General features: G+C 51.8%; 4 protein-coding genes and 1 long non-coding RNA gene across 11 annotated transcripts in view; 2 read left to right on the top strand and 3 right to left on the bottom strand.

Annotated features, from left to right (window-relative positions):
- Nucleotides 1-15,714: 15,714 nt before the first annotated feature.
- On the top strand, nt 15,715-41,890 carry PAQR8 (progestin and adipoQ receptor family member 8). 5 transcript variants are annotated; one of them, XM_090030459.1, is made up of 3 exons: nt 15,725-15,786; nt 31,859-31,989; nt 35,697-41,890. In XM_090030459.1, exon 3 carries the CDS (start codon nt 35,748-35,750, stop codon nt 36,807-36,809), a length of 1,062 nt encoding a protein of 353 aa, XP_089886585.1. In that variant the 5' UTR covers nt 15,725-15,786; nt 31,859-31,989; nt 35,697-35,747; the 3' UTR covers nt 36,810-41,890. The 5 variants fall into 5 exon arrangements, with proteins under 5 accessions (XP_089886409.1, XP_089886462.1, XP_089886585.1 ...); XM_090030283.1 differs by lacking the exon at nt 31,859-31,989 and having other exon boundaries at nt 15,715-16,028; XM_090030336.1 differs by lacking the exon at nt 31,859-31,989 and having other exon boundaries at nt 15,715-16,073.
- Nucleotides 41,891-45,131: 3,241 nt separating this feature from the next.
- EFHC1 (EF-hand domain containing 1) lies at nt 45,132-67,172 on the top strand. Of its 2 annotated transcripts, XM_090030107.1 has the most exons (11): nt 45,132-45,302; nt 49,158-49,379; nt 50,631-50,918; nt 51,281-51,430; nt 53,808-54,000; nt 54,421-54,638; nt 56,086-56,226; nt 60,743-60,956; nt 62,069-62,216; nt 63,313-63,529; nt 65,150-67,170. In XM_090030107.1, the coding sequence occupies exons 1-11, from the start codon at nt 45,195-45,197 to the stop codon at nt 65,216-65,218; spliced, it is 1,968 nt and encodes a 655-aa protein (XP_089886233.1). In that variant the 5' UTR covers nt 45,132-45,194; the 3' UTR covers nt 65,219-67,170. The 2 variants fall into 2 exon arrangements, with proteins under 2 accessions (XP_089886233.1, XP_089886305.1); XM_090030179.1 differs by lacking the exon at nt 63,313-63,529 and having other exon boundaries at nt 45,133-45,302; nt 65,150-67,172.
- Nucleotides 67,173-67,457: 285 nt separating this feature from the next.
- TRAM2 (translocation associated membrane protein 2) lies at nt 67,458-115,338 on the bottom strand. Its single transcript, XM_090029885.1, has 11 exons — nt 115,205-115,338; nt 92,041-92,104; nt 84,214-84,323; nt 83,941-84,057; nt 78,981-79,039; nt 77,449-77,533; nt 77,011-77,081; nt 76,205-76,309; nt 73,555-73,698; nt 72,256-72,428; nt 67,458-71,920 (listed from the first exon to the last, which is right to left on the bottom strand). The coding sequence occupies exons 1-11, from the start codon at nt 115,322-115,324 to the stop codon at nt 71,847-71,849; spliced, it is 1,122 nt and encodes a 373-aa protein (XP_089886011.1). The 5' UTR covers nt 115,325-115,338; the 3' UTR covers nt 67,458-71,846.
- Nucleotides 103,856-105,580, bottom strand: LOC149872506 (uncharacterized). Its single transcript, XR_016439460.1, has 3 exons — nt 105,247-105,580; nt 104,965-105,086; nt 103,856-104,417 (listed from the first exon to the last, which is right to left on the bottom strand). It is a non-coding gene; the product is annotated as an uncharacterized LOC149872506 (long non-coding RNA).
- A 9,649-nt stretch (nt 115,339-124,987) lies between the features above and the next one.
- XKR5 (XK related 5) overlaps nt 124,988-129,904 on the bottom strand; it is a 21,327-nt gene continuing 16,410 nt past the window's right edge. Inside the window, exons 6-7 of one of the 2 annotated variants that reach the window (XM_090029674.1) lie at nt 129,749-129,857; nt 124,988-128,354 (exon numbers count right to left, since the gene is read on the bottom strand). In XM_090029674.1, the coding sequence (XP_089885800.1) occupies nt 127,174-128,354; nt 129,749-129,857 (1,290 nt within the window). In that variant the 3' untranslated portion in view covers nt 124,988-127,173. The other variant, XM_090029767.1, reaches the window with a different exon arrangement.

Genomic DNA, 129,904 nt, shown 5'->3' with positions numbered 1-129,904 from the left:
CAGTGCACACCCCCTGCTCCCAAAAAGTTGGACCATGCAACCTCTTCCCTGGGCCAGATTGGGGCTGGGTCACATCCCTGCCCCCTCACGTGAGCCAGGTGAAGGCCCCTTTGCACCCCTGCAGGGCCAGGCTCAGGCCCCCTCCGCATGGCCTAATGGTGGCTGCTATGCTGGCCCCAGGCACTGGATCGAAACCAGTATCAGGCCAGCAGTCGGACCAGGCACTGGGGAGAAAATGTTGCATCCAACCCCCTGCCTGAGACAGGACCATCCCTATCCCAACCATCCTGCACAAATCCATCATCTAAAGTTTTCCCAATACTACCATCAACCCTGACACAGCACAGGACATGAGCCTAACCTGTCACAGGTAAAGCGGGAGGAGCACGGCAGTGCACGGCAGCACATCCTGCTTTTACAAAAGGTTGTTAATATACCATCAAGAGATCCCAAGTAGAGGGTCAATCCCCCCAGCTACAGAAGAAAGCAAAAATCCCCCCAGTTCACACCAAACTGACCAGGGGGGTAACATTCCCACCTGACCCCAAATCAGTCAAACCTCTGGCTTGATGTCCCACCAGGAGCACTGGCACAGCCCAGTCAAACTCCTCAGCACTAGCTGCAGCCAACACAATGCCCTGAATGATGACTTAAAAACACCCTAAATAAATAAAATTTTGTTTTATTTATTGTAATTACCATTAGGAAGGAAGGAAGGATTGTTTTCAGTGTATGTGCATCTCTCTTAGCACAACAGATCTCTGGTGCTGGACTGGGAAGTCTAGGCACAAAGAGAGTGCGAGAGAAAAGGAAGCAGCGGTGATGAGGATGGCACGAATAAACATCCGCACAGGATATTGTTGGCTGTGTATCATATCACAGGCCGTCAGAGGTCTCGTTCACATTTCATCCCGCTAGAGGGAGCAGATCCCCTTCAAAGCAATAAGCACTTGGGTTCCCTGCCTGAACAGATGAGTGAGCAGCACAAAGGTATCTGGTTTCTTTGCCAGGTTACGTATCAGAATCAGGTCTGCCTGGAGACCGCTGAGATCTGCTTCACAGCTGGCGTCACCTTGAATCCTGGAGGGTATTCATGCCACTCCTTTGTTCCTGTTACCGCTGCTGCCTTTCGTCCCGCATCGGATTGAATGTTCTGCTTTCCGTTTTCCAAGGTTTCCATGCTTCTGCCCCTCCTTCTCCTCCTCTCTATCTCGGCTTCTCTTCTCCTCCCTTGGCTTAAATGAAGTAGTGGAGCTTGACCAGCGTAAAACTGGAGTAAATGGAGAACATCTTGCCAAGTACCTATATTCAGATGCTGAGTTACATCGATTCTGCAGCATGCACTTCATGTCCATCTTGCTTTCCTCTCTTGCCGCTCTGTATAGCGGGAAACTTTCTGCCCTGCAAAAGGAGGGTTACAAAGAGGATGGAGCTGAACTGTTCTCAGCGGTGGCAGATGGCAGAACAAATCACAGTGGGCTCAAGTTGCAGCAAGAGAAGTTTAGGTCAGATAATAAGAAAAACTCTCTCAGAGTTACCCAGAGAGATTGTGGAGTCTCCATCCTTGGAGGTGTTTAAGACCTGGCTAGACCAAGCCTTGGCTGGGATGATCTAGCTCGGGCTGGTCCTGCTTTGAGCAGGGAGTTGGACGATGTGACCTCCTGAGGTCCCTTCCAACTCTCATTTTCTATAAGTCTATGCTTGGAAGCCTCCTTCACCCTCTTTCCCCCTTCATCCCTCCTCAACCCTGTCCCTTTCCCTGATCTCTCTTAGGACGAGATTCATTCTCCTCTTCCTAGCAGTAACTTCAATGGGGCTGCACTCAAGTGACTGGAAGGAGAATCAGGCCTGGGGTCTCAGACTCCCAAGCTGATCTTTGCAATTTCAGGCTAATGGACTGTAAAGGTAACATGTAACGCAAGGGAATTCACAATGCCATTGCATCTTCCCTCCTTGATCCTCTATGGTGCCTCCAGCCTAGGGCTGGAGCTGACCTAGGGTGGAAGATGACCGGGACAGTGCATCCAAGCCTGATTCTCCATATGTTGCAGGCTGCACTAATGTAAATGTGTGCACAGGCTTGGTCAAAAGAAAATGCCCCTGAATCAGAATAAAAACAGTGCAAGTATTCCTACCAACTGTCTGATGGCGGAGAACCAGCACCATCAAAATATATTGAATCAGGACCATTGAGCAGATTCTGGTCTCTGCCTCTGGCTGCCTTGGGCACGTCTGTCGGTGCAGCAGACAGAAACCTGCTGTAATGACCTTGCTGCAGATTTCTTCATCTAAGGGAATCCCCCAGGTGACATGATCCCAGCACCGGTGACTATACACTTGCTCCTGGTCCTGATCGCAGAGAGGATATATTTAAGGTGTGTAGCCACAATGCATTGACCAGAAGGCTATTCCAGCCAATGCAAGTTAGAGCATGTATATGGGGCTACCTTGCCTTGGGCTGGGCACCTCATCTTCTGAGCAGCCTGCAGGCTCAGAGGGGATAGAAAGCTCGGGTCCCCCTAAGGAGCTGACCCCAAGTACTTATCTCTGGCAAGTCCCATGCGTGTCTAGGGTCCTGGATGCCCACACAGAAGAACAGTAGCAGCAACAAATCCAGCACCTGGAATGAATTGATGGGTGCTGTAAAAGCAAAGGATGGGCATTTGTTAGGACGACACATGAGCAGACAAGACAATGGGATGCTTGTTATTTGGCTGAAGGATTTAGTTGCAAGAAGACATTTGGGACACTTTGGAAACATTAACTGACCCTGACATTAACTGTCGGGGCTGTTCCTCTCTTTGCAACAGATAATAATACATTGTGGCTTGATGCACGTGGGAATAAATGGAGCGAGTCTTCATTATCAGCCAAAAAACATAGGAGCGCCTGATGAAGCAGGGAGTCAGCAGGCCATCCGCTGTATTAGGAGCCACTTCACGGTGCATCTGTGGGGTTACAATATGGCCCCTAAACCCCCACAAGCAGCACACAAGTCATGGGCTTTGCTATATACTGCTTTTCCCCTTGTGTGCAATTTTTATTATTGTCTGTGCAAAGAGAGTGCGAGAGAAGGGAAGGCTGTGCATCTTGGTTTAGTACAACTGTCCTCTGCTGATTGGCACTGAAATGGCTCTATTATGTATCCTAAGTCCTGTATTGCTAACAGTGGGCACATCTACATGTGCCAGTTTAAGGCACATTAGACATTTTTAGGGCTCATTAAGGGCATGGGTCTACACGTGTGTGCCCTTAATCCACCTTAAAAATGGCGATTTTAAACTGTTGGCGCCTAAATTTGATACCTGCAAAAGTGAAAGCACCTTCATGCATGTGTAGAAGGAGCATTGACACACGCGTGTGACATACATAGCAATGCATGCATGGCATATACAGCATTAAGGTTCATTAACACTGTGTATGTCAACTGATTCTGGACTAAATTTAATCTCAAGTTGGTCCACACACTACATTAGTGCACATTACTGTGTGTGCATGTGTAGACGCACACCTAAATCACCTTAATGTGCATTAAGTTTAGGTGCATGTAAAAACGAGTCTCATTTACCTCTAGTGGCTGGTGGCTTGTGTTTTGAGTGTCCTTACGCTTGCAGCCTGGCTATCCCCAGCACAGCCGTGTGGAACTGTAAATCCCTCAGTGGTTGCATTTTTGTTAGGATAGGAAGAGCAAACCCTTCCCCACCCCAGTGGGCATACATGTGGGCAGGGTGGCAGAGAGCCTGAGAAGTCAAAAGAAACTACGGCTCCAGGTAACAAGAGGTAGGGTTAAAAATAGCCACCTGTTATTATTCACAGCAGCGTCCCAAGGCAACTGCTCAGGTGCAAGAGTTGGTGTATTAATAATTTATCTCAACGGTCCAGTGCCTAGGACGACAAAGGAATGATGAGAGAGCATAATGGCCTGGGCTCCAATTTCTTCGTGGCCCTATTCAGCAGCAAGGTAAGAGATCTCTGTGCTGCCATTGAGACAAAGCCACCGCGCTGTCTGGTCAGGGTCATTGGTGACACTTTTTGTGCATAGAGAAGTTTCCATGCACAGATCTCAGGGCACTTAGCACGCATGAATGAGGCCTCTCAAAGGCTTCCTGAGACAGGTGAGTATCATCCTTGGGTTACCGGTGAGGAGAAAAGGAAAGCCTTTTTCCACACCAGCCTGGAACCCCTGGCCATATAATATTACAGGGTGATTTATATGTCTACCAATAAAATCCAGCCTTATATTGGTCCATATTAAGAATAAGCAAGAGCGTTTGTAGGGCTAGAAACATTCTTGTTTGAGGGCTGACATCCAACTCTAGTGTGGGAGGTCCAAAGGAGACTTTCCCTGGTGACATGCTAAAGCCATAAATGCTTCACAGGATCATAGGAAAGCAGGGCTGGAAGGGTCCAACCCCCTGCTCAAGACAAGACTCATCCCTCGACTAAACGATCCCAGTCGTGTGTTTGTCTAATCCGCTCTTGAAAATTTCCAGCAACAGCGAGTCCACAACTTCTCCAGGCTGCTTGTTCCAGTGCTTGACCACCCTCTTGGTCACCCTCCTCCTAATCTCCAACCTCAGTTTCCTCCGCTGCAGTTGGAGGCCACAGCTCCTGGTCCTGTCCCCGATGGCCGCAGAGAAAAGCCCATCTCCATCCTCATTGTAATCGCCCTTCAGTTATTTGAAGACCATTATCACATCCCCTCTCAAGTCTGATTTTCTCCAGACTAAATCAGCCAAGACCTTTCAGCCTTTCCTCATAAATCACGCTTCCCAAGCCTCTAATAATGTCTATCACTGTCTGCCGACAACATTTCCAGTCTCTCCATTTCTTTTCTGTAGCATGGGGCCAAAACTGGACACAGGACTCCGGGTGAGGCCTCCCCTGTGCCAAACACAGGGGAAGACTCACTTTCTTTGATTTCCAAGTGACACTCTTGTTAATATGCTATAGGAGGATTTTTGTTTTCCTACAAGAGATTCCTGTTGTCTCATATTCATCTTATGATCTCCTGGTAGCTCCCAGGTCCTTCTCTGCAGCACTGCAGCCTAGCCTGTCATTCCCCATGCTGTTATTTCTGCATGCAATTATTCCATCCCAAGTGCAAAACTCTGCACTTGTCTTTCTTGAGTCCCATCCAACTGACTGTGAACCATTTCTCCAGTTTATCTGGGGCATCCTGGATCCTAGCCCTTCTCCTGGATCCTAACCCTTCCTTCTGGAGTGTTTGCACCTCCACCCAACTTGGTGTCACCTGCAAACTGGCTAAGCGTGCACTTAATCCAGATCATGAATGAAGATATTAAACAACACCAGACCTAGGACAGACCCCTGGGGAGCACCACTTCATACCTCTGCACAACTAAAAGATTTATGTTGTGCCAAGGGCAGGCCAGGCCCTGCACAGGGCACACAGGCAGTCCCCGCTGCACTGCATTTATGGGCTAGAATTTAGGCATGACACAGCCAGCGAGAGGGACAGCAGAAAAGATCAGGGCAGAAAGAGTAGGAGGATTTGGCGAAGAATAGGGTTGTGGATCGGACAAATCAGTTGGCCCAGCAAACTGTTTGCTTTTCAGCTTGCTCCGCGTTTCAGTAGATGTGAGCATTTCAAAAGGATCTGAATGGCAGGGCCGTGGTAGGATTGAGCAACCTGATGGCGTGAGTGTGTTTCGTGCATGGGAGGCTGCGGTGGGGAAGGTAGCAGGGATGTAGCTTCACCGGACTGCTCCCCACTGCAACCTGGATCGTAGCTAATCCATGTGCTCTGGTGGAGGAAAATATTGGCTTTCCAGGGAACAGGATCTTTCTTGGAACAAATTGGTGGTGCGTGGTTTATTGTCAGGGCTCTGATCATTAATGCAGAAAGAGCAGCAAAGTGTGTTGCGGGGGGAAGCTGGCAAAATAATTTGCACTGAGAAGGGAAATGTGCCCACAAACATTTGTGCAGAGCTGAAGGAGTTACGTGTTCCCAGGGGAGATGATTTACAGCATTGAACTAGGCAGCTGTGGACTGTACTTCTCTAGAGGCGGAAAAACAAGAAAGCTCTCCCGGAGAAGCGCCCTGCAAAACTTGTATCCACCAAAAAGGGACATGCTGGGGCGGAGGGAGCAGAGTAAATGGGGAAAGGAGCTGATGCCTGGTTCGCAGGCTTTAGGGCAGTTCTGTTTCAAATTAATCTCTCATGCTGTGATGAAAAGGGCTGGCAGATAAGCACGGCTTTACGAGAGGAGGACTGGAAGAGGGCCAGTGTGGTTCCCATCTTCAAAAAGGGGAGGAAGGAGGGCCCGGGGAACTATAGGCCAGTTAGTCTTACCTCGGTCCTGGGGAAGCTTTTTGAGAAAATTATTCTGGTGCATGTCCACGAGGGGCCGGGGGTGGAGATTATGCTTAGGGGCAACCAACACGGGTTCATTAGCAGCAGGTCCTGTCAGACCAACCTGGTGGCCTTCTACGACCAGGTCACCAAATCCTTAGACACAGGGGTAGGAATGGACATCGTCTTCCTGGACTTTCGGAGGCCTTCGACACTGTCTCTCGCCCCGTTCTCACTAAGAAACTGGGGGCTGTGGTGTCGCCCCCACACAGTCAGATGTGTCGCCAGCTGGCTGGAGGGCCGCACCCGGAGAGCGGTGGTGGACGGGTCGTGTTCAACCTGGAGGGACGTGGGCGGTGGGGTCCCCCAGGGCTCGGTCCTCGGGCCCGCACTGTTCAACATCTTCATCAGTGACTTGGACGAGGGGTAAAAAGCACCTGTTCAAATTTGCTGATGACACTAAGATGTGGGGGGACGTGGGCACGCTAGAAGGGAGGAATAGGCTGCAACCAGACCTAGACAGGTTACAGGGGTGGGCAGATGAGAACAGGATGGGATTCAACACCGACAAGTGCAAGGTGCTGCACCGGGGGAGGAAGATCCGGCACCATACCTACCGGCTGGGGAACTCCCTTCTCGTCAGGGCAGAGGCAGAAAAGGATCTTGGAGTCGTCACTGATGCCAGGATGAACATGGGCCGGCAGTGTGGGGACGCGGTCAGGAAGGCCAACTGCACGTTGTCCTGCATCCACAGATGCATCTCGAGCAGGTCCAGGGAGGTGATCCTCCCCCTCTATGCGGCACCGGTCAGGCCGCAGCTGGAGTACTGCGTCCAGTTCTGGGCGCCGCACTTCAGGAGGGATGTGGACAGCCTGGAGAGGGTCCAGAGGAGGCCACTCGCATGATCAGAGGGCAGCAGGGCAGGCCCTACGAGGAGAGGCGATGGGACCTGAGCCTGTTCAGCCTCCACAGGAGAAGGCTGAGGGGGGTCTAGTGGCCTGTTATAAACTAGTCGGGGGGGACCAGCAGGCATTGGGGGGTCCCTGTTCCCCCGAGCACCGCCAGGAGTGACCAGGAATAACGGTCACAAGCTGGCAGAGGGGAGATTCAGACTAGACATCAGGAGGCGCGACTTCTCTGTCAGGGCGGCTAGGATCTGGGACCAACTTCCAAGAGAAGTGGTGCTGGCTCCTACCCTGGGGGTCCTCAAGAGGAGACTGGATGACCACCTTGCTGGGGTCGTTTGACCCCAGTACTCTTTCGTGCCATGGCAGGGGGTCGGACTTGATGATCTGCTCAGGACCCTTCCGACCCTAGAAACTATGAAACTGTAAGTCCCCAGCTAGAGGCCTTGCCCTAGAGACAAGAACGGCCAACTCGGGAGGGAGAGAAGCTACAAAGGAACTTGGGGGTACAGCTTAGCTAAAAGGTGCAGTAGGAAGAAACCTCAAGCGAACTGGAAAGCACTTGGCCATCTACCCCAGAGAACAAAACTGTCAGTATAACCACCTCTACAGCTCGTGCTAAATTCTCAGATACAAGGCACCCCCTGCCTGACCCACAATAGGGCAACATTTTGGGCTAAGATGTCTCGGGGAAGACCCAACCCTGTTGCATTTCTCCGGAGCATGAAGGAATGTCACTGGTTTGACTTCATTGCCTAGATCCTGTGCCTTGAAGTTTCTAGGAGATGATCTCTGAGCTTGAACCGGTCCTTTGCAGCTTGCTGCAGATGAGACACATACACGTGCTCTTTCCCGGGGACTTTGCATTTGTTTTCTTTTGGCTCCTTAATTTAAACTGAAAGTCTGTCCAATCAATTTACTGTTTGAGCCATTTTTAATCCTCCCTTCACCGCTGGTTGCCTTTGTGATATCCTCCACACTCAAAGCAACCTGGTCCTTTCCATGGGAGCTGTCTCTTGCTGGAACAACAGAGCTGTGGGCTACTCTGGAGGCGAGTTTCACAAATCACTGATTTGAGGGTTTCATTTGCTCTTCCAAAAAAACCATGCCAAAATGAAATGGGACATGTTTTTCTAACCAAGCACTTCGTTGTACTTTTTAAATAGGAAAAATTCAAGCTTTCTTTTTTGTTTTTTTTCATTTTTTACTGAAGCAGTTTGAGGAAAGTGGTAGGAATTGGCAGAATATTTTGGTAGATCCAGGCCTTCATTTTTCAGCAATAAGTGATTTGGCCAAAAACCCCCAAACCCTCTATTGCTCAGATGTATTCAAGAGGCTGAGAAACCCAAAAACTGGACTCTGATCATGAAACCTGCTTGTACCAAGGAAAGGGAGGACCATGCATTTCATTGGGTTCAGGTGCAAATTCAGCACGCTAGATTTGAAGGCCAGGAGAGCCCCTTTCAGCATCTAGTCTTATCTCCTTCATAATGCAAGCTAGAGGATTTCACGCAGTCGTGCCTGCACCCAACTCGAGCATCTCTCTCAGTATTTCCCTTTATCTGCACACCCCAAACTTATCTCTGAACTGATCTAGTTATTTCCTTTGCAGGCTGGGAGAAAAAAAAAAAGCATAGAGGTTAGTTTCTATATTTAAATGCATGGTAGAGGTTGGTTCCTTTATTTAAATGAGTGTACTTAGCTATTGCAGGGCAGGCAGCCTGTAAGTCCCACCGAATGATCCCCTCAGCTAGTCTCGGTTGCCTTCTGTTGCTAAGATGGAGATGACTCCTAAGTTCACAGTGGTATTGGGCAAGCAATGGACTGGTTGAGTCATTGTTTTGTTCTAATTTGGTGTAGCACCAAGAAGAAAAAGGACCGTGGTTTCTATCAGAGTGAAATCAGTGCCAAGCAAATGGAAACCGAGGTATGGTTGGAACAACAAACCTCCTGCTAGCACGGAAGTGAAGGTGTGTGGGTGCGTGTGTTAAGTGTGTACAGTATTTCTGCCCTGTAGCTAAGGAAGTACAAGCACCCTTTTGCCTCCTTGCGGCAGTCGCAAATCCCAGGCCACAATTCATTTCTGCGTCTGGCATCCGAGGTTCAAAGTTGATATTTTTCCAGTTGTGATTGCTCTTCAAGAAAAATTCATGGTCTGGTTTGGGGTTTTCTTGGGTTTTGCTTTCTTAAAGTATCAATGTTGTTTTATGCCCAAAGCTGCTCCCTACTGGAGTTATACCCCCGGCTCCAGGGCAGCAGGGGGAATCTATGGGATTTGCTGGTCCCAAGCAGCTTCAGCACTGGCAGTCTGGTCCAGTTCAGAAACAAGGATGTGCCACTTTTAGAATTCATCTTCATAAGGTCATGAATAGTCATCACGTGGTGTGTAGGAGTTGCACAGTCCACCACACCAGTCACAAAAACCTTCTTCAGCTTGTCACACTTCCTTGTAACACCATCAGTGCTGGTCTTTTTGTGTAAAGCAGGCTCACATGGCTTATATCATGTGGTCACTGATGCCAGCAGGGCATTGGGTTTTGATCCAGGCAGACCCTTCCAGCTATCACATACAGAGATTGCCATAATGAAACAAGGCAGGAATCGGACTAATCCAGCATGTCTGTCTCTGAGATGGACTTCAAGGACGATCCCCCATGGATGCTTATGGACTAACCTGCCCAGAAGGCAATTTTCTTCCTGACCTCTTGGTGCCCTGAAGCATGAGGGTCTGTATCCCTTCCAAAACCCATAGGCATCTTTTCACGCATCCTGTTTAACTGTGGATCAGTTTGCCCTTCAGTCCTTTTCTGAATCTTGCTAAGCTTTTACCTCAGCTATATTCTGTGAAAGTGATAAATTATGTGTGGTGTGGGCAGCGGAAGCATTTTTCTTTACCTTTATCAAATGTGTCACCTTTCACTTGTACTCATTGCAAAGTGCAAGGATAAGGAGGCAGATTGAAAAAGAAAACCTCGATTGATCCCTTCTATACTGTTCATTATTTTGTAGACCTTTATAATGCATTGAGCAGTGCCAACCACATGCTCTATGATATCAGGATGGGCTGGAAGGTTTTGTGTTGGCGCAGACGCGTGTCTGAGAGGTTTAGGATCATCACAGGTGGCTTCTCCCGGGACATGTGTCGGTGCAGCAGGTGAGGGCTGCCTAGAAGTGCTTGCAACATGGAGCATCCCGAAGGCAGCTCTCTACCTGTGCGTTCAGTGGGATATCAGGCGGGCTGTCTCCAAAGGTACCTTGAGCTCAGCAGATGCAGTCCGCGGGGCTGTACTCATAGCACACAGCAGCACAGCAGGTCCATAGGACCTCAGCCTACCCGAAGCGTTCAGCTGCAATCAGGCAATCAGACGAAGGCGCTGAACGCTGCCGGTGGTTTCGCTGTTTGGCGTCAGCAAAAGTTAGCAGGCAAAACAAGCAGGCTGCACCCGCCCTGGAGAGCAATCATCACTGCAGTGGCCTATGATAAGGGTTGCTCAAGCAGCGGTCACAGGTGTGTCTTGAGGAGGAGAAAGTGATATCACAAATCCAAGAGTGGAAGCAAAGGCAAACAGGACTTGGGTTTCACACATCAGATCCACTTGCAGGACAACCGGACCCAGACCTGTCCTGTTGGCATCTCACAGAGATCTGCTTGAGGCACTTATTATTGTCTACAGATTCCCTCTTCGGCCTCAGTTTGTCTGCTAAACAGCTGCTCCTTAGCTCAGCATCAGGGAACTGCTCCTGATAGTCTCGCTCAGGCTAAGAGCGGGTGCAGGAAGCATTAAAGAGTCCGGGATGAAAGGTGCTTACTTGTGTCTTGGGGCATCCAAACCCCAAGACCTCTGGATTTGGGCCTGCACGTAGGATGCCTGCCAATGGATTTGTGAGCATCTGAAGGCCGGGGGTGAGAGGCTAAGATGGAAGATGCTCCCCTGTTGTAGCCCCGTACGTGGCGTTGAGAACGATGGAGCTCTGCCTGCTCAATCAAAATGGTTTCTGGAACAATTGAGTTTTGCTTAATTGATATGATTTGGAACTGATTTGGCTAGTTTGACCTGGAACACAAAATATATTTAAAAAAAAAAAAATAACCCCCAGTGACCTTTAGTCCCTCATTTAGCCTCATTGCTGTGATGAGAGGAAAAGTGGGTTCACCTCAAAGCTCCCTGTCCTTACACATGGCTGTTGTTCATGCCTGTCTGCTGCTAACAGGCATTTACCCCACTGGAGTTTTTCCATGGACTTCAGTGGGCTGCAGCAGGCTCTTAAGTGAGTATGATTTGCAGGGGTTATAGCTTTATGGACAGCTGCTTGTAGAAGTCCTAGTAATAGCTGTGGTTTATGAACTCCTAGGCAAGGAGAGTCTTGCAAACAAGTCACCATAGTGTTTGGTACTGTAGCGATAGTTGCTGTCCTAGACGTTACTGTCCCCAAGTTGCTGGCCCTATAAGTAGCATGGGTTCAGTGCCTTTTTAATACAGCAGATGCCTCCAGTGGGACCTGATTAGAGGGGTGGGAAGGTACTTGAGAGAAGTAAATGGAGGAAGAGGGGCTATTAGATAGTGGTAGGAGCTTCCTAGAGGAGTCACCCCTCTGGGACTCTGCAGGGGTTGGTTGGGAGGCTGATAGCAATAGAAGTAGCAGACTGGTTTGCTCGGTGATCACCCCAACAGAGAGCAGCAGGGTTGGAGAAGGCTGGAGCTAGGAGGGGTTGCTTGCTGACTTGTCTGAGCAGGGGAACAGAGAGCTGGGGGATCAGGAAAAGGACCTACCCGCTGACTTTTCTGAGCCGGTACAACAGCTGTAGGAAAAGTGGAAGAAAAGGTGAGCTGCCAAAGTACCCGCATGTGACTGCCCCAGGGTAGTGACTGCCCCGGGAGGCAAAGGGTGCAGGGAAGAGCAGGGAAGAATTACAGCTGGAAAGGCTGGGGGAGGGCAAAGGACACTGGACTGGGATGCAAGTGTTAGTACACTGTGTTTGGAGAGGTCTGCAGGGACTGTCTGTATGGGTGATGTGTCACAAATGGGGATTGCAAGGTTTATTTTGCGCTACTGAAGCTGGTAAACTACCTTAGGTGCAGGTGCATAAGTCTATGGAAGTCTGTGGTGGCTTGAAGTTTGCAGTGGCATTTTTCTCCCATCAGCGTCAAGGGGCTGATGGGGGAAAGTAGAGGTTAATATAAGTCATCCAAAAAGTGGATGGGTCCCCTCCAGCTCCTTGGATCATTTTTGTGACTTCATCTTAAAGCTAAGATGGAGGCTTCTTAGGAAAGTAGATGGATGGATGTTTGTTTGGTTTTTGGGTTTGGTTTTTTTTTTCAGGGACTCCAGTAGTGTGGGATAGGATCATGCTTCGGCACCTTAGTCCATATAATGAGTCCCCTTTTTTTTGCCTCTGCAAAAAATGTAGGAAGAACAAATGTTGAACAAACATGTTGCTAAATAACATCAGACATTACTAAAACCATCTTCTTTCCCTCTACCTGCACATAGGCTCACCGCCAATGAATTGCAGCCATCTCTGGGGAGGAGAGCAGCAGCCAAAAACATACAGAACTTTGAACAAGGAAACGGATGGGGAAAATAAGGATAAGAGCAGCAGGCCCAAGCCACAGTCTGCATCCACAAAAATCAAAGGAGTTTGCTCTGAAGCCTGTCATGCTGCAGCTTGAAAGGACCTTGATAGATTACTCAAATTCCCCAAGAAAAATCGTGGCTTCCCAACCTGAGGTTGGACGCAGCAAAGTGCCAAGTACCTTTCTGGACCTAGGGAGCACCCTGACTTCTCCCAGGTATCAAGGAGACTAAGCATCTCGTAGGTTCGGGCCTCTGTTGTTCAGAGTTTAATTTCCTTCCAGCATAGCATGGCGTGCTGTCCATTAAAGAGACAAGCAACCGGTCACACAGTTGCTCTAGGAAGCGTACGTTTATTTGATTTAATCGCCTATAATTAATGGGAACTGCAGAACAGCAGCATGAAAGAGGATAAATGGCGGGGTTTAAAAATGACACTAATGAACTTTGCAGTTAGAATAATAGAGAAGTAGGGCTGGACGGGACCTCCAAAGGTCATCTAGTCCAACCCACTGCCTAAGGCAGGGTCATCCCTATCCAAACCATCCTACACAAATCCATTGTCCAATCTATTGGCAAAAACTATGCAGTTGACCCTAACACAACCACAAGACATAACACCCTAACCTGCCACAGGTAAAGCAGAGGGGCTGTGGCAGCCAAGGCCTTGCTGCTGCACAGGTAGCTAAAATACACTTGTGAAATCCCGTCTCTAGTGTCTCCAAGTCATTTCCAGTTTGAAGCAGAAGACTTCCCACACCTGCAACAAGAACTATTCTAGATCAGACTATTTAGGAGGTTGCAAATCAAGACCTGGTCTGAACAGGATTCAGCAACTTAATGATTAAAATAGCCTGGACTGCTGGAGCTCCAACTCTTGGTACCTCTGGTGGATCCACGCTGGTCATGAGGGAATTTGGGGTGAGGGGATTGCTGGTACAACCTAAACCTTGGTTCTGATATGGGAGGACCGAGGCATCTGTGTTGAGTTGCACTGGTTTCAGTGGAGATGGCCATACTAAAGCTCCTCTGAAATCAGTGCAGGGATAGAGGCCTGTCCTCTAGTGAGCATTTGCAGGTCTGGAGCACAAGTGAATTGGCTGCAGAGGAGAAGAATACTTGATTTTTATGTATTGTATTGTTTTTTACAAGTCCATTCGGTGTCCCAGCAAAACCACCTTGTGAGACACTAAAGCTTCCTCTCTTTGTCTCCCGCATTGGGCTTGGGCCCTGCAGCAAGAGGCAACAATCTGGGGTTGTCCTGCGATCGTTGCATCACATGGGAACACGCTGGCTCAATTTTGCAACATCGTGGTGTGAATCAGAGATTGTGTCCCACGAGATCCTAAGGATGTGAATCTTGTGGGATCATCCTTACCACAAAAAAATTGCTTGTTTTCTAAGTTGCCCCCTGCTCTTCCCCCCCCCCCCCCGCGCGCCAGAAAAGGACACGCAGGCCTGGAAACAATGCAGGGAATGCAGCTGGCTTGAGGAAATCAAACGGGTATGGTGAGGAGGCACATAGGTCCTTGGCTGCAGGTTGATGGAGCTGATGATTATCTTCAAGGATCCTAGTTCAGATCAGGATTGTGGCTTGGATACTAGGCAAGCAGGATTGTGGCTTGGATACTAGACAATACAGAATATTTGGGCAAGCTGTAAAGTGTGTGTGTGTGCGCCTGTCTGACAGTGCCAGCATATTAAATGGGGGTGTGAATGGGATGTGTGTGGGACTCGGGTGATGTGGAAGGCAGGCAGGAGAGATCAGACATGCAGAATATTTGGGCAAGTTGCAAAGGGTGTGTGTCTGACAGACAATGTCAGCATATTAAATGGGGGTGTGACTGGGACATGTGTGTCACCCTATGGAAGGCTTATTGCGTGGCCCCAAGTGTGTTTGCTGGGGTCAAAAAAGTGTTTGTGTCAGAGGGAGATGGAGCTGTGTGTGCATCTGTTAAGTCCTGCTACACATCCGAATGAAAGGCGGGTAGAAACCAGCTACAAAGTTGACATGTTTTCAAGCACTAAGCGTAGAGCTGCTTGGCTCTTTGGCATAGCTGGCTAGTCATTCTTTGGGTCACATGATGCTTTCTTTGCAGGTACAGTTATTGCGTGATTTGCCACTATAGCAGGGAGCTTCGTGCATGTGGGAGCCCAGCATGGGTCTGTTGTGTGGGGAGATGGGCTGTGTGTGTGGACATGGTCAGTACGGGTGAATATATATATATGAGAGAGAGAGAGGCAGGCGGTGTATGGGGGGTGGAAGTGTGTCTGTGGGGGAAGGAGCCGGCAGATGTGGAAGAAGCGAGTGTGGGTCAGTGGTGCATCAGTGTTGGGGGGCATCAGGCTGTGCCTGGGGGGCCAGGCTGGGTGCAAGGCTGTCGGAAAGGCGGGGGGGGGCGGGGAAGGGACGAATCGTGCCTGGAAGGATCCAGACGAGTCCCCGTGCCCGTGCGTGTGCGTGTGCGTGTGCGTGGCAGGCCGGGGGTGGGGGGGTGCAGGAAGCGGGTGTTGGGGTGCGTAGGCAAAGCTGCCCGTGCAAGGGAGGTGCAGCGGGGTGTGCAACTGTGTGAACTCCAGTGCGCGCGCGCGTGTGCCCAGCCGCCAGCACGGGGGGGCCAGAGCCGGGTGTGCCTCACTTGTGTGAACCCGCGCGTGTGCGTGTGGAAGGCCCCCTGTGCACGGGCATCGCTGTGTGTCCGTGTCCCAACGCACAGCGGTGCACGTGCGCGTGCCCCCCGCCGGGCGCGCATCCGCGTGTGTCAGGGCTGCCGTGCGCGTGCGCGCCCGGCGGGGGGCACCCGTGTGAACCCCCGCGCGTGTGCGCGTGTCCCCGGCAGGCGAGGTCGGGGCTGCACCCCCGCGTGCGCGCGCGTGTGCCCGGCGGGGCATGCGCAGGGCCCGGGCCGGCTCCGCCCCGCCCCGCCCGCCGCCGCCGCCGCCTCAGCCGCCTCAGCCCGGCCCCGGTCCCGGTCCCGGTCCCGGGCGCGGTGAGTGCCGGTGCCGGCGCCGGCCGCCGCCCCTTGCAAAAGCCCCCAGGGCGCTGCGGGATCCTCGGGGCGGCCCCCGCCTCCGCCTCCGCCCGGCCCGGGACGCGGCGGTCTCCACACCCCTGCCTCTCACGGGGCTGGCGGGCACCGACACTTTCGGGCGGTTCGTGGGGCCGGGATTTGCACCCCGCCCGGGGAGCGGGCCGGAGAGGGGCCCTGGCGGTGCGGACTCGAGGGTGGAGGTTAGGAAGACGGGCCCTTGGCCCGGAGGGTGGCGGCGGGGACAGGTTAGTCTCCATCCCTGGAGGCTGCGAAGACCGGCTGGGCAAAGCCGGGGCTGGGGGGGTAGCCGGGGCTGGTCCTGCTTGGAGCAGGGGCTTGCAGTGGATGTGACCCGCTGAGGTCATCATTTCTTACGCTTTTTTGAAATAAAAGGGAGGGTAGTTGGTTTTTGGTTTTTTGTTTAAATCTCCTTTCTTTCCCCCTTGTGGAATGACGTTCAGCACTGGCCTGTTTCTCTTTTACCTTAGTTTGAGGGTCTTCTGTGACAGGGCTGCTTTGTTTTTGCGAACTACAGATGTGAGCATCTGAACAAAAAGATACCCGTTAGAGCACAATAACATCCCATGCATTTGGTGCCGTCAATTGCCAATATTCATCTTTCAAGAGATGATGCGGTGTATTTGGATGATTTAATGTGTGCTCTTCCCTTCTCACGTCTCCTTTCAGGCCTTGTTGCTTTGCTTCATTGCGTCTCATCGCTGGTTTGCTCAGCGGTGTGGCAGGCCGGGCTTCCCCTCCTCTGCTGACCAAGCTGGCGGTCGTGTCTGCGTAGGGTCACACTGCGGTCGCTTGGACGCTGGCTTTGGGGCCACGTTTCTGCAGCTTGGCTCTAGGTCCCTTGAAAATGGCCAAGGGTGGCAAAAGGTATTTGCACCACCAAGTGCATTTGTGTCTCTGCGCACCCTTAAAAGGATGTCACGGCACCCCCAGGTGCGGTGGGACCTTGGTTGAGAATCGCCGCGTGAGAGCATTTGGCGGCAGTGGCGCCTGCCTGGGGCAGGGATGATGGGGTTGGATTTTGCCGCCTTGCTGGAGATGCCTGGCGACTGCGGGTCATTTTCCTGTCTCCTCCGGTGATGTCTGGTGCGCACTGGCTCCTTGGATCCCTCTGGAGGCCAGCAGGTGCTGGCTGGCATGCTCTGCTCCACGTACCCCTTTGGGGCACTTGTTATCAGCCTCTGCCCCTCTGTCCTGCCCCTGTCATTGTCTTAGTTGTTCCAGGGAATTGGTGGTGCACACCTGAGAGCCTCGTGTAGCAATAGGGGGAAGCTAACCGCCTAAGTGTCCGCACACGCGTGCGCTGCTTCTCTGCATCGAATAGGCTGGCCTCGCTGGAGACCCGCGCATTGCACAGGCAGAAGTGGCTCGTCTGTCCGTGCTGACCGTAGCCAGCTCCCAGCTGGCAATGCCACACGCCCGTGGCAGCGGGGGGACTATGGGCCAGCAGCAAAACCTTGGCCTGAGAAGCTGGCGGGCTGCTCGGGTGGCTTCAGGTTGAAAGCTGGCTCGGGTACATTCATGCTAAACGGAGTCACATCCTCCGCTGTTTAATGGGTCCACAGCTGCTTCCTTTCCGCACGAGGAGCGATGAGAGGATACATATATTAACGGCGGCGAACGGCTCAGATAACGCCTGCTCTGTAAATGCCCAGGAGAGCCGGGGTGGGAATGTGAGCGCTGGGATGAGCTGGGGGCTGGGCTGGGGGCAGATCAGAAACGGGGTTTCCATCCCACAGTTCTTACATTTCCAAAGTCTTCCTGTTTGGCCGTGGTATAAAGCCAGGGCTGCTTGATTTATATATTTTTCTCGCCCCCTGTTCTGTAGACCCAGCTTCGATCCCTCGTAGATCGGTAGAAGTCCCTTCACATTACAGCTTGCACTTGAATTTGAAGGGAAACCCCAACCTGAATAGTAATATCAGGGTGGCTGAGGCCTCGCAGAGAGGCAGGTTGGATCAGAGAATCGATTAGAGCAGGGGTGGCCAATCTGTGGCACGTATGCCACGAGTGCCCGTATGTGGTGCATGGGAGATTGGGGAGGGAACAGGCAGAGAGAGCAGAAAGCAGAGCAGCAGGCAGGACAAGAGAAGGGGATCAGAGTAGCGTTTGAGGAGGATGCCATAAAGGCTGGGATTAGACAGGCTTCTCAGCCAGGGTGTTACTCCTGGAAGGAGTGTGCAGGATGGGTAATGAGTAAAGCTGTGCACCTTGGACCTTTGATTTCCTCCCAGACTTTCGAAGGAACAGATCAAAATTATGAGCAGAGCTCCTCAGTATGGACCGGAGAATCTCCCTCAGGAGTAGATCAGACAGGTGTATTTCTGCTCCGCCTTTCTGCTCTTGTTTTTAGTCCTTTTTCTGGGGCGTGTTTCCTAGCACACGGAGTATTATTATTGCAGAGTATACTATTGGCAGTGGGCCTGATCCACGTCTCCTTGTAGCCAGCGTGTCTGCTGAGCTCCGTGTACTTTGGATTAGGCTGTACTTAGTTATAACAGTTTCACCAGTGGGGAAAAAAAAGCATTTTCACGGAAGGCAAATTCCTTCCCGAGCTTGCAAGTTTCCCACCCTTTTTGTTCCCTTTCTTTGCTTTTGCTTCTTATCGCTTGGGATTTTGTTGCTGATAACCTCACGGCCAGATTCTCCTCCGTCACGCAGGTGTCAAGGTGCAGGAAGCAACTCCAGTTCAGGCACCTTCCAGTGGTGCAAATCTTGCTGGATACCTGGGGGAATGAAAGCAGGACCTTGGCCCCGGTGTATTAATTTATACGCCTCCCTGCTGTGTTACGCACAGCTCATAAACATGCTGCAGGACACCTGATAGGTGAACTCTGAAAAGCGCTCTTCCTTCTCTGAATGGATTTTTGCCCCAAAGACGACTTCCTCCTGCTTTGCTTTGCCGGCAGAAGTTGTCTGCAACTTCAGATGACTGGCGAGAGCTTGCTGGTATGGCAGGGATTATAAACCACCTGAGGCTCTTGCCTAGAAGCTCACGTGTACCCGCACACATGGATCTCAAGAGTCGTGGAGCTTTTAATGCAAATTGACTGGCACCGTCTGCGTGGACAGGTCGTAAGTCATGTTGGGACAACTCCTCGTTGTCCCTTCAGTTTGTCTTAACTGCATTTTTGGCTTGAATTTTGGCCCTAAGCCGACCCCTGTTCACACTCGGGTTTAGCTCAAGTGCAACAGTGCTTCCAAGTTAAGTTAGCCTGCTTCTGGTTTGCTTGGTCTTGTCCAGCGTCTTTCTCACCGCCTTCTCCCATCTGAATCCCCAGAAAAAGACGCACGTGGCTCTCTGGAGTCTGTGGGCGACATGTTTTTTGGGGGGGGCGGGGGAGACCAGCGTGGTGTCCAGGAGCCCTGGTAACAACCAGCATTCGGCACCCCATCAAATGCAAATCTAGGCCCTCTGCACAGCTTTGGGATCATTTCAAAGTGTGGTCCCTCCGACCTGCACTGGACTCATGGAGACGAGTAACTCGAGTATGGATCACGCCGCAACATTTTGTTGTGAAGCTGTAGCTTAGGTTTACCTACCGTGGATTGCTCTTATTCTGCTTTAGCTGAATAAGACTTAGTGTGCATTTAGGTCAGAGGGAAGGTAAAATATTTAAGGGCTTGCTGCCTCTGAAAAGGAGCATCTTTGCCTCCGGGGGAGCTAAATAAGGAGCTGTCAGGAAGAGAATTCAGTTCCAATCCTGGCTTTGTTGTTGCCCGACTTTGGGAAGCTCATTGGCTTATGCAGCTGCAAATATGGACAGCGACTCTTCAGCACCCTTTTGCAAGTATATCCACTTTGAAGAGCTAGGGACAAAGTCTGCCCTGTCGTGTGCTATTATTAGTCATTAAAAGCTTGTTCCTATGTTATGCTCTTTCAGCTGTTGCTGGGTTTGACGAAAGGCTGCTTTCCGGTACCGTGGGATTAAATATACTGAAGAGTGAGATGACTGTAGGTGTTGGTGCTTGTGTTTTGTGCAGTGTCTTCGCTAAGTCAGCTTTCCCTGACTAGGGGACAGCGGCTGGGGTGGGCAAGGTGCATCTGCTGTGTCTTCACGGGGCGAACGTGTCTTCTCTGTGGGTTGTTTCCCTTCCGAGGTAGAAACCATTCAGATTGAAAGTATACGGTTGCTTTTTGCACATGCTGGGAGGGAGCATAACCATGGGTTACTTAAACAAGGCGTGCATTTTTATTATTTGGGGAACATACAGATTCACCTGGATGTTATCTGGTAAATTATAGGGTTGGGAATGACCTTGGGGGTTATCTAGTCCTCCCCCAGCAGAGGCAGGATTTACTGTTCATGAATCAGCCCAGACAGGTGCCCAGTCACCCTCTTCATGAAAATCTCTGGCAAAGGAGGTGTCACAACTTCTCTAGGCAGTTTCTTGTAGTGTCCTGCTGTTTTGGGGATCAGGAAGCATGTCTTGAATGAAGTCTGACCTGTCTGCCTACCTTGCCTAGACTCATTGCCTCTAGTCCTGTGCTCTGTGGCAAAGGAGAAGAAAGTTTCTCCATCTCTCATGGCAGCCTTTCAAACATCTGAAAGCTGCTGTCATGTCCTCCCATAATCTCCTTTTTTTCTCCAACCTAAGCGCACCCAGTTTTTTTCAGCCTTTCCTTGGGTAGCTTGCATACGTTGCTAAGAGTTTCTAGGGACAGAAAAATCAAGCCAGGCCACAGAAACCTTTCTGTTGATTCCTGATTGTGGCTAAAGGTCATTCCCATCCATCCTGAGGCTTTGCACGCGCTTCCAGGTCCTGACGCTGTTAAACAGGAATGGGACGCGGCATATTTTTAAACAAGGCTCTGCCCAAGGCTTCAGTCAAGATCAGGGACCTCATCGCTTAAGGCTCTCTACCGAAGCAGGGGGAAAAGATGCCCCCCACCCTGAAGTGCCTACAACCAGATTGAAGCGGCGAGGTGCTGTAAGCGAGCCGAAGGAGGGAGCGGTTTCGAGGGAGTAGCAGTGACACGGTTGCGGAGGCAGCTGCGTGCACAGCTTGGTGTTTCTAAATCATTTACAAGGCTTGCGTATAGCTAGCAATACATAGCAGCCATTCCCAGCCCTTTCACCATCATGTTAACACCTGCTTAATAAATTCCTTGGCGGTGATATGTTCCCGTGAAGAGTGTCTAAGGCAGGGACTCTTCTCCTGGGGTATGTCACTCACTGGCGGGTCACACACTGGGGACTGGGGGCACAGTCACCTTGCCCTTCTGGTGCTGCAAAGTGGAAGGTCCTCACAGCTCAACCGGGGCTAGGGATTCCCCAGTATAGGGAAGGGTCCCGGTACAGAAAAGGTTGACACTGCAGGGCCGGCAGCTCACTGGCGACACGTGTGCTTACAAATCTTGCTAATGATGTGCCTGATAAAGATGTGCCTATTTTTCTTTTCAAATGCTGTGGTCTTCAGAACTATAGCCTTAAAAATATTTTTCTGCATTTGTCTTGGTGGAGACGACATATTTATAAGCAATAATAAAACCTGGCCAGTCCAGCTTTACAGGCTAAGGGAGATCTGTTGGGCAACTTCCCCCTTGCTTTTCACAATGCTCCCACAGCCTGAGCCCATTTGTTTGGCAGGGCACAGAGGGCCACTTGATTGCAGAAATCCCATGCAGAATGTAAATGTGGTGGATCTGGGAACGCAGCTGGTGCATGTCAAGGCAGTGCAAGCCATGGTGGCTTATGCCACAGTGCTAATATGGATCGCTGTTTTTTGCTTTTTAACCAGTGATCTCTAGAAGGATCTGGCTTGACAGGAATCTCACTTGCATGAACAAGCCCATACATTTTGGGTTTGAAGTCCTGTAAAAGTCCATACATCTGCCCATAGGAGGAGGGATGGTTTGGTTTTTAAGGTGGTATCAGTCAGGGGCCCAGCCTGGGCTAATGGTTTAGTTGGCTATACCAGTCTGGGGCTCTGACTGGCAGCTGTTCCTCAGCTAATGAACCAGGTGGCCACTGTCTGGGTTTCCTGGTTAGCTTCCCCTTTGAGTCCCATCAGTGGCAGTGGGCTGCAGGCCAGCCAGCAGTTGCTCTGAAGGTCTGCTCTGGTAAGCCCCTCTGATGCTGATTTTCTGACTACTGACTTTGCTGGGCTCTGTTCCTAGCCTGGAGTTCTGCATCCTTGGTATCCTGTAGTCTTCTAGGGAGGTGCTGATTCAGAAAGGAGGTTGCTCCATCAGTAGGTCTTGAGGCTATAAGGAGGAAATGAAGCAGCCAGAGAAGTGGGAACTGCACCTAATACTATTGGTGCAAACTCCCAGGTCTCTGAGGGTACATCCCTGCCTGGCCGTGGCTAGACATGAAATCCAGACTTTCACATAGGCTGTTCATTGCTCCCCAGTGCAGATGTTACCCGTGCCATGGCTGCCTTCCCACTTCACCCGCACCTGGTGGGTTTTGCATCCAGGGCGGATCTCATGCTGCTTCACTTAATGTGGCTGGTGTGGAAGGGACACGGCATTGTCCAGGGGTGAGGTGGGGATTACCTCTCCCAAAAGACTTTGTGTTCACAGTCTCTATCTACATGTGCAATTAGTGTGGCCGAATAAACTCAGGCGCAGTTTGCGCCAAAGTTTATTGCTTCCAGGCATGGCATTTGCACAGGTGCCCAGGATGCAGCATGTTGAGCCAGGGTGGAGCAGCTGTGGCTGGCAGGGGGGCCCCAGGGGTTAGCCTGCCAGCCAAGGGCTACTCCGACCCAACTCAGCATGCTGCAGAGGGCTGGCCATGGCACAAACACGCTACAGAGTGGGGCTAGCTGGCAGGCTGCCCCCACACTGTTACACCCTCGTACCTCAGTCAGCCCCGTCAGCGTCTACATGTGTGTTGGGGTAAAGAAAATAACTCCGTTATAGGGTAATATTTGTGTCTGGCAGTACTATCCTACAGCAGAGTTAACTGCTTTACTCTGGTCTAATAGCACTGCATGTGCAGATGGTGACATCTTACTGCAGCGCTAATTAGTCATCTCCACAATAGATGTCTTGTGTAGATGCATCCAGTGTGATGTAGCAGCCTCTGCAGTGCACAGTAACATCACCTAGGGACTTGGGATAGGATGTGAAGGAGGATACCATGCCCCACTTGTAGTGGTCATCAGGTTTAGTAAAGATAAGCTGGCATGAATAGGAAGAAATAAATGACAGTATTTATTGTGGAGCAGTAGGCAAGCCTCTGCAGTCCCTTTGTCTCTCTGCAACCTCTCACTGAGGGACTGTCTCCCAATTCCTACCTTCTTTTGCCTTCTAAGTTAAGGAGCATCTCAGTCAATCCAGCAGGAGCTTTGGAAGGAAGTCTGAAAGCGATTGCCTCTAGAATTTAGTTACGGCAGCCCTCCACACTTTAGATGTAGTATCCTATACGAGGTCCTGACCACTTGTTTCATCACAGAAAATGAGGCTTGGAAGGGACCTCAGGAGGTCATCTAGTCCAGGCCCATGCTCAAAGCAGGACTGCGTTGAAGTAGATCATCCCAGCGAAGGCTTTGTCTAATCAGGTCTTAAAAACCTCCAAGGATGGAGATTTCAAAACCTCTCTGGCTAACCTGTTCCCATGTCTTACTGCCCTCCTAGTAAGAAAGCTTTTCCTGATATCTAACCTAAACTTCTCTTGCTGCAACTTGAGACCATTGCTCCTTGTTCTTCCAGCAGGAGCTACTTAGTTCTCAGCTGGGGCTTTGGTCTCCTTTGCCATCGGTGAATGAGTTTTCACTGGCTGGTTCTTGTGCAATAAGATCGGTCACGACTGAATTCCTGCTGGAAGTGTATTTAGGCCACGAAATACTCTGGAACCCTTGGTGTTAATTGGCATCTTCATCTACAGTCTTGGCAGAGAAGACAATGAATGGCTTTTAGCACTACAGCTCATGAATGCTACTAGCTTCTGAGTTGTTTTTAATACTTTCCTCTGAGGCACTGGGACGTTGGCTATAGCTAAGGCCGGGGCTTTTAAACTAGGCTGCGCTGATGTTCCTGCCAGTATTTAGAGAACCAAGAGGTTCCTGGCTCGAGGGCCTTGCTCTTCCGTTCGGAGTCATAGCAAGCCAGTTCTGGGATTAGAAGGGAGGTCTTTCTCGAGGTCAGATTGGCATGGATTTGGGAGGAGGCAGGACAGGGGGCAAGGGTTGACTTCCTCTGGAACAAGGGGCATGATCCTTTTTTATAGGAATTTCTGAGCATGCATTACCCATCTGTTTCCCTGCCACTCTAGGGACAGGGCATTGGCAGTACCCCTATTGCCCCTGCTTGTTATACGGTGGTCTAAGTGTTTTGGTTATTATGAAGGTTTAGGGAGACTATTTGCAAGATTCCTTTAGTTAATGACTCTCACCAGTACATCACTTGTCTCATGTCCTTGTCCATGGAAACTCACCCCGTAGTCTCTCACCAATGCTCAGGTGAGTCACTAAAACCCATCTCCGAGCACCCCAATACATAGCTTCTATTTTGGAGGTGCTGGACAGGTTGACAGGGAACAGAGCACCCAGAACCGCTAGAAATCAGACCTGATCTTCTGATCGCTTATGTTTTAAATGCGTTGGACCAAGTGACTTTCCCAGGGGACAGAGGTTGTTAATGGCCCAGCTTGCTGCCAGATCTAGAGCGCAGTTCCTGGCCCACGGCCATGAACGAGCCCTTTGCCATACCTGCTCCAACACCCCAAGCGCTGCCCAAGGAAAGCATGATTCTCCTCTTGGCAGGAACTTGGTCTCACTTCACCTACATCCAAAGCCCTGGCACATTGTTGACTGTACTAGGTGCACTAGTCTCACGTCCTGGAAACCACCCAACCTTTGGACAATGCAAGGTTGGTGTCAGGAGGCACTTACTGCTCAGCACAGAGAAGCTGGCTGCTGGCCAAGCAGGTCTCCAGGCTAGAAAACAGAGAAAAGTGGCATTGTTCTGCTTGTCATCTTGGATGGCAAGGCTCGTTCTGTCAGGAGGCAATAACTCTGGGATTACATATTGGGTCCTGCCTTGAGTCCCCTGCACTCGGCTCCCATTGGAGAGTATACCCTCCACAAACTTTCTCTGGTCTGCCCCTTTCCCCCCATGCCCCCTTCCCATCACCCCTCATCTCTCTCTTCCCTTCCTCCCTTTTTGCACCTGCTGCTTCATGCTGTCTCTTCCCTGTTGGTCTGGGACTTTCCCCTGCCATCTAAAATAGCACCCCCCTTCCCATCATTCGTGGTGAGAGTCTGCCTGGTTTAAGAGCTCCATTTCCTGTTTTCTCTGGTATCTGGGTATTTAGCATCTCTGGAAATCAAAACTAATGCAGGTGCCTGATCCTCGACTGCTCTGTTAGAACAAGTAAGCCTTCGCTTAGCTCTAACAAATTGCATCGGCATGATCCTTTCCCTCGCAGCCGAGACGCCACCGGTTATGAAGGCACCAAAGGTGGTTGCTATCCTGCAGAAACTGGGTTATGGCTAGTTCAGCTGATTTTTCAGGTCCCAGCCCAGGGACCCATCAGAGTCAGATGGAGATCCCCGTGGAGTCTACCTGTTGGATCCCAGCTGTGATAGCAATTGATATTATCTTCATGAAGGAGTCTTAGCACACTTAGCATGTGTGTAAGTGTGATGTGTAACAACCCCCTCCATCTTCATGCTTCAGCCTTTATTTTTTGCTTTCTGAACTTGTCTTGCCTAGGACATTTTCTCACCTTCCCCGTTTCCTTTGCCTTTTCTTCTCTAACCTGAGCTGTGCTTAAGTGGGTGTGAGCAGGTGCTATGATGGGTCACCGTTAAGCAGTTTAGAGCCTCCTACAAGGTGCATAAGCAGGCATCTTGCTGGTGAGCTTGAGCTGCAGGTTATAGTCTGGGTGAGCTGGTCCAGGGCATATGAACATATGTTGCAAAACTTCTACCTGGTAAGGCCTTATGCCTACTAGGTGTTAGATGCCAGAGGAGGGATGCCAGTCACTCATTGGGTAGGGCATGTTCCCAGAAAGCAGGAAACTTGGCTTATAGGCTCCCCTCACTGAGATGGAGAAATTCAGCTTCAGACCCCAACTTGCCAGCGCAGTGCTCTAAGCACCAGGCCACAGGCTGGGCAGTAGCCATCCCCTTTTCTTCAAGCTGGCAGCCGAGATGGAGATCCAAGCATGTTGCTCGGTGAGATGGCTGCAGCCTGGGGAGGGAGCAGGCACCGGTTTCTTGTCTGAATCCTCACTCCCGATGGGGCAAAAACGGCCTCCTCCTCTGCAGCCATTTTTATCAAATGTCTAGGAGGTGATGCAAAACAAGGAGCACTGGAAAAGTGATTGGCTAACTAATGCCTAACCTGCAGCCTGGTGGCTAAAACGTAGGGAAGTTGGAGCGCTGCAGGTTCAATACCCTGTAAGGGAAACCTGGCACTCCAGCTTCCTGCATGAATGCCTTAGTTGGAGGAGCATCTTCCTCATTGATTTATTTATTTTTTTTCCTGGGCCACAATTTCAGACCATATATACATGCGTACCCATGTATAAGTGTGTACTTGCCCATGCTGAGTAGCTGCGTGGACTTTTCCATGTCCGTGCTGCACGTGGAATAGAACCGCAAAGTCTGCGTCCGTGCCAAGACTGGGACTTCCCCAGCTGGATCCCGGCCATTTGCATGTGGAAAGTGTAATAGGATTCTGTCCTGAATGGATCCTTGTAAAGCAACAGGGCTTTGAGTTCCCGGATTTCACGCTGCACTGTTGGTCTTGAATATTCCTCGTCTCCTTGTGAGAAAAATTGGTTTGCTTTCACCACAGCACTGTGCTCGTAACGGCCTGGGGGTGTCAGGGAGCCGCATTCTGCATCAGCTGATACTCCAAGAGGCTTCCACATTCATCTTTTTTGAGTGCATGACTGTGGTCAAGCTTGGACGTGCCAAAAGTGTGACTGTGGTCAAGCTTGGACGTGCCAAATATGTGGGTGACCTTCTTGAGGTCCACACGAGAGTGCAATGGTCATGACTGCTGAGATAAAAGACCCCTGGGGCTGCTCTTCATGTGTCCCTGCCCCTTCTGCACTGATTGGCAGAGAAACATCAAGGAACAGCCCTGTCTTATCTTGGGTGCTGCCCTTCATGCCACCCTGGCAGCCAGGACCAGCATTTTATTTTTATTTAGTTTTTATGTTTTGGTTGATTTCCTGTGAAATCGGGGCCAGTGCCATTTTTTGCAGAGATCTCTGGGGGGTTTTTTGCCGTTTCCATGAAAATCGCAAAGCTGTGATTTAAGTTTGTCCCTACTTATAAATGCTTTTCCCAACCAGAATGCAACATGCACATGATGCCCAAAGCTCCTCGCAGTCTCGCCCAGTGCCTTACATATACCCTGAACAGGAGGGGTGACAGGGTGGAAGATGCAGGCACTTTTGGGATGATGATCCAACACCACTCTCTCGGACCTCCCAGCAAGGAGCAAATTGTAAAGTTGATTAGGGGAAAAGAAGGGATGACAGATTTCAGGGATTTAATTTTTCTTTAGGCTTCAAATGGACCCATTTTCCATGATTCTCAAATAGGATGTTGCAAAAATATTTCACTTTGTGCATGCAAATGGCAGTTGTCCAGCTGGGGCACTTGCATTTTTTGCACTTCTGTGCAGTTTATGATTGTATTCCAGGTGCAGTGTGGACGTGGAAGAATGGGTTTTTTTTCCCCAATGATTTTTGCAAAATCATTTCTGCTCCTTGAGAACCATTTTTCTTTAAATTAAAACAACCCCTAGCGGTTCTGATAGTGGTTTAAAAAATGATGCTGCCCCCATCCCCACTCCGCAAGTTAGCCAATATTGACAGTGTTTTTACAGAAGTGTTTGTATTTTAAAATGTGGCTGTTTTTCCCAGGGAAAATCTTTTCCTTTAAAAAGAACTGAGCCAGCGGTAATGAATTCACAGAGGACCCGCTGCTCCATCCATTTGCATAAAACCCTCTAACGAGCCAACCTAATCTTGGAGCTGGTGGCTTTAGAAGCGGCTCATTCTCGCATCGTGAAGTCAGACATCTTGTTGTCAGTGGCAAACTCATTTTTGACGCTGTATAGCTAGGAATAATAATGCCTTGGCCAGCTCTGCAGGGGAAATCATCCAGCACGGCTAACGTCATAACATATAGGATCACAGTCTTTCCTAAAACGGAGACATCTATTGAAGAAAACAGCTCTAAACAGACTTTGGCATAACTCAGGTTGCATTTCCGTCTGCCTGGTGTACTGGGAATCGACCCTTATGAAGCCCTGCCTTTCTTGCACACATATCTAGTGCCTGAACAATGTTCTTCGAGCGCATGATAGATCAGAACAATCTTCGTTTCACATCTCTCGGTTTGGTGCCAGCCCGATGGGGAGATCGGGAGCCCGTACAGAGCTTCAGATTGTCTCATTCAAATGCCCCCATCAGATGTCGGACCCCGGGTGAAAAGCAAGAACAGCAAGGGGGAAGATTTGAAAAGGGCTCGCTTTCCTTGTATTTTTATGCTCCTATTATGGCTGTAAATGATACCACCTGGCTGCTTTCCACTCGCTCCTTTCCCTTGTTGCATCTCTGAGCCCAAACAAATGCTATTCGGTTGCTGTTGACTGGGAGCAGCCCAAATAACTGTATCCTCCGGAGGTCGGGGTAGGGAAAGGTTTTGAGCCACCCTCCAAATAAATGCTGCTTTCAGCAGTCACGACACCCCCGCAAGAGGGGAAGAATAGAGGCTCTGTGAAAGCGAAACAGTCAGCGCTGACCTTGGGTTTCTGTCTCTCTTTTTCCCCCCCCTTGGACATTAATTGCTTGTTGCTTTGTTCGCCCCATGATCGCTAGAAATTGCCAGCTTGTTTTTTTGCTCGCTGGTGTCATGGGGTTGCTTTAAAATAAGCAGCCCAGGAGTTTCTTAATTTTGCATGGTTTTATCTCGGTTTCCAACTTGTTTCTTGCAATTATTATTTTTTTGATACCGAGGGATGGTGTTGCTTTGTTTTGTCGTAAGGCTGGTTTCGCCCTTTACGTGCGGGAGTTTTCGGCACCCTGAGCCTGGTGGTGCATTGGTGCCTGCTTGTATGAGTAGAGGGGATCTAAGCCTACAGATAGGCTTTAGATGCCCATCTAGATTTATACACCAGATCTAAGCCTACCTAGATTTATACACCAGGCCTATCAGGCTTGCATCAGAGCAGCCAGGTACAAGCTGCAGTTGGGTCTTACTATGCCAGCCCTGAGCCGCTCCTGCGTATAAGATCACTTGGATCCATTTTGACGTGCCCCTGATTTTTAAGGGTGTTGAGCATTTCTAGCTCCTCCTCAAAACGGTGCATGGTCTGCACCGGCGGTTCTCAGTCTCGATAGCCTGAAGGCTCCCTGCCATTGCTTTTCTCAATTTAGTGGCACCTAGGTCGAGAATCACTGAGACGATCTAAATTCAGAAAAATGATGGAGGAAGCCTGGAGGGTAAAATGTTTGCAGGACCACTGATGTAGGTGGTATCAGATGAGGGTCATGGGGGCAGGACCTCACTTTCTCCACTGGGCCCTCTTCCTGCTCCTGGTCTGTACCTGAGGGGGGGGACGAGGGTGACCCCATTTCTGGGGCTCGCGCCTCTAGCAGCTGGAGCCACCTGCCCCTACGGTCCCTCCCACTGGCCCTGGGAGTGTGGGAAAAGCTGGGTGGAAAAGTGCAGCTCCACATCCCATGTCCACTCGCTGCTCAGGGCATGGGGGCGGCCAGCACAGGCCTGCCTGGTAGCAGGGTAGGGCAGTGGCAGCAGTCCCCAAAAAAGCAGCCGCGGGTCCCACTCACCCACAGGACATGGGGGTGGGCACAGGGTATGGGACGATGGAGGACAGCACCCATCTCTTGGCACAGGGCCAGGCACTGCCGCACCCTTAACGGGATCTTGAGGGCTCCCCAGTTATGAATCGCTGGTCTGCACTTCTGACGGGGCCCTAAATACATTTGGGGAAGATGCGTAGAAGTGTAGGGTTGGAATCCATGGACCAGTTCTCGAGGGTCATCTAGTCTTCTCCCTGCAGGGATGCAGGATCTGCTGTTCCTAAATGATAGCAGATAGCTACCCACCCCGTCTCTTCTTGCCAGGAGGATTGCACTGAAGGGGAGCGCGCTGCTTCGCCAGGCAGCTTGTTCCGTCCTCCTGCTGTTCATCCAGGAGCGGGACAGTGCTACGCTTCGGTCTGCACCCTGAGCTGGAGCCTAGCACAGCGGTCGGCCGTCGGAAGTCCCCGCAGCCCGCTCTGCGCGTCTTTTGTGACGCACGGTGCCAGAGCCGGTGCATGCAGCATGTGCATGCACTTGCCTATGTAGGGATGCCCTGAGCTGTTCTGGACCTTGCCAGCGTGGTCTCCCTTAGCCCTTGCGCCATATGGGCAAGGAAGACATTCATGCTGCTTTGGTGATGCATTGGTGCCTGTTTGGACGAGTAGCGGGGATCTTTCCATCTAAGCCTATCTAGATTTATATACCAGGCCTATCCGTCTTGCATCACAGCAGCCGGGTACAAGCTGCACTTGGGTCTTACTATGCCAGGCCAATGACACGTGGTTAACTTGTCAGAGCCCTTGACACCAGTAGTGCCACATTTATGCAGGGGGGTTGGAGGTCTCCAAGACGTTTGGGTTAACCAGCTTATATTGAATAGATCCAGACCCACAGTCCCCAGTGGGGTGCACGAGGGTCACACAAGCTAGCCCTGATAAAAAGTCTTCTGGGAGACCACTAGGTCTCCTGGTTGTCCAGTGATCATCACTCAGCTTAAAGCCTTCAGTAGGCCAGAGGATATGGCTGCTGTTTGTTTAAAGGAAAGTTGGGGAATAGTCAGCTGGGGCCTGGCTACAAGCCCTCCGGCGTGGGATGCATCAGTGGGTCCCGTGGATAGTAGGAGGAGAGAGGCCAATGGCGTGCGGAAAGCTAAGGTCCACTCATGGGCAAGAAGTTATGGCTCCCAATGTGGCTCATCTTGGGACCTCCCCGCTCAACATGCATTTTGGCTGGGGGAGTGCAGGTTCCTGTGCTTTCTTTGAGCTTCCTGGACCCAGAGTCAATAAAAGGGCAGGGGCCAGAGAAGAGGTTTGGAGCACCGAGGGAGCATTGGACTAGGGAGTTTAGCCTGCCGGTGCATTCAGTGCCGTGCAGGGTGCGAGGCAAACCCCAGGGACGGGAGGTGGTCAGCTAGAGACGGCGGACGATGGGCTGCTCGGTGTGGCAATACAGAGAATCCTGTCTGCAAGCTGCATAGGGTCTTCTCCCAGCACGGGAAGGGCCACAGCCCTGGTTGCGATGCGAGGTATGCCCTTGTGCTCGGCTCCAGGCCGGAGGCCGTGCAGCGTGGCATATCCCAGGCTAGGACTCTCGGGAGGAGCTGACCCAGAGGCAGCTGTGATGCCATGTTACACACGTGCAATATCTCCAGTCTCCTGCAGTGCCAGCTGGGCCCCCCTCACCTGTTCAGAAAGACCATGCCCAGATAGAGCCGCTGGGGAGATTTACCCACCTCTGCTCCAGGCTGGTGAGACAGCTTGCACCACCCCTTGGTTTGATGGTCCTAAACTGCAGCAGGGGAAATTGAGGTGGGATGTTAGGAAGAACTTTCTGCCTACGAGGGTGGTCAAGCATTGCAGCCGGCTGCCTAGGGAGGGTTGGTATCTCCATCCTTGGAAATTTTTAAGAGCAGGTTGGGCAGAGACTTGATGGTTAGGGACAGTCTTACCCTGAGCGGGGGCTGGATTAGAGGCCTTCGTGAGATCCCTTCCAGCTCTACTTTCCTCTGATCCTGTGGTCTTGTTTGAGATGATTCCCCTTTTCCTAGTGACTTCCCAAACCACAACTCCTATGTGGGTCTGTTTGGGGAAGGGGGGAGAATGGACTCTTTTCTTGATTTCCAACCCCCACCCCCTGCCGCCCACTTATATTTTCATTTTCTTTAGCCTCTGCCTGCTTCCTGATGATACATGTGGTGGCAATAGATGTAAATGCTGCACCCTTAACAGGATCTGGTATCTAAGAAAATTTCCCAACTTCCTCAACAGTGACCTCGTGCTACCCTGCCGTGAGATCATCCTGTGCATGACCCAGCTTGCCTGGCAAGGGACAGAAATGGTGCCCAGGCCCCTGGCCAGCCCCTGCACAGGAACAGCTATCTCCCCTACATGGCAGAGCTGTAAGTGCTCATGGTCCTTGTGTCATGCTGCACGAAGGAGCTTCCTTGCACTCTCCATGCTTGTGCCAAGGGTGGGCGCTGCTGTGCACTGGGTGGGGTTTTGCAGGACTTTGAGCCCCCTGGGCTTCACGCTGGGTTTCAGTGGGAGGTACGGGTGCTTTCCCCGGCTGCTTTGCTCCTCCCGCAGTTTGCTGGCACCGTCGGTGCCGGGTGGCATTGCCATGTGTTGTGTCTGGGTAAACTGAGTGCCTGTGTGATGTGAATCACCGCACTCGTCCAGGGGCATAGAGCTATTGGACTGACCGGGATGCAAGGCAAGGGGCTTGAGTTGGGCCATGATGGTCAGCGGCTTCAAACAGAGCAGCCCTGACACTGCTCCAGCATATTGCAGAGATAGCCTTGGGACTTGGATAACCCCAGGATTGATGGGGCCAGGAAGGGGCACACCAGCCTGGCTTACAACCACCCTGGCACTGAGCTGCACAAGAGATGCTGTGCTTTATAGTCAGGGATGACCTTGGGATGCAGGATTCAACTACCTGCTCCCGCACCCTTGCAGGACAGTTGCTGCAGTGGGGAGTAGGGGGTCTTCTGCTCTCACATAGTCAAGATGTAAACCATTTCCTCCTGGTCTGAGGCCAAGGCAGAAGCCCTTAGCAGATTTCACCGGGCTGCCAGCTTGTGCTATAACCCCGCTTTAAAAACATGTTGTTAAAATCTTGTTTTGTCCCAGGGTAGCATGCAAAAGAGCCCTCTTGTCACCTTGAAATGACCGACGGGAGCTGGGACAATCTCAGCAAACAAGTTCCCCTTTGGCAGTCATGGAAAATTACAGCCCTGAGAGGTCAGCATGCCAGTGAACCAGGGGCTGTGCTAGAAACCCTTTTGTAATCTTGGGTATGGCAACCGGTGCCTGCTGGAATTGGGAAGTTGCCGTCAGACACATGTTGACAGCCCACGCGGGTTGGTAGAGGAAGTGGGAGACACCGAGATGCTGTGTCAGGGTCACGATGACCATCCTCGACTCTCCTCTCTGCCTCTTCCACAGGTTTGCAAGCTGGGCCTGTTGCCTTCCCAGGGTAGGTTTTGTGACCTGGTTTGGTGCAGATCTGTTGTCCTGTTCCCCAGCCTTTGCTCCGGGTTTAAGGGCAAAGTAGCAATGAGAGGATTCGCGGAGCTATTAGTCTCCAGGTCCTTTAGGAAATGCTCTGCCAATCATCCCTGCATAGAGAAAGAGGGAAATACTTCCCGCCCCGACACAGAATACTTATTTGGATTTACTTGTCTCCAGCATGGTGGCTGCTGGGTGGCTGTCAGCTGAGGGGAGAGGCTCAGATCTTGCAAATGGTTGTGCACATCTTTAAACAAAGCGATAACAGTAGTCCTAGGACAGGGGTGTCAAAGATCTGGTCTGCGGGCTGCGGAGTGATGTTATCCAGCCCCCGGTACTGGCCCTGGGACTTGAATTGACCCACATGCCACAGGGGATGCATGATGGACCAGCCTTGTACACAGGGCCCGGGGCACATACCATACACCGTGCATATGGACAGGGCATGGCACCCACATGGGGCCAATCCAGACGCCCCCCAGCATGCTAGATCCAGTGCCTGCCCCAGCTGGTCTGGGATGGGTGCTGCGTGCAGCGTGGTTCCCAGAGCAGGCCCCATGTGCAGTGCAGTCCCAGAGCAGAGCACGAGCTGAATCCAGCCTGTGGGGTTGGTGGGGTGTGGTGGGAGGGGTGGTCCAGTGTCCTCCTTGGCTGGTCTGGGAGCTTGCCACACATGATACTCACTCCAGCCAGTCCAGGACTTGCATTCAGGGCAGGCACTATGTGTGGCGCAGTCCCAGATCAGCTGGAGCAGGCATCACAGCTGCTGGATCCAGCTTGTGGGGTAGGGAGTCTGGGGGCCTGACCCAGCCTGCAGGGCCAGGTGAGTTTGACGCCCCTTTCCTAAGGAATGGACACACGGCCCAATTGTTTTGGAGAAATTTATCTTCGATTTTAATCTTTAGTGAATCTGCTTCATAGTGGGTGCATCTACATGAGACACGTACTGCAGTTGCCTAATTAGCTCCGCAGTAAACTTCTTAGCGTCTACATGTGCAGTGCTATTAGGATGGAGTAAAGTAATTCACTCCACTATAGGTTAGTAGTTGTAAACACAAGTACCATCCTACGGTGGAGGTTTTTTTGTTTTTTTTTTATTATTCTGCAGCAATGCATGTGTAGATGCTGATAGGGCTGGCTAGGGCACAAAGGTGCTTCAGTGCGGGGGCTGCCTGCTGGCTAGCCCTGCACGGGAGCACCCTCATGGCCCAGCCAACCCCTCAGCAGCACGTTGAGCTGAATCGGACCAGCCCCAGGCTGGCAGGCTTTCCCACCAGGCTCCTTGCCAGCCGGGGCTGCTCCAAGCCAACTCAAGATGCTGTGGTCCCAGGTGCATGTGTAAACACTGCACCTGGGAGCGATAAACTTTGGTATGATATGCACTGGAGTTTATTGCTGTGTATGAATTGCACGTGTAAAGGCACCCAGTAAGGAGCAGGCATACAACGAGCTCTCCCTTGCTAACTGTTCCCAATAGGAGTTGTTGCAATGACTGGCCGTTAGGCAGTGGGCACCCAATATGTATTGCACAAAGCGGGGTACCCAGGAGGAAACAGACTTGGGGAGCAGACAGATGATCAATACACTCTGGTGTAACTCACATGGTAGTATAGCCGCTTCTCATTTTGGGGGAGGTAATTTTACCTTGGTGTAAAATGATCTACGCTGGTATAAGCCTGTACAGCATGGGTCCGATCCATTTTTACCCAGGAGTAAAGTGAGATTACTCCAGAGAAAATGTATTAGTTGTCTGCCCCCTATACTTAGATCTGTAAGAGGAGCTCAATAGGCTTTTGTACAACTGCCCCTTATTTGCATTGTATTAATCCTGCAGCGAATAAGGCTGCCGGGGTAGTAATTAATGTTAAAATGAACAAAGGGATATCAGACTTTCTGCAGCAAAGTTTAAACCAAAGTCTGGGGATTCGGGTGAGACCTTCATGGGAGCAGGTTGTCTGTTCCTCAGCATCCTGCTGTGAAAGCTTCTTGCACAGGGGTATAGACATATTTCCATGGACATGGGTCAGAGTCTCGAGGGGCTTGATATCCCGCTACAGGAGGAGGGGCATGCCCATGCAGACCTCATCTTAGGGAGAGGTTTCAGCTCAGATTAAACTGAATATTGGGCATTGCACTGGCAGAGCCTCATGGGCCACTGATCCTAATCCCTTGTGCTTGCAGAAGGGTCCACAGGAAAGTCTGCTCTTGCCCCTCTTGCATACTGCAGCTCCAAAGCAGCCTGCCACAGGTAAAGGGCAGGAGAGACAAGGGCACTAAGGCAGTGTTGTTTTGCTCTGGGAAGGCAGGTTTGGTGGCCTGTTGCATGGCAAGGCATGCAGGTCTGCAGCTCTCCCACTGCTTTTTGCTGGCTCAGATGTGTGGGGCCTCTCCTTATTAAGTGTCCCAGTCACTGAGGCAAACTCACCTAAATCTCAGTGCACCTAAAATGCCCTGAAAAGCTTGGGTTGAGAAGGGAGAGGGGTTGCAGCATCCCATGAGCTCCAGAGAGCATCCCCCCCAGATCCTTGGACCATGGGCTTCATGCTGCAGGGGGTTTCTTGGTCATGAATGCCTCTCATTTCTCTCCTTCTTGCAGGACAAGAACACAACATTTCCTGGTGACAGACTACCAGCTACTGCAGGGAGCATGATGACAGCCATCCTGGAGCGAATCAGCACCTTGTCAGTGAGCGGGCAGCAGCTGCGCCGCCTGCCCAAGCTGCTGGAGGAAGGCTTCCCCAAAATGCCGTGCACCGTCAGGGAGTCGGACGTGCCCCAGCTTTTCCGGGAGCCCTACATCCAGACTGGGTACCGCCCCACCGGCCAGGAGTGGCGATACTACTTCTTCAGCCTCTTCCAGAAGCACAACGAGGTGGTGAATGTCTGGACCCACCTCCTGGCCGCCCTGGCTGTGCTGCTGAGGTTCAAAACTTTTGCTGACGGGGAGGAGCTGTCCATGGATGTCCAGTCCTTGCCCCTGTTCATCTTCGTCCTGTCCTCCGTCACCTACCTGACGTGTAGCCTCCTAGCCCATCTGCTGCAGTCTAAGTCGGAGCTGTCCCACTACACCTTCTACTTTGCGGACTACGTCGGCGTTAGCATCTACCAGTATGGCAGTGCCCTGGCCCATTTCTACTACAGCTCTGATCAAGCCTGGTATGATAAGTTCTGGCTCTTCTTCCTCCCGGCAGCTGCTTTCTGCGGCTGGCTCTCCTGTGCCGGCTGCTGCTATGCCAAATACCGATACCGCCGCCCGTACCCCATCATGAGGAAGGTGTGCCAAGTCATCCCAGCCGGGCTGGCCTTCGTCTTGGACATCAGCCCAGTGGCGCATCGGGTGGTCATGTGCCACCTGGGGGGTTGTGAGGAGAAGGCTGCCTGGTATCACACCTTCCAGATCCTCTTCTTCCTCATCAGCGCTTACTTCTTCTCCTGCCCCGTGCCTGAGAAATACTTCCCCGGGTCCTGCGACATCGTTGGCCATGCCCACCAGATCTTCCACACCTTCCTGGCCATCTGCACGCTCTCGCAGCTGGAGGCTATCTTCCTAGACTACAAAAACAGGCAGGAAATCTTCCAGAGGAGACACGGGCCTCTCTCCATCTATGTGTCCTGCGGCTCGTTCTTTGGCCTCGTGGCCTGCAGTGCAGTCACAGCCTACTTCTTGCGGTGTCGGATCAAGGCAGCGCTGGTTAAAAAGGACTCTTGAGAGGCCATCCTGGAGTGGAGTAGATACTAACTGGCTGGGTCCAGCTTGCTGGAAACCAGTGAAGGAGGATAATGTAGATAGACCTAAACTGGTTTGTTTGCATAACACTGTCTGTCTAACATGGCTGAGAGAGGAGGCTCGGGCTGGACGAGCCTTTGCATCAGAAGCATTTCTGCTGGAGTGGCCACCTCCTGCAGGGCAGGGGGGTGTTTTATGCCAGATCAGGACACCTAACCAAGGACGCATGGGTGAGGCAGAGGTTTCTTGTCCATTCCACTCCAGTAAATCTGCAGGAGATATTATACCCAGTTTCAGCCAAGGGCTGTTATATTAGACTGTGGAGCAGTCTTCCAAGGGAAGATGGGGAAGCACTTGTGGCTTTGGCAGACGTTGGAGAATATATGATGAAGATCAGTCCTAAAGTAATGAGATGACTCACTGGGATCTGTCCATCTTTGTGGGGTGAATCCAGCCATTATGGCAGTCGATCACAAAAATGTCCCTGGGAGCAGGATTGGGTGCTTTGAGTCTAAAACTAAGGGTGAAGCTGCAAGGGTGCTGAAAGAGATGCAGGTGCAATCGTCTTTGCTCCTTCTCCGGTTTGGATTCTTGTCCACCACGTCCTTTCCACTCTCCTCCGTCCTCAGCTTCATCCATACCAGGTTCGTAGGGTGACTGTGACAAATCATTGTTGTAGCAATAGGCCTGGTTTAACCCTCTAGCCCCCCCCCCCCAAAAAAAAAATAAAACAAAACCCAAAACTTTAGGGACATTGAGAGCCAGATCTAGCCTTGACACCTCAGCCTTTCCTCTGCTCCACTGATTGGCGTTGGCCCAGCATTTCTCAGGCAGCTGACGCAGCTGCGACGTGAGCTCAGAGCCATCTTCTCTCCCAGGGCGGCCGTGCTGCAGGTGTTTACAGACACCGAGTCCCAGGGCTGCTCATGAAAATTTCATACGACGCGGCAGACAGTCTCAGGGAGGGGTAACTGGATACAGGCCTTTTCCACTGTAGGTCTGTTGTTTGAATGCATCCTGGCTTGTCTATGATATGGTTGGCTATTTGGCAGCCTATGTCAAATGTGAGTTTGTGCCTCTAGCCTAGTTACGAGCAGAGGATTTTCCCTGGTCGCCCACAAAGGTGACAAAGATTAAATCGGCATGAAGTTCCTCCTTCCCGTTTAACGGTGGGTACGGCCCTGTTCTGTGCTTTAATGGGCCCTTGATCCAGCCTGTGGCATGCTTAGAGGGGCAAACAGAGGCCTTTGAGGAACCTGCCACATTTCATCATCAGTTAAAACATCATAGCAGGAGGAGAAAGGAGTCGGGGAGATAAAAATGATGCGTTTATCCTCCCTCTGACAAATCCTGCCCGGTGTCTGATGGTCTGTCCTGACCTCAGGGCAGGATTCTTCTTTATCCTGAATGGCAAATTGCTCCTGCGTGTTGCTTTCTGCAGAGTGCCAATGGGTGCCCAGGGACTGGAGAGGGCACAGGCTGTATTGGAAGGAGCATCCCTGTGCTGGCATAGGGATGGAGCGGATGGTGTAAGAGGCCCTTGCCACCTGCTGCAAGGGGAGGATGGCAGAAGACTGGCAGATGGGCCTCTCAGGCAGTATATAACCATGAGACACCAGTGCCTTTTCCTTTAGGACTGGCATGGGAGGAGGGGGCAGCTTGTGCATTTCCTGTAGGGGGTTGTGACTCCCCCCCCCCCCCAACACACACACACACACACACAACCGACAAGGGGCTGGCAGCGTAGGAAGTCGTTTGCCGACTGGCCGAGGCCCTGCTGTGTTGGCTTCAGTGGGAAATAGGAAACTGGAGACACCGGGCCAGAGCACTGCGATATAAATTGGCATAGCTCCACTGAAATCAATGGTGCTTCGTATCGGCTGCCTTCGAGGATTTCCTGCCTGGGCAGAGTCCTCGTCGGACCAGCCTGTGCCCACCTCTTGCATTGTCCGTTCTGGTCGCTCCTTCTGATGCTCCCTGGTCCCCTCCTGTTGGTTATGTCACAGTGCTTTGTGTATGTCCTGTTCCCGGTCTCCATGCTCAGGTGGTCCTTGAGCGAGCAGGTTCACATGTGGGGTAGATCCTTATTAGCTTTGATAGGTCTGTGCTGATTTGCTCCAGCCGAGGATGCGGCGCATCAAGTTCGAGTCTAAACATTCAAAGCCAAATGTGGGGGGAGTTTGGAGATGGTGCTGGGAGAGGTGGTTGTGAAGCTCGCGCAGCACAAGCCTTGGCTGTAGCATTCAAATATCTACCTTAAGGAGCTTTTTAAGTCCCCTTTTGTTGTGGGGTTTGATACCCAGAAAGCTGTGATGTCAGCCATAACCTTTTGCTGGGTAAAGGTCAATCAGAGAGGAAAATGGAGGAGGGCAGGGTGGGGGGAGCTCAGAAAACCAAGCCACATACTAGGTGCCTTTCTTTGGATTCAGGGGCCTAACTCTAGGCCCCCTGATCTGAAAATATTAGCCTTAATGACTTAATCTGTGGAGGATGGGATGTGGGGGATGCTGCTTGGGTTAAGGGATGGAGAGAGGTTTTGAACTTGGCGCTCACGGTTCAAATCTAGCCTGGGTTTGTCATTGCTAGAAATCTTTAATAGGAGACAACTACTCGGTTGTCTTCATGCAATTATGTGTTGGTCTCTTGTCCCTTTGGGGAAGACTTTCTATGTAACGATGTTCCTATAGTCCAGTAAGACCCAGACTGCTGCTCCTGAGCCACAAGTGGCTCTTCAGTTTATCACCCATGGTTTTAAGCAGATACTTTATTTCCTACATGCATTGGGTATATCAAATAATGTGGCATGCACACTTGGGTGCATCTATCCAGGATGTTTACTGTGGAGTTGCCTAATTAGCTCTGGAGTAAAGTCTCAGAGTCTACACATTCAGCCCTATTAAGCCACAGTAAACTAATTAATTCTGCCATAGATTAGTACTTGTAAACACAAGTACTGTCCTGCGGGGATGTTATTTAGTGCACTGCCATGCATGTGTAGATGCTGAGGGGATTGGCTGGGGCACGAGGGTGCTTCAGTGTGGGGGCTGCGTGCTGGCTAGCACTGCACTGAAGTACCCTTGTGCCTTAACCAGCCTCTCTGCAGGACATCGAGCCAGGTCATAGCAGCCCTGGGCTCGCAGGCTGACCCCCTGGGTCCCCTGCCAGCTCATGCAGTCCCCGGTGCACGTGTAAACACAGCACCTGGGAGCAATAAACTCCAGCACAAACTCTGCCGATGTTTATTCATTCACATTAATAGCTCATGTAGATCCACCCTTCCTGTCTCTATTGATCACAGTTCAGGTAGGACAGGAGCTTTCTGTTGAGCTGCCACAATACACCCAGGGCTGTCCTGAGCCAGCCTGGACTGAGCATCACTGCTGTAGCAGTACCAGTCCAGTTAAAATGTAGTGCCCTGAAGCGTGGATGCAGTTATGCTGGTAAAAACATGCTTCCCTACAGGAAGGGCAAGACACCTGTTCAAGGTATATAGCATAAGATTATGGTGCAAATACCTGTATACACTGTGTGCGCACCTGCAGTAGGCCTCTTTTTGCTTGTAGCAAACCATACCACTGAGAGACATGATTATTTGGGTACAGTCTTTGGGTATAGACCAGGCCTTTGCTTCTGCAAGCATTGCAAACCAAGCTACACGCTCTGCCCCAAGAAAAGGAGGACAGAAAAAGCAATGCCATCTCGGCATGGAGAACCTAGAAAGACACCTTCAGTGGAGACGTATCACCATCTACTGGTGTCGAAAAGCAATTCCACTTTCCCCACTGCGTCCTTGGTGGTGTTTTTAGTCTTCCCACGTTGCATCTGTGAGTGACGCCATCCACTTCCCCATATCCCCCTCTGCAGCCAGACCAGCCACTGACCTTCCTGTGGGAATGATGGGGCTGGTTTTGCAGGGAACTACTGACCAATGCTGCTGTCCTTGAGACACAAGGTGCTTTGTCCAACACTGGAGCCACCTCCGCTCGCCGCCCCCCGGTTCTTTTCCCAGTGCCTGAACTAACTGTCATCAGACCTGCTTACGCATCCCCCCTCTTTCCAAGTCGATTTGTACTCGTGCCTTATATGTCACTGGACCTCGTGCTGTGAGATATGATGCATCTTCCCCCTGGCCAGGTACCAAGCAGCTGCTGACAGCGCTATCCTGCTCCCTCTGAAGTCAGGGAGAGGATTGCCGTTCACTTTGGCGGTCCTAAGAAACTAAATGCCGCCGCACCAGCTTCCCAGCCAGTTGTGTGTCCCACAGCTCATGCTCAGCTGGAACTTGCCATCCTTAGGCACCCCCAAAATCATTTGCACCAGTATTGGGGACTTCTTGAATGATGCAAAACTGAACAGATCTTCCTCAGACTGATCAGCCATAACTGATCTAGTGGTTTATAGTGTCTAACAGCGACCTGGGTGCGAGAGGCTGAGCCCATCCATCTTCAGTGGGTTGCCTATGGGAAGTGGGCTTGTGAACCCATGATCCAACAGCTGAAACTAGGGGCCTGGCTTTAACTGGTAGAGATCATAACAGCTCTGCTGTAGCCATTGGTGTTGTGCTGCTTAACACTGAGGACACCAGCTGGCCCAGTGTGCATCACATTCAGGATTTTTCCAAGGGGAATGGGAGGTTTGGGTTAGAAGCACCTGGTGTAGTGGGCATGGTAGGTAGCTTAAAGGTGCATTTCCATCAAAGGCTTTACATAACAGAGCAGGGATATATGCTGAAGCCCCACACGTGCCTTGGTATTCAAAGCTCTTCCTGATGACGAGCATTGCCTCTTGCCAAGCTGAAAGCTACTAAACAGGAATATATTGGGGTTTATCCGTTACCTGGGAAGCGACAAGGGGTGCGAGTATCACACACCAGCTGTCCTCCCCACCTATCCTGAATTTTGTCTTGTTGAAAACACTGAGAACATTCAAGGCTTTGCACTGTACTGACAACTGTTTAAAATCCCCAGTAAAAGAAAGTTATAAAAGCCAGACGATGCGTGCGATGTGAAATTTGTCAATCCACGGAAAAGCCGGGCAGTTCAGGTGGCTGCAGCGGCTGGGTTGTTCAGTGGAAGGTTGGCCTCTAAGACCACACATGGAGGAGGGAAAGGAGGAGAATAATAATAACATCATAAAAATTACGCTGTACTTGTCTTTCATTCAGGGCTTGTAGCAAAATCCTGTTCAAGCCTTATTTACAGATATGGCACAAATGCTTACATTGGCATAGGTAGGGAGACTACGGGTGTGTCCGAGGGCCTCCGTGCTGCACCGTGACACCTCTGGGCCCACCAGCATGAAGCCCACTGTGCTCCCGGTCAGCCTGTGCGTGATTGCAGAAAGGAGGTGAAGTTGCTGCCTTTGAGCAGCCTTGAGCATGTGCCTAGCATCGTTAGCTGTGATGAGCTTTAGCTCTCTGTCCTAGGCCTGCCTGCGGACATTTGCTCAGCTCCATTGCATGACGGATAGGTTGCCTTATTTACAGGATCTGACATTATGAGTAGGAGCATGCAGGTGGGATGGGTTTCAAGGCCGTGTTTCTGGGTGTAGCACAACCCTAAGTGGGAGTTGGTCAGCAGCAGGGCCACGAATAAAGGTCCCAATTCAGCAAAGCCCTCCGGCTCATGTTTCAGGTTAAGCAGAGGAGTAACTCCCTCTTGTAGATGGTCTCTCACAAACTTAAGTGTTTTGCTGAAGCAAGGCCAGAACTGCAACAGCTACCTGCTCGTCTCCAGCTACACACAGGATGCATTTCCATCCCGGGGTTTCCTGGTGAGCTCTTCAACCCTGGGAGCACAGTTTGGGCCATTTAGCTGGTCTCCAGGGGCCTGAGGGAGGAAATATCTCCACCTCCTCCTCCTGCCAAGCTGAAGATTAAAGAAAAAAAAAAAACATTTTCAAATATAACAGCAAGGGTGTCCATCACTGCTGTATTTTCATTTTTCTTCCACAAGATGGCAAGGTTCCCTCACCCTCGGCAGCAGAGATCATGCTGCTTAATGCCAGGACTCCTTTCCAAACGACCTGAGGAAAAAAGGTGGTTTTCAAGCAAATGCCAAACCAGCACCACAGGATTACACCTTAGGCAAGAGATGTTTCTAGGCAAGGGATGTGCTTCTTTCAAGGGTTACTGTCCACAGAAGAAGACCCAAAGGCAATACACGGTTAAAGGGACACGTCAGGCCCACATGTTATACTTCTATAAGATAAAAAAAATGGGGAGTAGAGTAAAGAAAGTTTGGGGGGGTTTTAATAGCAATAATGACGGGCAAAGCATAGTATGGGATTTTTTTTTTCTACCATTGTTTAGGATGACAGGAATCCCACCCTGGAGAAGCCAGCTGCAACCAGCCCAGCCCCAAGACAGCAAGGGAGGGCAGGAAACCAGCATCCCGGGGGAAGATTTACCAAAAGGGTTGAAGTGCTTTCTGTTCATTTCTGGGGGTGTTAACAGCGGGGGGGAGGATTTTTGTTTTGGGGACCAGATGCTGTTGCAATGATCGTCTTCAGGAACAGGCCACGGCATGGCTCGCTTACGTATGCCAAGTTGTCCGGTCTTCTTCAAGTGTTGGCACGTGATTTGAAGTGCCAGTGGCTTCATTTCACTCTTTCCTCCCAAGTGTTGGAAAAAGGGGAGAAAAAAAAATGAATGCCCTGTGTCACAGCAGCTGGTTGCAGCTCCTGCTGGTTTCAGTGAAAGTCCTAGTTGAATGCCTCTGAAAATCAGACCACCAGCATGCTGTCGCCCATGGTTTTAGAAGGGGCAGTCACGACCCGTGGCCAGTTGTTCAACGTCTCCCAGCCCCAGGCTTTGCTGGGATGGAGGGTAACGGAGGCTTTCTGTCAGCCCACGAGAAAATGCTCTCAATGTAAATCATCCATTATCAGTATCTTGCTAGATACCTATATCGTATGTCACAGACTTGCGCGCAGCAGGGGGGAGTCTCGCCAGGAGCCCCGTCCATCAGATCAATCAGCCACATGCAGAATCACAGTGAAATACAACATAGTTTGATCACGTGAGAGGCTTAATCGCTGATGAAACATCGCATGTCCCTTGTGCCCCGGGACGTTCATGGAGCTGGACTTTTCTCACTGTCGTTCTTTAGTCCCTAGCAGGATCCAAGTCTCCCTGCATTGGGTGCTGTTTGTGCACAGGCCTTTTTGGCTCCGAAAAGCTTCAAATCCAAATGGAAGGAGACACAGAAAAGGCTGGCAAAGGTAGCACTGTTGTCACTCTTTTACAGATACAGAATAGGCATATGGGGGTTAAATGAGTCACCCGGGGTCGCACAGGCAGCCTGTGGCGGAGGAAGGAACAGACTCCAGATAAACTGAGTTCCCAGGCAGTGCCCCAGCCACAAGAGCAGGATTCATACTCTGCTATTTTTATTGCCATTCCTCACATCCTAGGAAAGCATCAGCCGCTGCAATGGTTTCCCCCCTGCCCCGACCAGCTACCCAAGAGGAAGGTGCTGGGAGCAGGGGCTGAGAAGGGATTCACCCCAGCACCGCTGTCGGGGTCCCCGTCTCTGCTCTGCCACCGACTTTCCGTGCGATGTCGGGCAAGTCACTTTCTCGTCTCGGGTCCCTCACGGCGGGGCACGAAAGACTGTGACTCGCTCCGGTCCTTACAGCAACGGGGCCGCATCCATACCAGAAGGGAGGCTGGTAGCAGGAGCGGAGGGACAGCAAGCAAAGGACTGGCTCGTGGCTCCTGTCCAGGCCCGTTTGGCCTTGAGTCTATCCATCTCCTCCGGGAGCGCTCGGGCTGCGTTTTTCTCCTCCCCCTCAACCTTCCCTGCAGCTGCCCCCTCTCCCCTGCCAGCTCGGCTGTAGCCCGCCGATAAAGACAGGCACACTGGCAACCTCCTGCTGCCCCTCTGATCTGCCCTTGGAGGCTGGGCGCGCCGCGGTGCCCCACGCCAGCCTGGACGTGCCGCATCTGGTTTTGCTCAGTGGTGTGCAAAGCCCAGAGGCGTGGGCACTGCGTGGGCACGCTGCACCTATCATCCTGCACCACCTCCGCTTCCCAGGGGCTATGGCACTGCCTCCTGCTCCAGCAGCCAAGTGCTTCCCGGCACTAATGGCAACCTGCCTTGCTGCAACCTCACGCCATTGTGGAAGCCGGCGGCACCGCTGCCAGGCCAGTGGGTGGTGCTTTTGCCTGGGTCCGCACAGAGGGCGCCACCAGGCGCAGGGCGCTGCTGCATTTGGAAGAGGCTGGGGCGCAGGAGTCCGCACTGCGCAAGCGCATGGGAAAGCCCCGCGCGGGAAGCGGGCTGCGGCCGCACTGCGCATGCTCCGCCTGGTTCCCCCTGCATTCGCTGGGGGGGGGCGGTGAAATGTTGGAATGTTTGCGGCGCCATGGAGACGGCGTTGCCCGGCGACGGCCTCGGGGCGCTGCCGGCCATGAGCTCCCGCCCGGCGCAGGGGCTGCCGCTGCTGCCCGGCTGCAGCTTCCGCGACCCCACGGTGAGCGCGGCCCCACGGGGGACCCTGGGCCCCCCCGCACCCCATGGACCCCCTGCATCCACGGGGGACTCCCCCAGCACCCCACGGGGGACCCCCCTACACGCCATTGACCGCCCCCGCGACCCACGGACCCTCCCCCGTACCCACAGCCCCCCCTTGAACCCTTATGCACCCCACAGGTGACCCCCCTGCACCCTATGGACCCTCTTGGGGGACCCCCCTGCACCCCACAGGGTGCCCCTTGCACCCGATTCTCCCCCTGCACCCACAGCCCCCCCGCACCCCATGACTGCCCCCCTGCATCCACAGGCATCCCTGCACCCCACAGCCTTCCTGCACCCGATGCCCCCCGCATCCACAGCCCCCCATGCAACCAGTGCTCCTTGCACCCACAGGCCCCCCTGCACCCCATACTCGCCCTGCACCCACAGCTCCCCCTTGCACCCACAGGCATCCCTGCACCCCACAAACCCCCTGCACCTCACGGCCCCCCCCCTGCATCCACAGTCTCTTGCTTGCACCCCATGGACCCCTGCTGCATCCACAACCCCCGCCCCCCGCCGCCCCTGCATCCCATGGCCCACCCTGTACCCACAGGGCCCATCCTCCCACTTGCAGCCCACAGCCCCCTGCACCCCACGGGCCCCTCCCTCTGCTGCACCTCATGGGAAACCGTCCCCTGCACTGGTGACCCCAGCACCACGCTGGGATCCAGTGTCTCCTGGCAGCCCAGCCCCGGGCAGGGGTGGGGGGCAGGCACCTTCAGCCCAGGGACCCACAGGCCCTGGCGGCACCTCGGGTGCTCCCGGGGGAGCGAAGCCCCTGAGCCGTGCTGGTACCCGCCAGGCCCTTGGAGACACAGGATGGGGCCCTCCTGGCTTCAGGGTCGCGGGACACAGCCCTCAGGTGTGTCCCACACGGCTGGGGCGGTGGGGTTGGGCCCATCCAGATGTGCAGGGGAAGGGGGCTTAGCCTGGCCCCGTGCAGGGTGGGGAGGGCCCTGATCTGGCTGTGGGCTGCAGCGGGCCATGGGGATTTGGCCGTGGGGCAGGGTGGAGGTATTCGCTGCCATCGCTCCCCCACCACCGCTCAATGTCCCAGCCCGTGGGGAGCGCCGCCGGCCGGGGGCTGTGGCTGTGCAGGCTGGATTTGGTCTGTGGCTGGAGGTGAAACACCCCTGCTCTGGGGGGGGGTCCAGTACTTAGGACAGGAGCCCCCTTCCCCATAATCCTGGAAATGGGGTCTTGGCTGTGCTCATGGGAATCGACTCCCCCAGCGAGAGGAGCCCGGTGTCGGTGTGACTTCCCTCAAGGGAGCCTGATTCTTGCAGGACGAGGCCCCCGTGCCCACCCGATGTCCGTGCCAAAACCCCCTTCCTGGGGGGCGAATCCTGGGCTTCCCCCACAGGGCTGGATTCCTCCAGCAGGAGCCTGGATCCAGCCCATCGCTCCCATTGCAGCCTGGCGTCTGCCAGACCAGGACCCCGAGGACCCAAAATTTGTAAATTTACAGCCATCGCTTGGCATGTGAAGCGTGGTTAGGCTTCTACGGGTGCAGATGAGGGTCTTACGGCATTGTCAAAACCCCACGAGGGACCTGGGTGTCTTAAAGCTAGTCATTTGTGCCTACGGCCAAAGGATCAGACCCACCTGGGACCCCGACTGAGCCTTACTGGAGGATCAGTGCCAGGTGGGTTAAAATTGTGTCTCCACTTTGCTTGGAATATCTTCACAAGCTCCTCATTTTGGCTTTGATGCTGGTTTCTTAGCAGGAAACTGCCTGTCTTGTGGCCAGTGTCATATTTATGCAGGACTCTGTTAGCATCTTGTCTGCCAAACCTCTTGCTTTCACCTGAACAGGCTTTGCTGCTGCTCTGGCACTGCTGGCAGAGTTGTTTTTTAAGCGAAAATGGGTAATGAGACATGCGAGTGAGGTTATAAATTGAATTATGGGCCCGATCGGCAGGGAGGCTTGTTCGTGTGAATGAGACTGGACTGGTTGCTAATTTGGGGCCGGAAAGGCACGTTCTCTCAGTGCATTTGGGGAAAGTGTCCACTGCCGCTCCGGGAAAGAGGACGGTGTGTGTCAAAGGCTCTGTACTGAGATTCTCCTTTAGACCAAGTGTTAGGGGCCTTTTGAATTTTCCTCCAAATACGTAGAGGCCACCGTGTGCTATGCGATGACAGTCATAGGACCCTAAGGGAAGTCTTAAGGTAACCCAAAGGGCCTGGCTTTGCTTTTCCTTTCTCTGAAGGAGGATCCAGTTGGATCAGTTGGCCACATCGCATCGTCTTCAGTGCCTGCAGTTGTGGGGGGTGGGATGTCACAGTGGGCGGACTCCCATCTCCTCCCATTGTTTCTTCAGCTAGCCCAAACAGAGCAGGACCACCCAGACAGCACCCCCATTGCTCAGGACTGGGGTGAGAGTCTGGGTGACATCCACAGCCCTGCCACTGACTTGCTATGTGTCCTTGTCACCTCCCTGCACCATCGGTAAGCGTATTGAATAGGAACAGCGGCTCAGAACTATGCAGCTTGGCAGAGCTAATGTCCCCGAAAGGCGAGCTGCCCTAAGGAAGCTGCACCCCAAAGTGGATGAGGGCAGCAAAGAATAACGAGTCACTGCTGCAGCACTGGGGGCAGGCCGATGCGTGCCACGTGCACGGAGGCAGAGAGATTTATGGACACCACAAATAAAGCTCTACTGGGAGTCTTTGCCTTTCTCGCCAAACTTTTTACTTGCACGGCCTTTAACCATGCTTGCATATGCACTGCGTGAACGGGTCTGTCTCCCTTGGGCGTACTCGGGAGACGGCTGGTGGAACAGCTGAGTTTCACTTGAAGATCCCTAATGCCGCCTTTGGGTATCCGCTGAAGCAAGGGGGAGGGAGGAAAACACTGTGGGTTTTGTTCCCTAAGAGTTAAGTAACATAAAGGGGGATGAGAAATCTGGAAGTATTGCATTGCGTTGGATGCAGCTAAGGCTGAAGATGTTGACTGGGGGGTGCCAGTGCTCATGCTGGTTAAAACCCAGACTAAAACCCTGAGCTTCCTAGCTAGAGGGTCTTGCCCCTCTGCTCAGAGACAGACTGACCACCACATTTGGGGTCAGAAAGGTATTTTACCTCCTGGTCAGATTGCTATGGACTGCGGGGGGTTTTGCCTTCCTCCGTAGTAGAGGGCCCGACCCTCTTCCTGGGATCTCTTGAGCATATTTAAACAACCCTTGCAGCGATGGGACACTGACTGCCTTGTGTCCCCTTGCTTTACAGCAGATTAGGGTGCTGTGCCTTATAGCTGTGTGACAGGGCCGATTGTAAAGCTTTAGTAATAGGTTAGACAAGGATTTATATGGGATGACGGTTCGGATAGGGGTGATCATGCCTCCGGCAGGGGGTTTGGACAAGAGGTCCCTTCCAGTTCTGCTTTTAGATGATTCCACCTGGTTCGAGTCCTTGAGAAATCATGGATCTGGCTGCATTTGCAGTACAGCATCCTCGTAGCCCTCTGACTAAGTCACCCAAAGCAGTGAGGAGGAGGGAGACCTCTCCTTCACTTTTTGCACGCATAGCTTTTTGGGGACCTAAGCAGTGTGGCATAGGATCTGGTACTAAGTGACTTGCCCAAGGCTGTTTGGGATGTCTGTGGCAGAGCCAGGCATCGAGCCTATTCCAGGGACTTCACCACATGACCAGCCCCCTGTCACTTCCTCTGGCTATGTGGCAGCATGAGACGTTGAACTGTAAATCACTGTCGCCACGGGGTCCAGTGAACTGCCGTGCCATCTTGCCCTGCGCTGTGTGTCAGAGAGAGGGGTTGCTTCATGTCTCAGGCATGTTGGATTTCTTTCCACAGAAAACTTCTTTCCATCGCTCCCAGACTCTGGGCTACAGGAACGGTTATGCCTATTCCCGACGCCCCACCGTAGGGATAGGCGGGGAGCGACTCTATGTGAACCAGCTGTCGCAGGCAGAATTGGATGAGCTGGCCAGCAAGAGACCCATACTGACCTATGGCAAACCCAAGCAGGCTCCACCTTCTGACTTCGTTCCAGCCCACGTGGCTTTTGACAAAAAGGTACAGAGAGCCTGAGGCCAGGACACTGTTAGCCAAACACGGGGAAGTCCGGGGAACAGACAGTGCAAAGCATATTTTTCCAATGCCAGAGTCCTTAGTCATAGACAGTTGAGGCCTGGAGTGAGAGAGGCTTGCTTTGCCCGGGAAGAGGATTAAGTTATATAAATGTTACGAGACCCTCCCATGGGCTACACTAGGACGACTTCAGCAGGAGTTTAAGGAGAGTTTGGATGACCTCTGAAAGCTTTGTTTTGTGGCCGTGTCCCTGAAAACCTTGTCCCCCACTTTTCTCGCTGATGCTGCAATTGTAACAGATTGTGTATCAGAGAAGTCAAGGGGTGGAGTTGTTCTCATCTCTTTATACCATGGTACCCTAATGCCTGTCCCACTGCTTTCTGCTCCTGTCATTAGGCTTCATCAGCGTATCCGCTGAGGGCCAGCATATCTGTAAGTCACTTGCCCAAGAAAAACAGTGCAGAGCAGCAGCCATTCCCTTCCAGGCTGGGGAGGGATTGTGCCCCAGCAATGATAATCCCTCTCTGATCTCCTCAGCACACAAGATAGGGAGGAGGATCGGCATATGCCAAACCAGAGGCCTAACCAACTGGGTGGATGGTGTGCAGGAGCAGAGAAGTTCATGGCCCGGGCTACTCGCCGTCCTCATTTAGGGCATTCACCTACTAGTGGATTGCAGAGGGAGCCTTCCCTGGGATGGTGATGAACCTTTGATAAATGTGCCCAAAAATGAGCCATATCCTCATGCCCTCACGAACCCTCCTTTTCTGCTTCCCCAAGTGCAATCTGGCTCTGGCATTAGTGCCACAGAGAGGAGGCAAGTGCAGGAGAGTGAGGGAGAGTGTATCTTCCATGAGAATACAGGGCTGTCTTCAAGCCAGACAGCTCAAAAATGGTTTCCTGAGTTGGGTGTTGAGCTGCGTGGGCCTTGGGTTTGTAACGTGCTTGGAGAGCCCTATATTCATTCCAGGGAGTTGCATTCGTCCCTGGATAACCCATGCAACCAAGGACCTTGCAACAAGTAAAAGGACACGCAGTGCAATCAGTAAAAGACTCGCTGATATTCCTGCAGTTAGTCCAAGACTAGACCGTGAACAGTAGCATAAGTCACAGTCTCTCATGGCATGCTTCACTTTATCTTGCTACCATTTGCGTCATGCTTTGACAACCAATATGTTAATTGCATCATTCAAATAATTGTCCTGTGTGCTTTTCCCATCTTTACCCATGTCGCAGGTGCTGAAGTTCGATGCTTATTTCCAGGAAGATGTCCCTATATCCGCAGAAGAGCATTACCGGATTCGCCAAGTGGCTATTTATTACTTCCTGGAAGATGACAGCATGTCTGTCATGGAGCCCATCGTGGAGAACTCAGGCATCCCTCAAGGCAAGTTCATCAAACGCCAGCGAATTCCCAAGAATGACTGCGGGGACCATTATCACTGGAAGGACCTGAATCGGGGCATGAACATCACCCTGTACAGCAGGACTTTCCGAATAGTTGACTGCGACCCATTCACACAGGTGTGTAAATGGCAAAGAGAGCAAAATGGACAGGAGGATCCTAAGGGCTGCAGATTAAGTCCGCTAGGACCCTTCCCCACTACGCATGTAGGTTTGTTCCTAGCAGAAGTCTCATTCCTTGGTCTAAGCCTGTTTCTAAATTCAGCTGAGTCCTGGCTCATCTTAGCACACAAATAGGTGTGAGATTTAAGTCACAATCACTGGAACTGAAGGGGGAACGTAAAACCTTTGTCTTTTATTAATAATTCTGTTGTTATTACAGTCGCACTTGGAGGCCCCAGCCCTGTTGTTCCAGGTGATGTGGAAACACTGAGCTTGCAGCCTTGTGACAACACATTAATGGCCCAGATGACTTCCCCTAGGTGTTCCTGGAGAGCCAAGGAATTGAACTGAACCCTCCGGAGAAGATGATTTTCGACCCTTACACAGAGCTCCGCAAGATGCCTCTGCGCAAGTACGTCACGCCGTCCGACTTCGACCAGCTCAAACAGTTTCTCACCTACGACAAGCAGGTGAGTGAGTCCTAGGTGCCTTCCCTGGGGTGGGCGGTTTCTAAACCCACCTGTTATTGCCTGTCTACAGGGCAAAATGTTTCAGGCAAGGTGTTGCCTGAGCACGTGTTTGTGGATGCCTATGAGCAAATGCCTTTTCCCAGCCTGTTCAGTAGACAGTCCACACATTGCGCAGGGTCTAAACTCACCCCTTTCCGGGGGTCTGGCTTTGCTAATAAAGACAAGGACAAAAAGATAACAAATTCTCCCATCTTCTCTCCACACTTGGCTGCCTCTAGAATTTCTTTCTCAGCCATCCCAGAGATGCTCCTTTTCTTTTGTTCAAATTTTGTTAAGTTGGGGTAACCATTCACGTGCCTCAGTGACTCAGCCGAGCCCACTCCCTTCTTCCACAGCAGGACAGACAAGTAGGAACAGAGCAGAGTGTTTTGGGCAAATACCAATACCCCCTATCTAGAAGGATTTTGTTGGGAACCCGCAATCCACTAACCCCTGCCTATTCGATCTTCTAGCACTTCCCTTTCGTTTTAGGAACATGTTAAGCCCTGTAGACCCAAAGACTGCCCAAGGTCCCTGAGTCTCTGCTCAGCACAGCAGGCCCTTGAAGGACTATCCCACATAGTAATACTTCTCAAAGGACCTTCCTTGATGTTCCTTTAATCACTGTATCATAGTATTATAGTACTTAGGGTTGGAAGGGACCTAAACAGATCATCAGGTCTGACCTCCTGCCCCAGGCAGGAATGGGTGCTGGGATCATATCACCCCTGCCAAATATTTGCCCAGCCTCCTCTTGAAGACCCCCAAGGTAGGAGAGAGCACCACCTCCCTTGGGAGCCCATTGCAGAGGCTGGCAGCCCTAATTGTAAAGTAATGTCTCCTGATGTCCAGCCTGAACCTTCTCTCTAAAATTTGTGGCTGTTATTCCTCATAACCCTGGGTGATGCCCGGGGGAACAGAGCCACCCCCAATTCCCCTGGTGAGTTTGTAGATGGCTACCAGATCCCCTTTAGGCCTTCTCTTGTGAAGGCTGAATAGGTTCAGGTCCCGTAGCCTCTCCTTGTAGGGCCTGTCCCGCTGCTCCTTGACCATGCAGGTGGCCCTTCCCTGGGCCCTCTCCACGCTGGCCACATCCCTCCCAAAGTGCAGTGCCCAGAACTGGACGCAGTACTCCAGCTGCGGCCTGACCAGTGTCGCCCAGAGGGGGAGGATCACCTCCCTGGGCCTGCTTGTGATGCATCTGCAGATGCACAACAAGGTGTAGTTAGCCTTCCTGACTGCTTCCTCGCATTGGTGGCTCATGTTCATCCAGGAGTCAACAAAGACTCCAAGATCCCTTTCTGCCACCGTGTTGACAAGAAGGGAGTTCCCCAGCCTGTAGGTGTGTTGTTGGTTCCCTCTCCCTAGGGGCAGCACCTTGCACTTGTCTGTGTCAATTTCTATCCTATTCTCATCCTCCCACCTCTGTAGTTTGTCTAGATCTACCTGGATTCTGCCCCTCCCCTTCCACGTACCCACCTCGCCCCACATCTTGGTGTCATCAACGAATGTGGACAGCGTGCTTTCCACACCCACATCCAGATCAGTGATAAAGATGTTAAACAGTGCAGGTCCCAGGACCGAGCCCTGGGGGATCCCACTGCCCACATCCCTCCAGGTTGAAAAAGACCCATCCACCACCACTCTGGGTGCTACCATCTAGCCAATTTCCCACCCATCTGACTGTGTAGGCATCAATGCCGCAGTCACCAAGTTTAAGAATATGTGGTGGAAAACCGTGTCAAAGGCCTTCTTAAAGTCCAGGAAGACGACATCCACCCCGACACCGTCATCCAGGGACTTTGTGACCTGATCATAAAAAGAAACCAGGTTAGTCAGGCAGGACCTGCCCTCAATGAGCCCATGTTGGTTGCCCCTGAGCATTACCTCCCCTGCTGGGCCCTTGCAGATGTGCTCCTTGATGATTTTCTCAACGGTCTTCCCAAGAACCGAGGTAAGACTGACTGGGGGTCCTCTTTTCTCTGTCCTCTTCCTCATGCTCCCTGAATTAGCCTAAGCAATCTCTGTGCCTCCTCAGTGTTTGTAGATAAGTACCCTCTCCCAGGAGCTGCTCCTTGGTAAAGCCAGGCTTGTTTGGTTCCAGCCATACCTCTCCAGCCCCTAAATGCCCTTCTTAGCACTGCTTCCATTGTACCCGCAACTCACTGAGAACAGTGCCCCAGGAGTGCAGGATATGCCAAGTGTTTTGCACAGGGATCTGTGTGTGGTGAACACTTACATGCACAGCCCCAAATCACAATGACTTTCCTTGGAGAGGGTGCTTTTGTGGCTTTTCTCTGAGAGTGCTGCCCCTCACCTGGCTTTCTGATATCCCCAGGTCCTTCGTTTCTATGCCATATGGGAGAATGCCAACAGCATGTGTGATGAGAAGCGGTCTTTCATCATCCATTACTACTTGGCAGATGACACGGTGGAGGTTCGGGAAATCCATGAGAAGAATGATGGCAGGGATCCCTTCCCAGTGCTGATGAAACGCCAGCACCTGCCCAAAACCCTTGTGGATAAGAAGAGTAAGAGTCTGTGTCTGTGTGTACCCCTTTCGGTCAGCAGGCATTTCCAGTGTCCTTGTGTGCATGAGTGAGTGCATTTGAATGTGGATGTCTGCATGAGTGGCTGGATGCCATATATGTGCCCAGGTACAGGTGTGTGTGGCTGTGTGTAGTCTGTATCATTTGTCCCAGAAATGTTTCTGGAAAGTAAAATGTCTTTCCAGCATTGCCAACAGAAATCTCTCTTGGTTTTAAAGCCTTTAACTTCCTGCTTCTGTTTTCCAAAATAAATTAATCATCACCGTTCTGTCCCTAGCCCCTTGAAGGTGTTGACACTTGCCAAACATGTGTAGACTCTTCTCACATCTCCAGTCATGTGTAAGGATGAAGACTAACTTCTGGCTAATTAACCTGACTTTTCCTCCACCCCACCCTACCCAGAAACCTTCCCCAGCTGTGTGCTGGAGATCTCTGATCAGGAAGTGCAAGAGTGGTTCACTGCCAAAGATTTAGCAGTTGGCAAGTCCGTCACCCTCCTGGGACGCACCTTCTTCATCTACGACTGTGACAAATTCACACAACGCTTCTATCAAGAGAAATTTGGCCTGGACTTCCAGCCAGTGCATATAAAGCAACAACCACCAGAGGAGGTCCCGCAGGTAACGGGAGAGATATCACAGGGGGCCAAGGGATGTAATCCGTTTGTCACAACATGCTGAAGACCTCGTGCTTTGCAATGTGCTGTTACAATAAGCTTCTTAGAAATATTTTCTTCTCCTAATATGTGTGTGTTGTTAAAGAGGTTGAAGTTAAGAAGATGCCAGATGGGAAAACATGTATCTGTTGACAGCCCTATCCTATACATAAGTGAAATATAGCTAGTGGCTTCTTCAACAGTTAATATCACTGCTGACCAACATGCTAGCTGGACACATCTACACATGCATTTAACGCTATTTGGCTTTGCTGTGCAGTAAACTTACTGCACAGTAGACTAATTTACTGCACAGGAAGCACCTCCATGTGTATATGGTGATGCTTTACTGTGCAGTAGATTAGTCTACCGTGCAGTAAAGCATCTCATGTGAACACAGCTGCTATCAAGCAAAAGGCACCTGCTAGCACTCTGGAAAATACTATGGCTATAATCCTGTTTGATCTTTAAGGTGCCTAACTGTGACCTGTTCCATCTTGCTTGAGTTACTGAAAAAATGTTAGTACAGAAGGTGGGTGAAGTCCCCTTTCTCCTCCTTGCTGCTTTTTGTGACTTAGTTTAAGCTATAGCACACATTTTCATCTTAGTCATAAGACTATTATTGGTTTTTCCAGTATTAATCATTGAAATTAATGTGAGTTAAATGTCTATGTCTGCTATCTGACCTAGGAACTTGGCTCCAATTCAATTCTGAAAGGACTTGTGCATTCCCAGCTCACTTCGGCACTTCTGATAACATTATCTTGAATAGCAACGCCTCTCTTCAGCTCACTAGATCACAGTAGATAGGAATTGTATTGGCTGATTTTAGCAGCAGAGCCAGTTTTGCTACGTCTGATCTTGCCAGCTGCAGCTGTAAGGTGTAGCTGGGAGGGAGGGAGTTGGATTCTGTCCCTCTAGCTATTGTCCCCCAAATCATTCAGACAGGTCCATACCTGTGGGCTCCTGCTGCTGACACAATAGGATTGCCCAGATATGGCTGAGGGCACAGCCTGACCTGCAGAACTGTGGGCAGTGGTGCTTAGAAGAAAAGCACCCAGCTGGTTACCTAGGAGAGTTTGCAGTGCTGGCAGTTGTGAAAAACCAACCTTATAGCTGGTGCTATTCAATCTGGAGATGGAGAGGCAATGCAGCTGGGACCCCAGAGGGCCATTTTTACTAAGCCCCTTTTCTGAGTAATTAGCACAGAGCCAGTTTGGCTGTGTAATGGAGACAGTAGCTTGAGATTCCTGTACCTAAAACCCTGGGGCATTAATGGTGGGGAGAACATTAGAGCCCTTAGTTGATGGTACCCGGTGATGTAATTCTCATCAAACAGGACTTTTCCCATGAGCTGTTCCCTGAAGGGTGTCTTTATAACCACTGCTGCCTCTTCTCTCTCACATGTGCAGATTATTCCTCCCTACAATGGCTTTGGCTTCCTGGAAGACTCCCTTCAGAATTGCTTCTCCCTCCTTCCAACACCCCCCAAGAAAAACATCATTAAGATGCTAGAGAATGACCACAAAGTGCTGCGGTACCGGGTGACACTGGTAAGTGCTTTTCTTCACCTCCTGGTACCCAGGGGGAAGGGGTATCTTTTGCTGGCTTTTCCTGCTTTGCCCCATCCAGTCCTGATCTGAATCAATGGAACGAGGAAGATCTCTGCAAACCAGAGAACAAACCTCTCCCTGAGAGGTTCCCTGTGTTCAAGTATTCATTTCATGGTAAGCGGCCATATTGGAGGATAGACAGATTGAAGGATTGGGCCAAAAGCAACCTCATGAGGTTCAACAAGGACAAGTGCAAAGTCCTGCACTTAGGACGGAACAATCCCTTGCACCGGGGCAGGTTGGGGGCCAGCTGGCTGGGCAGCAGCTCTGTAGAAAAGGACCTGGGGGTGACAGTGGACAATGAGCTAATTATGAGCCAGCAATGTGCCGTTGTTGCCAAGAAGGCTAATGGCATCCTGGGCTGCATTGGTAGGAGTGTACCAATAGGCTCCAACAGCCAGCAGGTCAAGGGAAGTGATTCTTCTCCCCTATTCAGCACTGGTGAGGCCACATCTGAAGTACTGTGTCCAGTTTTGGGCCCCCCACTACAGAAAGAATGTGGATAAATTGGAGAGAGTCCAGCAACTGGCAACAAAAATGGTTCGGGGCACATAACTATGAGGAAAGACTGGGGGATCTGGGCTTATTTAGTTTACAGAAGAAGAGATGGAAAGGAGGCTTAATAGCAGTCTTTAGCTACCTGAAGGGGGTTCAAAAGAGCGAGACCATTCTCAGCGGTGGCAGATGACTGAACAAGGAGCAATGGGCTCAAGCTGCAACAAGGGAAGTTGAGGTTTCATAGTTTCATAGTAGGGACCTGAACAGATCATCTAGCCTGACCCCCTGCCACAGGCAGGAATGCATGCTGGGTTCACAAGACCCCAGACATGTAACCCAGGCTTGTCCAACATACGGCCCGTGGGCCGCCACATGGCGCAGCCTGTGCAACACGTGCTGGTGTCATCTGGGGTCCGCGGCCTCACCAGATCCAAACGACCCTGGACTAGCTTATCCTTGAGATCTCTTCCACATCTCTGCAGTATATGCCTACAATTTCTATTTAATTAACCACAATGACCATGATCGAGTTAGTAAAGGATCTCAGGGATAAGCTAGTCCAGGGCTGTTCAGATCTGGTGAGGCCGTGGGCCCCAGACGACACCAGCACGTGCTGCGCAGGCTGCACACTGTGGGGGTGGGCCCCTAGGACCCCGCGCTGCTCGGGCTGCTCCAGCAGCATGCAGACCCCCATCCTCAGCCGCGCAGGCTGCATTTGCAGGACGTGGACCCCTCCTCCCCCCGCCACAGGCCGTTCTCCCTTGCACAGCAGTGGGAGAGGTGGCTGCCCAGGCCCACGCCCTACATATTAACTGTTTGCAGACCCCATGGAGACGGTGGGCGACATCCTGGCCCTTCGTGGGCCACGCGCGGCCTGCAGGCAGTCAGCTGGGCAGCCCTGATCTGGTCCAGCCCCTTGCGCAGAAAAAGGATGTCCTGTTCCTAAGCCATGCCGAACACACCGACTTTCTGAAAACCACAACTTCCCCAGGCGCATTTCCAGACCCATTTCAGCGCCGCTTCCTGCAATGTCTTTGGTGTCAAAGGTCACGTGACATCGCTCCCTGATGTGAGACCACTCGCTGTGAGGACTTTGAATATGGCTCGCCGGCCCACTGGGTGATAAAAAGTTTGTGGTCCGGCCCCACTGTTCAAAAAGGTGGGACACCCCTTTTGAATCTGCCCGAGGCAGGGGCGCGGACCACTTCCCTGGGAAGTTGGTTCCAGATCTTGGCCGCTCTGTAAAACATTGCCTTCTGATCTCTAGCCTCAACCTGTTCTCCATCAGCTTATTCCCACTGCTGCTCGCCACCCCAGGTGGTGCCGGGGAGAAAAGGGATCTACCTATTTGCTGTTGATCTCCCCGATGGGTTTGTAGCAGCCACCAGGTCCCCCCTCAGCCTCCGCTTGCCGAGGCTGAACAGGTTCAGGTCCCATCGCCTCTCCTCGTAGGGCCTGCCCTGCTGCCCCTGACCATGCGAGTGGCCTCCTCTGGACCCTCTCCATGCTGTCCACATCCCTCCTGAAGCACGGCGCCCAGACCTGGACGCAGTACTCCAGCCGCAGCCTCACCAGTGCCGCATAGAGGGGGAGGATCACCTCCCTGGCCCTGCTCGGGATGCATCTGTGGATGCATGGCCTTGCCGGCTGCGGTCTGGCATTGGCAGCTCGTGTTCACCTTGGAGTCAGTAATGACTCCAAGACCCCGTTCCACCTCTGTGCTGTCAAGAGGGGAGCTGCCCAGGCTGTGTGTGCTGTGGGGGATTCCTTCTCCCCGGGTGCAGCACCCTGCACTTGTCTACGTTGAACCCCATCCTATTCTCGTCTGCCCACTTCTGTAGTCTGTCTAAATCTAGTTGCAGCCTCTCTCTCCCTTCAAGTGTGTCCACCTCGCCCCACATCTTAGCGTCATCAGCAGACTTGGACAGCGTGCTTTCCACCCCCTCGTCCAAGTCGCTGATGAAGATGTTAAACAGTGCGGGCCTGAGGACCGAGCCCTGGGGGACCCCACTGCCCACATCTTTCCAGGTTCAGTACAACCCGTCCACCACTACTGTCCAGGTGCACCCCATCAGCCAGTTTTTTACCCATCCAACTGTGTAGGCACCCATCTAACTCAGGTTAGATATTCGGAAGAATTTTTTCACTAGGAGGGTAGTAAAACTCTGGAACAGGTGACCCAGAGAGGTGGTGAAAGCTCCGTCCTTAGGGGTTTTCAAAACCCAGCTAAACAAAGCCCTGGCTGGGATGATGTAGTTGGGGCTGGTCCTGTTTTGAGCAGGGGGCTGGACTAGATGTGACCTCCTGAGGTTGCTTCCAACCCTCATCTTCTATGATTTTACGATCCTATATTAAGGGAGGATAAAAGCGGGACCAAATAGGACTAAGCAGTCCTGCTCCTAAACCCACTGCAGTCAACACAGGCGCCCACTGACTTCACCCCACGTTGGGCTGGCCCTCGTGAGAACGGCAGCGCAGCTGAAGCCTTCCCTCTGACAGCCATCTGGCCTCCTCACATCCACACCTGCTTATTATCACACTGCCTGCTTTCAGGACTGCCTTCAAACGCATCCCCTCCTCCTCCTCCCACAGGCTAGTCCTGGGTTCAGGAGCCAGCTGTGCCCCATTATGCGGGGCCTGCCGGTTGCCACACCAGAGGCAATTTGATATCTCGGAAGCTGCTGAAAGAACTGGTGTGGGCATTGCACTTTTCATTCAGGAGCAGTTTTTACAGGGGAGTTCCCCTGCCACCTTCCTGTCGCCATCTGGAAGGGCAACGGCATTTCCCATGCTACCCTCAGCTGTATGAATTCAAGCCCTTCTACAAGCTAAGGCAGCCCTTTTCAGACATAAGGCTCCCCTTGGGAAATGCTAGCTCTTAGTTTTCACTTGTTTGGTGACTACAGAAAAATAATACAGGGGTTTTTGCCTTCTTGTGTAGCAGAGGGCATGGCCCTGTACCTGAGGTCTCTTGAGTTAACAACTTTTTATAGAAACAAGACACTGGCTGCTGTGGTCCCCCTGCTTTACCTGTGGCAGGTTAGGGTGTTATGCCTTGTGTTGTGTCAGGGTTGACGGGAGTTTTACCAAGAGGTTAGATAAGGGATTTGTATGGGATGGTTTGACTAGGGCTGATCCTGGACTAGATGACCAGCCCCACTTCTGTGATTCAGTTTTTCTGTTATAAAGAACTCAAAAAGACCACAAGTCAGAATGGTTTTAACACTATGGATTTCTAGTTGAAATCTCTGGATTTTTCTGGTGAATCATATTCCACACCCAACAGTGCTAACATTGTGAGGCATCCTGCAGCACCCTTGATAGGATCGCAAGGTTCGCCAGGGTGCTGCTTCACTCTGGTTCAAAATCACTGATCTGAAGAGTTAGCAACAGCTGCTTTTTGTCACGTGGAGGAGTTTCCTAACATTACAGCATACTGTTTGGATCAACTTCACTTTCAGCAAGTAAATCCATTGGTGTTATGGGAGGGGGAGAGCATGTCTTGTCCTCAGGAGCTGGAAATTACCCAAGCCTTGCTGAGGTGTCCATTAACATCACAGATTAATTCTGCTTCCTCCATGTGGGAAATCATTTTGCATCGTACGCTTCTGGTGCCTGGAGAAACGAGCCTGTGGAAATGATGAGTAAATTCAGTTGTTGCAAGCCAGTTTCTGCCCCTTTGAGGCCCATGGAGCAGTATCTTCAGTCTGTGAGTACTGCAAAGGTCCACTGATACCCTGTATTTTGTGGTGTCCATGGTTTTATTACTGTACATTGTGCTCACTGCTGCTCTTGTTGGCCTGCTCAGATTGAATGACCTAGGATTGTAGTTCCTTAGCTTATGGCAGGTCATTAGGGGCAACTTATGAGTGTCCAAGCGGAGGGGGGACTCTAGCTCTGGATGTCCACATATGCCTTTCCCAACCCCACAGCTCACTCCTTCCCTTCACTTCTCCAGGAGTCTCCAGACCCCATTGACAGAAATCGATGTTTCATCCTCTCCTATTTCCTCTCCACGGACATGATCAGCATCTACGAGCCACCCGTTCGCAATTCAGGGATCATCGGAGGCAAATACCTCGGGAAGACCAAAGTCCCCAAGCCAGGCAGCACGGTGGAGAATCCCACCTACTACGAGCCAGCTGACCTCATCATCGGGGCCACAGTCGAAGGTGGGTCTGGCTGTGACCCTAGTGCCCGGTCAGAGCACCCACATCTCAGACTAGCTCATCGCTTTCAGTGGTTTTTCTGACTTTTGCTGCTGATATTGCATAGGCTGTTTGCAAACAGCCAGTCCTGGGCCATGCAGAGTCCAGCTCATCAGGGGATATATGCAAGTTATCATGGTTGCATGAGTGCTCCTACCTTTACTGTGTATCAAAATGGTGCACAGCATTTGGTTAGCTGATGTCCTGGGATGCATCTCAAGCAGGTCCAAGGAGGTGATCCTCCCCCTCTATGCGGCACTGGTCAGGCCGCGGCTGGAGTACTGCGTCCAGTTCTGGGCGCCACACTGCAGGAGGGATGTGGACAGCATGGAGAGGGTCCAGAGGAGGCCACTCGCATGGTCAGGGGGCAGCAGGGCAGGCCCTATGAGGAGAGGCGATGGGACCTGGACCTGTTCAGCCTCCGCAAGAGAAGGCTGAGGGGGATCTGGTGGCCTGTTACAAACTAGTCGGGGGGGACCAGCAGGCACTGGGGGAGTTCCTGTTCCCCCGAGCACCGCCAGGAGTGACCAGGAATAACAGTCACAAGCTGGCAGAGGGGAGATTTAGGCTAGACATCAGGAGACACGACTTCACAGTCAGGGCGGCTAGGATCTGGAACCAGCTTCCAAGAGAAGTGGTGCTGGCCCCTACCCTGGGGGGCTTTAAGAGGAGGCTAGACAGTCACCTTGCTGGGGTCGTTTGACCCCAGCACTCTTTCCTGCCATGGCAGGGGGTCGGACTTGATGATATGCTCAGGTCGCTTCTGACCCTAGAAACTATGAAACTATGCTTTCCAAGACTGGTTTGGGCCTGGAATCCACTAGCACAGACCATAAATGCCTCCACCAAGGGAAATCACCCTGATACTAAGATGTGTTAACTCTCCAGTGCTCAACAGAAATTTATCCTAGGGTCAAGTCTGAGGCCTTCACTCAGTAGCTTGACTCACAGAGTGAGTTCAGAAGGAGTCTTTTCACTCTGAGCCCCCAGAGCAGGGAGCTCGCTTTATCCCACAGGCATAAAGTGCCTTCCCCAGGCACGGAGGTGTGCAAACTGCTGTGTTCTCCTTTGCCCAGTGTTTGGCCACAGGTTCGTCATCACTGATGCTGATGAGTATGTCCTGAATTACGCAGAAAGCAACCCCGACGTTTTCCCCGCGGCAGCACTGCAGTCTCTGCGGGATCACTTCGCCCCTCGCCGAGCAGCAAAGCAGGCCACTGAGAGGTAGGCATGGATGGGCAGTGGGTGGAAGCTGGTGAGAACAGGGCCTTATGGCACATCATTTGCTTGCAAGCTGGTTAGAGGGAGAGGAGTGAATTGTTTCCAAGAGCTCCCATGTCCTTTTGTTTGCTGTCCAGGCAGAGGATCTCTCCTGAGCAGGAGCCTACATATTGGCCCTACCTTTGTGGCTCCCGTTCTCTGCCTCTAGCACCTATCGTTTTTGAAGCTCTGATCTTTTGTTTCAACAGTCCTGGGTCTATTTTTGGGAGTTAGGGTGGCCATGCTGTGAGGGGGGAGGGTGAAATGGATGCTTTTGTGGACCCCTTTGGACTAAACATCTATTACGCAGCTTGTTGACTCTCGGGCCCAGGTGCTTCCTGCCAGCCCCATGTTTCATAGACATTCGAGCTGGAAGGGACCCTGGAGGATCATCAAGTCCAGCCCCAGGCCCAGAGGTAGGAAGCCAGCAGGGATCGTAGGATCCCAGCAAGATAAACATACAAAAGTGTCTTGAAGGCGTTCAAAGTGGGTGCTTGAACCGGCTCTGGCGGCAGTCTGTTCCATACCATGTTCACACTCATTTTTAGCGAACTCTTGCCTACCCCTCCAGAGTTCAGGTTTCTCCCACAGCCCCAGGGAAGCCACGTCACGGAGCTGAGCTTGGTGCGTAACAGCCCCAGCGCATTACAGTAGCACAGAGTAGCTCCAGCCACATTGCGCTTGGCACTATACGACTTCATGGAAGAAGACAGCGCCTGCCACAAAGATCTTACCATCTAAACAGATTAGGGGTAGTGGGAAGGGAAACAGAGGCAGGAACTATCTGCCCAGGGTCTCCCAGCAAAGTTGTGTCAAGCATTAGGCCTATAATTCACCTTCAAATCCCAGCTCAACGTCCTGACCGGCAGTCAGAGGAGCCTGTCATCTGGAACAGGCCCTTTGGCACCCTGCCGTACATCTGGGTGTACTGTCCAGCCGGACCAGGAACGCAAGTGGCCACGAGACATTTGAGTGCTGGAGCCCGTAAGACCAAGACTTAGATCAAGTCTGCCACGAGGAACTCCCACATCCTGTCATTTTCCCTCTCCTTCCTCTCCAGAGAGTTGTCTGCAACTGGAAGGAACAGGCAGGAGCTGGAGGAGTTAGTTATGCAGGTTCAGGATCAGATGAGGCACCATAACTACCTGAGCAATGGCAGCCTGAGGGAGGCCTTCCTTCACCAGGACAAGGATGGCTCCGGGTTCCTGGACAAAGCAGAGTTCCTTGCCCTCTGCACTCGTTTTAACCTGCCGATCAGCGATGCCCTGGTGAATAAGGTCAGAAGACATGGCCTGCTTTGGCATTCAAGAGGCAAAGCCTGTCCCTTCTTAGCAGGACTTTCCCCATCAGCTTCCCCAATCCAGGCACCATGGAGTTGGGGTGGGTGTCTCTCCTTCTGGAGCACTGAACAGGGGGGATAAAGGGGAAAGGCAGGTCATAGGGGAGCTATCCCATGGCAGCACCCAGGGGTGGAGCTGCTTTCACTTTGCGTACCTTGGGACTGCAGAAGCTGACCTCCCCTACTCCAGAGTGGCTGCCACAACCCATCTCCTGGACTAATCCAGCCCTTTATCACAAAACCCAAGAGGAGCATCCAGTGCCATCCACCTGCTTCTAATACCCCAGATCCAGTGACTGAAGCAGCAGTGGGATGGGGAGACCTGGGTTCAGGTCCTTCCCCTGCCTGACGTCAGGTCATTTGTCACCGCTACTTCCACCTCCCAGGGAAACTGTAGCCTATTAGGGAGGAAATTCATGCTGGGGTAGGAAGAATTGGGCTCCAGCAAGCATGGTAGTATTTTGTATTGTGTCCTTAGTGGAGCAGGGTCTCCTTACGTCTAAAGGAGTGCCCTTGCCACTAGGCACTAGGAGAGGCAGGTAGAAGGATGCCTGCTTTGTGCATCCTGATGGAGCTGGGGCATGGGCTAGGCCGTGAACAGCCCAGACAGGTCTGTGCATGCGGAGAGACAGACAGCGCAAGGATGCTGCTGCTCCATCATAGGGCAGCAGCTGACGGAGAAAGGGTATGGGTGGGCTCTACCAATCTCAATTTTAGGCTCAGGCACAGGTGTCAGTCATAAGCTGCCTGCCAACACCAGTGACTAGGACTTGAAGCACTCCAGCTGGTTTGCCATAGAAGTGCTCCAAGCCTGAGAGGGCAGGTATGCTGAGTCTTTACCACTGCCACCACCACAGACCGTCCCGAGGGCTAGGAAACCACACACACGCTTGGTTAACAGTGACAGAGCTGTGGTGCCCTCGGCGAGATTTGTGGGACGTCATGGGCTGCCTCGTAAGAAATAGGACTGACACACACATGTGAGGAGAGAAATATGATATTCCTGGAGCAAGGGCTTCTCAGCAGAAGTGCTGCTAGCTTCAGAGCCAGTGCAGAAACACTCTCCACTTGGGAGGAAGAGATGCGAAACAAGAGACAGTGATATTCCCCTCAATTTTTGTTGCCTTAGCAAACTATTAACATCTCATTTCCTGAAGCCCCCAGCTAATTTGGAGGGGGTACTATTAAATTGTGCTGTTAATTTGCATTGCAGCAAAGTTCCCATCCACAATTGGTGCCCCATTGTACTGGGAACTGAGGGGGCCAGAGGAGACCCCAAGGTGTTGGGAAGAGATGATGGTTGCTTGCTGTAACAAAACCCCCCTTTCTGCCCCTTGCAGCCACAGCACGGCTCTTTGTAACTGGGGCTGTGTTAGCACAGTTCCCCACCCAGACCAGTAAACCCAGTTTCTTAACGGGGCTGAGAACCACAGGGGGAGGTCTGTAACTGGTGGAGGTTTCCTCTCCTCTAGCAGCACCCGGTCATGGGCATATCCCTTTAAACAAAATGCTAATACCTGCAACCTCTCATCTCCTTGTACTGCTGTTTCTTCCCTAGCTGATCAGCCTCTGTTTGCACGGGGAGGACAAGATTAGTTACCATGATTTCATCAGAGCTTTCTCTTGACAACCAGGAGCAGCAACACAGCCAGCCAGCCAGGACGTCCCCAGTCAAACTGACCTTTATTAAAACATTGTACCTCTTGAACGCTTGCTCTCGACTCCTGCTTTGCTTCCTTCTTACCTGCTCAGCCTTTTCCCCACCAGGGTCCCCTTGGTCTCAGCCAGTTTGCCTTCTCTGTTTCACTTGCCATCATAGATGCTGTTTCTTGAAACCAGCCTCACAAGAAAAGCTTCAAATAAAATGAAGCAGCATTCCTTACTGCCTCCCCCAGACCATTTTTTTTTTTTTGGGGGGGGGGTAGGGTGCAGCTGGATAGATTGAGAACTTTAGGTCTCAGACATCCCTGTAGCTAGCAGGGCTTAATATTATGAGAAGCAGAGATTTTGACTATCCTGTTAAGGTATTACTGGTGTTGCCCTCCCTGGACAGAGGCTGGGACCTTGCTGTGTCCATCGCTAGTCTTTGTGCCAGCAGCCCCTCACTCATGAATGCGGCGAAAGGGCACGTGCATCCTTCCCCCTTGAATCCAACACATCCCAAGCGCCTTAAATAGCTGAGCGCTGAAATGAAGCATCCACCAAAGATAACCCTGTTTGCTTAACAGGAAACTTGGTGCTTTGCTCTCATGTGTCCCGAAAGCAACAGACATCCTGCCACCAGCCCAGGAGCTGCCCAGCAGATACAGCGGTGGTTGAAGCTCCTGGAGAATGGACTTGGGAAAGGAGGCTGCCCCCACCCCTCCAACGCTTCACCTGTTCACCTGCCATCTCAGAAACTTTGGTCCCATTCGAAAAAACTTGAGAGCTTTGTTCTAGTCCCCTCCTGAGCGTCAAGAAAGCCGTGATCGGGGGGAAGCCTATGGCACTGTTCCCATCTCTGCTGGACAGAAGCTGACCCAGAATCATTCATGAACTATATGGCAGTCCATCATTGCTGCCATTGGAAATCCCAAGCACAAATGAAGAGCAGCTGCTTCACAGGCACAGGGAATGCAGGTATCATATCATCTGGTCGGGATGTACAACTCATTTACTCCATCAGCTCCTGCTTCCTCACGCATGCCTGGGATTCCCAGCCGAACACGTGGCAGGTCCCAGCATCATCTCCGCAAGCTGGGCGCTCTTGCCTTTTGGGGCCATGTACACTGCTCCCTCATCCAGCAGAGACTCAATCAAAACCATCTCTGACCCTTCTCAGATCTTAAAAATTCATTGCTCGACCTTCCTTTGAACGTGGTCAGGGCAGCAAGGTGAAGAAGCTTGATCCAAAGCCCGTCATAACCCCCACTTCCATCAAAGGCAACGGTGCAGTGAGGCAGGGAATGACCAGATGGTATCTACAGTTCTGCTAAGAAAATGCAACGGGCTCAAAAGACATGTCCCCATGGTAGCTACAGAAGGTGTTACCCACACAAAGGTCTGCATATGCTGCTACTTGCCCAAATGTCGAGCAGGTCAGACTGTACCTACCTCTGACACACTCAAGACAGCTGACCTGTTACACTTCAGCAACACACACTTGGCTTGCAATACACAGGGATCCTGGTTTTCTCTGATAAAAACAAACAAACTCAAATTTTCTGATTTAAAAACGGAATTGGGAGTTGTGGTAGGGAAGATATCTTTTCTTAGACCAACCAGATTTTTGCAAAAAAAAAATCTTTAATTGCAAGCTTTCGTGCACAAACAACCTTCCTCCAGGCATACGAGAAAAGATTGTAAAACTTATCCTGGGTAGAAATAAAAGTTCATATTTCATAGGAAAGTTGAAGGTGGTAAAATTTCTGGTTTGGAACCGTTCATTTTATATGCAGATTAGGCTCAGTGAAAAGCTGGAATGGTCTCCTTACCTCAAAGTTGTTTGGAGGTAAACAGGATGTTGTCATGTTTCCATATAAATAATTTTTTTTTGCAAAGATCTAGTTGGTCTAATAAAACATATCGCTTCTACCACAAGCCCCAATTCCTTTTGCTTCTAGACCAATACAGCTACAACCTGGATACCTGATTTTAAAAGGTAACCCCAAATCCATTTTTCTGTGATTACAATAAAATGCCACTACTATATATAATTAGTGGCATTTAATTTCAATCACAGAAAAAATGTGGATTTGGGGTTACTTTTTGAAAATCAGAAAATTTGGGATTTTTTTTTTCTTTAAATCAGAAAAAAAACAGAATCCCTGATGATAAAGCATTAGCAAAATGAAGAGAAAATGCAGACGCGGTTATGAGCACATTGATGATTCTCTATGCCTTTTATTTAGTTATTTCAGAAAATACTTTTGTTGAGAGTTTGTCACAAAAACTCCTTAACAAAAAAACAAAAATCCATACAAAAGTCTTCTTAAGTGACTGGGGGGGGGGGGGGAATGAAACAAATGGGATTTTTTAAAAAGTCTGAAACAATTATCCGAAACAACAAAATAGAAAAGAAATTTGCACGACAGTATAAATATGGAAGAACAGAGTTTTCCTTGAGTTTGATTGTTTGGTCCGTGGAATTAAATGGATGGAAAAAAGAGGTACGTATACCCAATCTAGCCTTTCTGCCTTGAGTTCTTCCCTGCCTCTGACAAAGAGCATGCACATGGAGAGGGGACTGAGGGGTACAGGTGATAGCTTCACTAGCCGACTACCCGAGCATGCCACCTTGAAGGTGACAAAGGAGCTGGCAGAGCCAGACCATTGCAGACCCCCACTCCAGGGCAAGAAGTCAGCCGAAACTGGGGACTCCACCTCCAGGAGCTTCATCTATGTTAGACAAAAGTCAGATGCAGCTGTACCTCCAACCTACAGGGACGAAGCCCAATCTCCTGGGCACCCCCACTGCCATCCAGGCTGGAAAGTCTGCTCAACATTGGGGAATGGGAGAACTTGTGTGGCAAAGACAACTTTAGAAGAACAAACAGACTTCACTTTAATGCCCAATTGCGCAAGGAAGATTCATTCAATGAGCTCTTAAAACAATCGCTCTCTGCACAATGCTATTATCTGCCCCATCTATCACGCTGATATGACACCTGGGACAGAGGAAGAGAGAGCGCATGCTTCAAAGGCTTTTTCCATGGCTCAGGCCAAGGGGCAGGTGAGGCCCGCTGTGTTCGCGCAGCTTGACCATGTCTCAGACCTGCTCCTCCAAGTGTTCGCAAATAGCCGTAAGTACTCCAACCATGATCCAAGTAGGTTATTGCACAACCCAGGAGGGCAGAGAGGGATGCTGTAACACTGAATTACGGATCCCCCACGTTGGTGGAGGAAGGGCACTTGGATTATTGCAGATGTGCACCACGTTGCAGGATGCAACCCAAGAAGAAAACCCATCTGAGAAGGTGGTTATCCTCCCCCTTTTTTTTCCCTGGCACCTTTGCAGGTGAATTGATCCATGCTAGAGAATTTAAAAGAGTATAAAATCTAACCTGGAAGAAAAACGATTCTTCAGAACAGAAAGTCTTGTTCTGGGACAAAATGCAAGGAATTTAGAGCTAGTTCCTGCAAGACTGGAAGGGGGAGAGTTATCTGGATGGGAGCCCTCTGCATCACCTGAACCATACGATACCAGCGGTAAGACAGCCAGGGCTGCATCGCTGCTGGAGCTCTCCAGCTTAGGATTGCACATCAACTTTTCTAGCAGGACCAGAGGAAATAGGGAAGGGTGGGGATATCCCCCTCTATGGAAGACACTGTTCAACAAGTAAAAAAAGGCATAGAAAACAAAGGGATTCTTCCAACACAACCTGTCCCTTTTACTGGTGGCTCTGAACATATGCGCACTGTAAGTAACGTCATACATACCCATGGAGAGCTGGAGGAAGGGGTGTAGTGATCAATACGGTACAAAGGGCAAGAGTACAAAAGGACTATATGGCAATGTAAGGCACTTGGTTTACAGAGAACAATGAGCTTCTTTGCGGAGATGCAGGGTGTTACAAGAGGAAAAGCTGCCTGGGGTGCCGAAGGAATTATTCAGCAGCCTGGCTGGCTTGCACTGCACAAAAGCCACCTTCAAGCATGGGAAGCAGGTCCCTCAGCAGGTGCAAAGCCACCGGCTCCAAGTGACACCAGCCGATGCTTTGGAGAAGTCCTGCCAAGCAGTGGTAGCCATGTGGCTGGAGAAAGGGGGCAGGGGTGGAAGGGAGTGCTGCGCTAAGCTGAGGTGCTCAGCACTTGCATTTTTCAGCTCCCCTTTAGCTGGTGTTAGCATCCACCTTGTATCCCGTAATGCTGCTCTCCAATTGCCAGAGTCCCCTCCGCCCAGATGATGAATTTGTTAGGAAGAAGCACACCATGCACCCAGCAAGGGCTCAGGGCAGTCACAAGATGCAGGACCAGGAGGGAGACCTCTGGGAGTCTGCAGGTGGCATTGCTCACTTGAAGCTCAAAGGTTACCGGAGGCAAGGGGAAGGGATTTAACCCGAGCAGCTGCATCAGGTGCCCAGACCCTTTCTCCCCAGCCCTGGATGTGGCCATCAGGAGGGAGAAGCATGGCTGAGGCGGCCTGAAAAAAACCCGTGAGAGCTGCAGTCGGCTCCTGAAAAAAGCACAGAGGAGAGCGTGGGCAAGCGCCACACCCTGCAGGGAGACTGGCACAGATGAGCAAAGAGGGATGAGCCAGGAGCATCTTGCGTCATATATTCCCACCAGGTCGCTCGCCCCTTAGGAAGGAAGGGTCAGCCCTGATTGCTACCTGAATTGCTTGGGAAGCAAGTCCGCACCTGTGCCCCAGCCCACCCTCTGCCTCTCCCCTCCTGCTCCGGGAGCAGCAGCACTCCCGCCACACTCGGCCAAGAGGAAATACTACCGAACAAGGTTGCGGTAACACACGACGTGGAACCAGCTTTGCCAAAAAGGAAGCACCCGCCATGGGAATGGAAACTCCCAATTGCTTTGCTGCACACAGGGGCAAAGCCCGGCGACCGGGAACTCCCGCAGAGGGAGGATGCAGCAGAGCGACCGGGCCAAGTCTTGATCAACACATGGCATGGGAAGAGACCTGCTGCCTAGCGGGTTGGGATGGGCCTGGCAAGAGGAGGGCAGCGGTGAAGCCGGGGGTAGCGCCGGAGGGGAGTCCTGGGTGTCAGAATGGTCCTGCCTGCCGCCATCGCCTTCCAACACCACGTGCAAAGAGGGGCTGATGAGGAAAAGTGGTCTTCGGAAACGTGGCCTCTGAGGTAGATTTGAGGGGATTTCCATCCAACCTGCCGGGGTGGCGAGAAGGCTGCCGTATGGCGCGGGTAAGGTGGGAGCCCTCCCTCACCCGTGGGCAAGTCTATGCCGATTCCCATCCCATTCATGGCTCAAACGGAACGACGGGGCTGGGCTTCGGGAATGGGATGGAAACCTGGTTGTGTTATAGCACCTTGGTGGATACAAGCCCGGTATCCTTGGAAGAGGAAAGGGGGCAGAGAAGGGAAGGGCCAGGCTGGGATGGCAGAGGCACTCGGATGCCCAAGGGTGGAAGGGTACGGCTGCGTTAACCCTATCCGGACAGCCATTCTCCTGGATGCTGCACAAAAGCTTAGGACCGTGATGCCCCAACGCCACGTGGCGCGTCCCGAAGGCTGCAGAAACGGGGTTATCTTGCTGGTAGCGGAGGGGCTCAGGCGGATGCCACCTGAACCCAAATTTGGCCTGAGCTACTTCCCTGGGTGCAGCCATCCCTGCCATAAAGCACTGACTGTCAAGGGGCAGAGGCGAAGCCTGGTCACCGTGCCACTGAGGAGGGGGAAGGACAAGTCAGGACTGGGCTCAGCCAGTAGCACCAGCAGGTCCAGAGGGGCTGGTGTGGGGATTCCCTTCCAGCTGCAGAAGCGGGCGAGATGGGCAGATGCTGGGCAGGTGCCTTGGTGGGGAGACCAAGCAGGAGCTGTTCCCCAGTCTGTCACCTGCCCAGCTCTCTAGGACATGACCCAAGCCAAGGCTGGAGGGGCTGCTAAACACAGCTAAGGGCACACTGCAGCCTCCTCTGGGGAGATGCTCAGTCTAGAAATGGGGTGCCTTCTGGATCCTGTGAAGCCTGCTCGAGGCAGGACAGGCTCACCAAGAGCTCCAGAAGATGCCACAAACTCCCAAGATCTGGCTGTAGTCTCCCCCCATGTCCAACAGTAGCAGTCACTTGGACTACGTTTGCAGCAAGTCAGCCCCTGGAGCCACAGCTACCATCCCTCCAAACCACAGATCCAGGGAAAAATAGAGTTGGTTGAGGGAAGGAAGCAGGGAGGAACCTGTTGTGGAAAAGGGATCGCATATCTGGAGCTACCTTGTGGTGCATATTCATTTAACACCCCCCCCCCCCAATAATGAATGGAAAGAGGGGGAATGGGGGGAATTGCACGATGGTTTATAATAGGATTGAGAGGAAGATGAAGGCTGGAGCTTTGTGTTGGGCTCCTGTGTAGGGAGGAGAGATTGGTTGGGGGGTTGGTTTTATTGCAATGGTCTGAGAGAAGAAGAGAGAGAGAAAAAAGAGCGTGGAAGAGAAGAGACAGAGAGATAGAGAGCAGGCGCGAGCGTAAGCTTGTGAAGACAATGTGTTTTCAAGCCATCCAAGATGGCACCTGGGGCTGGAGAGCAGAGGGCTGGTGCTTAGTCCTGATCTCTCACCCTCCAGCCCTGCAGACCGGCCTTTGGGTCTACGGAGACTTGAGCTTCTTGGTGCGCGGCGAAGTCCCGTTCTCGGCTTTCACCACACCGTTTTCATGATAACCTGGGGGCAGGGGAGGGGGAGTGCAGCTGGTCACTCAACATGAAAGGGACTGGGACTATCCATCCTAGAGAGACAAGCCCAGGGAGGGGTGCAGATACCCAGGACTGTTTCAGCTTTCTCTGTGCTGGCCCCACACCATGCCTCCACTGGTCTTCGCACACTGAACAGGATGAGGGTGGTAGCTCCTTGGTCCAGCACTGCAGCACATGGGCTGCGAGGGAATGCAGACCCGATTTCTCTTGGGTCGTAGCCCATGGAGCTGGCCTGACTTCAGCTGGATCATCCCCATCCCACCGCCCCTGCCCTGCTGTCGGCAGCGCCGACCAAGCGCTCACCTGACTCCCTCTTGAGGGGCTTGGACTGCTGTTTGGTGATGGTGGCAGAAGCTGCGGCCCGCTTCCTGGCGCTCTGCTCGTTCCAGTACTCCCGCCAACGCCGCAGCTGGAAGTGGATGAAGCGCCACATCATCCAAGTCTGAAAGAGGCAGACCACGAGCAGCACGCCCATCCTGAAGGGTGCGGAGGAGATGCAGATTGAGAGTGCAGCAGGGAGGCTAGCACCCGAGCAGAGCCCCCGGAAAGCTGGAGGGCCCCATGGTCACCCCGAACCTCACCAAGTCAGTCCCCAAGCTATTAAGTGGCCTTTTATGCCCCCAAGGGCCACAGAGAACTGGGAACAAGTGCTTGTGGGACTCCCCAAACCAATTTTTTGTGGAGAGGGAGAGTCAGGTACCAACCAGCATGAACATGAGCCTCGTTGGCAGCTCAGGCTCCCGAATTATCACAAACATCTTGGTCCCTCCCCACCAAGACCCCTGCACAGATACCAGGGAAGACAGCGACTGCTGGAACCACACAACAGGGTGCTAACGAACACCAAAAAGCTAAAAGGAGGGTTTTTATACTCTGCCCTCTCTCTCTGGTCTACAATAAGTCATTTGAGTAAATCAGTCCTAGATTTTATGGCCCACCAGGACTCTTACGATCATCTATAGCAACCTCCTGTTAGAGACAGGATAGAGAACCTCATCAAGCCTACAACATCTGACAGTGCATCCTTTCACAAGGTCCTGATTTACACACTGGTTGTACTGAGGAATCGTCCCTCCTCCCCCACTATCTGTGACAACAGGCAATGAGGCGTTTCCAGACAAGCTCAATGCAGTAAAGTGACTGCATCCCTTCAAGTGCAATGATGGCTAGAAAAGAGGCCATGCACCAGTGGTCTCTCTCTAGAAGAGGGATTTGCCATGCCCCTTCATATCTGCCGATTTGACTTGCCAAATGAGGGGTGTGTTTGCTCACAGGTTTTCCCCCGCTACTGTTCAGCTGAGGCCCACGACAGCCTAAAACTCAGCACACTCATGCACTCAGGACTATCCCCGGTCAGCAGGGTCCTTGTTGCAAAGGGCAGCCCAAGCAGAAGAAATCTGGAGTTTCAGATCCCTACACAAGGGAGCTGAAGCTCAGTAGAGGAAAAACAAAACTTTGCCCTGGGAGCCACACAGGGCAGTCACTACAGCTTTCTTCTGCTTCCTTCCCTTCCCAACAACATGAATGTATGCCCGCAACACCAAGAATCTCCCAAGCTACAGGCCACAAAGTCGACGGAGAAAGCCCTTGGCAAAGACCTACCTGAGCAGCAGGGTGTTGAAGTTTCCTTTCTCAGGCTCAAATGTCTGGTTGTCCTCCCGCGCCAGCCCAAAGGCTATGACCAGCACCGAGAGGGTGAGGGTGAAGAGTCGGGTGATCACAAACACAACAGCCCAGGCATTAAACCTGTGTGAAGTCAAGTCAGCAGAGTCACCAAGACAAGCCTCCCCTTGCCAGGACTTCTCAGGCAGGCTGGCAGGTGCCTGGAGTACAGTCATTTCAGCAGCTGGACTCCTCCAAGGAGCCCGGGACAAGGTGTTTTGGGGGGCTGGTGAACCTTGGGCCGCTTGTCCTACAAGGTAAAAGCTCATCCAAGAGCTGCCCCAACCACCGCTGCCTCAGTGAAGGCCCCGCTGCCTAAAAAGGCCACAGAGTACAAGGACCCAACTAGTCACTTGTGAGGTCAATTAGCAAGAGGAAATGCATGAGGCTGGTGTTGGTGCCATACGACTTCCTGGGCAAACCAGAGGGGGGCTTGAGCACTCTCCAAAACACTCTCTGTTTTGATTCTGCAGGGCTTTCTGCTACGTCTACACCAGGACCATGGCCACCAGCACTCAGGATTGTCCAAGCCTGGAGCGATCTAGGGTTGGATTCTCTGATGCCCACCATACTACATCCCCCATCCAAGCAGGGAGCTCTCAGGTTATTTCTGCTGGGATGGCAACAGAGATCATCACCCAGACAGGGTCCTGGTGCATGAGGTGCTCGGTCCCCAAGGGAGGTGCCCCAGGGGAGACGCACCTCGGCCAAGGGTTAGTGAGGAACTAGTTAGGGAGCTTCTGGAGGGACTGGATGTATTCAAGGCAGCTGGTCCAGATGATCCCCCTTATGCAGGGGGTCGGACTCGATGATCTATTGAGGTCCCTTCCGACCCTAGCATCTATGAATCTATGAATCTCCACCCTAGAGTACTAAAGGAATTGGCTGAGGTCATTGCAAGACCCCTGGCACGGCTTTACAAGCACTCGTGGTGCTCTGGTGTGGTGCCAGAGGACTGGAAGAGGGCCAATGCGGTTCCCATCTTCAAAAAGGGGAAAAAGGAGGACCCGGGAAACTATAAGCCAGTTAGTCTTACTTCAATCCTAGGCAAGCTGTTCGAGAAAATTATACTGGCACACATCCATGAGGGGCCAGCAGGGGATTTCATGCTTAGGGGCAACCAACACAGGTTCATCAGTGGCAGGTCCTGTCAGACCAACCTGGTGGCCTTCTATGACCAGGTCACCAAATCCTTAGATGCAGGGGTAGCAGTGGACATAGTCTTTCTGGACTTTCGGAAGGGCTTCGACACTGTCTCTCACCCCGTTCTCACTAAGAAACTGGGGGCTGTGGTGTCGACCCCACACAGTCAGATGTGTTGCCAGCTGGCTGGAGGGCCGCATCCAGAGAGCGGTGGTGGACAGGTCACGTTCGACCTGGAGGGATGTGGGCAGGGGGGTCCCCCAGGGCTCAGTCCTCGGGCCCGCACTGTTCAACATCTTCATCAGCGACTTGGACAAGGGGGTAAAAAGCACCTGTTCAGATTTGCTGATGACACTAAGATGTGGGGGGATGTGGGTGCACTAGAAGGGAGCAATAGGCTACAATTGGACCTAGACAGGTTACAGGGGTGGGCAGATGAGAATAGGATGGGATTCAACACTGACAAGTGCAAGGTGCTGCACCTGGGGAGGAACAACCAGCGCCATACCTACAGGCTGGGAACTCCCTTCTTGTCAGTACAGAGGCAGAAAAGGATCTTAGAGTCATCACTGATGCCAAGATGAACATGGGCCGGCAGTGTGGGGATACAGTCAGGAAGGCCAACCGTATCTTGTCGTGCATTCACAGATGCATCTCGAGCAGGTCCAAGGAGATGATCCTCCCCCTCTATGTGGCACTGGTCAGGCTGTGGCTGGAGTACTGCGTCCAGTTCTGGGCGCCGCACTTCAGGAGGGATGTGGACAGTATGGAGAGGGTCCAGAGGAGGCCACTCGCATGATCGGGGGGCAGCAGGACAGGCCTTATGAGGAGAGGCTGCGGGTCCTGAGCCTGTTCAGCCTCCACAGGAGAGGGCTGAGGGGGGATCTAGTGGCCTGTTGCAGACTGGTCAGGGGGGATCAGCAGGCATTGGGGAGTCACTGTTCCCCCGAGCACTGCTAGGAGTGACCAGGAATAATGGTCACAAGCTGGTGGAGAGTAGATTTGGGCTGGATATCAGGAGGTGCTACTTCATGGTCAGGGCGGCTGGGATCTGGAGCCAACTTCCAAGAGAAGTGGTGCTGGCTCCTACCCTGGGGTTCTTTAAGAGGAGGTTAGATGAACACCTTGCTGGGGTTGTTTGACCCCAGTAATCTTTCCTGCCATGGCAGGGGGTCGGACTCGATGATCTACTCAGGTCCCTTCCGACCCTAGAAACTACGAAACTATGAGGTGCCATGAAGCCATCTGGTGACAAATGGCGTGACCAACCTAAACAGAAAAACAAGCAAAGCAGGAGCAGGAGTCTGGGGGGGCAGGGTGTACAAAGGATGGACAGGGAGGGAGACCCTGACTGAGCCCATGTCTCATGGTAGGTCAACAGCTGGTTCAGGCTCTAGTGCTGGGGGTGGGGGAGGAAGCAAGTCTACTCTCAGCTCCATGCACTTACAGCTTCTCGTTGTTCTCATCCGTGAAGTAGACAAGGCGGGCCATGTGGAAGAGGAATTCGGCCATGTACTGCAGCAGCAAGAGGATCAGCCCCAGCCGGGTGAGGCTAGAGAGAAAAGAAACAGGCATGGCCATGCTGCAACCCATCATGCTCCATCCCCCTTATTACCCTGACTCCAAGTGGGTACCACCCTAGTGTCTACAGGCTGCAACCAAACTCCAGGCCCCTTTGCACCAGGGGCTGCACAGATGCAGCAGGAGAGACGCCTTGCCCCAAAGAGACTGCAATCTGAACAGACAATCCATGTAGGAAACTGAGGCACAGAGAAATGCAGGGACTCAGCAGGGCCTCCCAAGTCCCAGCCCCCGGTCTGTGCTGCCCATCACATACCCTACATGTGCTGTGGGGAGAGGTACTAACCCTTCACATGCATTTAGCTGTGAAGCACCATGCCATGGGAGAAAGCTTCTCCTGGCACAAGAGGGGGCCATGCCTCATAGCCAACACCATCTGATGCTCTGGAAGCACAAGGCATGGCTATCGCATCATCCATCCTGTCTGATGTACCTAAAGAGCCTCTTGGTTCCCAAAAACTGTAACCATCACCTCACCTCTGACATATCCTGCAGCTGGGAGTTTCAAAAGCTTAATAACCCTCTTTATTCAATTCTAAACACAGTGGCCAACTCCAAATTTCCAGGTGTCCAAGCTAAGACCCCAGTCTCCAGCAAAGGCTGAGCTCCCACCCCCAGAGCCAGGGCCAGAACCCCGATGCTCCAGCTGCAGAGGCCTGAGCAAGCACTCACTTGAGGAGGTATGCTCCAGCGATGTGCACCAGGTAAAGGCAGATATACTGCAGCTGGCGGGGAATCTCCTCCTGGAGGGGGAAGCAAAACCAAATGAGGGGGTTCATCCCGCATGACAGATAACACCCCAAGCCAGGTCAGGGGCTCTCCCTGCTCCTCCAGCTCCCATGCAGAGCATAGTCATGGCACAATGGTAAAAAATTCAACCCGCCCCAGCTGAAAAGCCAAGGAGGACAGTGTGCCTGCAACAGCTGAAAAGCATCTCCTAAGCTTGCTCTTGGTCTGGCACAGGAGGGAGCAGCCCACTCCGGCTTTTTCAGCACCTGTCTCCAGGTTCCACATGTCCCATACTCGAACGCTGCTGGCTTTTCCAAGCCGCTACAAGCACACCCACCTGCCTGGTGGCTCCTCTGCCCGAGGAGCGTGCCCAGCACTCACCTTCCGCACCTTCTGGAAGTACAGCTCGGGCAGCGCGTGCAGCCAGTAGGACAGCTGGCACAGGTAGAAGAACTTCACCTGGAACCTGCAATGTCAACAAGTGTGAGAGATCGATGAGACGGTGCTCCCCGCTGCCTCCAGCCCCGTGCAACGCAGCCAACAGAGCTCCCAGGTGGCAGTCATGTTTGGATAAAGCCCCACTATGGACTGATTTGTCCTTCGGGGGTCAAGAGGAGAATCCACCTGAGCAGACAGCACATGCTGAGAGCAGAAGCAGGACATACAGAGCTACCCCAGGACCTACAGCAGTTCCCAGCATGGGAACAAAAGGCAATTGTGGTTCCTGGCCAGCTGCATTCTCAATCAGCTACCCCAGCAGGAGACAGACTGGCTTTCCCTGGAAAGAGCGAGTCTCAACAGGAAGGAGGTGCTCAGAGGGGTGCACGTCACCTACAGCCCAGGTGGTAGGTGAAAAAAAAAAAAAAGAGAGCCTGGCCTGGGGCCTCAGGTAAGGAGGTCCTGCGGCTGCTGAGACCCCCTAACCACCACAGGAAGAAGACGGGAGGAGGGTCCGCCAGGAACCAAAATACAGCATGATGCATCTGCCCATAGGACGGCCAACTTGGGCCTATGCACGGCCTCCTTACAAACTTGACATGTCAGCTCTGCACGTGGCATTCAACAGCCAACCCCTTTGCTATGGAGCCACCTCACCTGGAGACTTTGGGGTCTGCACCAGGGATGGATATAAAGGTTATTTCACCCGTGGGATCCTGGTTTCCTGGGCTGGACTGATGTAGTGTTGGAGGAGCCCAGATAACTACCTAGCCTAACTTGCTGTAGGGCCCAGGCCAGAGGGTTTTACCCAGTAGCTTGGCACCACAACAAGAAGCAGCATGCACGCAATCCTGAGGCCTTGCTAGAGTAGGCCACAAACCCCCACATTCTGCTCTCAGCTCTGCCTCAGGCCTTCAGGACAGTCGCACCTTCTCTACCTCTTCACATGTGCCCGTAAAGTCCTGGCCCCTAGTTTTCCAGACGCTGCTTATGCTCCTGGCCGAAGCAACCATGCACAGACTGAAGCTCTGCATACTCATGCTCTCCCGGGAGCCTCCCAGTACCTCAAAAACCCAAACCAATCCAGCTGTACAAAAAAAAGGAGATGGAGGAAGGACCATGACCCTGTTTTATGTGTGGAAAAGAGTGGGGAAATCAGCATAGAAAAAAAAATGGCAGAGACTGAAACGCTGCCAGTACCAGACCTGGCCAGACTTCATCTGCAGCACCCAATAATACAGCAGTCTCTCACCCCTTGAATCTTAGCAAGATGACAGATTTCCTTTGCACGCAAAATGCTCGGGTGGGAAGTGGGGGGCATGCATTCACTATGACGGACTCAGAAGACATACAGCACTGTGTGCTACATATCTGCTGCTGACACGCACCTCCCCACCCCCGCCCCTGCCCCAGAAGAATGTAAAGAGGAAGGAAGTGGTCAGCTGCGACACTAAGCACATTGTGAGCATGCTTACGGAAGATAAACATGAGGGTAGTTTTCCCACAGGCTCCTTGGGTTTGAGAAGTATCCTTCCTGCAAGAGAAGACAAAGTCTATTAAGCAAAAGGAACAACCGGCATGCAGTTACCTGTCAGCACAACGCTGGCCCGAGTGGGGCCTGCTAATGTCGCGCCAATAAAAAGACCACCCCTAAGAGAAGCCTGGATGCCAGCTTCTTTCGAGGAGCTGCTGTAATCCCCGTGGCACCAGCGCAACAGTGTGAGAGGCAGGTAGCAGAGGGGGTCTGCTGGGCTACTTGGCTTTCACCTTGGGGGCTGATCTCCTCTGGGTCTGCTCTGTGCTAAGGGGGAACCAAGGCTGAACACTCTCTGGGTGTTTCTTGAACAAGGGAGCAGAAAGCAGACAGCTGTACCGCTGCAAAAACTTTGCTGCTACCCTGCAACCACGCTGAACAGCTCAGTGGAAGGAGGAGAACGGAGTCAGTCCCACCTGATTTGTGTTTTGGTGATCTGGTGAAACCACATCTGGATGTTGCCAAGTCATTCAGGGCTTATCCAGTCAGCAAGCCCCAGCTGCAGCATGGAGAGAGGCATGTGATTCTGTTACCATAGCTAGCTGCAAGGCAGTGGGTTTCTACAGGAACCAAGTCTTGGCTGCATCTCATTTCCCTGTGCTATGCGTCTGCCCATATCTACCTCTTGCCTCGGAGAAGGGATGTGGTGCTCAATGTCTGTACGCAGGCCTGCATCTGATCTACCACTGGGGCCTCTAGGTGCTAGACAACACAGGTGACAATGGTTGTAAGAGGAACCTGAACTTGTTTTCTCCTCCATCATCATCATTTAATGCTTTGCCATCTCAGATCTTCTTTTCATGCAGCATAGAAAAAAAAATCATAGAAAATGAGGTTTGGAAGGGACCTCAGGAGGTCATCTAGACCAAAGCAAGAACAGCTCCAACTAGATCATCCCAGCAAGGCTGTCTAGCTGGGTCTTCAAAACCTCCAAGCAGGGAGACTCCACCACCTCTCTGGGTGATCTGTTCCAGTGCTTTACTACCCTCCTTGTGAGAAAGTTTCTCCTGTCATCTAACCTAACCTTCCCTTCCTGCAACAGACCATTGCTCCTTGTTCTGTCATCTGCCACCGCTGAGAGCAGTCTAGCACAATAGAGATGAAACCATGGAAGCGTCGAAGATTACGGGAGCAAGCTGGTTTTGATGCTGCAGGCATGTGGAGCATTGAAAAAGACTGGCTGTATCAACACTGCAAGTTTTATATGGATCTCTCCACTCCTGGAAACACTGGGAAGCAATTGATGCAGATCCCCTGCATACAAACAAGTCTAAAAGCCTCACTCTCTTGGGGGAAAACTGCTCATGCTCGTTTGTTCTGGATCAAGAGGGCATAAAAACAAAGGGGTGAAGGGTTTAAAAAGGCAGCCTGAGCTGAGGTCAGAGGCATGAAGAGGGACAAGGAACTGATGGACTTGGGCCTGTACCTAGCAAGATGATGGCTGATGGCAGATGTCTGGAAAGCCAGTGTGAGCAGGGACAGGTCATTATTATGAATGCTTTCTCTGTAATGGTTTTTTGTTCCACCCTAAGCAGCAATGGGCTTGGTGAAGGTGGGCTGGTCACTGTTTATGCTGTCCCCAAAAGGAGAAAGTGATGGGGTAAAGCTATACATGTTCATTCATGTCTCGGGGCACCAACGCGCTCAAAGCCTGGTTGGTAAGACGGTGACTGCTGGAGGCAAAAAAGCTACAGGCTGGAGATTTGGGCATCAAAGAGGCCACAGGGCATTGTGACGTGCAATATCTCTGCATGAAACATATCGCCCAGGGGTTCTCAACCTTTCTGGGCTCAAGCTTCCCCCTCTGTAACTTCTGTGACATGAGCAGTACCCAATTTCCAGAACTAACTTATACATTACAATGCTTAATTCCTTGCAGAGGGGCCTGGCAGGGACCAGCCTGAGCCTGGGTTTACCTGCTTATCTCCTCACACCTCAACCACCACCCTCTGGTTGAGCATCACTGAAGTAGCCAGTGAGCTGGTTAAGCATGGTGGTGCTCATGGTTTGGGTCCGGCATGCTAGAGGAACAGCGTGGAGCCAGTTTGGGCTCTGCACCACCCTCACCCGGCCAAACCGGACTCCGAGGGCTTCACACTGCTCCTACCTGATCCCTGTGTACCAGGATCAGGTCTCACGCTGCCCTGCATGCCTGATCTAGTACTCAGCACCACCACCCCCAGATCTCTGGGGAGCCCTGCAGGCTAGATGACACAGCCTCAGGGGCCAGATTTGGTCCACAGGCTGGGGGTGGAGCACCCCTGATTTAGCAGATGTGCTTCCCTCTTGCCTTCTTTGGTAAAAAACAAATTGGGGGAAGCTGGAGCTCAGGTCTTTTCTTTATCCTCATGGAAGAGCATCTTCTCTGCCAAACTGCAGGAGACGTGGTATTTAAGCCCACAAGGGGACTGGCTGCGAGACAGAGCACAGGCTCAGAATGGCCCAAAGCCTCTTTCTATCATCCAGCATCCCCCTGCCCCTCTGCAGAGCACCCTGGCATGGCAGCGGGCCTGGGGATGCCTGCAGCCCCTGATGAGAGGAAATGAATGGCAGGGGGCTGAGGTAAGGACCGCTAACAAGTGAGGTTGCAAACTTGCTCCCAGGGGGTATGTGCAAGCCACAGAGGGGAGGCAAGGGGATGGGCCAGAATTTCAACACCTGACTACCTTGGCCAGAAAGAGCAGACCTGCTGCCCAAGGTATGCAGTCATCAAGGGGTTAGTTGAAGCAATGAAAGGGAACGGGCACCAGAGCCGTAATCTAACTGCCCTGTAAGCCAGTGCCAGCTGCTAGAGAGCTGGCAGCACAGGAGGAGGAGGTGGGGGCAGAGGCAGAAGGCAAGCAGGCAAGAACAGACTGTCAGCCACCCCCAAAGGATGTGGGGGCTACGGTGATGGGGGGTGAAGGGGAGGGGGAGGTACTGTAAGCTTCCTGGGGAAGGAAGGGACTGCCATGTTGTTCCATGTTTGTACAACACCTAGCACAATAGGGTAATAATAGATTGGGGGGGTGTTATTTTAGCAATATGCCATTTTCTTTTAGGCCTGGAAAGAGTTGGCTGGGGAGAGGTCACTTCCATGCCAGCTCGGTGTATTTCGGGGCCTTATGAGGTGCAGGGATACAGCCAGCCGAGCAGTCTCTGTAAGTGTGTCAACACCAATGACCTCTGTCCAAAACTTGCTGAATGAAATATGCATTCATGCCCAGCTTTAAAATGCAGCCCCAGAGGTCCGTTCTCACACGCATCCACACTCGTTTTGCAAAGGAGACCCTCCACTCATATACAGGCCCTGGGTGTTGCACAGTGCAACCGTTGCAATGATACAGGTTTGACTTGGTTTTGGGTGGGGACAAGCCAGGAGCACGTGAGCTAATGCTCATAATAACTTCCACAGCACCTGATTTTCTCAAACCGTTGCCCCATCTCACCCCCTCCGACCTTCAAGACCAAAGCCACAGTTCTCCACTGCAATGTGTTTTGGCATCACAAGGGTTTTCTACCGAGTGGCCCCACTCCCTGCTGTTCACAATGGGGGCATGAGCAGAATAGTAATTGGGCACCATGGTGCTAGGAATGCAGAGTTCACCGGGTTTGGGAGAGTTTATTTCCTTCCCTGCTCCTTCCAGGGGCTGTGGTCTCCTGGGTTGAGAAATGGGCTCTTGCTGAAATGTAGGAGGCTAAGCTCTCCGTCCCCCCCAGCGACTCTGTGAAACAGCAGTAGCAGGCATCTGAAGCAGCTGTGTTGATTATCAAGTGCTTGAGTCACTGCACAGCCTGTCAGACAGCTTGGCTGCGTGAGACTTTCCAGCCTTTTTGCTGTGAATACAGGGGCCTCACAGGGCAGAAAGCCAGGCTGACGGGCTTTGTGGGAAGGGAGCAGGGTGCCAAAGGAGAGGAAGAAGGGCCTGGGGTCTTATGTCTTTCAAGGGGGTTGTGCTTGGGAATCCATCCAGGATCTAAGCTGTTACTACAGCACAACACAGATGGGGCTTTGATTCCCTGACGTCAGTAGTGCAATCTTCCCTACCTTCAGCAAGGCCGGGTTTTCACTCCAGGATTACAGGCTGCACACTGGAAAACCTTGCACAGGGCATACACTGCAGTAGTGACATGGGTCTGAGCCTGCCGGCAGCCCAAACAATCACTGAGGAGCAAGCTGTCCCGCTCACTGCAGCATGGGGCTGATCATTTAGCGTCCACTTAACCAGCTCATCTCTTGTCCCCAAACCACCTCTCACCCCACCAGCTGCCTGAATCACTAGAGATGCACATGAAACCTCTTGCAATGCAGAGATGAATACAGAGATGAAACAGCTCTGCATCAGGTCACTTCTACAACTAGGTGCCCTGGAGGCAGCTGGAGCGGTTGTGTGGTTTGTGCTTTAATTTAGCTCCCTGCAACCTCTACCTTTAGTTAAAAGTGGAATGGAGATAGACCTTTTTCCATCTGCTATGCAGTCCTCTCACCCTGATGCAGAACTCACCATGGAGTACCTGGGACCTCAGTGCGCATGTTGCTTCACAGCCCTTTGACCTACTCCCCTTAAGAAGCCCCAGGACCCTAGAGAAGGCATACCTGGAGTAATTCAACCTACTCCAAGAGCATCATGCCAGTCTGCCCAGAACACACTAGCAAAGAGGAGACTGGATGCACACCTTCCTGGGGTTACTTGACCCCAGCCCTTTTTCCTGCCCAGAGCAGGGGGGCTGGACCCGACAATCTCATGAGGTCCCTTCCAGCCCCAAACTTGTGTGTGCAAATTTGCAATCTTGTGCAAATCATAAAGGACACCTACTACCGCCAGCTCAATCTACAGTAAGGGCATTACACTTCACTAGTGCAAGGGGAAAACCAAAAGGGACTGCACCAAGCCTCCGTGGGACTCATCGCCACAACTTACCGTCACTATGACATATAAGCACCAGATCATGGAGGTGAGATGGAACGCAACCAGCTGTCCTGATTCATTGAACTTGCTGTGTTTGACCTTGGAGAGATGGAAACGCCGGCTGATTTTCTAGAGGAAAAACAACAAAAAACGTAAGCCAGGAACTCGCCCTTCTCCTGCTATGCATGAGCTCATCATCTGCCATGCCAGCCCTAAAGGCACCCAGGCCACCCACAATATAGCTCTGGAAGGGCCATCCGAGAGGTGCTGGAACAAATGACTCACATCCAGGGCATAGTCCTGCACTATGGCATGCAGAATGATTGCTATGAAGATGTAAAAGAGGATGGTAACCAAGTCCTTCAGCCCGTAGCAATAGTGAACAAGCTCGCCATCTGCGGAGAGAGAGAAAGAGAGAGAGAGGTTTTAGCACTGCAGCTCCCCAACCCATCCAAAACCTGCTCAGCTTGATAATGAAGTCTGCAAAGACAGGGCAGGTCCAGGTCTAAGGGGTTTGCCCAACAGAAGGACAGTTCTTCAATACCCTTTCACCACTGGGGTGGCTCTTCTGGGACCTCACACACACATTCAGTCTTGACAGCCGGGGGTTCATCTACCAACGGGTTGAGTTTATGGCACTTGCCACAACTAAAGCAATCCACTATTTAGCAGTTGGGTTTCAAGGTAGGCTCTCCCCGTCTGACCCCTCTAGCAACCGCAGAACCAGATCGAGGGCCCGAAGTTGCCTTCCCAGATGCCGAGGGCGCGTCTGCACGGTAAAGTTTGCACAGCAGGCAACAGCACCCTCCAGCACACCATGCTTCTCCCTGCGGGATGCTTCATAAATGAGAAGCAGGGTAGCCGTGGTTGTACAACCCTTCAAGTAGGCTAATTCACACTGATAAGTGATGGTGTCACCTCTTGCTGTGACACCTGTGGAGACATGGATACCCTGTGTGGACACAGCTACTCCACTTCTGGTTGAGGGGGCAGCCTGTACGGGTCAAAGCGTGTCTGAGGTGGTCACTGGTGGGTGATGCACACCCAAAAACATTAGAGACCCTTGTGACTTCAAGCTGCCCCCTGCTCCTTAGATCTGAGACAAGGCAGGGAGCAGACGGACAAGCCACAGTCACTCCATACAAATAACCCAAATCCCAGCAAAGTGAGCATCCACTCACTTGTTGAGCATCTACATACTTGTTGCCCGGTGGAGGGGGCAGGATTTAGAAGGGACTGGTATGATAGTTTTGTATTAAAGGGACTTGTCAGATAAAACGAGGAAAGGGAGAGCATCCCAATGCTAACACCTCCCCGTCCAGGTCTTGTACTGCCCCTTCCAGCAGCAACATTCATGTCCCACTCTCTGGGGCTATCTGCTCCACTCCCATCCTCCATTCACTCTGGGCACCATCTCATGGCTTCCCACAGTTTGTTTTTGAAGCTACCCAAAAAACAAGCTTGTGAAGAGATTTATTATGCTCAGTGATGCAGAGATTCCCCAATGCTTCATGGTTTTCATGGCCGTGAAGACTGTAGGGGTTAAATGGACGAAAGACACTGAACTTCACTCTTCCCCGACAAAAAGAGTAATTAGGAACCTGGAGCAAAAGGGAAATATAGGGAAGTTAACTCATCCTGCTGCTTCCATCCTTAAATACCAGGATCTCAGTCCTGCCAGCTGGCAGCCCTGCCCCTTCCAGCAACACTGAATTTGCCTGGGGAACAAGTCCAGCAGCTGAGGAGATGGACTTCACCGCCAAATGCCCCTGGAAACAAAGGGCAGAAAGAGCACAGCGAGAAGGACCAGGGTGGCAGCAAGGATGACTGGAAAGCAGGGATGTAGGACCCGGGAAAATGTGGTGCTAGTTTGATGCTCACATCCAACCTAGCACATTTAGGGATAAGTTCTTATTTTGTGGGCTCTGATGGGAAGACGTGAAGTTCAGGAGGGAGAGGTCCCCGCTGCATATGCCTGCACAGATGGGATCCATACTCCAAGGTCTGCCTGGTGTCCAGCTGTGCTGGGAGAAGCATGAGAGATCGCAGCCCCATTAGCCGAAACAGCTGTGGAGACCAAGACCCCCATGGTGTAGATGCTGCTGCACAAGCAGAGCTCCAGCAGAAATGACCCCTGTGCTGACATACAACGGACAATAAACTGGACAGCAGTCAAGACTAATGGCATACTGGGCTGCATTAGTAGGAGCGTTACCAGTACATCGGGGGAAGTAATTATTCCCCTCTATTCTGCACTGGGGGGGCCACATCGGGAGTACTGGGTCCAGTTTAGGCCCCTCACTTCAGAAAGGATGCGGACAAATTGGAAAGAGTCCAGTGGAGGGCAATGAAAATGGTTTGGGGGCTGGAGGACACTACTTCTGAGGAGAGGCTGCAGGAACTGGGTTTATTTAGCTTGCAGAGGAGAAGACCGAGGTGGGATTTAATAGCAGCCTTCAAGTCCCTGCAGGGGGTCACAAAGGGGATGGAGCTGGGCTGTTCTCGGTGGGGGCAGGTGACAGGACATTGTGAACAATGGGCTCAAGTTGCAGCAAGGGAAGTTGAAGTTGGATATTAGGAAAAACTCTCTCACTGGGATGGTGGTGAAGCAGAGGAACAAGTTACCTAAAGAGATGGTGGACTCTCCATTCTTGGAGGTTTTGAAGACCCAGGTATACGGCCTTGGCTGGGATGATATAGGTGGGGCTGGTCCTGCTTTGAGCAGAGGGCTGGACTACATGTGACCTCCCGAGGTCCCTTTAACCTTCATTTTCTAGGAGTCTATAAAAGCCCAGTTCAAAAAGGTCCTAGCACCCAGAGAGAGCCCCACTGCCATCACAGGGACGTATTTCTCCTAGGACAGATGGGTGCTGTGCTGATACAACCTGAATGAGCTTATTTGCCTGCAAATAGTAGCGTGTTAACACAGCTACCCTGTTTCTAGTTCAGGGTGAATGCAGGTTGTCTCTGGACAGTCCTGCCTTGTGCCCCACAGATAGACCCCAGGATCCCTTCACACTCTTGAGGGGCTTTGCAGAGTTGAGGCTAAAATGATCTAGCAAGAATCTACCTGTGCCATCTCTCACGGACTCCAACCCAAAAAAGCCTGCAGGCCACATCCGGCTTGGATTGACGGTGTTCTTACAGATTTACACCCTGGTGTAACTGGAAGCACAAACTGGCTACCCCTCATTAGGGATTCTGTGGATGAACAAGCAACGGGAAGGGGAAGGCAGGCAACCCTCCCATAGCCGGGTCAGGACAGCATGCCCCCATAGCAATAAAGCACAGGAACAACTTGTCCTGTGTGACCAGAATAGCAGGTACAATTAGAAGCACAAGGAGCAAATCTGTTTGTGAGGCTTCACCTGGAAAACTGGGTCCAGTTTTGGGTATTGCGCTTCAAGACAGGCACAGACAAATTAGCAAAAGTTCAGTGAAGAGTGACAAAATGATCAGAAGCCTGATTTATGAGCAAAGGCTGGAAAAACTGAGATGATTTAGTCTAGACAAGCCACAACTGAAGGGAGATTTTATAAGAGTCTTCAAATCCCAGAAGGGTGCTTATACGGCAGCAGTTTGAAGCAGACTATTCTCTGCCACTGCAAGGGATGGGATAAGGAGCACGTCTTAACTTGCAGCAGAGAAAGCAGGTTGGAGATTAGGAAGACCTGTCTGACTACGAGGGTGGTCAAGCAAGGCTGTGCAATGTCCACCCTTGGGAGTTTTTAAATAGCAGGTCAGACACTTTTGGCTATGATGGTTTAGTCAGGGCTGATCCTGACTTGAGCAGGGGATTGGACTAGACCAAGGGTGCTCAATCCCTGGCTCATGGGCCAAATCCAGTCCATGGAAAGGTGGGATCTGGCCTGCAGGATGCCCCTTGGGACAGAAACTTTGGCAGCAGGGAGTGGGGCCAATCAACACAGCCACCCCTCCTCCCCACCGCCAAATTTCCAAATGTTGCACAGTCAGATAACGGCCCGCTGGCTGGATCCGGCCCATGGCCAGACCTAGTGCTGCCCATCTGGCACATGGGGCATCACTGGACTTGATGACCTCCTGAGGGCCCTTCCAGACCTACTTTCCTACAATTTTTACTTTTTTTTCAGGACAGAGGCAGCAAAACCTGGAAGCTTGGGTGCCTCAAGTCTGCTGCAGTCCCTGTATTGTGCTCGGATAAGCGGATGGGTGGATTGCCAGCATGCTGGTTCATCTTTAATTATATATATATATGGCTAGATTTATACAGGCATTTAGGCACCCCAAGATATTGTAAACAACAGTGGGGATTAACAGAGATAATAGCAATAATATAATAATATTTGTGTTACCATAGCGTCTAGGAGTTCAGGCCACCAGCCAGGACACCACTGTACAAACAGAATAAATTTGGTTCCATGCACCAAACAGCTTGCAATTCGAGGGTTGGACAACTGATAGACAGGCGGACTGCGTAGCACCAGAATACACTGCGACAGTATTAATTAGCCAGGCAGGCAGTGGTGCTAGCATCCATGCGACTCAGGCTACCAACTACAGCAGGCCATGCGATTTAGGTACCTAACCTTGCTGGACACATTCATCAGTCCTTTAGGTGCGCATCTGCATCTCTAGTGCTCAAATATCCATAGACATCTGGCTCTTAAGTCACCATGATGCTGCTGTGCTTTCCAAAAAAATCTTATTACTACTTTCCAACTCATTTTTTTGAGTCACACAAGACTCCTTTTTAAATAGACCAGACTGGGTGTTTGGGGCCTTACAAAATTAGATAATCTTGCTATTGAAAAAGGGGCTGGAATAATCCCAGATGCACAAAATTTATTACCGTGGTTATTGGAGAGCCAGGGTGCATTCAGAGAAAAGACGTGAGAGGACCATGGGAAAACCTAGCCTGGGGAAGGAGATTTGGAAGACCGGGACTGTTCCCTTAGAGAGGAGGTGAATCAAAGGAGTCAAGAAAAAGCAGAAGAAGTAAGGGAACAGTTTAGGGAGGACTTCTTTTCTCTGAGCTTTGTAACGCAAAATGAGGGGGCATTCATAGCAGCAGACAGGAGGCTGATCTGAAACAGGCACACAGAGAAGCGGTGGATGGAGTACTGAGCTAGGACTCAGAGCTTTTTGGTCCTATTCCCAGTCCTGGTGGTAACATGCAGGAAGCGAGCAATGCCTTTGCCTCCCTGCTCTGACCTACAGCATCTGTGGCACACCCTTAGTGGCTCAATACTGCACCCTGTAGTTGTGTGTGAGGGCGTAAAGTGGCTATTTTGCGGAATCCTTGTTTGAATGGGAGCCTGTGAGCACAGAGGACCAAATTTGATGGCCCAAGCCCCAAGTTCCTGTGATCCTGAGCAAACCACTTCGTCCCTCTGTAACTCTCCGTTTCCCCAGCTGTAAAATGGGGATGGTGACACCAACCTCCTATGTAAAGCGGTCAGAGAGGGATAGACAAAAGCACTGTGGGCATGAGATAGATATGTATTATTATAATTATCCTACCAAGCACATGATCTGATGGCCACAGAAGTGATCGAGGCTGAGAACTTAAATCATTTGAAAAGGCTGAAACACAGATGTGGAAAACCAGAGCAGCCAGAGTTTTAATTAATAGCAACAACAACAACAACAAAACCTCGGAAGGGACACTAGCTCCAGGAATAAGCCAGACTGACTTGCAGAGGCTAAAATCAGGCCTGTGTAGGAGGTGGATTAAGCTGCATCTGTCAATTGTGGAGCAATCGCAGCCAAGATACGGGACTGGATGGTCTCTGGCTCCGAGCTTTCCCTACGCTGCTACATCAAAGGGTGGCAAAGGGGGCTGTCTGTTTGATTCAAGCCATTTCATTCCTGGTGGCTCCGAGTAACCCATCGCCTCTCCTTCCCTTGGAGAAAGCAGAAGGAGCCTGCAAGGAAGAGAAAGCAGTGAGAAGCTGCAGAGGTCCCATCAAAAGGGAGATGTGAAACCAAGCAAAGAAAACAAGTTAGCGGCACAACTTCTCCCCGAGTGAGCTTGGAGTACAATAGATCAAGGGGGATGACTTGGCTGCTGCTCCAACTCCCTGCTGGGCCTTTCCCTATTGGAGTGAAGAGCTGGTCCAATTTCATACATCCCATATGACAGCCCTCTGGCTGGTTCCCTGGGGAGATTAGCCCACAGCTTCCTAGGAGCATACGAAGCAGGGAGGAATCCCTCACAGCATTGCAGGCCAGGCTGGGTGCAAGCCTCTGGTCTGCGCTGTGCCAGAGCTCAGGCCAAATCATCCCGAAAGTCCCTTCTGTGCTTAAAGTCAATGAAGGTCACAATCAGGTTGAATATCTCAATGCTCTAAATTTCTCCTCCCAAAAGTTAACCCCATCGAGCTGCAGCACACCTCATTTGTCAGCCCCAACAAGCTTCTTCCTCCTCTTCAGTGCTAATCTCCTGCTGCTGGCCGGTCTCTGCACCTTCACTCATCACTTCAGGCTCACATTACGGCCAGCAGACACCATCGTGACTATATAGCTAGCCTGATGTACTGTTGAACACAGGGCCTGCATGAATTCCCAGTTCATGTCCAAAAGGGTATTTAAAAAGAATAACAAGTAAAACAACATTATATTTGATTGAGACGATTCTAATGGATAGGAGGGAAAAAACAACTGCTAATTTGTAAGGGAAGCTAAGAGTTAAAATAAGTTGTGTTCAGTTGTATTATGTCTGGTGAGTGAATATGCTATGGGTCCCTTAATATAGGGAGCTAAATGTTAATTAGTGAAAGAGAAATGCCCAGCACCTGTATTTATATTTGTTAGTTATTGCTCATTTTCTGTTCCATTTATGATGAATGGTCAATGTGAGCTGGAACGTTCCTTGTAGGAAAGGGATCTAAAACTGGATCCGAGAAGTTGCTAGGGATGGAGAATCCCCCAGAACCAGGGCTAAACTTGCTCTGATGTTGAAACACCTACACTGTCAAAAATGTGCGTTGTATTTCTAATCTGAACACATGCAGCTTTAAATTCCCAGATCCTTCGTCTTCTGCCTCTCACTGCTAGCCTGAAGGTTCCCAAATTAGTTCCCTCCTTAGCCTTCTTTAGAATGAGGAAAGCTTAACTCCACCTAATTATAGCTAGTCCATCCTTCCTAACACTCCTTGCTCCTCTTCTCTAAGCAACCGCCTGGTTTTCCTTTGCAAGCGGATTAGTCTGTGTCCCAAAGACTAGGGCAGATGGAAGCTTGCTTAGGATAATGAAAGTCAGACTGAACAGAGCACAGGAAAAGGTCCTTCCAGGAGAGCCTGTGTTGGGCAAGACATGGACAAGACAGCCTAAAAGATCTCCTCCATCACCACTGACCAGGGGATACTTGAAAAGGAAGGTCTTTGGAGCCAGGACTGGCATTTCACCTATCCCTGTATAGTGCCAAGTGCAATGGGACCCAATTTGTCCCACCGATGTACTAACCCGGAGAGGCAGCACAGTATTTCTTTCAGCAGGGCCCTGCTGTGGCTTGCCTGAAACTGCAGCATGCACCAATGGATTTGTTACTTGTCTCCCACCCAATTATTAGTTACATCATCGACAATTAAAATGCTGGGGATTGCCTTACTGGAAAAGTAGCCCATGCAGCCTAATGCACTGAGACAGCAGCTGAGACCACAGGCTTCAGGACTGAGAAACAAAGCATCTGAGGCACATAATCAGGCAATTCATTCCCGTTCGAACGTTAAGAGGCTGAGGGTGGGGAGCGTTATGCTGTACAGTGCAGCAGGCGGTCTGGCCAAGTGCAATGGAAGAAGCAAGAGGTACTATAAATCCTCTGAACCAGGAGGGGAAATTCCTTCTTGATCCCAACTGCGGATAAGCTTTTGCCCTGAAGCACAAGACTCAGCAGCCTTTAGACGTATTAACTGAGCTGCTCTGCAACAACAGACTTTTTTTTTTTTCTTTTTTTTTCTTTTGGAAATGGCTTCTCTGCTCTTTGAAAGTCTCTCAGGCCGCGGCGGTCTCTGGAACGTGAGACTACCCCATTCAGCCTTGGTTGCTTAGCAGTGAGGCTCAGCGGCACCGATGGACGAGATCCGGCGGAGGAGATTATGCCCGGTGCAGCGGTGTGGGGGATACTCTTACCTGCAGTGGGCACGCTGATGTTGTACTGAGGTAAGATAAATATGAAGGCAGTCTTGGCTGTAACCTGGCAAAGACAAAAAAAAAAGCATCCCCATGTCAATGCATATCCATCCATTTCCGTGAGCTGTTACCACTTCCCCATCGGTTCCCGTATCCCAGCCCACGCAAGCCGCTCTATGGGAAACACCCCCGCAGAAAGCCTGCCTCCAGACAGGTCGTGCTGAGAGCTCCCGTGTCCCGGAGCCAGCCGTACATGTTTGCTTGCCACAAATCTCAAGCCCTTAATAATCAGCTCTGGACAGGAGACAAAGTCCTGTTTGCTCAGTGATCTCCCACCCCCGGGGTCAGGCTGCAGCACACACCAGAGTCCAGATCCTCTGCTCGCCACTCAGCAGCTGAAAATGTACCAAAGGCTGATTTTTGACCCCAGGGCAGAAGAGCTCACAATTTGCTGGGGCCCTGCTTCAAGCTGAGGCTTTCTGGCTATTTCCTAGAGGCAGTTTCCAGTCCAAATCCATTGCCACAATTAAGCACCTCCATAGATAGGCCCATCTCCTACAACCGCTCTCTGCATCAGCAAGGGGACACACTGGCATAACAGTATACACTGGGGGGGGGGGGTTGCACTGCTACCCCTTGCCCTGTGCGATTACTGTGGGTAAACAAGAGACACAGAAGATGTCATAGGTTTGCATTTACTCCACAGCAGCCCTGCCAACAGCTCGGGACACGTCGGGGCAAGAAATTAAGGCCTTGTTACTCCCTGGACAAAAAATGCAGGGAGGTACCGGCTTACAGAAAACTCCTAACAAACCGGGATTACCGTGGCGGTGTACAAGTACCACGTCAGCTCATCTATCTGCGCAGGTCGTCAGCACACCCGGCCAACTTGGTCTAAGGAGGTTTGGACACAGTGTAGTCCCCAGCGTGGAGGAGCCCCCCATGGGACCAAGCAAGATGGGCCCCTAACATCACCCAGTCTTTGGTTCTGAAATAGGAGGAGGACCCACACAATGCAGACATGCTAAAACCAGCATTTTCATTAGAAAAATGAATAATAGTTTGTATCTGTGAGCCCCTGCTACTCCAGACAGAGGCACTAACATCCCCTCTCCAAACTAACCGGGCACTGAGCACAAAGCAGCAGGGATTGGGAGCAGAGATCTCCAGCAGATTGTCATAATAACCTCTCCTTCCCAGAGACCTGCGTTAGCCAAGGCAGTATTATCAAACAGAGCAACAGATGCTGGCTGGATTTTGAAAGCGGAGAGGGGAAAAGCTGCCTTAGGAATAAAACATAACCCTCTGCAGCCTGCACTCCTACCTGGAGAAACCTCGCTCGATGCACGCCCCGAGCCAAGTCTGGAAAACATCTCAGAGGGAATTTGTTCCTACCTGCTGGACTAAGATTTTTTTGTTTCCCCACTCCCAAACAGGCTGGTGCATTGTGCTGGTAACTCCAATGACAGCTCTGGCATGAGGCAGCACCTTTAAATCCTTCCTGTGTTTAATCCTCGGGAAGCTCATGAGGCATTCGGGGTGGGGGTGTGTACAGAAGGTGAGAAACAAGAGCTGAGCCCTGCTGGGGTGACCGGTGGGACTCCTGCCTACTGTCCCCAGTCTCTGCTTTCTTTGCACTAGCATCCTTGGCTGCAGGTTGCCAACCTAAACGTGGGCCCAGGAGCAGCAGGGAGGAGGTCTGCAGTGCAGGGAGGGCAGGGAGAGGGGAACTGGTACAAAGCTAGGGAGAGTGGGAAATCTGCCTCCTACATGGTGGGGAAGACGATGAGACCAAGGCCTGCTTTTAGTTCTCCCACGGGCCAGCAAAGCTCAGCTCGCTAGCAGGCCCTGTGGGAATACAGCTCTCTGGCTGCCAAAGCAGGGGTAAGAGCACAACTGCTCATCTGGTGTGAAAGGCTGTTGGGGCAGGGAGGGATGGAGGCGCCAGTGGGAGCTTCCAGCAAAGGTGGCTCCATCTGCCACCTTGGTCCAGGCTTCCCCATGGACCACAAGCCAAGCTGAGACTCGGGGCGAGTGATAGGTACCCACCCCGACACAAGAGGTAGCAGAACAACGCCAGGACGCTGAGCCAGGGCAGGATGGAAACCATCTCCCAAAAGGAGATGGACTCTACAGCTGAGCCAGGGCCCTGAAAACTTTCAAGCAAGTAACTCCCTTCCTTAGCCCTAGGACCACAATGAGGGGCACAAGGCTGAACGGATTATGCTGGTGCTGTACCTAGGGATCGCAGCCACTGGCAGCATCAGCAGTGCTGTAAGAAAGGACACAGCTCCTCCTTTTAAAGCTCTCTTGGCCTCTTCAAGAGCTCTGCATCTTCCAGGCACTGCACAAAGGACAGTTAAGATGCTAATGGGGTGAATGCAGGAAGCAGGTTGGCTGGATTGGCCATTTATGCTTCCCTACAGCACTTTCCATCTGAGGGTAAATCAACCTCCAGCACCCCAGCGGCGAGGGGAAGGGGACTCTCCATACACCCCGTGCAAAGGTCAAAGCACCAATAGGCAAAGCCAAGGACTTTCATCCCGTACACTTAATGTTCAGCACCTGAAAAGAAGTGGCTCAATTCTCCAGGGTGCCAAGTGCTATGAGGGCTGTTACTGAGGCTTTGAAGTGTGCCCAGTGCAAAAGGCCAAAGCCATGCACTTCTTGCCAAATAAGCCACCTGCTTGTGCAAAGCAAGACAGCATCTACAGGTTACCCTCCTCCACTCCTGGGGGAGAGATACAGCAGCACTGAAGACTGTCAGGAAATTGCTTTACCTCCCCTCTTTAGCACAGAGTTGGTTAAAATCTTGCTGTCCAGGAGGATGAGTGGGGTTTGGTCCCACTGCAAACCAGATGTCTCCATTTAGGCTGCATGCCCTCAGGGATTCTCCCAGCACAGATGATGCTCAGATCCAAGTCTTTCATCCCCGCCAAGCCAGAAACACTGAAGGGCCACTCAGCTTGGTGTCCTGACGTCTTGGGTTTTGCAGCAACAGGGGTGGAGTAACAGCACAGCCAGGCATTACAGCACACATTATTCACCAGCACCCCAAGACCCCCACAGACATGTGTGGCCAAGCAGACAATCGCACACGTCGCATCTTCCTCCCAGCACAGGGTACCCTACAGCAAGGAGTGTCTGTCCAACTCGCCTTGTGCCCCAGGCTGGATCTGAACCCGGCAGGCTAGATAAAGCCTGGGGCATGAGGCAGTGGTGGCTCCAGCTCTGGTACGGGCCACGTGGTGGTAGCTTCACAGTGACAGAGCCAGCAGCCAAAGAGCTGGAGCCACAGCAGTGGTGATGGGCAAAGTGGCCAGAGGGTGACAAGGGCTCTGGCAGCCCTCACTCGCCCTTCTGCCACTGACCACTACGTGCAAAGGCCCTAGATGCTGCGGCAGACCATGCCCCCCAGCCATACCCCCCAACTTCCTGTGACCTGTAGGTAAGCCAGGATGCCATATGTTTGGCATGCCTCCCCACAGGGACAGAAAGCCTCTGGCTTTGGGGCATGTACTAACGTCAAAGGAAACGTGTCTGGGGACTGGCTAGTCTATAACGGTCTTCTGTAAACTGATAAACAGAGTGCATCTACCCCAACGTGCAGAGACGGGAAAGATGAATTTTTGTTCTCATCACAGAACAAAGCATTAGCAGCTGGCTCTTAATTTGGGCTGCAAAAAAAAGCACGACAAGCCGAATCACCTGTTCTGATGTCAGAGGAACAAAAAACCCAGGAACACCAGGACGACTCGATGTTGCCAAGAAAACGACATGCACGGCAGTTATATTCACCACCCCTCTTTCAGGCCATCGTGCAGACCAGTGCAGATCTTCAGGAACTAGAGACTGCGCTCAAGTTCATCGCGACTCTGATCGACGGAGGCCACATTTACGGTCGTCTAGGGGAGCGCACTTTAAAAAATGCTGCAGAACATCATACTGACTCATATACCACACACCCCCATATAAGATATGCATCTTGTTTAAAGGTCTCCTTTCCTTTTAACCAAACTGTTCAGAATCAGTTTCCTTATTTAAGATGTGCAGCCCTATTTTCAAATCACCAATTTTAAGGGGGAAAAAAGGGAGTATGGTACATGAATCATTACGGTATCGGTCACAGGAACTTTGAGGCGGGGCCTTCAAGCCCAAAGGTCCTGCCTGGAGGGTGCAGACATGCAACTTGAGGCTGAATTCCTGGAAATTAGCAGAGAGAACATGCCTGCAGCAGCCTGAAGAGATGTGCTGCAGGTGCCTCTCCTGGCTGGAGGTCCCTCCAGGCTGAAGGCTTCATGCCCAAATGCATTGTGTTACTGCAGCCCAGCTATGAAGAGGAGCAAGTTGGAGATGCCAGGACATTGCCCACCAGGATAGGGCAGTCTCTTAGCCCAGCAGCCACAGCACAAAGCATCACTTGCAAAGTTCTTGCCTGCAGCATTGACATCTCCAAGCAATTCAAGAGCATCCTGAACTCCAGACTGATTTGCCTGGTGAACGACAACTCCTTTTAACCAAGGGACACTTCATTTTGTCCACAGACTCTTCAAAACATCGCCTTCCTGCCTGTCGGCATCCCCCGTCTTGCTCGTGCTCTGCTTCATCCAGCTGTTGTTCATCCATGCACCGGGCCCTCACAGTGACAGTGGTGTGATTGCATGGAGCCAAGCAGACATTAGGCTCCATCTCACCTGCCTACTGAGGCACCTGGCCAGTTCCCTTAGCAGCTGAGCATAGGGTAGAAACAGACATCACCTTTCCTCACCTTTGTGCTGCCAGAAAAATTTTTATGGTGGCAAAAAGCAAAAGGAAACCTTTTGCCACACCACAAATGCCCAAATTTGTGACTGCGACAGAAGGCAGTAATAATTTGTGCCACACTGCTGCAGTGGACGTCTATTTGTTGTATGACAGGAGAGCACAGGCAGCTCGGATCTGCCTGCACCCTGCAGCCACCCCAAATGGGGCTCGAGGGCCCCGATCCTGAACGCCCCGGAAATTCCTGCACAGAACCAGGCCACCTGAGCTGTGCTTACCCAGACATGCCTATGGACCTCAAGGGATGCATCTCAGAGAGGAAACCCTAAGCTGAGGGCCGAGAAGTCCAATCCTGCATGGGGAATTCCCAGGGTCTGCAGGACCCTCAAACCCCAGGAAAACATGTCACCCATTGTCCTACAGCATTAAGGGGCAGGACAATGAGCAACATATGTTGTGCCCAATGAAAGAGATCAGCTGTGCTGGGATTTAGCCCAGCACAGCTGATTTGCTACATTTGGTGACATCTATTTGTAGACATCAAAGGGAAGCAAAAGGAGGAGGGACTGATCCTTGTGGTGAAGTCTCAGTTTCTCATCACTATGAGTTGGGTTTGTCCCCTCCAGGAAGGACTTGATCCATCTTAAGCAGGGTGGATAAAAGTCAACGATTGATTTTTTAAACATTTAAATCAGATTTTTTTTTATGTGATCATATTTTTTAATTTTTTCTATTACGATGCTTTTTTTTAAAAAAAAAAAAAACAACCTATATAAAAGATCATTTTAATTTATGTTAACGCTCAAATATATCATTATGGAATAGGGATTATAACTTCTAATTATATATTATTTGGGACAATCTATTCATGTACCCTTTTCAGAAGTTTTATAACTAGGTCACAAAAAGGTCATGGACTATATTAAGGGCCCAATTGTATGGGGCTTCTCTATAGATTAGTGAAGATTAAAGAAAACCACTCCACCCAATGGGACTCAGTGCTCAGTCTAGAAGATCCCATTAAGCATCTCTGTGATGCTTAGTTTCAGTTCTCAAACTGTGGATTTGTATCTCCAGGGGGAACATCCTTGTGAACAGCAGTATATAGAGATGAGAGAGAACCGACTTGATTACTTACTCATCAGCCACATTGTGTCTCTGCAAGTTTGTGAACACAGAGTCAAGCCCTTACCTCCAAGAGTGCAAAGTTTTAAGAAGTTAAATAAATAGAGGATTGTTGGGAGTGGAGTAGATCTGGGCAAGGGGGAGTCTGGAGATAAATGCAAGTAGGGAGGTGCAGTAGAAACCAAAGAGAAACAGTTTGCACAGAATTTTGTTGAAATTGAAAATGACTTCTGTAACAACCACTTTGCAGCAGCTGCTCTGAAGAAAGAAGGAGGAACCAAGCTATCTTGCCCACAAGACATGTGATGGCCCTCAGGAGTGGACTGTTTTTGGCGATATATTGAGAACTGGCCTAATCCGATGACAATCTGTGAACAAAATCGTGACAAAATAGGTGGAACTGTCAGAGCCAAAGTTCTCAACACTGGGCTAAAGAGAAATGGAGAATGTATGTTGGCTACCCTGAAGCGTATTTCTGTAGCCTGGAACAAAGGTTATAGCAAAACCAAAAAATGCACTTTTTATAGAAAACAATGATTAAATCAAGGCTTCCCAACCAGTGATTTAAACAGCGATTTAAATTGATTTGATTTAAATAAAATAATGATCTTAAGGACATTCCCCTGGACTCCTGCCCCCTCCCTTAGGCAAACATAGGTGGCTGCTCTCTTAACGGTGTCCAATGCAGCATAGAGTTCCAGGAGGATGGTGGGTACATCTGGCCTAAAACATTAGCTTAAACAAGCTCACAGCCAGCCTCTGGCTAGCACCATGGAGAGCTTGCCCAGGAGTTAGAGGTTTGATTTGGGTTGGTAGAAAGCTCTTCTGCACTGGCTGGGCTACTGCAGCTTCAAAGGAAGATGCCCTACCCCCAGCAAGGCTGTTTCAGGCACAAACCCCAGTTACTTGCAGGAAGAAGCCTGGTCCAATTCACAAACCTTGGATTGAAGCCCCTTCTGGGTGTCCAAAACCGAACAAGTGATGGTACTGAGCCCTGTGAATGCAGGGGAGCTGCTGGTTGGGGGAAGGTATAGGCAGAGTAAACCCGTACTGCCCAAAAAGCCTTCCCAGGTGCCTTCCTTCACTGGAAAACACTCCACGTGATAACTCTTTGTCATGCCTGGCATGTTGTAGACACTCAAGACTGAGAAGGGGGGTTTCTACGCTGGAGGGGTCTTTGGGGTGGCATCTGGCATCTGAGTTCCTGGGGGACTCTCAACGTGGCCTTTGAGAAATTTAAGTGACATCCCATCTGTACCAGCTTTTATTTTCCATCCTCATCTTGAGGCGGGCTTTGGCTTCCTTGACAATGACCCGCACAAGAGACATGCTCGGGTGGGACGGGCTCCACCTTTCCCCTAAAGGTAAGCATGTGTTCTCTTCTAGGTTGGCAGATCTCCTCCGGCGGGCTTTAAACTAGGCTCATTGTGGGAAGGGAAAGATGAGGGCAGAGGAAGCCTCAGACCGCTAAACCAAGCAGCACCCACAAGTACAGCCCGGCCTAGACCGACGAGCGGAACAAGCACCCAGGTAAGCAACAGGGGCCAGGGCAATGCTGTGATTAGGGGGCCAGTGCACACATCCACAGGAGGCCTCAAATGCCCCTGCACAAGTGCTCCTAGTATGGGAACAAGCAGGAGGAACTTACCCTCCTGCTAGCCGACACCAACCCAGACCTCGTGGGGCTCAATGAAATGTGGTGGGACCCAACGCATGACTGGTTTAGAATACAAGGCAGTCGAGGGGAAAGAGACTTAACGGTGGGAGTCTACTACAGACCTCCCAACCAAGGGGAAGAGCTAGACCAGGAATTCATGAGTCAGCTCATGGAAGTAGTTAGGTCAAAGGACGTAGTCATCATGGGGGACCTGAACTTTTCAGACAGCTGCTGGAAGAGCAGTCAGCCAGGTCTAGACTGTAGGGTCCTAGCCCAAATGCAGGACCTCCATCTAACCCAGGAGGTGCACAGCCCCACCAGGGAGATGCCCTGTTGGACCACCTGGGCAACAGTGATAATCGCCTGCTGGGATTCACCATCCAGCCCAAGGTGGCAAAGGCCTGCAGCAAGGCAGCAGCCCTAGATTTCAGGAGGGCGGACTTCAATGAGCTAAGGAGAATAGTCGAGGAAGCACTGAGGTCCTGGAGGGGAGGGGAGCCGGGTGTCCAAGAAGAGTGGTTGCTCCTTAAGGAGACAATCCTCCAAGCCCAAAGGGAGGTAATCCCAACATAGATCAAAGGGAGCAGGAGGGCACAAAAGCCCCCATGGCTCACCAAAAGCATCCGGGAACGTCTCCTAGCTAAAAGGGAGGCGCAAACTCAATGGCAGGGAGGGGCCATCCCCAGGGTGGACTATACTGTGGTTGCTCGGGGATGCAGGGGGGCAGTCAGGAAGGCCAAGGCAGAGATGGGACTGGGACTAGCGACCCGGATCAAGGACAACAAAAAGTCCTTTTTTAAATACATCAGGGACAAAAAGAAGGTACTGGGTAACGTGGGGCCCCTGCAGGACACGCTAGGAAATTTGGTCATCACACCAGATGACAAAGCCAACATATTTAATGATTTCTTTGCCTCCATTTTCCTGAGCAGGGACCAGATCAGCCCCACCACGGGGCTCCCCTCAGGCCCCAGAGGAGGCACACCCAGGCCAAGGGTCAGTGAGGACCTAGTCAGGGAACTTCTGGAGGGACTGGACATATTTAAATCAGCTGGACTGGACGATCTCCACCCCCGAGTGCTGAGGGAACTGGCTGAGGTCATTGCGGGACCCCTGGCACGGCTGTACGAGCGCTCGTGGGGCTCTGGTGTGGGGCCGGAGGACTGGAAGAGGGCCAGTGTGGTTCCCATTTTCAAAAAGGGGAGGAAGGAGGATCCGGGGAACTATAGGCCAGTTAGTCTTACCTTGATCCTGGGGAAGCTTTTTGAGAGAATTATTCTGGTGCATGTCCCCGAGGGGCCGGGGGGGCAGATCATACTCAGAGGCAACCAACGCGGGTTCATTCAAGGCAGGTCCTGTCAGACCAACCTGGTGGCCTTCTACGCCCAGGTCACCAAATCCATAGACGCAGAGGTAGCAGTGGACGTCGTCTTCCTGGACTTTCTGAAGGCCTTCAACACTGTCTCTCACCCTGTTCTCATTAAGAAACTGGGGAACCGTGATGTCGACACCCACACAGTCAATTGGGTCCTCAGGCCCGCACTGTTCAACATCTTCATCAGTGACTTGGACGAGGGGGTAAGTAGCACCCTGTTCAAATCTGCTGATGACACTAAGATGTGGGGGGATGTGGGCATGCTAGAAGGGAGGAATAGGCTGCAATCAGACCTAGACAGGTTACAGGGGTTGGTGGATGAGAACAGGATGGGATTCAACACCAACAAATGCAAAGTGCTGCGCCAGGGGAGGAAGAACCAGCACCATACCTACAGGCTGGGGAACTCCCTTCTCGTCAGGGCAGAGGCAGAAAAGGATCTTGGAGTCATCGTTGATGCCAAGATGAACATGGGCCGGCAGTGTGGGGACACGGTCAGGAAGGCCAACCGTACCTTGTCGTGCATCCACAGATGTATTTCGACCAGGCCCAGGGAGGTGATCCTCCCCCTCTATGCGGCACTGGTCAGGCCGCAGCTGGAGTCCTGCGTCCAGGTCTGGGTGCCCCATTTCAGGAGGGATGTGGATAGCATGGAGAGGGTCCAGAGGAGGCCACTCGCATGACCAGAGGGCAGCAGGGCAGGCCCTACGAGGAGAGGCAACGGGACCTGAACCTGTTCAGCCTCCACAAGAGAAGGCTGAGGGGGATCTAGTGGCCTGTTACAAACTAGTCAGGGGGGACCAGCAGGCATTGGGGGAGTCCCTGTTCCCCTGAGCACAACCAGGAGTGACCAAGGAATAACGGTCACAAGCTGGCAGAGGGGAGATTCAGACTAGATATCAGGAGGCTCGACGTCACTGTCAGGGCGGCTAGGATCTGGAACCAACTTCCAAGCAAAGCGGTGCTGGCTTCTACCCTGGGGGTCCTCAAGAGGAGACTGGATGACCACCTTGCCGGGGTTGTTTGACCCCAGTACTCTTTCCTGCCATGGCAGAGGGTCGGACTCCACGATCTGCTCAGGTCCCTTCCGACCCTACTAACTATGAAACTATGAAATTCATTGCCTGAATGGAGTTGCTGCTCTCCACTTCAGCTTCAGCCAGGGAAGGATGAAGAAAACCAAGGTGGTCTGTGACAACAGTGCAGAGGAAAGGTCTGCGATAGCATGTCAAGAGTTGGTACCAATATCTAATCCTTGCCCTATGGTGGGGATTGAAGTTCAGTCACATTCTGAAAATTTCTACATCAAAATGATTATAGCCAACAGACAAGTAATATTAGCACCTGAAGGGGTAACAGACCAACTGATTCGCACAGATGGACACACAGCAATCACTCCCATTTTATAGGTGTGGAAACTGAGGCACAAAAGTAAAGGGACTTGTCCAAGGTCACACAGCAAGTCAGTAGCAGCACCGGGAAGAGAATTCAGATCCCCCAATTTCCAGATGCCGTTTGCTTCTTTGGATCATCTCACAGGACTCCACAATAGGGATCAGACTCCAGTTCCTGATCCCGGGTTGTGGAAAGGCTCCTGGCCCTAAAGCAACTAAACTGACCACTGAAGCATTTGCAGCCATGCATCCTCCATAGCGTCCTACCTCAGTACCCCAAGGCCTGGTTGAGTCCACCGTGATTTTAGCAGCCACTCTCTAGTGAAGTGATCAAGCCAGTGCTTTCTGCCACCTGCAAGTTTAGCTCCAAGCTCTCAAATGGACCAAAACACCGGCTATTCTTTGCTTTGGCCATGTGGGATACCAGCAACTACCAGCATCCACGACTGAACGAAAGAGAAAGACATGGGGCAGCCAGAATGATCCAGTTTTAAAATGCTGCAAGTCTCCCAGGCTGCCAAGGTCTGAAATGCAACGCTGCATGCTGCTGGGAATCCCAGTGCCCCTCTGCGACATAGCACCAGCTTCCCGGATGGAGGCCTCATGAGAGCTATGACATTACTGCTGTCACTGTCCCCCCAACAGGGCTTGTCCTGGACCTTGCACTGGTCCTTTTCGTTGGCTGTATGTGGAAGTCGAATCCACCCTCCCTCAGCTTCCCCTAGCCAGTTCCACAGGGGAATGAAAGCACAAAGGCAGCTTTTGAAGAGGCCAATGCAGAGACTGCGAAATCTCCTTTCACGCTGCATTATCACTTCCACAGGCATAAAACCATGTTGCATCGTGCTGCCTACAGCCGACACCCCTTGGTCTTCCTTTCTCCCTAGGGAAAAGCCCAGAGACCTGCAACGACCCACAGGCCTGCTGACCCAGAGAGTTTCCACACTACCAGTCCAGCCGAGCTGACCCTCTCCAAGCAGAGGTGATCCACTATGCTGCACTGTGAGATGATCTGGTGCCTGGAAGCTAGGGGATCTGAATGCTCTTCCAAACACTGCTACTGACTTGCTGTGTGACCTTGGACAGGTCCCTTCACTTTCATGCCTCAGTTTCCCCACCTATAAAATGGGAGCGATTGCTGCGTGGTCCAACTCTGCACTTATGCTGCACTTTGCTGGATCACGCCAGGTTCCTTCTGCAAATGATAGATGGGTTATCTGGCCATCTGGGATTTGGACTTGGACCCAGGACCAGGGCCCAAGTTCAAATCCCAAGCCCCGTCTCTCCATCCCAAGAGTGCAGGGAGTAGAAGCAGCTCCCCCTGAAACTCAGCCAGGTGCTGCTCTTATGGTACCTGCCCTGTGCAGATCATTCAAGCCCCTGGAGCTTCCCACCTTGACCTACATCACTAGCACAACAGCTGCGGCAATCAAAAGAAACTGGATCAACTCTCCATGTTCTCCCAGACCTGGAAAGCACCCAGATTAATAGCACTGGAGCCTTGTAGAACCAGTGTCGTTCTTTAAAACACAAATTTTCAAGATCTCTTTGTTTCATGGGCACAACCATCCCTCCAGTCTGACCTCCTGCGCAACACAGGCTGCAATCCTTTTGTTTCCTGGACAGAGCCCACAGACCGTGGCTGAGCTGGGGTGTCTCCATCCAGAAGGGCATCCAGCTTTGACTTCCAAGATCGGGGCCCCATCAGGCCATGCAACCTTATGGTCAGCTGCCACAGGGCTTGCAGTCTGAGCTGGGGGAAGATGCTACGGGGGCTGCAACAAGCAAGCAGAAGAAGAGTCCGTGCAATGGGTTAAGAGACTGGCAACATGCACAGATAGCAGGTTCGAGGGATGTCCTGGTGTCCCCATGCTACCACATACATAGTAAAGCCAACTCAGCTCAGTCACGTTGTCCACAGATGCGGTTACATCATCTCTCTCGGCACCTTTATTTCTTCTCATTTTGCAGACGGCGATTTCCCTGGCTCACAGAGCCATGCCAAGGACCAGTGCTGGCACAGCATCATCAAGCGTCTCATGTAAGGGTTAACTGGAAAGGGAATCTGCCACAGAAGGAGTGTCTTGCAGATTATTTGGCTCACACACTGACTGGAGAGGCCTTATTTTTCAATAAGATCTTGAAGTACCAAAGAGTACCAGCATCACAGGGGAGCTAAAAAAAAAACCCAAGCCAGGAGATGGTGCCCAGGACACCAAGCTGTGATCCCATCTCCTGGGTAGCTAAGAAGCCTCATACTTTATTGTACCCAGCACTTCCCACCCTGACCCACTTGCTCCTCTTGTTCAACCACCACGTCCTCTCTTTAAAAGCTGGGTTTTTCAATGAAGGGAGATGCCTAAACTCTACCATGATCCAAACCATGCCAAAAATGTAAAGCCTGCCAACACATCTCCACCACTCCCACAATAATGACACCCCACAACAGAACCATCACCTTTCCTGGATCTCACACCTGCACCTCCAGAAATGTTATACATCTCATCCAGTGCACTAAATGCCCTGATGGAAAACACGTAGGAGAAACCAAGCAACTGCACACCAGGATAAATGCACACTGGAGATCCATCAAGACAAAAATATCCAATTACCTGCGCGTGCACACTTCTCAGAAGACAACCACTCTCTCTCCAATTGCTCAGCTCTAATCCTCAAAGGGGATTTACAAAACGCCTTTCGTAGACGAGCCTACGGGCTTCACTTCATAAATGTACTGGATACAAAAAAAAACAAAACCAGACACTCAAGATAGACATTGGATTTATGGCACATTATAACCTGCCTGCCATTTGGTAACCCCAGGTAACCTCCCCACATCTTACCAGCTACTTTCTATCATCAAATCACCATTCCCCCTTACCCCTGTCACCTACCTGTCTCACAACTATTATCTCTCCTCTCCTCTGATCCTCACTGCCATGCATCTGCATTTTGCATATTGGCTTCTACTTCATTCAGGAGAACACCAGCAGACTCTCCCCAGGCCTGAAGAAGGGTGTTTGTGCCTGAAAGCTTGCAAAGAACAATTTTTTCCCCCCATGATTTAGTTGGTCTAATGAAAGATATCACATTTACCTAAAGAACCTTGCCCCTAATGTCTACCAAGCACTGATGGAGTCTCAGGGAGAGGTTTTCAAAAGGCATCTAAGGATTTGTCTGCACAGCAGAGGTGCTGAGGAAGAAGAGAGGGCTTGAATGGGAAGTGCAAAAAGCTGTTCTCTGTTAAGGGATGTAGGTTGTAGCTGTGATGGTCTAAGGACATAGGCAGACAAGATTCTTTAGGTAAATCTGATATCTTTTATTAAACCAACCTTTCTCACCCCCCATACACACCCTCGCTCTGTACTCACAGGGCTCTGGCATTTAATCCACATCCAAATCAGATGAAATTGTGGGTTTTAATGTGAATAACTAAGCAGAGAATAAATGTGCAAAACAGAGCAACTCCACTATATCCAACCTGGGTGATGCTTTCAAGGACTTAGTCACATAAGGACTTAGTCACATAGTTTCTAGGGTCGGAAGGGACCTGAGCAGATCGTGGAGTCTGACCCCCTGCCATGGCAGGAAAGAGTACTGGGGTCAAACGACCCCAGCAAGATGTTCATCTAACCTCCTCTTAAAGCCCCCCAGGGAGGAGCCAGCACCACTTCTCTTGGAAGTTGGTTCCAGACCCTAGCCACCCTGACCGTGAAGTAGCGCCTCCTGATATCTAACCTAAACCTACCCTCTGCCAGCTTGTGACCGTTATTCTTGGTCACTCCTGGCGGTGCTTGGGGGAACAGTGACTCCCCCAGTGCCTGCTGATCCCCCCTGACTAGTTTATAAGAAACCTCAAGCTTTGACTGTGAACCGAGGCAACAACTATCATATAATCTAAGGTTGTGCAGCACCGGGCATCACAGGCCCCCAACAAGCCATTCAGCCTCAACAGGCTACCCCACAAGCAGCAATGACCATCTCGGAAAATCCAAATGCTACCTTTGCTCTTGCCAGTGAACAAAAGTCATCAGCCTCTGCATCCCCAAGAGGTGCTGGGTGTGAGCAAACGAGCTGGCATCTCATCTCCCAGATGCCTTCGCCTTCCTCCCTCTGCAGAGCTGTGCAGCAGCTCCGTGGATGGGCCCCTTGCCAGCCTCTCCTGCTGCCCGCATAAACACGCTGGCACCAGCTGGGGTCTGGAATCTGTCGAGTGTCCTGCCAGCTGGCAACGTGGCGACTGGTCAGATTAGGGGGATGAGTAATGAGCAAGGGGGCGGAGGAGGCAGCAGCGCCTGCCCTTTGCAAGGGGAAGCTGTTGGCAACACAAAATGCCCCAAATACCCTGCAATCGTCAGGCCCTCGGACTCTCCTCCAGCCACCAGCCAGCTGGGTTTGCAATTCAGTGCTTCATCCTGGCCTGGGCTCCATCCTCCCACCCGCTCCGCTGGACTTTGGGTTAGACAGCAAACACACTCCTGAAAGTCAATCCTCCAAGCTTCCAGACCAGGGACACCAATACCCAACCCCAGCATTAGGCAGACACATGCCGGAGCTAGTCACTTGTTTGTATTTAGCCCAACCCGAAATGACCCCCTAAAATAGCCTTCCGCCCCCATGCACCATCCCAGTGAAGGGTGCAACGCAGCAAAACCTTGTGAGGCTGTCAGAGCAGCAGTTTTCAGCAGAGCTTTGGGGAAAAGTCTAGGCCAAAGAGGAAAAAGAAACCAGCATGCAAAGGGGTATTGTCAGCGCCTGCAAGTACACAGCTGCCAAAGTCAGGCACTGTATCAGACTTGCCCTATGTGTCCTGGGGAAGTCCACAGAAGCAGGGATAAAAATCTAAAGAACATCACACTACTAGGACTAGGGCCAACCCTCCATGAGTATTTGAAGGCGGGTGGCCACTGCACATCAATTATCTTCCAGCTGGATAGACAGGGGCCTCCACATAATTGCTAGGGTGGGAGTCTCCTGCCCTGTATACTGTAGATCAGAAAGCCATTTTTCCCCCTTCTAGAAGGGAACCTAGATCAGCAGTTCCCAAAGCATGGGCTGCAAAACCATCGTCAGTGGCCTGTGGATTAGTGAGGGCATCTTCTTTTTCCCCCAATTATAAGTGTGATGGTTAAGGGTGCAGGAAGGGCTCCCTCACAAACCAGCCAGGGCCCCAACCCTTTGGGAGCCACTGATCTAAATCCCATGCAACCCCTATACCAAAGCATGCACGACCCTTGTTCCCAGCATTATTAGGTTATTGCAGCTGCAATTTTCATATTCCAGGGTTTTTTTATTCTGAATACCTGTATTAGACATGCTTGAGTATGCGCCACCTTTGCTGCGAGGTGTGTGTGGGGGCATGGAAATCAGGTTCCTTTAAACTAAGCACACCCCCCACCCCCAAAAAAGCACTCGTGAAAATACTGACTTGCCAAAAGGAAGTGAAAGTAAAACTCTTCCAGCCATGCCAGTCAGATCATCCATTGGAAGAAGAAACCTCATTAACCCCAAGTACCTTCCAGATGCAAAACACATACATGTTGGACTCCGAAATCTGGAAGCCGAGACCCCAAGGATTAAATAAGCAGCAGCCTGTTTTAAAATGATTTCTGAACTATTTGATGGAATCGATACAGAAATATAAGATCATTAAAAATCCTCTCCCATTCACCCAGGGCAATTCCCATCGCATTAAGCAATACGTCCTACTTGCATCTAGATCTGCAACAAGCTGCAAAGTCTCAGTCAAGCCACTGACCTCTCCCTGCCTCAGTTTCCCCACCTGTCCCTCACGAAGGACTCTCATGCACCCAGAAGGGTTAGCAGGAGACTTCATTTGTTTATACCTGTGAAGTGTTTTTAGGACATCCTCCATATAAAGCTCATTAAGGGGCCAAGCACCTGGAGAATGAAATCTGAAAACAGCACAGTTCACTGTTTGGTAGGGATGTTTCAATGCTGAGAACCAGATAAAAGCACCACTGTGCAGCAGTGTTACCACCAGGTCCTCCAGGCTGGCTGGGGAGTGTCCCGACAACCCAGATGTGCTTCTGGCTCTGACTAAACTAAAACTCCCCAATGCTTTCAGGGCAGAGGGAGGCAAGAAGCTGTTTCCAAATTTAGCAAGGCCACACCACCAAAAGCATCATGGAGGCAAGAGGTAAGTGCACTGCAAGAACCAGAGCACCTCTGCTGCTTGCTATCCACAAGATTTTAAACACCAGATCACAGAAGTTCGTTATCCTCCCCATTTCCAGCTGTGCAAGGCAGCAGAGAGAGCACTAGGTTGGGACTCAGGACTTGCCAAAGACCCGAACTGTGTTTCTGACCCTTCTGCTAGGTGACTTTAGCCAACTGCCTTCCCCTTGCTGTGCCTCAGTTGCCGCCTCTGTAGAATGGGGATAATGATACCCACTTCTCAAGAGGAATGCAGCTAGGAGATGCTAAAGACAGAAATCTGGGGAGCAGGTGGGCCAGCAAGGCAATAGCAAGTGGCAGCAGAAGTTGCTCACGTCATAGCACCTGGCATCACACACCTGGCCAGGTGCAGTCCACAGCAAGTTGGGCCAGTCCTTCCAGACATGCATTCATTGCTACAGCATCGTTAAGAAGATTCAATGACTAAGGAGCAATCTGGGACTGGAGCAAGGAGTTTCGAGGGCTGTTCCCTGTTGGAAACGGAAGCAATTCTCTGCCACTGCTTTGATCTACATCCAGAGCAAGCCCTCCCTAGTGCCCGCTTGGCCCAGCTACCTCCCGCGGGGTCCTGGCAGGTCTGCAGGAGTGAACTCGCGTGCTGAGAATCCCACGCCGCTTCCTGCCTCCCACAAACGCCGGGATGCAACTGGGATGGCACCGAACAGCTCAACTTCAAACATGCTTTTGTCCCATGAAAGGCACGAGCCTTACGATTTTCAGATGATGGGTTCAGGAGGAAAGAAACACGGTTCATTTTGCTACTATTGCGCTGGGCGATGAGCTGAGGCACGGACCCAAAACAGGATTCTGGTGCCTACAAGGCACCAAAGGCAGAGACCAGCCACTTGCCCCTGATGCCAGAAATGCTGCCCAACTGCCTAGATGCTGAATGCTGGTGTTTTCGCTTTGGCACTGCATGCCCTGCCACTGTATGTGCCCAGTACTGCCACCATCTTGCCCGATATGAGGGGCTCTGGACCGGTCTCCCACCCAAGGACATTCAAGTGAGGCCTCCCCACCTCTAAGTCCCTGGAGGGGACTCGTTCATTAGGCAGGCTCAGACCACACCTAATGAATACAGCCAGTATTGCGTTCAGCCCAAGGCATAGCAGCCACTTCCATTCAACAATGCAACTGTGGTGGTGGGAACTAAGAGGCCTTCAAAAATAGACTAGTGGTTAGAGCGCTCACCCGGAAAGTAGGAGACCTAAGTTGTAGGCCCTCCTCGTCTCCCACTTCCCGGAAAAGTGACCCGACGCCCAGGCTACAGGCCGGGTTGGGTTGGGCTGGGGGCTCCTGTCCACCCTTCTTGTGTAGCCATGAATGCCAGATTCACAGGATTACAGAAAGAATAAGCATGAGGGAGCCTGCCTCTATTCCCCTGTGATGAGGACACTTCCCCTGGGAGAAAGCAGATCTGGGTTCTGGCCCCTGCCCCAGGGACTATTAAAGATGACTGGGATAAGGTGCACCGGCAGCCCCCAGGCACAGAGACCACCTGGGACAGCAGTGTCCCTGTGGCCCAGTGTAAGAGAAAGGGTTAAACCCTATTAACATATTCCCAGCCTTCTGGGAAATGCGGGGAGCCCTGAGAAATCCTTCCTGACCGGAAACGGTCTATTGTGAGGCTGGGCTCCGACGTTTCCTCCGGAGCCTCTCCACAAGGAAGTCCGTAGGGATAGCAGGACTTTGGCCGCGCAGAGACCCGAGACACCCCATGGGGAGCCCAGCTCCAGCCACAGGGGCAAAGGCAAGCTCTGCACACCGTGCTCCAGGATCTCAGCCACAAACCACCCCAGCCCAACCTGTCTGCATGGCTCTCCCTATGCTGCAAGAAGGGTGTTTGTCCCTAAAGGCTTGCAAAGAACAATTTTTTCCAACTATTTAGTCAGTCTGATAAAAAGAGATCCCATTTACTCAAAGAACCCTATCTGCCTACGGCTCTGGATAAGGCATTAAAGGTCCTGTAGCCCGGGTACACCCCTCCCAGGGGAAGAGACTGCCTTGGGCAAACAGCCTCTAGCCCAGGAGTTCTCAACCTTTTTCAACACAAGGCACCCCTTGTTAGACTCAAGGCACTCCTCAAAAAATGCCATCTCTTAGCTTTCATTCATTTCTTAAGTACAGAAACATGAGAGAGTCATTCTTCTGGAGCAAAGAATTCAGCCTACACCAGGTTGAGTGGTTTTGGTATGCTGGGTTCCTATTTGAAATCCCTAGGTTTCTCTTGTGAATCATATGCAGGTGTCTGCATGTCTAATACTGCTAATAACAGTGCAGCATACCCCAACACCCTTAAAAGGATCTTGTACCGCTCTGGCTGAGAATCACTGCTCTAGACAAACGGATGCAGGGCGGATCTTGGAAGCACTAGGGAGGAATGAGTGGCAGGAGATGGCAAGAGCCTCTGTGCAAGAGTGCAAGCAGAGGTACCACCTGGGTTATGGGTCCTGGTTATGAAAGAGGGCGAGGGTATCGCCAACAGTGACCAAGAACTGGGGGCCAAGGAGAGTTCGGGAAAAGGCTGGACAGACACAGGTCGGGGATGATCTAGGCATAGCAACGCTTATGCTCTACTACGGGTATTTCCCATGCTTCTGGGCTTTGCTGGTTGCTATGAGGCTAGGAAGGAATTTTTCCCCCTCCTGCTACCACCTATATTGGGGTGGGGGAGGATAGTTTCACCATCGTCAGAAGCATTGGGTGTTGCAGCCAAGGCTGGGGTGCACCAATGCACCTGCTAGAACTTAAGCCAGAGTTTCCTGACTACGAGGATCTTGCCCTGTCATGCAGGGTCAAACTGACTGCCATATGTTGGGTCAGGAAGGAATTTTACCCTATAGTCAGATTGGTATGAACTTGGGGACAGGAGGGTTGCCTTCCTGTGTAGCAAGGGGTATGGCCCTCTTCCTTGGATCTCTCGAGAATATTTTAGTGACCGTTGCAGCATCAGGATGTTGGCCACCGTGGTCCCCCCGTTTTTTTCTGTGGCTGGTTAGGGTGTTATGCCTTGTGGTTGTATTAGGGCTGACTACGTAGTTTCACTAATAGGGCAGACAATGGATTTTTATAGGATGGTTTGGATAGGGATGATGCTGTCTCAGGGAGTGGGTTAGACTAGATGACCTCTGGAGGTCCCTTCCAGCCTTACTTTTCTATGAATTTTGCAAATCCAGCCTTACAAGGGGCAAAATGATCAAAAGCCCCATCTACATGGGGCCCCAACTATATGGAAACCTTACCATGCCCTCAACTGTACTCCGCTGCTCCCCGAGCACTGCCTCTCAAAAACTGAAGCAGTGTAAACACGTCCAGGCCACACAGCGAGCTGGATGCTCCCGATTTGAGATGCGGGGTGGAAAACACCGCTTCCAGGAACGATAATTATGCCTCAGGCATGGCTTTAGGAGCTGGCATCATGCTGGTGCTTTGGAGCATTTTATCCCAAGGTCTGGCTGGGAACTACATCCCATTCTTACCCACCCTGTCACCAGCAGCCACAGTGGGAGGTTTGAATAAAACTAGAACTGTAGGCTGTACTACAACTGTCGATCAGTCATCTTCTGACTGCGCTAAAGCTTCAAGAAGCCTGACTGAGCTTATTCAGCACGTGGCTCGGAGGCTAAAGACGGCAGAAACAAGGCCTGGTCGGGACATGCTCACTGTCAGCAAGAGAAAAAGGTCAAGGGTTTTGAAACAGCCCTCTAAGCGGTGCATTCACAGGCCAGGACAACCCATCCGGCTCAGGGTAATAAAGGGATGTCTGCATCCAGACCACTTCACTAGAGCCTGAGCTGGCACGCAGCATGGAGGCAGCTATCCCAACAAACTGCAACCCAATACTCAAAGCCACCCCCCAGCTCCCCATCGCAACAACGGTATCGGTAAAAGCACCGGCGCACACCTCTGCATTCCCAGACAGCAGCACCGTCGTCTGAAAAGTCCCTGATGTTATTTTCTATTCCCCCCCCGCCCTTCCCCCGAAGTGCAACTAAGAAACTTGCAGCCGGCATGCCCGACTTAGCAGCATTTGCATGTGGTTTTGGAATTTATGCCCCAGCCAGCTGGCCTTTCTGGCTCCGAGTTTGAATGTTTTTTTTTTCTCCTTTCCCCCTTAAAAGACATTACGGTTTTCTGTGCACTGGAAACTACTTGTTCATTCAGGGCACTGCAATGAAAGGGAGGGGAAAAAATTGGTGGGGGGGTGTTAAGGAAGTGGATTTTCTTCTCCTCCCATTTGCTAGAAGAGACTCCCCCCCTCTACCCTCCAGTCTCAATTTGCTTTTGAAACGTGGCACTGAGCTGGGAAGGGAGGGCAGGAGGCGAGGGGGGGGAACCGTCTCCGTCAGACACATTCACACTCAGTTGAGACACTGACCACAGACTTGCGCAGCTCCACGTATGGAGCAAGCCTGAAGGGCTAAGTTGTTTGGCAGGAACCGCCAAGCACCCGCCCTCATCTCCTCCCCTCCGAGGGGAGAAAGAGGAAAGCTGGAAGGAGAGGGAAGCGCCACATTCCTGACATTTCTCTGCCAAGCGCCAGGGCTGCAAGGAGCCTGCTCTCCCCGAGTCCCTGCTCCTCTCCAGGGTGCCCGCGGGCCTGCAGGGCCCTCAGACGGATAAAACGGGGGAAGAGGCTGACAAAGGGCCCTGCAGAGACCGGACAGACTTCCAGGGAGAGATGAAGGGCACTGCCCTTCATCTCCCATCCCTGGGAAGGAACTTCCCTCCCGTCCCCGGCATAGGGATGGGAGGGAAGTCATGGGGCTCCTTCTTTGGGCAGAGTGACTGGACAGTGCCCATCTCCTCCCGGGCATGGGTGGCCGTGGGCTTGCATGGAGCTTCTTTGACCGGTCTTGTTTTAGTCGGAGCACCTTGGGCTCACGGGACATCTCTCGAGACAGAGCAAGCCATGGCTTTGGCCCAGCTCTACCTCCAGGGTTGGGAGGACAGGAAGATGGCAGGAGCAGTGTGGCCCGGTCTGAAAGGAAAAGCAGCACAGAAAGCTTCTGGTCTCCAAGACTTGTCTCCCTCCACACCTCCTTCAGAGAAAAGGGACAGAGCTGGGGGAATGGGAAACAGGAGGAGGGGAACGGAGAAGGGGCTACTCCATACCTGCATCCCTTCCTGTCCACACCGCCCCATGCAAGCAAAGCAACTTTTTTCTTTAAGTAACTCCCAGCTAGGGAAAGCTTAAAAAAACAAACAAACCCAAACCCCGTGTTTTCCCTGGATTCACGCATTCCCGTGCACTTTGCCATCCAAGCACAGCCAGGCAAACCCGGCAGTAACACAGGAGGAACCCCAAAAGCACGAAGCCAGGTACACAAGCACGGCAGCCACGGGTCCGCTGCGCATCCGGGGTGAAGAGCAGGCTGCATTTCTTAAAAATCCTTTCAGATTGGACCACTGAAGAGATCAGTGGTCACCTAGATAAGGGACCCCCCCTCCCCCAAACACACATCTCCCCTCCACCACAAAAGATGTTCTGAGCAAGTTTCTCTTCCCAGCACAGTGCATTAAACCGCCCCTCCGTACCACACCTAGGAGAGGAAAGGAAACCATGTGGAAAGGGACTCAAGTAAAATCTCGTGCACCCTTCTGCTGGTTTGAATTTGGGAAGGGCAGCAAGGCCATCACTCCCAGCCGTCCTGAGAAGCACCAGGGGGGTCTTTAACAACCCAGAGGAGCCCAGATCTCCGTTATGTCCCCAGTTCAAACTGAATCAAAAAACACCTCTCTCCCCATTCAAGCAGTCCCCTGCTCTGGACTTGGCTAGCACCCAGCCCTCTCCCACTGGGGCTGGTCCAGCACCTGGCTCCCCATCGCTGCCTAGGTGCTGCGTGGAAGTCCCCCACCCCTCCTGCCAAGGAAGGGCTGTGCCTGGAGCAATAAGATTGCAGCCTGGCTGCAGGCACCCTGCAACCACACAGGATGGGAAACGGCATGGGGTTTTCCCCATGAAAATCTCAGAAGCTGCCCTGCACAGCCACGCACGCAGCCACCGGAGGAGGCTGAGGCAGGACTTGGGGGGGGGGGGGCAACCTGGTGCCCACCACACCGATGCTACCAGCTCCTGCCCTTTGCAGACTCTTTGGGGGAAGGCACCGTCTTTCTGCTCTTGCCTTTGCCCAGCGCCTAGCACCGCGGGGTGCTGCTCCAGGACTGGGCGCGACAGTAAGGAACAATATCTTTTCAGGCACCCTCTTGCCCCCGGCCTGAAAACAAGCCCTGCCACCACGCTTAGCGCAGGAAAAGCACTGCCCTGCCAGCAAAAAGCCCTGGGGGGAGACGAGGGCCACCACCCCCGCCCCCAAAAGCACAGGCGGCAGGATGCCATCTCCCTCCTCGGGAGGGACAAGACGGCACGCAGTCGCGGCCGAGACCCCACGCCTAGGACTAGGGGTCCCACAGAGCCAGCCACCCCCTCATGGCAGCAAAGTGACCCCGGACGTAGCCCGGGAGCCCTGTCACCACCTCCTCCGCAGCCAGCAAAGGGGCAGCGTGCTGGGCGCTGGCCTGCGTCCCAGAGGCAGAGGGGAGAAGGCTCCCCTCGAGGAGGGGCAGGAAGGGGAGCTCCTGAGGCAGAGCGGCACGCACAGGGGCAGCAGCGGAGGGTGCGGGACGGCCCAGGGGCGCGGGGGCAGCTCCCACCTCGAACATGAGCGCGACGAGGACGCAGAGCACCAGGAAGAAGCCGATGTCCGCGTGGTTGTGGAGCAGGAACTCCTGGCTGAAGAGCGGGTGGCTCTTGGCCCGGCGGCGGAACCCCATGGCCGGCGGCGGCAGCAGCCCGGCCCGGCCCGGCCCCGCCGCCCGCAAACTTCTCCGCTCCGGCCGCTCAACTTGGGGCCGCGCAGGCGCCGCCCCGCCCGGCTCGGCCCGGCCCCGTCCGCCGCCGCCGCCGCCGCCGAGCCCCTCACAGCCGCCGGCCTCGGCCTGAGCCTAACGGTTACCCGGCGGGAAGCGGGGCTGGAAGGGGCCTCCACAGGGCATCTAGTCCCGGGGGTCCCCATAGGTGCCCCCCCCCGGGGGTACGTGAGACATCTCTGAGGAGCAGGCGGGAGAAAGTGTCCAATGGCGGATTTCATCGTAATGTGTAAGGAAAAAAAAAAACGGCACGGAAGGGGTTAAACTGGAAATTGCCGACTGGTCGGGGGCGGCTGGGAAAGTGCGGGAGAAAACCGTGAGGAACTTGTGCTTCCAGTCCAAACCGTCCCATGCCAGCCCGTCCTCTGCACGCGCAGGAAACGACCGTCGACCCCGACACAGCCCTGTCGCCCTCGAGTGGAGGTGCACGGATACCCCGCTGGCTCGCGCCCCTGCCCTCCGGCCTGAGGCTTCGCTCCCGCCTTGTCGGATCCGCCACACAAACCTCGACCTCTTCCACCGCTGCCGACTCCCGCTTAGCCAAAGCCCTGCTGTGCTTCCAGCCTGCGGGCTGGGGTGGCACAGGTAGGGTTGGAGGAACGGGAAATGGAGGTTTGAATCCCTCCGGGCAGGGCAAGACAGTGCTGAAGTGTAACAGGAAGGCTAAGGTAAGGTGTTTAGGGGTTTCTGTTGTAGCTGTGTCGGTCTAAGGATGTGATATCTTTTATTAGACCAACTGAGTCGTTGGAACAAAGTTCTTTGCAAGCTTTCGGGCACGAGCACCCTTCTTCGGGTATGAGGAGACTCTGCAGTTGTTCTCTGATCTCCGCGGAGCTTTGTTTTTAATTTTTTTCACACTTTTTGGACTTTCCAGTGCTTCACGAGCGTACACAGAGCACATGCAACTCACCATCACCAGGACCCGCTCTTGCCTCCTGAAAGCGTTTGCTGCCTCTTCAGCTCTTGGACTGGCCTCTCCAGTCCGAGACCGGTGACTTCCCTGTCTACTGGAAGACTGTCGTTCTCATATTGAGGGGTTACCACTGCCGTCGACACAGAGCAGGGCTGAATGCAGCTGTTTCTGGGGTGGAAAGCTGCAGCCAGGTCCTACGCACCCAAGGACAGCTCAGCCAGAGCAGAACTCGTGCACCAAGCACCGCTGAGTTGTCACGGTTATTTTACTGACAGGAGCCCCCAGGGAAATAGGAGGTGTTTCAAACATTGCTGGATGGGTCAACCTTGTCTGAAGGACGGACAGCTAGGCAAAGTGAAGCAAAAAGTAGGCAGCTGACAGAATTCACCTTCATGTCATTTGGTCTGCCCTAGGCACTGTGGCGGCAGCAGGTTTTTAAAACCGATGCAAATGTAGGCAGCCGAGTGCAGGAAGGTCAGGCAAGGTCTCCCCACCGGGGAAAAAGGCATGGAGGTGAGTAAACCCATGTCAATCTATGGAGCATCACTGGTTCACACGGGGTAAAAATGTGGCCAGCTGGCAGACCCCTGCCAAGGCAGCAGCTAGGAAATGCTGAGGACAGGAGGGTGGCTCTTAAATCTCATCCCCCGGGCACCTTCCTCAAGGTTGCACTGCAGCTCCTCTGTCCACATGGGAACCACAGCCCTGGCCCTTCTCTGCAAAGCAGAGGCCTTCGCCTTTTCTTTCCAAAAATGAAGCAGGGCTCACATTTTTCCCCTTCGCAGGGCAGCCTTGCAATCACGACTTGCACCTAAGAAATGAGAGACCTACACTTCTTGATTCCCTCCGGGGGCTCAAATCCCCCATCTCCCTCCCAAGCATTTTATCTGCCAGGTACAGGCTAGAGTAGGAAATGCTCTCCAGCAGAAGCTGTTGCACCAGGCAGGGATGAGTCCAAGATACACTAGGCTGCAGAGAGAGGCAGCAATGGATGTGAGTTGTTAGGACAGTGCTGGGGTCTGGCCCGGTTGTATTTTATCCAACAGCCATTTCATGCCGGGCCCCGAGACCTGAACTCAGGTTTCCCTTCTCCTCTAACCACAGGGCTACAAAATTGTCCTCACCCTTTTCCTGTTGCATTTTTAATTCTTTTCTGCCTCGGGGGGTGGGGGGCAATTTCAAGCAGAAGGGTGCAGCGTGCCCTCAGCCCTGCCGTACTTCCAGCCTGGTGGCGAAGGGGGCAAACATAAGTTTGGAAGAACAGGAAGTGGGAAAGGTAGGGTTGAATTCCTCCAGGTGGAGAGGGAGTGTTAAACCCAGGTCTCCCACAGGGCCATAAGCATTGGGCTGTGATATAAAGGTGGGCCACCCCTTCCTCTCCCCGGCCAGCTTTCAGAAGCAAATGATGGCCTGGGTTGCATTGTGTGAACTGGTCTAGAAAATGCCTGCCAGACCAGGGCAAGTAGTCAACAGAGAACTTAGCTTCTGGATCCTGAGGTCTGGGGCAGACATTTCATAAACTGGTTTGACCCAAATCAGTGAAGTCTGATCCTACATTCAATGGGTTTATCTTAAACCGGTTTCGGCCATTTTGAAACCGGTTTCTGTGCACTGTACTTCTGTTCTGTTACAGGTTTCAACCAGTTTCTGATGACTTAAAGCGTAACTTAAATGTGTAACTTCTGTCCTCGGCCCGAGGGACCTCACGTGGACCTCAGATGCCTGGCTGCAGAGACTGGGGTGGCCCCAGGCAGGGGCAGGAGTGCCATTCGAGGTGCCGGGGAACTTCAAAGAGAAAAGGAAAGTGTTTGTGTAATCAGAGCACCTCCGGGGCTGGGCAACCCCAGAGCAGAGGGCTCCAGAGTCATGGGCTTGGACTGAGAGACCCGACTTCTGCTCGTTTCCACACAAAGCATTTCGGGGCTTCTAGCCATTATTCCCTCAGTGTCTCTGCTCCTCATCTGTATAATGGGGATAACAGCACTGCCTTGTACTTCCCAGCGTATTGTGAGCAGCAATGAATTAAAGAAAGCAAGCCCATTGGTTATGGTAGTGATGGGGGGCCATATCCACAGCTGGGTGCAGTGAATTAGACAAGCCGCATAGTAGCAAAAGAGGCCCTTGGCATCTGAGGCTGTGCGTATGGAGGCGTCATGCCAGGGCATAGATGGGTGACCCCCTTTTTGGCTCTGGCAGAGCTGCGCTTGAAATACTGTTCTTATTGCTCTTATTACCATCATCTGTGCCCTGCCCCAAGTCAGGCTAGTCACAACGGAGGAGATGGGGGAGGATTAAATGACAGGGGAGTATAGTGAAATGACTGCTAAGGTAGGAGCTGGGGGATCCTATTTCACCTGAAGGCAGGTGAGAGCTTGCTTATGCCAGCAGGTAGAGGAAGGAATAAAATGAAATGAAAGGAAGGTGGCATTCAGGCTGGGTTTCTGGAGCTTTATACGAGGTATCTTTAAAGGGGAGGAAGAGACGATCCAAGAACAGCCCTTTTACACCAGCCAAAAGGCTACGGTTTGCAGAGATGCAGACAGCTGCTTAGGTCACTGGATCAGGCCCATGCTCGAGGACTGTTGCTGGCATTGTACTGCTTTAAGCCTCCTGATGGGAACGTGAGGGGGTGGAAAGAGCTTGCGAGGGAGTCAGCGGGAAAAGCAGTAGCTCGGATCAAACGTCAGCATTCCTGGGCCGTGTCCGGGGAGCCAGGCCCTGTGCGGGCCCAGGCAGAGTTTACTTTGAACAAATAAAACCCCATCAAGCCCGGCTCGTGGGGGAAACAAAGTGGAACCAAGTCCCCGGGGATAGGGATGTCACAATGCTCTTTGCACTGAGAAGGGAGCTCTGGGGACACGGGCATAAAGCGCCAATCTAAGGTGTGCAGAAATGTAGGAGGATCTGGGCTTGCTTTTGGGCTGCGTGACCTCTTGGTGCCACAGAGGAAGCTGCTCAGAGGTATGGTAACTCTCCGTCCTATCTGGGGGTGGGACCAAGTCAGACCATTAGATCTGAACTTCCCCAGACTTTGGGCCATTCAGCTCGCATGCTCAAGGCTGGACACAGGCATGGGTGAACCGGGTGGCCTAGATTGAAAGGGGGCCTGAAAATGGTAATTTATTATTATTATTATTATCATCATCATCATCTCTGGCGAAAGGAAGCCCGATACTAAAAGTTTGCCCAAGGCAGCCAGGAGTCCAGGTACGGTGCTGCTCATGCTTAATGAATAGCTGGTCAGAATACCACTTGGCTTTCACAAGAAACAGTCAGAAAGCAGAAGCGGGGTTGTTTTCATTAAAAAGTCTAAGTTTTTTTACTTAAAAAGCCAAACCCAGAAAAAAAGTAGGGATTTTTAACAACCAGTTTAAAAGAAAGCAGTCAAAACACCATTTGCTCAGTCCAGCCTGGGAAACCTGAACCATTCCCAAAAATGAAATGTCCTTTCCATGGAAGATGGCCTTTTTTATGCTGACATTTCAGTGCTGTGCAACAAACACCAGCTTGATCTACCAAGTAGTTGGCCCTGCTTTCTCCAGCTTGCCAAAATGCAAGTTCCCTCCAGTCCTGCGCTGCTGGTTTAGATGAGAGTACATGGGAAGTGTCATGCAGTTTGGCTGAATTGAGATGGGATCGTTCTGATTTGAGGGAACCGGTTTATTGTGAAGCTCTTACCAAAAAAAAAAAGAGAATGCCAATTTGCATCAGCTGAGAATTTGGCCCAGTGCCTATTTGATCTTTCCCTACATCCATTTATCTATCTCTAGGCATTCATATTACATTTATTATGGCAAGTGTTGTGCAAAAGGGCTGCCCTGCTGTCTCACTGGTGGCAGCCCTGGCACAACTCAATGGTTGAGGGGGCCTGGAGAGTGCACACATCAACGGCAGCTTTCCTAGGCAAACAGCCTAATTGATTCATACTCAGAGCAGGAGCACCAGGGACAGAATGAGAAGCAATGGTCTTCAGCTGCAAGACAGGAGATGTAGGCTGACTGGTCTAGCAATGAGCTGGTGAATCATTGGAAAACAGATTCCCAAGAGCTTCTCTATAAGTGAAAGTTATTACAAGCAGGTTAGACAAAGACTTGGAGGAGATTGAGACAGAAATGATCTGGCCTTGAAAGGGGGTTAGACTAGATAACCTCCTGAGGCTTTTCCCGTCCCTACTTTAACGTCATTTCAAACTGAAACCACCCCATAACAAAATGCAGAGAGGTATGGACAGCATTAAGTGTCCATGTCCCTGCCAGGGCCGGATGCGGGCATGGGCGAACCGGGCAGCCGCCCAGGGACCGAACAGAAAGAGGGCCTAAAAACGTTTATTTTTTTCACCCTGTTGTCCGATTATTATTATCATTATCTCTGGTGAAGGGGGGCCCGATACTAAAAGTTTGCCCGGGGCTGCCTGGAGTCTAGGTACAGTGCAAGGAGTGTCACCCGAGCGCTGGAACATGGGACGTCTCTGTAGCCATCGCCCTGTGCTGTGTTCCAGCAGCAAGTCCACAAAGCACTCTGGCTGCAACTATTATTCTAGCATATTGTCCTGGACCCACTGCTAAGGCTTGGCAAAGGTCCACCTTCCTCGGCTCCCATCTGGCCACAGTATCACATACCAGTGCCAGCTGCATTGCAAGGTCCGGTCTGTAACAGGAACTTCTCTCTTGAGCAGCGTATGCAACACGTTTTCTCCAGGCCTCCCTCTGGTGGCCCCAGAAAAGGAGGCATGAAAAATTTCTTTAGCTCTGGTTGATCGGAACGAGGGTAAATGCTATGGCAGCGGTTCTCAACCTTTTTAGACTCAAAGGACTCCCTTGTTAGACTTGGACCAACGGCACCCCTTGGAAAATGCCAGCTGTCCGTTTGCACTATTTTGGACTGCAGAAAAATAATAAGCCAATTCTTCCATTGCAAAGAACTTGGACCACAACAGTAGTGCTATGGGTTCCTATTTGAAACCTTTGGCTTTATCTTGCAACTCATGTTTGCGTACCTACCAGCACTACCATTGCGTGGCAACTCGTGGCACCCTTGAAAGTATCTCAAACCACCCCAGGGGTGCTGTGGTTGAGAATTGCAGTGCTATCAGCTTAACCTGGTAGTGAAAATCAGGTCCAGGTTTTTTTTTTCCTTGGGAGTGTTTCTTTAAACACGCTGTAGCCAGCAGAGTTGGCAGGATGATAGCTGGCACCTCTGTATCCTGTGGAAAGCTGAAAGGCATGCCCCATTTAGATTTCTAGTAGGGGAGGGGGGGAAAAATCAATGCTTAAAGACCAAATAGGAAGATGATCAGCTGGAAGTTTATTTCTCCAGGCTATAAAAGCATTACTGATGCTACCAGGAGCTCCATGTACTAAAGCTATGAAGCCACCTAAGCTAGCAGATATAAACTGACACAACCAGTTCATGTCAGGGACAGGCGAAAAATTTTGCGCCCAACAGATAATCCAAATTCCCTTTCCTGCCTCTGCCCCTGACCTTGACAAAGCTACAAGCAGCTGGAAGGTCCTTCAAATCCATTTAGAATTAACTTAGACGTGTATCTACAGGGAGGTCCCAGCTGTTTCAGTCTGTGGCTGCACAGTGCTGAGCACAATGGAGTCCTGCTCATTAATGGAGCCTCCAGGGTGCTACGATGTAAGTAATTCAGATCTATCTTTAAATTATATAGGGGAGGTGAGCTTCATGCTCTTGATTCCAGCCCCACCCTGTAGACATAAAGCAACCAGTGCCTGTAGCATCTCTAATAATATAAGGCAGTGGGATCAGGCCGGAGCAGCTTGCAGGACTCTCTTAAAGGCAGGGGTGAATCCTACCAGCTATATGGAAACCTAGCTACTCTTCACCAAGTGAGAGAGTGGCAGGATCAGGCTTTGGGCCTGTCTGAGTAAAGAATCTAGGCCTCCCAATGCTGACTTGGAGGCATTTTGCAGAACCCAGTACTCTGGGAAGTGAGAGCCTGGGAAGCAAGGGGCCTGGAAAGCAAGATTTATAAAGATGGGCTGAAAGAACTAGGGTTCTTTAGTCTGGAGAAGAGAAGACGGGACATTTGCTGGCAAACCCTAAATATCTGAACGGGAAGATGGAGACAGGCTTTTCTGTGTGGCTGTAGGGGACAGGACTAGGAACTGACCTCAAGCTGCAGCAGGAAATGGAGGTTGGAGATCAGGAGGGACTTTCAGACGATCAGGGTGGCCAGACTTTGGGACAGGCTGCCTAGAAATATTGAAGAGGAACCTCTGGAAATTTTTGTTAGACACACTTGGCTGGGATGATCCTGCCCAGAGCAGGGGGCTGAACTAGATGACCTTGTGCGGGTCCCTTCCTGCCCTGTTTCCCAATGATGCTAAGAGCAAGGCCTTTAGCACGAGGCCTGAGGACACGGGCATATGGAGAAGGTCCTCATTCTTGGTCACCAGGCAGATGTAGCTATGAACTGAGAACAGGGGAAAGTCCTCAGTCCCGCATGGCTTTTGAATGTAGGCTGCTCACTCAGGGCTGCAGGGAGCCATCTCCAGCCCCTTGCAGTCCCCCGTCCAGGACCCCTTCCCGAAAGAAGAGACCTGCTTATTTTTAAACGAACTGAAAACAGCTCAGCCTTTGAAGCCATGGCTGGCAAAGAAGGAGCAAGTATTGGTGCTGCCTTATTGCTAATAAAATAGCCCAGAGGTTTGAGCACTTACCCAAGTGTGAGACCTGGGTTACAGGCTCTCAGCCTGAAGGATTCAAGCCCATCTCTCTGGAAAATGCCCTCGCCACCAGGCTAGAGGCAAGGCTAAGTGGGGAAACCTCCTGCTAAAGTCGGGCCACCATGCAGCCTCGAATTCAAGGTTTGCTAGCAGGAGGCAGAGCACGACTGTGCACGAGGGGATAACTTGGTCCCCCAAGATGAGGTGGAGGTGTTGGCCTGTGAAACACAGGTTCACGTAGGACAGGGCTATCCATCTTCTGAGCACCGAGAGCGTAGGTGTATTAGGTCTGATCATCACCTGTATGTGCCAATTCAGGGTGGCCCTTAAGTGCATCCAAAGTGTGAGATTATCAGACACACCTCACTGAAGCATGTCCCACCAGCTATGCCAGGTGGTCCTGGCACCCGGTCTTCAGCATGGTGTTTCACCCAATCCTAGGCACCAACCTTTCCCCACTTGGAGCGCAGGGGGCTCAGGCGCCAGCTTGGGTTTGTGAATTCTCTTCCTAGAGCCAGAAACACTCAGCATTGTCACACCTGAGTCCCAGGGGCATCTCAGCTGTTTCACTGCTCATCACGTGCACACCAGAGATGACAGCAATTCCTGACATCAGGAGATGCTACAGAGTAATCGCATGACAATGGCAAAGTACCCAGGCAAATCGAGTTGGTCTAATAAAAGGTATCACCTCTACCACGAGTCCTGCTTGACAATGGCAAAGTGCTTATGTGAAGACAGCCGAGGCATAAGACCTATAAGTCCAGAGCACGCTCTGATTCACGCCCCCAGTGCACGGACATTGTGAACCCAGCGCAGGGAGACACTGGACTGGTGAAAGGGAGTGAGATGAAACCAGCTCATACTCATTTGGGGGCGGCCAGCTGCATGGCATGAAAGAGCCAATTGCTGCCATATTTAGATGCAACAGAACAAATTGGGAAGCGAGATGGCCTCCAGCTTCCCTCACTTGGGCAATATTTCAACACCACATAGGGACTCGCCTTCTGCATAAAGAGCCAGTTCCACTTGTCATGTAACAGGCCAACCTTGTTCATGCGTGTGTGTATCTGGCTGCATTTTTAAAGCATCGCACTTTTCATCTGAGAGATCTTCATCTGCATTGTGGTACCGCATAACTATCAGAGACTGATATTACTACACACAGTAGAGAGAGATTAGGCCTTCCCTTCTCTTCGCCAACCGCCCCACGTTCTCACGCAGACCCTAGCACCTGTTGCTTCGTGTTAGCATGCAGCCGGCAAAATGCTGCTGAAGCGAGGAGCACAAGCCTGGGTCCTGATCCTTGTGCACTACTGAGCTGTGCAGGAGAAGCCCGTTTCTCACCGCCCCCATTTCACTCTCCTTTTTGGCCAGGGGAGGTTGTGGTATGCAGGTGATGGACCTGGCAAACTTCCCACTTCTCTCCGCCATGCTGACCCTTTGCTGAAGATACTTCCACAGTTCCCCTTCCAGCAGCAATCATCCGTGAAGAAACCGTGGCGGTTCAAAAAAGCAAAGCAAGGGAGGTTTCCCTGGTGGGCAATTATTAAAATCAGCCAGGATTTAAAGCAAAACAAAGCCCCCAAAAACACCCCACAAGAAAAAAAGCCCAAACCAAATCAAAGAACCCACGGATGAAATAAAATTGAACCCAAAAGCAGAGATCCTATGGGTAAACTAAGCTAGACAGGATTACTGGCTACACTGGGTAGGTGTCTTTAGTCTGGTATGGCACAAAAAATAGAAAACACAGTGGTCTTTGCATTATAGATGGGCTTAGCTGCTGTTGCCCTGCTTTGTTTGAAATGAAGTAGTAGTTTGCTTGTGAATGGGGTCTAAGGCTTTGCTTATCATTATTTTTGAAGGGGTGTTGGTACATTTGCCTTTTATCCCTGGAATATCCACCGATGCATGTGCACATGATGCATTTAAAAAAACCCACAGACACATGTAGGGAGCTTTTAGTAGTTTTTAAAAACAGCGTCTCAGACACGAGCAGCTTGTCCAAGATACGCCCAATGGTAAAAGCTTACAAAACTTGACCAATGGCTCCACGTGGCACTTTTGGCTACACTGCAGAGAGTGACAGCAGTGGAACCAATTCTTTCCATGCTGAGTACCATCCAAACGCTGTAAAAAGTAGCACAGTATAGTTAGTTGTGTTAAAATTAAGTTCAGTGTGACACTAGTATGCAAATGCAATACAGGAGCCTTGGCCTTTGGAAACAAGCCCAGAGGGTTCATGTCCAAAACAAATCAACTCAGATTAAAATGGGTTAAATTAACAGAGAGCAAAGGCAGTCAGGATTCCTTGTCCATGCCTCAACTTCATGCCTGTCCTCCTTATCCCACTCTTTAGCCAGCTCCACATGTCTGGCGATTGTTTTATTGGATGGGAGGACACGCAGGTGCAAAGCAGAGGGCTTCTGCTAAAGGAAAGGCAACCCTCAGGGCGTTCGTTTGAAGACAGTGCATGATTTGCAAATGGCACTCCCATGAGTGCCCTGGAAGCAGCATAGCTACCCACTTAGACAGCAAGGAGAACCAGGCAACAGCAGCATCTCTGGACTGGGAACCAGCAAACAGCTGGTACCAGACCCATCTGGAAGGATGGCTGCTGAGTGACACCTTCCACGCTCTTGTAAGGGATACACAAAAGGCAACCTCCTTTAGTCGCTTAATAAGCTTAACATCTAAATAAGTTAATAAATAGGCAACATTGGGCTTTATAGGGAAAAAATAAAAGGCTGCACTTCTCCGGGTGGCAGGCAACAGAGGTAGGACACAGCAAAGGAGTGTCAATACTACTGCTGAATACAGTCTGTCCTGGAAGCCGAAGCCAGGCGGTCGCCCCCTGGCATTAGCAGTCCCACTGGCAACAGCACGCCATCCCCACACCCTCCATCTGGAGGCAGCTCCCACATTAAAAATATCTGCTCTAACTTAAAGGCACTGGGCTTAACTCTTCTGCAGCATCTAGTGAATTTGGGGGGCCTTGGCGTTCTCAACCTGAGATGCCTTCAAGGGGCCTACATCTTTAGGAAGTGCAGAGCACCCACCTCAAGGAGACCGCTTTGCTGGGCACCAAGGTTCAACATGACACCAAAACCTATTAGCCATTCTCGAAAAAAATACAGCTCTTGCTGTGCAAGAGTCATCTGTGGGACAATGCTCCAGGGTGAGAACTAGGAGCCCGTGGTCTAGCTCGGTTACCGCAGGATTTCCTGCCACTACAGTTTATCACCGCAAGGTCCCTTCCAATCCTAAACATCTATGAAAAACTAGCTCTCTTACAGCCTTGTGAATCAACTGAGCTAAAGGCACTTGAGGAAAAGGCAGTGAAGGCCAGCTTCCCCATCTGTAAAATGGGGCTACTGAGGCACAAAAGTGGCAAGGTGACTTGCCCGACTTGACCTGGTAGGCTGGTGGTGGGGGGAGCAGTGACAAGAACCCAGCTGTCCTGCCTCCTGCTCCATCCACTGGTTCATACTGTCTCTCTACAGCCCATCTGGTTCTTTCTGATGACTGTCCCTGAAAGGAGATGACCAAGAGCAACAGCTACTTGGAGCCAGCTCCAACAGACAGCTGAAAGTAGGGAGGACAATTCATCCTCTCGTTTCTTTATGTTGTGCCATGGAAGGGCCTGCATCTCATTGCTGGGTCACCTCCTTCATTGCCTCCTGCAGAGGATTCCCTTGCATAACACATCAGTCCTGCTAACTGACCTCCCATCTTACCGCTGGCATCCCCAAGGTACGAAATACTATCACAACTGGTGGGCCACCTCCATGAGACAAGAGGTGTGGAGCGTGGCTGACAGGAGGCTCTCCCGCAGTCTAATTTTGCTGTGATGCCCAATGCCTGTCTGTCAAAGAGAGAAACGCGTACCAAGGTTGGAGCCTGAGTGTCAGGAGATAGCCCAGCAGCAAAGTTATCTGGCATGGCAGAAAGGAAGGAGGGGAAATCTAATGACAGGCCCACCGCAGGAAGGGCCAGAGCCCAGAGACAAGAACCGTGCAAGTCTGTGGGTGGTATAAGGGTAGGTTATTAATACTCAGCTGGACACCAAAGAGACAGCACCAGGTGGGCATTGCACAGCCTCACTCCAGTGCTGCAGAAAGCTTCATCCCCTCCACTGTCTCCCTCTACCTGCAGTCCTGCCCTGTGGGGTGAGACTTGGGGGTGGATGTGAAGCATGGCTCCTCAGCTGGCCTCAGCTTCCTTTTCGCCATTGCCACCCATATCCCAACAGACAGGGTGTCCCAGTGGGGACACGGTGCCCCCAGGGCTCCTTCATGCTCTGAAGTTTCCTCAGGGGGACAGGAGGTACTGCAGGGACTGGCAAAGCATGGGGAGGAAGGGCTCTGCAGATGGCTATGTGGGCCTGTGGCCAGTATGGGGCTGATGTTAGCCACGAGAACTGGGAAGTCCTCTCTTTCACCTGCCAGGTTAGCCAGTACAGGCTTGCCACCCACTTCCAGCTCTGTGAGGCCCTTGGCAGAGTCGCTGCATGCATGACTTCTTGTGCTAGCAGGCGCGATGCTGCCTGTATCGGCACTGAAGTACACGGTGGAGCCCTCGTGTGCCTGGGCTGCTCCTGCTGGGAGGTGGCTGGGGGGCAACAAGCCTGGGTCCCCTCTGGCACTGCTCTCTCCAAGGCATGAATCGGAGTTGTCTCTCTCTTGGCTGCTCTGAACATCATGTTTCCCCCTGGATGCCACAAGGCCGGATGGTGCTGCCTCTTGTGCTGTTCTTACGGAAGTACAACTACCAGGCTTTCTGCTGGCCAAAGTCACGTAAGAAGTCTCCTCTTTCCTGCTCAAGCCTTCCCCAGCTCCATTCTCAGCTACTGGCTGCTTGTCTTTCCCCGCTCGGGGTTTAGGAGTAACAGGCCATCTCCCAGCCTCGGCGTCAGGGTACTGACTCACCACCCCACCTACAGGATAAACCTCCCCAATGCCCCCATCTCCGAAAGCAGCATTGATCTTGGACACGTCTCCGGTCTTCAAAGCCAGCTTCACCAGCAGCCAGTGGTGGTGGTCGGCCCAGTGGTTCTTCAGGGCAGTCTGGCCTCCGGGCTCTCCCAGCGAGGAGTCGCCCTGCACGCCGGGTGCAGACCAGGCAGGTACCACTGTTGAGGAGTCCACATCTTCCAGGCCTGGAAATGCAAAGCGCCCTCCCGCTTGGCTTCTGGATGGCAAAGAGGATCCTTCTGGCCCATTCCCTCGAGCAGCCATGATGCCGCAGGATGTCTTCAGGGCTCTCTGCCAGATCTCCGTCGACTTGGGGTGGAGCAGGCCATAGTAAATGACCAGTGCTGCACAGCCTGAAAAAGAGCAGAGGTGCAGGATGACAGGCTTACTGACGTCTCTGCATAGCACACAGCGCAAGAGAGGGAGAAACGTGGACAATGCATGGCATCCGAGCAGAAGCGCCAGTGCTGATGAACACAACTGCGCAAAGTGCTGGGACAGTGTTTGCTTTGCAAATTTAGTTAATCAAAGGGACCTGATGTGGTTGCCTTCCTTACATGCCAGTGTCCAGATACAATACGGTTGCAGAGAACCTGTGGACATAATCCATCTTGGGGCTTCAACCCAACTGGTCAGTCAGCAGTAGTATCAGACTGATTGCAGCACCTTGCTCGGGGGCCAGACAACCCCATGCCAGACACTAGACATGGGACAAAATGATGGCCTCACCCCAGAAAAACTTGAAGATTGAGTACAGGACAAGACCTGGATGCAGAGACATGGCAGAGATCAAGAAAACAACGAGACCATACCGACCAGCAGGACAGACAGGGGTTTCAGGACATGAGCAGCTAAGTGTAGCATCCCCCTGCCATGGAAATGGTGTGCCAACCTGAAGGGCAGGAAAAATGACAGCTAGCAACTCTGCAAAGGGCAGCATGGAGAGGAAAGGGCAACCCCATGGGTACAAGGACAATCATGAGGTGTGGCTTCTCTGCCCCACTTTGTCTGCAGCAGCTGGGCCCTCCCGGGGTGGGTATGAAGGGAGTGAGGCATTGGTAGTGTTAGCTGCTCATCTCTTTGCAGTGGGGCCAGCAGACAGAATCGCAGTCACGCTGCTTAGCTCTGCCCTGTCCTGCCTCTGTCCGAGACTGGGGTCCTAAAGTTTGCCCACAGTGGGTCTTCCAGGGGTGGAGAAAGCTGCTTCCCCATTCTCCCTCCACCCTCACACGGAGGGACAGGAACAAGGAGGCTTTTGCCCCAAAGGAAGGAGCTCATCTTTTAGAGCCCTCCTCAATTCTTTGACAGGTGCCAAACCAGAAGACGTCCTATGAGGAACCGTGCCCATGTTAGAGCACTGCCGACCTCAGAAGTCAGGGGTCAGGCCCCCAAAGTCATGAGACTGACTTAAAATAAAGGACGAGATTTTAAAACAAGCTTCTTTGTCTCTTGCTCGGAGCTGTTAGGTCATACTTGGGTTTCCCTTTTCCAAGATCTCTGTGCAGACACAAGGGCTCAGAAAATAAGTTAACAGGAAGAAAGCAGACACTGAGTTCAGGTAATCAGATGAACCCAGGATCTAGAGCTTTAAGGAAACAAACCAAACTAAACACCCGCTCCTGGGAGAGGATGCCGAGGGTCAGCAATAGTGTTTCTACTCCTGGGGTTTTTCAACCACTCTTGCCACCACATACCCAACTGCCCAGAGAGGCAGTGATTCAGAGCATGAGAAAGCAAAAGATCTTACCGATAACGAATCCCGACAGGACAACCCCAGCCTGGCACAGGCTACTCCACAGTGCGCCCTGCAGGTCTGTAGCCACCAACAAGAGGAGGATGTTTTCAACCAGCATGATCTGTTGGGGAGAGTAAAGAGAGTCATCACGACAGAACTGCCCCCCAT

Source organism: Crocodylus siamensis, chromosome 1 (assembly GCF_052110815.1).
Source record: "Crocodylus siamensis isolate JL-2025a chromosome 1, ASM5211081v1, whole genome shotgun sequence".
Taxonomy (NCBI): Eukaryota; Metazoa; Chordata; order Crocodylia; family Crocodylidae; genus Crocodylus; species Crocodylus siamensis.
This window is presented reverse-complemented; position numbering and strand designations above follow the sequence as displayed.

Bases quoted from the DNA above. Each gene is read 5' to 3' on its own strand.
- EFHC1 (XM_090030107.1), top strand. From the start codon at position 45,195: ATGGAGACGGCGTTGCCCGGCGACGGCCTCGGGGCGCTGCCGGCCATG. The intron at 45,303-49,157 runs GTGAGCGCGGCC...TTCTTTCCACAG, and splicing joins GCAGCTTCCGCGACCCCACG to AAAACTTCTTTCCATCGCTC. The intron at 62,217-63,312 runs GTAGGCATGGAT...CTTCCTCTCCAG, and splicing joins GCAAAGCAGGCCACTGAGAG to AGAGTTGTCTGCAACTGGAA.
- PAQR8 (XM_090030283.1), top strand. From the start codon at position 35,748: ATGATGACAGCCATCCTGGAGCGAATCAGCACCTTGTCAGTGAGCGGG.
- TRAM2 (XM_090029885.1), bottom strand. From the start codon at position 115,324: ATGGGGTTCCGCCGCCGGGCCAAGAGCCACCCGCTCTTCAGCCAGGAG. The intron at 77,534-78,980 runs GTAAGCATGCTC...TTGACATTGCAG, and splicing joins TACCCTCATGTTTATCTTCC to GTTCCAGGTGAAGTTCTTCT. The intron at 71,921-72,255 runs GTGAGCGCTTGG...CCCTGCCCCCAG, and splicing joins GCCCCTCAAGAGGGAGTCAG to GTTATCATGAAAACGGTGTG.